Source organism: Anabas testudineus, chromosome 7 (assembly GCF_900324465.2).
Source record: "Anabas testudineus chromosome 7, fAnaTes1.2, whole genome shotgun sequence".
In the NCBI taxonomy this organism is placed as follows: domain Eukaryota; kingdom Metazoa; phylum Chordata; class Actinopteri; order Anabantiformes; family Anabantidae; genus Anabas; species Anabas testudineus.
The window spans coordinates 24,490,560-24,634,738 of record NC_046616.1 but is presented as its reverse complement, the minus strand read 5'-3'; the positions used below and the strand labels follow the sequence as shown (position 1 = coordinate 24,634,738).

The 144,179-nt window shown below is 39.2% G+C and overlaps 6 protein-coding genes across 7 annotated transcripts in view; 2 read left to right on the top strand and 4 right to left on the bottom strand.

Annotated features, from left to right (window-relative positions):
- Positions 1-12,902, top strand: part of si:ch211-229n2.7 (lecithin retinol acyltransferase family protein) — a 14,180-nt gene extending 1,278 nt beyond the window's left edge. The window contains exons 3-4 of the mRNA XM_026368620.1: positions 7,435-7,733; positions 12,355-12,902. Of these exons, the coding sequence (XP_026224405.1) occupies positions 7,435-7,733; positions 12,355-12,453 (398 nt within the window). The 3' untranslated portion in view covers positions 12,454-12,902. The remainder of the gene's footprint in view (positions 1-7,434; positions 7,734-12,354) is intronic.
- Positions 12,903-23,411: 10,509 nt separating this feature from the next.
- dedd (death effector domain containing) lies at positions 23,412-35,428 on the top strand. The gene is made up of 5 exons (XM_026367964.1): positions 23,412-23,684; positions 24,929-25,560; positions 30,152-30,256; positions 30,339-30,476; positions 33,782-35,428. Exons 2-5 carry the CDS (start codon positions 24,996-24,998, stop codon positions 34,186-34,188), a joined length of 1,215 nt encoding a protein of 404 aa, XP_026223749.1. The 5' UTR covers positions 23,412-23,684; positions 24,929-24,995; the 3' UTR covers positions 34,189-35,428.
- Positions 35,429-56,021: 20,593 nt separating this feature from the next.
- On the bottom strand, positions 56,022-83,479 carry LOC113167232 (protein FAM107B-like). The gene is made up of 5 exons (XM_026367655.1): positions 83,428-83,479; positions 77,915-78,017; positions 70,514-70,646; positions 65,306-65,452; positions 56,022-56,147 (listed from the first exon to the last, which is right to left on the bottom strand). The coding sequence occupies exons 1-5, from the start codon at positions 83,477-83,479 to the stop codon at positions 56,022-56,024; spliced, it is 561 nt and encodes a 186-aa protein (XP_026223440.1).
- A 7,607-nt stretch (positions 83,480-91,086) lies between these two features.
- Positions 91,087-92,911, bottom strand: LOC113167231 (galactose-specific lectin nattectin-like). The gene is made up of 6 exons (XM_026367654.1): positions 92,846-92,911; positions 92,462-92,483; positions 92,260-92,351; positions 91,839-91,973; positions 91,273-91,381; positions 91,087-91,157 (listed from the first exon to the last, which is right to left on the bottom strand). The coding sequence occupies exons 1-6, from the start codon at positions 92,909-92,911 to the stop codon at positions 91,087-91,089; spliced, it is 495 nt and encodes a 164-aa protein (XP_026223439.1).
- Positions 92,912-96,011: 3,100 nt separating this feature from the next.
- On the bottom strand, positions 96,012-128,856 carry acss2 (acyl-CoA synthetase short chain family member 2). 2 transcript variants are annotated; one of them, XM_026366900.1, is made up of 19 exons: positions 128,123-128,856; positions 124,156-124,351; positions 113,633-113,724; positions 113,155-113,258; positions 112,980-113,052; positions 111,785-111,860; positions 110,899-111,010; positions 107,566-107,610; positions 105,165-105,302; positions 103,978-104,148; positions 101,524-101,657; positions 101,155-101,287; positions 100,599-100,655; positions 100,225-100,305; positions 99,971-100,079; positions 99,655-99,723; positions 98,748-98,924; positions 98,440-98,514; positions 96,012-98,132 (listed from the first exon to the last, which is right to left on the bottom strand). In XM_026366900.1, the coding sequence occupies exons 1-19, from the start codon at positions 128,247-128,249 to the stop codon at positions 98,005-98,007; spliced, it is 2,097 nt and encodes a 698-aa protein (XP_026222685.1). In that variant the 5' UTR covers positions 128,250-128,856; the 3' UTR covers positions 96,012-98,004. The 2 variants fall into 2 exon arrangements, with proteins under 2 accessions (XP_026222685.1, XP_026222686.1); XM_026366901.1 differs by lacking the exon at positions 107,566-107,610 and having other exon boundaries at positions 128,123-128,249.
- A 5,152-nt stretch (positions 128,857-134,008) lies between these two features.
- mapre1b (microtubule-associated protein, RP/EB family, member 1b) lies at positions 134,009-143,368 on the bottom strand. The gene is made up of 7 exons (XM_026368455.1): positions 143,202-143,368; positions 141,471-141,594; positions 141,036-141,181; positions 137,073-137,274; positions 136,860-136,969; positions 136,560-136,712; positions 134,009-135,895 (listed from the first exon to the last, which is right to left on the bottom strand). Exons 2-7 carry the CDS (start codon positions 141,589-141,591, stop codon positions 135,851-135,853), a joined length of 777 nt encoding a protein of 258 aa, XP_026224240.1. The 5' UTR covers positions 141,592-141,594; positions 143,202-143,368; the 3' UTR covers positions 134,009-135,850.
- Positions 143,369-144,179: the final 811 nt, after the last annotated feature.

The window sequence follows — 144,179 nt, the reverse complement described above, 5'->3', positions numbered from 1 at the left end:
CAACATAAAGGCAAAGGCTATAAGACCACCTCTAAGCAACTTGATGTTCCTGTGATTCTGATTACAGGACACACTTTAGTTTAATGTGGCCAAATAATTTTCTAGTGGTACAATAGTTTTTCTAAACGCCAGTTTAATTTGTTTGTTTTTTTAATGCTTATTTATTTTTATTTATACATTTCTGAAGCAAATTAAGGAGCACTAATGAGATTAATAAGGCAGTAGTTTAGAGAGGGAGGGAGAGGCGAAGAGATAATAATTGTTTGTGAGACATTACAGTTGGTTCTCGACTTGAGGTGAATTCCATGCCGGATCATCCTGTCTGTCTTTAACAAATGACAGTTTCACGAGAGAAGCAAATGTAAAAGGATAACTCTCTGTACAATTTTTCCAACTTTACTTTTGTCAGTAGTTATTTGAGTGAACAATGTGGGGTTTTCTTACCTAAATGGAAGGGTACACTGTAAATTCTCATTCATGAATTTTGTGGAAATGGCAAGTATTTTTGATTATGTTAACCTAAATATCTCAGTTTTGTATTTTCAAGCTAATTCAACCTAAAATTTTGAGTTTTTATTGACAGACTTTATGAACATTAGTTGTTCTGACTTGATGTCTTAAATCATAATTTAACTTAAATGTTAAATAAATTTGAGTTTACTCAATTTGTTAAATTAAGTTGATATACAGATAGATAGATATAGATAGACAACCCAGCATGCATTTGTTAAGTTAATTATTAAAAATCAACAATTATCAAAAATATTTATTATTAAATATTGTTCTTTTTAGTTCTTTAAAGAAAATAACCATGATGGAAACTTGCTATGTGTCTTTAATTTATGGAGCTCTAGGGCCAGTTCTCGATCAGATAAAAAACCCTAGAGCCACCTGTTGTTGTCATTTGTTCGCTGATATCCCAGGAAGAACTCAAGCTATTTGTACGTTTTTGAGTTGTGTGTCCTACCTTATGTTTGTATTGCAGTGCGACCTTGTGGATTTCACATTTGATTTCTATCTGCAGTGAGTGTAACTCTGAAAAATGACCCTGCAGCAGCATTTTTAGTTTTTTGCTCACCTATGGTTTACAATTAGGATAGACCTTAATCACCTTTTTAGGAATTATGGTTTCCTCACAGTAAGAGATACAGGAGCTGACCAAATCTGTTAGTTCGGCAATATCCCTGGATGATTCAATGAATTAATCCCACACAGTGATAATTGTGAGAAATATTTCCATATGCCTATATTCAAAATACTGCAGTAAGTTCATTGTTTGATTACTTACACTTAACGTGTGTGGATGATACAAATTTCATTAATATTAGTAAGTAGTTGTGATATGTACCATATATGTACTTTTATTTTGATAGTCGGATGGGGAGAGTGACGCCACACAGTTATTTGACGTCTCTCTTTCTCTTTCTGTATTTTAATTTGTTACATTTTCTCCTTTGGGGATTTTGGATCTTGACAATGTCCTGTACAAGTTTTGAGTTTAAGTAAATATCATAACTTCATCAAGTGGTTCTGTTGATATTTGGATACTGAGAGACATGATCAGAGTGTCAAGCTATGACTTTATTCTTTGGAAACCTACAGTCACCTTCCACCCCTGTAGACACCTGTGGTAGGAAGGGAGGTGATGCACGCAGTTATGATCTGTGGTGCTCAGCAGTGGAAGAGGGAAGGATTTATCAGCTCCTTTTATTAGCCATTACAGCAGCCTAGCATGTTGCTCTGTCTTGTGGGGCAGGTGACTTATTGATAAATGTTTTTGAGTGTAATGTCTAAGGAGCAGTGGTTAAAATCTACCATAATAAAGTTTGGGGCTATGGCCTCTGAACCTGAGGCAGTGTTTACATTTGCCTTAGGGTGGACATAAACCGCAGTTACAAATATCTGGGGGAATTCATGAGGCAGGTAAAATTGCCATATGGACACAAACTTCTCAGGGCCACAGATGAGACACAATACGCAAGGTAGCATGCATACATCAGCACACGACTCACAGAAAAAAACTGAAATAATCTAACACATGCAACTCCAGACTGCATTCATGGTTAATTGGTGAAACCAACATAAAAAAAGAGAGCTGTGTATTAGCAAAAAACAAGCAATTGTGTATCTGGGATAAGATGAAAAAACAAATATAGACCACAACCAGTACAATCATTTAGAATTTCCTGAAGAAAAAAGAACCCACTGGTAATGTACTAAGTAACAGATGTAGAAATGGTGGACAACAGAAAAAATATAAGAGCTGTAAATACAAATGTTATTGACATCAGCAACAACCTCCAAGGCAGGAGTGAAGGTATCACAATCTGTTCTGATTGCGAAATATGTTCGCAAAAGACTTCATGAAAAAAAACCATAGATGACACCAAAAGATGCAAACTACTACTACTAATACTACTAGCAAGAAGAATAGAAAGGCTAGGCTGGAATTTGCCAAAAAGTACAGAAATTAGCCTCAAGTTTTATTGACTCATAAGAAGAAGATTAAGCTTTACAAAAGTGATGGAAAGGCTAATGTTTGGAGAAAAAAAGGATCTGCTCATGATCCCAAATATACAAACTCATCTGTGAAACACAGTGGAGGTAATGCCATAGCTTGGTAAATGGTAAATGGTCTGCACTTATATAGCGCTTTTCTACCTAGCTGGTACTCAAAGTGCTTTACACTGCATCTCATTCACACACACACACACACACACACCAATGGCAGAGCTGCTATGCAGCTGACCTGACTCACCGGGGGCAACTTGGGGTTCAGTATCTTGCCCAAGGACACTTTGGCATGTGACATGGCATCCGGGAATCAAACCACCAGTTCTGCGATTGGCAGACCACTGCTCTACTTATTAAGCCACAGCCACCCCCAAATGCAAGCCTTAGATGATGTAGATCAGGGGTGTCCAATCCCGGTCCTCAAGGGCCACTGTCCAGCTTGTTTTGCAACCAGCCTTGCACTTAAAGCTTCTGATTGGCTGAACACACCTGATCCAGGTAATCAGCAGTGGGTAAGGCAGAGATAGTTGGAAAACCAGCAGGATAGTGGCCCTCGAAGGACCAGGATTGGACACACCTGATGTAGATGGTCGAGGCGCATGCCCGTCCACCCTGAGCCTGGTTCTGCTGGAGATTTCATCCATTAAAGGGAGTTTTTCTTCACTGTCACCTTGTGCTTGCTCAAGTGGAATTGCTAGGTTTTCTATACAATTATGTATACAGTTAGATTTTGAAAGTACCTAAACCTTACACTGTAAAGTGCCTTTAGATGACTTTTATTGTGATTTGATGCTCGATGAATTCAAGTGAATTGAATTAAATGTAACACATGATGGCAGCAGCAAAATTAACTCAGAAGTCAAGATAGGCAAGATAATGGCCCAAAACACACTGCCAAAACAACAAAGTGGTTCATCATGGGAAAAACGTGGAAGGTTCTAGACTGGCCATGTCAATCTCCAGAATTGAACCTTATAGAGCATGCATTTTACATGCTAAAGAGAAGCCAAAGGGAGTAACCACCCACAATAAACAAAAACTGAAAGAGGCTGCAGTGAAAGCCTGGAAAAGTGTCACAAGAGAAGAATGCAAAGGTTTAGTGATGTCAGTGGGTTAGTGGGTTCTGTCTCTATTCTGTGCATCAGCGAGTATATGGGGTATTGTTTGTAGTATTTTGAGGAAAATAGTGAATTTAATAAATTTTTTTATAAAGCTGTAACATAACAAAATGTGGAAAAAAGTTGCTCGGTGATTACTTTCTGGGTGCAGTTTTAAGTTTCAATTTATTTGTTCCAACTTGTTTAATAGAGTAATATTTTTAGGAAATACTCTTTAAATTTCCATTGCTATGTCATATTTATCTGAGTTGGACATATATAAATTGAATAGAATCGGTCCAATCAGAAGTTCTACAGAATCCTGTAGAACTCCATATCTAACAACTCACAGCTGTGACATTTTAATTGCAGTTAGTTTCTTTAGGTGAATGTCACGCTGGAACATACTGTGCGTTTCCCTAAGATAAGAATTTAGGTCCTGACAAGGACGAAGGCATGCTCACAAGAATCCCTTCAAGATATGCAGTCTCATGAGAAGGAGAAATGTAAAAGGAAAATTCTCTGAAATATTTTTCTGACAAGCCTAAGATCTAAGAAGACAAGTATAGAGAGAAGTCAGTTGTTTGACTCCAAGAGAAGATTCAATTCAATTCAATTTTATTTGTAGAGCGCTTTTTACAATTGACATTGTCACAAAGCAGCTTTACACAACCAAAGAACAGTACATGAACAGTGAATGTGTATGAATCATAATAATCAGATTGTCCCTGATGAGCAAGCCGAGGGCGACGGTGGCAAGGAAAAACTCCCTGAGAAGGCAACAGGAAGAAACCTTGACAGGAACCAGACTCAACAGGGAACCCATCCTCATATGGGTGATTACATGCTATGTAGGCAGCAGGCAGTCCAGTATAACAGTTAATGTCTTTAAGTTAATGTGGAGTCCAGTTAGTTAATTGCAGGCAGACTTGTTCCATTCCTTGACTATCGAGCGTTGAGTCAAGACCTCCGAGAATCCCATTGGGCAAACTGTGGATCCAGGCAAAGAGATCTCCAGCCAGAAGTTGGGCATCAGGATGAATCAGACAGGTCCAGAGGGCAGAGGGTGGAATGACATATAGCTCGACATAGAGACTGGAAGAGGGAAATAGAGAGGTAGAGAAAGAGAGAGATGGTAGTTAGTTGTATTCACAGTCAGATAAAGTTTGAGGTGAATGTATATGTAGAATAGTGCAGCAGGGACTCTGGCAGAACTAATTATGACAGTCTAACTAAAAGGGTGGGCCAGAAGGAAACACAGATATGAGGGCTCCCTGGGATGTAGAGCAACCGAACACTTCACCATCAACAAATCTGAGTGATCAGTGAGAGTTGGGAAGACAGCATCTAAACATACCAGTTCACCATAATGCTCTACGTCCATGAGTCCTGCGGTCTCGACTCAACGCTCGATAGTCCAGGAATGGAACAAGTCTGCCTGCAATTAACTAACTGGACTCCATATTAACTTAAAGACATTAACTATTATACTGGACTGCCTGCTGCCTGCATAGCATGTAATCACCCATATGAGGATGGGTTCCCTGTTGAGCCTGGTTCCTGTCAAGGTTTCTTCCTGTTGCCTTCTCAGGGAGTTTTTTCTTGCCACCGTCGCCCTCGGCTTGCTCATCAGGGACAATCTCATTTCATGATTCATGATTGGTAAAACATCTTTGAGCAGTCTAGTCAGGATGAAGTTTAAGAGACTGCTGATGGTTTAGATAAATTAATTATTGAAATTAACTCATCATGATCAATAGGAAGGGACAGTCTAGGTAAAAGTAAGGTCTTACAAATGAATCTAGAGCAGTTTATTAGGTTTCACTACCTTGACCAGACAGAGAGGGCACAGCAACACTACGGTTAAAATAAGTTTATTTTAAAAGAATTAGGTGGGGGAAAATGGAGAACAGAAAACAAACAGGACTGAAACAGAACAGAAAACAATCTCCTTGCCAGATTGTGCAACTTCTTTTAGGAAGTCACTCTGCAGTCTGAAGGAAGGTTATGAAGGTAGCCGGGTGCAAAGGTGGAACTGATCAGGTGATTAAGGGCAGAGGGCTGGAGTGTGATTAGTCCATATATGGGCATAACAGGAAGTGGCTGGGGAACAGCGTGACAGGAATGTGGCCAGGTGAGTATGAGAGAGAGAGAACAGGGACAGAAAAAATAAAATAAACCGAATGAGGTAGGGATCATGACACTGTTGTACATGCAAATCCATTCATGCAGGTTGCAAGGGAGATCTGATTTCTTTGATGAATTTTATCTCTGATAGTTATAATGTTATTAGTATAAATAATTTATTAATGGGAAAGGTTCCAGAGAAAACTATTGATTCCAACATTGTTTATGAAAAGTTGCACACCTATTCCACATTAATTTTACTGACTTACAATTGGCAGTTTTAAATAGGATTCAACTTGCTCCACTCTGGCCCTTGAATGAACTTGACTATGTCTGCTGGAGTCTTTAACTTCCCATTTCTCACTAGAGAGCTGTCAGTTAGAAGAGTTGTTTTCTCTGCAAGTGTGTCCCTGAGTAGGGAAAATCAGTTAGAAATTAACTTGGTTGTGGTGAACCTTGAGCAACTGTCTAGGGTTATTTTTTCCTACAACCTGTCACCCAGCCGGCCCGATTTCCCGGTTGCTAGGCCTCAAAAGAGTTTAGCAAAATCGTATATTTTCGAAATTAGCAGTTTTATAAATTAATTTAGTTGCTGTATAGTAAAACTGGGTATGAGTAAGTAAATGAGTAAGGGCTGATTAAGTTGTATTAACACAGCACAACTGCTTAACAAGTCAGTGTTGACAACAGGGCAGTATGACTACCATAAGAGGAGCAGCTAAATCTCCAGCACATTAACAATGGCTAAAGTTTTTTGCCCCCCCACAAGCAGCGAAAAAAACCTCAGACACATCAACAGCAACATGACATAAACTTTCCATGCATTTTGAAACAGAACACTAAACTTATATATATATATATATATATATATATATATATATATATGTATAGGAACAAGCTCTGTAGTGGCTGGGGTCTACCACATCACCCAAGACCCTAGGGAGGCCAAGACCTAGTGAGTGTTAGGGACAAAGAAAAAAGGACCAAGAAGATCAGAAGATCCATGATTCAAGATGGCCCCAACAGATGACATGTTACAACACACATTAGTGAGTGGCTCGATAAAGCTGTATTAAAAGACAGGACAGAGGCTCTAATCATGGCGGAACAGGAACAAGCTCTAGGTACAAGCTCTGTAGTGGCTGGGGTCTACCACATCAGCCAAGACCCTAGGTGCTAGGCTGTGCGAACTAACATCTGAGGCAATCCAACACATAACAGCAGGGTGCAAGATGCTAGCAGGCAGGGTGTAAATGTAATGCCATAAACAACTGGTTGGCATAGTGTACAGGAACATCTGTGCCAAGTATGAGCTAGACATAACAAGGTCAAAACGGGATTCACATCCAAAGGTGCTTGAGAACTATGAAGCTAAGATCCTGGGGGATTTCCAGATACAGACTGACAAACTAGTAGTGGCTAACCAAATAGACATAGTAGTGATGGACAAACAGAGGAAGGTACCTAAGGGCTGAAACATATACATATACATATATCGATATAGATATAGATATAGATATATATGTGTGTGTGTGTGTGTGTGTGTGTGTGTGTGTGTGACAACAGAAGAAGATAATAGACCACTGGTGTATTCTGGGGCTCTGATACCAATGCATATCTCTTCATGGAGACTCCAAATTCATATTGCTTCTGTTTGTGATAATTGTTCAACATCATTAAACTAATCTCTCCATAGATGAAGGGCAACTGATGAGCACCATACGCAATACCCTGCAAGTAATGTTCCCTGTATGTGGAGACCTTCTTCTTGGTGAAACCATGATCCGCAGAGTGCCTCTTGCTGAAGTGAATGTGCCAAAAGGAGTTCATGCATCGATCAGTAACAACTGCCATTCTTTTGAACCATCAGCACCAGAGGATATGAGGCTACGCTGCAGTGCTCTTCTTGGTCAGGTCTTCCAATACCATCTTCTCAGTTTCAACTGTGAGCACTTTGCCACATATGTACGCTATGGAAAAGCCATTTGCAACCAGGTATTAATTTGACACTGTAAGATAATGTTTCAATTTTTAAGTCTGTCTAAAATCCTTGGCTGAAAACTATGGTCCATGTATGAAGTATAATTCATCTTTTTCAAGAGTTGAACTTGTTTACTCACACCCTATTTCCAGGAAAGTTGTGACTACTTCTAAAATGCAATAAAAAGTAAACTCTACTTGAACATTTACTTACGTGGCAAAAGAACAAAGGTTTTTAGTGTTTTCACTGATCAACTTAATTTTATTTTGTAAATATTAGTTAAGAGTTTGATGATGCAAGTGTTATTGCATTATAAAGTGACCAGACTGAACAGAGGAAGTAACAATAATATGTTTTTATTTCAAACAACATAAAAATAAAATAAAAAATGAATGAACAAAAGTCAAAAAATCAATTGTAACAGAGGAAAGAAAACTACAAACTTATTAGAACACGGAATTGTCCAGATTGAGCAATGGAACAAGAAGTATGTCTGAACATGAGCAAAGGGAGATAGGCATGAACAAAATGTGACACGGACCAATCCTTACACAGGAGTTTCAAACAGGATTCAATGCCGCCTACTCTGGCCCAGGGAATACACTTGACTGTGGCCACTGGGGTCTTCATGTTTCTGACTATTAAGCTACCAATAATCAGATTAGGTTCCTCAGCGGGTGTGTTTCTGAGTGGGAAAAAGTGCATAGAAATGTGAACCTGGTCATGGTGAATCTTGGGCAAGTGTCTGGGGTCTGGGGCTTTCTACAAACCGTCACCCATCCAGCCAGACTTTCCGGCTGCTCAGGAACCGCCTGAGGACAGCTAACAGGAGCTAGGCTAGGTGGCTCCAGGAATACCTTGTAATGCCATTTGGTCTCACCAACACAACTGCAGTATTCCAGAATATTTGCCAAATCTGAGACCAAACAGATCTGCACTTATATAGCGCTTTTCTACCTAGCTGGTACTCAAAGCACTTTAGACTGCGTCTCATTTACCCATTCACACACACAAGCACACACTGATGGCAGAGCTGCTCTGCAGCTGACCTTACTCAACGGGGGCAACTTGGGGTTCAGTATCTTGCCCAAGGACACTTTGGCATGTGATGTGGCAGCCAGGAATCGAACCACCAATCCTGTGATTGGCAGTTAACTGCTCTACCTAATGAGCCACCCCACTGCGTGCTTACAAGGCTCCTGCAGAACCACTTCTTTATAAAAGCGAAGAAGTGTGAGTTCCACTCTCGGACTGTCTATTTTCTCAGTTTCATTCTTTCTTCTGGAGAGATCAAGATGGATCCAGCCAAGGTGCAGGAGCAAAGCTCTGCAACATTTCTTAGGCTTTGCTAATTTCTACAGGTGGTTCATCCGGGGTTATAGTTCCATCTCCAGTCCGATGCATCAGCTCACCTCCACCAAGACATAGTTTGTTTGCCTCTGACATTGAAGTGGATGCAGTGCTCTCCCAGCGGGCTGAGAGCGACCACAAGATCTACCCATGCACCTTCTTGTCTCGTTCGCCTGTCCCCTGCAATAAAAAACTATAACATCAGGAACAGACCACAGACCACAAGAACCTTGAGTATCTGAAAATCGTTAAGCAGCTGACCTCCCACCAAGCCCAGTGGGCTCTGTTTTTTAACCGTTTTAACTTCTCATTATCTTACAGACCTGAATCCAGCAACTTTAAAGCCAACATGCAATGTTTCTGGACACTGGACACTGACTACATCCAGCCTGCCTCTACCTGCCTTGCAGTCTCCAAGCCCATGCTTCATCTCCAGAACCAGCTTCTTGGTCACGGAATTTGGAATGGGTCGCGTACGCTCACAAATCTCTGCCATCTCCTGTACAAGGGTTGACTCCATTTCAGATCATCTATAGTTATCAACCTCCACTATTTAAAGTGCAAGAACAGGACTCAATCATACCATCCCCCCAAGCCTGCTCCCGCTATTGACACCTAGCCTGGAGGAGAGCCAGAGCCATACGCCACAGAACGGTAACTGTGTTCTAATGAAAGAAAGGCTAATAAGAATCGCTTTCTGGCCCATTTATCAACCAGGTCAACACGTATGGCTTTCTTCTTTGGAGATTCCCCTCAGGGTCCAATGCAAGAAGTTGTTAATTGGTCCTTTTCCCATCACCAAGGTCATTAAACCCTGTGTCTCCATCTCTTGAGACTACTCAGCATCCATCCAAACGTCCACGTCTCCAGAGTCAAAACCAGAAGTCGTGAGTGCAATCACTTCTCCCCTCTGAGGCCTCCACCGCCTCATTGACAGTGTACCTGCCTACACAGTGTAGCGGTTGCTGAAATACCGTCTCAGAGGTTGTAGGTTCCAGTATGTAGCTAACTAGGAGGGATACGGTCCAGAGGAACCTGGTCCTCTGGATACGGTCCAGAGGACCTGCCCAATGTCCCAAGGACATTGGGCAGGTCAACTGGATTCTGGAGATAACAGCTTCAGGCAGAGGATGCCTAGAGAAAAGTACAGAGAGCGGGAGACAGAGAGGAGGAAACACAACTACAGGAGAGAGAAGACACAGAGATAATGACATGCAATGGTGGCATTTGCATTGATTTAGGAAAAAGGAGCAAGAAGAGAAACTCAGTGTATCAGTAGAGGTCCCCCAACGTACTAATCTATATCAGCATAACTAAAAGATAGTTCAGAGTCACCTGATCCATCTCTAACTATCTCTCTCTCTCTCTCTCTCTCTCTCTCTCCCTATATATATATATATATATATATATATATATATATATACCTCCTGTATTAATGCAAATGCGATGGATTTTTCTGTGTGTGAAACGAAACCAAACCAAGGAGAAATTGCTACAAGTTTAAAAACTCACCAACTGATTCGGAACAAAGCAAACAAATTAAGGTGTGAAAGCACCCTAAAACTATTGGCTCACTTTCTGATTCCACTACCTCATCTCTGTGAGTGTGTTCAGTTCACTTGAATAAACAAAATGAATCATACTTCACACACGCCATAATTTATTCTTTACATTTTTTGAAAACTATGATATTGGTTACTAAGAGCTATTAGGTTTGCGATAACACAAATAACAATGTCTGTAGCTGCTTTAAACATACAGTGCCTATAAAAAGTATTCACTTTGGCAATTTTGACAAATAGATTTCAGAAAAATACCTTATTAATGTCAGCGTGAAAACAGGTTTCTACAAAGGAATGTCAATTAAATAAAACTATGTAAGGTAAAATCAGTCTTTGCATTAATATTTACCCCCTTTAAAATGACTGATCCAACAGAGGTCCAGATATGAGTGCAGTAAATGCGTCTCAAGTGATTGCAGTATAAAAAAACTTGTGTCTGGAAGGTCCAGTCACTGGTTATTCGTTATTCCTGGCTACCATTACACCATGAAAACAAAAGAACACTCCCAGCAGCTCAGAGAACAGGTCATTAAAATGTAAAAGTCAAGGGATGGATACAAAAAAATCTCCAAGGCATCTGAACATCCCCCGGAGTTCAGTGAAATCCATCATCAAGAAATGATAAGAACATGGAACATGTCTAAATCTGCCTAGAACAGACCATCCACACAAACCAAGTGACCGTGCAAGAAGTAGACTAGTGAGAGCTTCAGCAACTGAGATAGGAGAGGCTGTACATACAACAACTGTTTGCCCAGCTTCTTCACCAGTCAAAGCTTTATGGAAGAGTGGAAAGGTGAAAGCCTCTGTTAAGGAAAAATCATGGCAAATCACAAATTGAGTTTGCCAATAGGCATGTGAAAGTCTCCATGGTCCAGTGGAAGAGGGTTCTTTGGTCTAATGAGATCAAAATGGTGCTTTTTGTCCATCAGACAAGAGACTATGTTTGGCACACACCAAACACTGCACATCACCACAAACACACACCATCCCTACTGTGAAATATGGTGGTGGAAGCATCATGATGCAGGGATGCTTCTTAGCAGCCGGCCCTGGAAGGCTTGTTAAGGTAGAGGGTAAGATGAATGTGGCAAAATATAGAACAATCCTGGACGACAATCTTATTCAGTCGGCAAGATAGCTACGGCTCAGGAGAAGATTTGTTTTCCAGCAAGACAATGACCCGAAGCATACAGCGAAACCTACACAGAAATGGTTTGCCAACAACAAGGTGAATGATGTCTGGATTGCTGGGGTGTGATTGCAGCCAAAGGTGCATCTACTAAATACTGACCCGGAGGGGGTGAATATTAATGCAAACACTGATTTCACCTTTTATCTTTTTATTGAATTGGCATTACTTTGTAGAAACTTGTTTTCATTTTGACATTAATAAGGAATTCTTTTGAATTTGTTTTCTCAAAGTCAGCAACTTTTATTGACCATGATTGATTTATAATGTCAATAGAAGGACGAAACATCCTAGAGAGAGAATACTTTTTATGGGCACTGTATAAGAATCATCTAGTGGACAGGGGTCAGCATGGGGAATTAGCAAGCTGTGTGATGCACTGTGTTCTTACAACTGTTGATTAGTCTGCAATTTTTCCCAATGCTGATCCCTGAACACCACAACATTAAACCATGTGGCTGACTTATGGGTTTTTAGGACCTTATTATCATTAACACCTAATTTAAGATTGTTATGTTATTCATTTTAAAGATCCCTGGGAGACGCAAGAATGTAGAGTGTATGGAGACTACTGCAATCTTCAAAGATTTTGTCACCTTCAAAGAAACTACTCAGGAACATTTGGGATGAGTCTCTTGGTAAAGTGGTAAAATGGGATGGGTAAATTTTGTCATAGTTTTATTACTATTTTCTGTATTTTATCAATAATAAAAATGCTGTAACAATTATTTTCACATTGGTTAGTCATCTAGCTTTTAATAGAATCGTAAAGAAATCTTTCCACCATTATTGTACCCAACAACCCTCTCTCACTGCTGTGCACCAGCAAAACATACCTTGTGTCTAATAGGTGTAATTATCTGAGTCACCATCATTCACCATCATACAAAAAAAATGTTTACACATTGTGAATGGAGAGCTAACATGGAACACAAGGACATTTACTGAATTTCACAAAATGTACAATGCATTATTATTGCTGTGTATACCTTTATATAGGTAAATTCATCTGTATTTTTGTTTATATAGTTTGACAATAAAGAAAATGTTGATCAATAAAATAATACCTAACTAAATAATTACTTTAAATGCAGTCAAATTTTATTTCCATTCCAATATCTAACAAGAAGATTATTTAATGACATGATTATGTGGCATGGATTTGTTTCCATTAAAATGCAATAACCAGCGGGGCAACAGAAATAAAAAATTACATTTTCCCAGAATTTGCCCTAAACTTCAACTTGAGTTTTTACACTATTTTTTTTAAATAAATTTACTGGTTCCATTGAGAATGAAAGCAAAAAACCAGATATGTATCTGTAAAGACTGTCAGTCATCTAGATCATGGTTATCACAAAAATGCTGGAGTTGCTTTAAGCTCTTGAAGACGTTTCACCTTCTATCCAGAAAGCTTCATCAGTTTGTAATAGCTGACTAGAGTGGCAGACTAAAAACACCTGCTGAGTAATCAAGTCAAATGAGTCTGAAACTGGTTTCAAAGTTGTTCACATTGTGTCACAGTGACACACAGCCATTTGGAACAACGATGCGTTTACATGCACTCACACATTATTTTGTATACCAATTATGTATACCAATAATCAGGTTTCTAAGGGGCTTTTTTTACATGAGCACATGTTTGGGACAAAGGCTGCTGACACTCATCACACTACTCCTGTCAGCTGAGAAGTGCTGCTGGATTAAGGGGAGATAATTGAGCTTAATCAAATTTCACATACTGGCACATCTACTGCAGTAAAGTAAGTAAGTAATTCAATGCAGTGGCAAGAAAAAGTATATGAACCTTTTTGAATTTCATGGTTTTCTACATTATTTTTTTATAAAATGTAATCTGATCTTCTTCTAAATCAAGAGTACAATACAATAACATAAAAATCTGATCGTTCATGTCTTTATTGAGAACAACCACAAAAACCTCAAAGTGCTAGTGAAAAAAGTATATGAACTCAAATCTTTAGCTGTCACTGAGTGTTATTTCTTTACCTCATTGATGAGTGTTTCTTGTGCTCTTGGGGTCATTTTGACAGGCCTCCCACTTCTTGGTAGAATAGCCACAGTCCTAAATTGTTCAAAAAAAAAAGTCCATTTGTTTGCCTAACTGTGGACTGGTGGATTTCAAGTCTTTGAAATGACTTTGTAACACTTTCCAGCTTTATGTTTTTATGATTGTTCTCAATAAAGACATAAAATATCTAGATTTCTTTGGTGTTATTATTTTAAGCAAAATGTATTTGTTTGATAGTAAAATTGTTCAATGCACCAGTCAGGTCCACAGATACAATTTAATAAATGCAGTACGGTAATTTTCTCTGGTAAAATCTCTGACAAAGATACTCAAAGTATCTAACACATACAGTTCAAACAGGGGATAATTCCCCAGATGACCTATGTCTAAAAGAGTTATATGTATCCCTGTAAGGGCTGTAGGTATAACTCATGGAGATAACAGGAACAACATCTATACCAAGAACAAAGAGACAGGTGTACCTTCATATGCAACAAGATATAAAAACATATGTTCCATTAGTATAAAAAGACTCGTGGAAGACTGCCTCCCTGAGCAACCTCAGCATTGAACAACACATGATGTGTTCGTTTTGACTTTCTCCCTTGCAAGAAAAAGTAATAAATACTTTTACTTTTGTTTGTCCTGTGAATTCTGTTCAGTGTTTTTTGTGAAAAACTCAGATAAATCTAATCTCCATCTATTTCATCTGTGATTCTAAATAGTAATGGGATATCTTCAGCCATATCATCATCCATAAGGTAGTTGTAGTGGACTTTTAACTATTCCCCCAGATGCTGCAAGCTGCTCTTGTTTGTTTTCCAGTGGAGACGCAGTTCATCTTAAACAAGCTTAGTGTCAAAATGTTTGCTTGAAATGTAGTTCTGCTGGGGTCTATTTTGTACCACTACACATGCAAGTGCACAATATTAAAGAAAAAGACTGTGATGATTAGGAGGACATTCATACTGTGACAGCACTGCAAATGAAGGAGATAAATATTGTAGAGCAGGAACAGAAACACAAAACGTTCTGCTGACATGCTGCTTGGACATATCCATGTCAAATTTACTGTGGTGCCAGCTGCAATATTATCCTCATTAGTCTTATAGACCCACATACCAAACGTCATACATAATACTACAACAAAACAAAACTGAGGTTAATAGGAAAATGTAAACTGAAACTAAGAAACCCAAAAAGCAGGAACTTATATTGTCTTGTGTTTGAGGTGGTGGAGCAGGATGGTGTAGTGCCACTGTTGGGCAAACAGATTAGTGAGGCTATTAAACTCATAGTTGCTTTATGAGAACATTCAGGCTATTGACAGCATTGTCACCTCAGAAATTACCACAGACTGGACAATGGAACATTGGGATGTATATGGACTTCTTCACTGGTACTGGTTGTCTGGAAGGGGAGTCCAAGATTGAGATAGATGACACAGTATAGCCTGTAGAGCTGAATGACCTGCAAAGACATGCGATAATTGCACCCGATGAAAGGAGCACAGATTGAATCACCAGGTACGTGATCCACTGTTGGATTTTGGCATGTAAAACTGGATGGTATTTAATCAAATTGTTAACCTAGATGACATACCATTGCCCTCAAGTACTACTGTGAGGAATCTCTGAGTTATCTTTCAACAGGACATGTCCTTTACCCCACACCAAAAATGCCTTTCAATCTGTGGAATATTGCCAAAATTCAGAACATCCTGCCTTGAAGTGATGATGAAAAACTAGTCCATGCATTTGTTACCTCTAGACTGTACTACTGTAATTACTTACATACACTTACATTACATTACATTGAATATAATTTAAAATCCTACTCCTCACATACAGATCACTTAATATTTAAGCTCCATCATATCCTAAAGACCTCATTACATCATGTTTTCCCAGAGAACAGCTCCTCTCTAGCATTTAAATGGATAGAGGATAGGATAGGAAAGGAGAGATGGGAAGGGGAGCTCAGTGTATCATTAGTGGTCCCCCAGCAGACTAACCTATAGCAGCATAACTAAGTGATGGTTCAGAGTCACCTGATCTATCTATAACTATAAGCTTTATTTAAAAAAAAAGGAAAATTTTAAGCCTAGTCTTAAATCTATAGAGGGTGTCTATCTCCTAAATCTGGACTGGGAGCTAGTTCCACAGGAGAGGAGCTTGATAGCTAAAGGTTCTGCTTGGAAAATATGGAACTAGGAGGTATTTCAGATAGATGGAGCTTGATTATTAGCTGCTTTATATGTGAGGAGTGTTTTAAACTCTATTCTGGATGTTACCATGAGCCAATAGAGAGAAGCTAACGTAGGGGAAATATGATCTCTCTAATTTAAGTTAGAACTCTAGCTACAGCATTTTGGATTAACTGAACGCTATTTAAGCAGTTATTGGGCCATCCTATTAATAGTGAATTACAATAGTCCAGTCTGAAAGTAATAAATGCATGTACTAGATAAGATTTAAACCAGTCTAGTGCTGTTCCTTTAACACCAATGTTCCAGTCTGTGTTATAGAATGTTGTGATCTAGAGTGTCAAATGGAGCACTGAGATCTAAGAAGACGAGTATAGAGAGAGTTATATTGACATCTTAAATTTTATGCTTTTTGTTTTTTGTGATTTAAACTGAATTGAGGAATCCAGCTACATGACAATATTCCTTACACCATGTGGGAGATATCGATGGCTCAGGATAATAATTAGTCCAGCTCCAAGACAGGCTTTGAAGAGCTTGCCTTAAATTTACATTATAGCAGATGATATTGATGATATGACTTATTACAGCCCAGTGTGACCCACAGAAGGCAGTGGCCAAGACTATGATGTAAAATTTTGGTTATTCCTCACCTGCTGCAGAGAAAAGCGAAACAAATTGAATGTGGATAAATTTAATCTTAGGGAAAAGGAAGAACATAGGACATTTACAAAAGGGCTAAAATAGACCTTGAAAAAGCAGTCCAGAGGTTACCGTGGATGGTGAAGTACCTTTCAAATTTCTGACTCCACTTATGAGACAGCTGTGAAATCCATCAGAAGCTTGAATAAGTGTGTGGGATTGGACGACACAACATGAGGAAGAAAGTGTGCACAGTAACTGGGGGCAATGCAATTGCAATTGCAATAAATTCATTTAGGTGTCAGTCATCTGCATGTATTTGATTTGTCACAGCATGTAATCACCCATATGAGGATGGGTTCCCTGTTGAGTCTGGTTCCTATCAAGGTTTCTTCCTGTTGCCTTCTCAGGGAGTTTTTCCTTGCCACCGTCGCCCTCGGCTTGATCATCAGGGACAATCTGATTATTATGATTCATACACATTCACTGTTCATGTACTGTTCTTTGGTTGTGTAAAGCTGCTTTGTGACAATGTCAATTGCAAAAAGCGCTCTACAAATAAAATTGAATTGAATTGAATTGAATTGAATTGAATTTGTGTAAAATATGATAATTAAACTAACCACAAATAAACAATTACATTTGTAAATTAGCTATTATATTTCTTCTCCTCATCTGATGCTCATCTGTGGTTGTGTTTCATCTTAAATTGAATTATCAGAATCAGAATTAAGACATTTCCAACAGCATAGCAGAACTACTTTTTAATATATATTTTTTAATAATTCTAATAATAATCCATCCTGCACTGCTGGGAGAGAAATTAAAAAACAGGTTAACACTCCCCTGGATCATGGAGTACCTCACTAACCATCCACAGTACGTCCACCTGGAGAACTGTGGTCTGTAGCACAGGTGCTCCACAGGGGACAGTAATGTCTCCATTCCTCTTCACCATGAACACCTCAGACTTCAGGTACAACTCAGAGTCATGTCATCTTCAGAAGTTCTCTGATGACTCTGCAGTTGTAGGATGTATTAGGGGGGAAATGTCAGAGATTCCTATCATCCCTCGCTTTATACAGGGGGAGGAGGAGGAGGTGGAGATCGTGTCCGAGTACAAATACCTGGGAGTGTACTTGGACAACAAACTGGACTGGACTAAGAACTTATCAGCACTGTACAAAAAGGCTCAGAACCGGATGTACGTCCTGAGGAGACTCAGGTTCTTCACTGTCTGCAGTACCATGCTGCGAATGTTTTATGAGTCCGTGGTGGCCAGAGTCATCTTTTATGCTATGGTCTGCTGGGGCGGCAACATGAAGGTGGCAGACACTAACAGACTAAATAAACTCATTAGGAGGGCTGGCTCTGTTCTCGGGCTAGAGCTGGACCCTCTACATGTTGTAGCCAAGAGGAAGATGCTGTCCAAACTCCTCTCAATCCTGGACAATCCCTCCCACCCACTGCACAGTGTGTCAGCTGGACAGAGGAGCATGTTTAGCCAAAGACTTATTAACATTAAATGCTCACAGAGCACCACAGGAGGTCCTTTCTACCGGCGGCCATCAATCTATACAATTCCTCCTCCCTCTGTAAGGGGTGGGGGAGGTAATAGTTGTGTTGTATACTTGCTTTCAATCCACATTAGGCTATAAATATTGACCAATTTTCATTCATCTATTTTACATATTCTGTATATATATTGAGTTTTTCTGTATTGATGTTATTAGTTATGTGTATTTATTTTGGCTGGATCTTTCCTTGTTGTGGTTCCCTTTCTTTCTGTCTGTGTTGAGAACAACTGTAATGAGGCTAAACAATTTCCCTCTGGGATTAATAATGTTTTTTGAATCTTGAATCTTGAATGAAACTCACAGAAATTCACAGTACTACACAGATATAATATGCTGTCTTTTCATCACTAATTTCTCTTATATATGCATCTTGGCAGTGGGTGAAATGTTTGCCAAGAATTTCTGCTTTGAAATATTATTTTTTGTCATGATAAGCATGAATTTTATTTTGAAGGTTTTCTTCACTTTTGCCTTGGTCCAAAGCCCACTTCTGAACTCTTGACCCTCGGCAGTCTAATTGGTTGCACCTTTGTCTGGCCCTATATTAGACCCTTTGCCACTCTCACTCTGAGAGTCTAATAATCTAAACAAATTGTCCAGATTTCAGGAGGTGAACAGCATAAGAACGACTCACACAGATTGTTTATTCTGAACTGACTCTAGGTGCGAAAAACATATTATAACCACAGCTTCAAAATCCCATTTAGGATCATCACAAAGACAAATCCAAGCATTTATACCGACAATTAGGTCTCCCTAAGACTATGAGAACCCTATCAAAGAAAAACCAAGTAAAATGTTAATACACATATCCCTTTCCTCACACTCACAAAGAGGAGGAGGAAAAAAAATTGAGATTGAGACTTCTCTGCAAACCAGGAGGTATAAAATCAGCCCAGAGCATACATATAACAGCAAATACATATACATTTTATAAACACATGAGCATATATGTAGCATATATGTACAGATATGACAAAATAACCTACCTTTTTCTTTCTCTGCCACCCTCACACTCCATCTTCTCCTGAGAAGTTTATTTCAATAATTTTCCTATTATTACTCAAACAGTAAATATCACTTAATGTCTATGCTCAGTTTCAGATTTGGGTTTTGCCTGTTCAGACTGCATTAATAGTTATATTATGTTGGTTGCTCCTAGCCAATAATGAGAATTGTCTATGGTTGACAAGCAATTGTGAACCTGAGAGAAAATGGAAAATCAATCACAGCCAATATACCAACATTGTCCATAGCTAGTACAACAATTAGGAATGTCCTGAAGAAATAAACCACTGGTATACTAAGTAAGAGATGTAGAATAGGTAGACTAAGGAAGACAACAGCAGTTGACAACTGAAATGTTGTGAGAGCTGTTAAAAAAGGCCCTAAAAACCCTAAAACAACTGTTAGTTGAGCAAGCTTTGGGCAACAGTGGAGAGGCCAGACCAGTTGGAGTGAGTAGACAGTAGAGAGATAAAAGGATAAAGCAACAGATAGGGAACGATCAGAGAAAATGCCAGCAGCTTCCTAGTGCATCCAGCCAGAAGGCACAAGAGCAGAGGAAGAAAACAAAACCACGCAGCTCTGAAAACTGTGTACAAGCCTCCACCCTCAATCAGAGAGTGAGTCATCAGTTCCTATGCTAAAATTCCTATGGTAGGCATATTGCATCATCTCCTGTTGCCGACGTTGACTAGCTATTCACTTGTGCTGTGTTTGCGCAACTTACTTGAACGCTTTAACAAATTTAAAACTAAATACATAGTTCTAGTGCACAGCGATTGAATTAAAAGTCATAACGCATGCCTGTGTTACTCAAGGACCTGTTCATAAAACTTCTTGTCTTCTGAGGTCTGCTAGCTCATCGTTTAACTAGCTCATCCGTAAGCCATGGCTTCTTCTTCTTTTCCCTCTGCTTCTCCTGCTCTCACCTGGTCTTATGTTTCTTCTTGGCCTCCTTGGGATTTCTAATAAATTTTAATTATTTGTAGCATTGGAGGTGGGGCTGACCGAATTAGAGACTTAGCTCAGCACTGTGGAAAACAAGCCAGCTCACATAGGAATAATGACGCCTGATTACGCCAATCAGAAGTCACTAAAATTTACGTGGAATCGGTGTGTATGTTTGCAAAACTGATGTTGGACAGTTTTCTCTGGACCCCTTTCCGATTTGACCAGTGACAACAAATTTTAGCCACATGTTGTCTAAGTGGTGTCCCGCAAACAACATGGAAAAGTTGGAAAAGTTTTTGCATAGCAGCTCTGCCATCGCTGTGTGTGAATGGGTGAATGAGACGCAGTGTAAAGCGCTTTGAGTACCAGCTAGGTAGAAAAGCGCTATATAAGTGCAGACCATTTACCATCCCTCTTTAAATGGTGCATCTGTCTAGAAATATGGCAGATTTTATTAGACAACCTAAATCCTGACATCTCGGAGTGGAGCCCAGGACGCAGAGATGCAGTCCTGGGCTTCTCTGCACACTTCTCTGCAGTTTCCTTCTCTGCAGTTTCCTTACAGCAACAATCTTCCAACTTTAACCAGCCAGTACAGATCCAAAACCAGATAATCAGACTTACAAGGTCCATTGGTCCAGGTCAGGCAGCCAGGCAGGGTCAAAAACCAAGAATCAACCAATTTTAAATTTATAAGCAATTATCTGACCACCTGCACAGGAATAACTTGTATGACGATTTCCAGTCAGGATTTAGAGTACATACTAGTACAGAAACAGCACTGGTAAAGGTCACTAGCAATCTTCTATTAGCATCAGACAACGGACTACTCTCTATACTTGTTTTGTTAGCTCTTGCTGCTGATCCATGCATTTGTTACTTCCAGACTGGATTATTCAAGCTCCATCTTATCTTAAAGTAGATAGTTCCATATTTTAACAACAGAACTATCCTTTCTCAGACTGCAGGTTTACTTGTGGTTCCTAGAATTTACAAATGTAGAATGGGAGGCAGAGCCTTTAGTTATCAAGCTCCTCTCTTGTGGAACCAGCTCCCAGTTCAGGTTCAGGAGGCAGACACCCTCTCCACATTTAAGACTAGACTTAAAACTGACCTTTTTTTATAAAGTTACCATTAGAGATGGCTCAGGTGACTCTGAATCATCTCTTAGATATGGTAACTGGTCTGCAGATAGATAGATAAATAGATAGATAGATAGATAGATAGATAGATAGATAGATAGATAGATAGATAGATAGATAGATAGATAGATAGATAGATAGATAGATACTTTATTGATTCCTTTATTGAAGGGGAAATTTTGGTGTTGCAGCAGCCATAACACAGAAAAACCTTTGAACATTGAGTAACATAATCTATACAACAATACACAAAACACAGTACAAGAATAACACACAGTATAGACAGTAATAACAACAAACACACTGTAGAACTTAAATGGAAAGTACTTAACTGCATCTGATTCGCCCATTCACATACACATCGATTAACACCAGGGGCAACTTGGGGTTCAGTGCCCAAGACACCTTGGCATGTGACATGGCAGCTGGGAATTCAACCACTGATCCTATTATTCGCAGATAACTGCTCTAACTATTAATCCACAGCTACCCCTGCTGTAGGTTAGTATACTGGGGGACCTCTACTGATAGACTGAGCTCCTCTCCTCTATCCATAAAAATCCTACCATTGCATTTCATTAACTGTGTGTCTTTTCTCTACCGTAGTTGTGCTTCCTCCTCTCTTTCTCTCTCACTCTCTGTCCTTTTGTTTTTTGTGGCCTACTGTCCTTTTCTCTCTCCTCTTTCAGTCACTCTAATCAGTTAAGGCAGATGGCCGCCCAACCTGAGCCTGGTTCTGCTGGAGGTTTCTTCTTTTAAAGAGAGTTTTTCCCCTCCAGTGTTGCCTAATGCTCGCTCGAATGGGATTGTTGGGTTTTCTATATATTTTTTAAACAATTATACTCTGTGAGGTCTTAAACCTTACACTGCAGAATGCCTTAAGATGACTTCTCTTGTGACTGGCGCTATACAACTAAAATATAATTTAATTTAATTTAATTGAAGAGAGAGGCCGAGAGCCTATGTGCTCATGTGTATAGGAGAGAAAAAACTGAGCATTAGTTGAAGCAGTTATTGTCTGAATTAATGCTATGATCTCATTGGCAGGACCATATGGGCTACACTGGAATACTGGGCTTAATACATTACATCATTGAGATTAAATCCCACCCAAAAATGCTTGTAACACGTACAAATTCCTGAGACTAATTGAATGTTAGGGCATATAAATGCATTTTAACTTTTGATTTACAAAATACATAACGTACCACTATCTACATAGTGGTAGAACATTACAATAATCAAGTCTGGATGACACAAAGGCATGAATTAAGTTCTCAGCATCTCCCATGGACATAGAAGGCCAAATTTTAGCTATGTTACGTAGGTGAAAGAAGGCAATCTTAGTGATATCTTTAATGTGGTGTACAAAAGAGAGGCAAGGTTTTGGGCTGTTGGGCTCTGAGAAATTACACAGCCGTCAAGAGTAAAGATTAAGGTTAACCGATCAAACCTACTCTGATGTTAAGGTGGGCCAGTGACCAGTAGTGCTGTGGTTATTTGAGATTTACCTGTTAAATGTACTTTACAAATAATATGTATTATTATTATTATTATTATTATTATTATTATTATTATTATAGTAATATGCCAAGAGCTTAAATATATAGTTATTTGCAGAAGTTTGAGGCCCTGTTACAGGAGAATGGGAGGGAGCCTGTTGCTGTGAGTACTGACTGGGCCACTTGCTGCTTTGTTATAGAATAAACGGTGAAATGTGGATACTTTCATAAGATTTCTTCAGGAAATCTTCAACCATCCTAAATGCGCTACATACATCACACAAAATTTAATTGTTCATTATCTAATCACAAAATGTAAATGTTAACAAGCAACATATTCGTAAACAGTTTTTATATGCTCTAAAAATTGAAAGGTAAAGTTAATAACACTGATTATCTCATTACATTGGCACCTGTCGGGGAGTAGGATATATTAGGAAGTAAATTAACATGCACTTCTTGACGCTGAAGCGAGGAGGGGTTGACACCGGAACTGAACTGTACCCTAAACCGGAAGTTCTTTCATTTTAGTAGAAGAACGTAAACTGTATGCTTGTTTATCCTGTCGTGTCTGTCCGTTGGCTAAAACCATTAAAGGAACACGGCACGTCAATGTTGGCAACGTATATGTTTAGCGTTCATAATATGGTCGACCAAAACAGTTGATTATAGGTTAACTGTGTTTTCTGTCCCTTGAGAAGCTTTGTTCTGCTGCTAATGTTAGATACTGGAAAGCTAACATAGCGTTAGCGGCCTACCGAACTTTGACTGTGTCGGGCTCGTCAGGAATATCCTTAAAAACAGGAGGTAAATGTAACATACTACACCATCTGAGAGGGAATGAGATGATTGTATTTTGAATCTTAGCTTTGTATAGTCTAGTTCGGGGAAGGTAATGCGGACAATACCTGAACTAAAGCTAGAACATAGCTAAAGCTAACGTTAGTAAAAACAAAGTAACTAAAGTGCAAATCACAAGGATAGATACATTAACGTTTTTATCATGACTTAATAGTTGCAAATTGCACAACAGAACTAGATGCCAGCCGTCCATCATTTTGTTTAAGTGAGCGACCCAAAGATCTTTAATCTCATTTTAATTTCCAGTTAACTATCGTTTGCTTCCTAACTTCCGTTATGTACCCATCGAGTTAGCGTGTTTTTTAGTCAGCGAAACAGCTAAATATGCTAAAATATGTTTTTGTTTACAGTAGAAACTGTCATCTGTTAGTTATGTTAGTAATGTTAACTAGAATTTTGGTACAATGACTCGACTCTTCATTTACATAAACATCACTTTCAGTTGGTTAGCTAAACTAGCCTTAGCTGCTTAGTGTTACTGTAATTGTAGTCCAAACGACTTCATTATAATACTAGTGATTATTTGAATTTTAATTAGTTATGTTACAGCACTCATTCACTGCCCCCCATAAATTAGACTTTAATGTTCACTCTTCATTCTAGCAGAGACTTTGGATTGTAATGAATCATAAGCATCATGTTCAAGAAAAAACACAAACAAAAACAAATGCAGTTAAGAGTAAAGATATGATTATTCCAGAAAAGGACAGATACACCATTGCAGTCTGTAGCTTTTAGCTTCACTTCAAAACCATCTTTAGGAGGATGCAGCTCAGGTAAACGTATACCTACCACAGACCTGGTTTACTGAAGTTTAACATCATTGAGCTCTGGATAGGCTAATAGTAGATTTCAAAATATTCAAATAGTTTTATAGATGATTGAGTTAAAAATGTGTGTATAATTTTAAATTTACATAAAATGTATTATTATTATTAGGTATTACGTATTATTTAGTACTGAGGCTTTTTTGTAATTTTAGCTTCAAATGCCCATCCCTAGTTCCAACATTAGCAGAGGTGACTTATACTTAGTATATAAAGCTTTGTTCACTTGTGCATGTCTTTAGACTTGTCTCATGTACTGTAGATGGTGACTGATTAATAATGATGGTCACTGAGAGTAAACTTGGTCTAGAATGATTTTATATTTATAGTTTGATCCTCCACTCTCCATACATTGCTCTTCAGTTGGAGCTGAGGAGGACAGCAAGAAGCACAGGGATTGGACCATCCCTTATTACCATCAGGCCCTGAGATGACATCACAACAACCAATGTTCCCGAATGCTGTTGTTCCTCCCCAGCTTGCCCAAAACTCCTCTGCTCAGCAGGCTCGGCCTCACATTCAGGCTAATCAGCTGGACTCCAGTCAAAGCAATGCAACTCCTGGTCCTCTGGAACACAGAGCTTTGACAAGCAGGCAGGGCTGCTCCAATGTATCAGCAACCTGTGGGGAGGTGCACAATAGAAATGTTTCTGCCTCCTGCACAAACTCCAGCTTGTCTAGAAGAGATGGGTGCTTTGAACCATGGCCTGAGGAAGCAGTGGACAACTCCCATGGACTATACTCACTCCACCACATGTTTGACATAGTTGGAGCCCAGCTAACACATCGGGATGTTAGAGTACTGTCTTTCTTGTTTGTTGATGTGATTGATGAGTATGAGCGTGGTGGTATTAGGAATGGAAGAGATTTCCTGCTGGCCCTGGAGCGCCAAGGTCGCTGTGATGAGACCAACTTCCGACACGTTCTCCAGCTTCTAAGGATCATTACCCGCCATGACCTGCTACCTTACGTCACACTTAAGAAACGGCAGGCAGGTGAGTACAGGAGTGATATCACCAGGCTATAAATTCATATTTAATAGTGGTAGATTCAAAAGTGATATTACAAATTTAATGGGTACGTAATGCAGTATAAATGAAAAGACAGATATTGTGGACAGAAAGACATATTGTTAAAGAGATGCAGGATCAAATAAGTAATTCCACATGTTAATAATGTTAACATAAAGCATAAGGTTGTCTGTTTATGTGAGTTTTTCAGTCAGTGCATTTACATGCACTCAAGTAACTGGGTTACAATTGGTTTTCCAGTGTAAGAGTTCTTGTTTTTTTTATATGAAACCTGGACCTGAACCCTGTCCAGCTTCTCATGTCCTTGTTTATCAGTTTCTCTTCCTGCTGATAAGGACATTTTCTTACTTTATACAGATGTGAAGAAAATTGTTGGTGCTCTTCTGTTAAAGACAGGAAAAACCCACAAAGATCACCCAAATAACTTGAAAATTATAATAAACAAAAAAAAAGCATTTTAATTTTGAAATCTGTAATGCTGAATTTATTACCCAAGAATTGCTTTTTGATTTGTTTTAAAAAGTTGAAAGTATGCCGAAGAAGCTTAAGCAGTTCAATCTCAAACTGGAGATATTTAAAAAAACATCTACAGTGAGGGAAAAAATTATTTGAACCCCAGCTGATTTTGTAAGTTTGCCCACTAACAAAGAAATGATCAGTCTATAATTTCAATGGTAGGTGTATTTGAACAGTGAGACACAACAATGACAAAAAAAATCCAGAAAAATGCGTTTCAAAAAGAGTTATAAATTAATTTGCATTTCCACGAAGGAAAGAAGTATTTGATCCCTTCGAAAAACGTGCTTTAGTACTTGGTGGCAAAACCTTTGTTGGCAATCACAGAGGTCAGCCGTTTCTTGTAGTTGGCCACAAGGTTTGCACACATCTCAGGGGGGATTTTGGCCCACTCCTCTTTGCAGATCCTCTCCAATGTTTGGCAACTCGAACCTTCAGCTCCCTCCACAGATTTTCTATGGGATTAAGGTCTGGAGACTGACTAGGCCACTCCATGACCTTAATATGCTTCTTCTTGAGCCAGTGATTTGTTGCCTTAGCCGTGTGTTTTGGATCATTGTCGTGCTGGAGTACCCAACCACGACCCTTTTCAATGCCCTGACTGAGGGAAGGAGGTTCTCACCCAACATTTGACGGTACATGGCCCCATCCATCCTCCCTTTGATGCGGTGCAATTGTCCTGTCCCCTTGGCAGAAAAACACCCCCAAAGCATAATGTTTCCACCTCCATATTTGACAGTGGGGATGGTGTTTTTGGAGTCATAGGCAGCCTTCCTCCTCCTCCAAACACAGCGAGTTGAGTTGATGCCAAAGAGCTCGATTTTGGTCTTATCTGACCACAACACTTTCACCCAGTCTTCCTCTGAATCAGTCAGATGTTCAGTGGCAAACTTCAAACGGGCCTGTAGATGGGCTTTCTTGAGCAGGGGGACCTTGCGGGCACAGCAGGATTTCAGTCCTTCACGGCGTAGTGTGTTACCAACTGTTTTTTTGGTGACTATGGTCCCAGCTGCCTTGAGATCATTGACAAGTTCCTCCCGAGTGGTTCTTGGCTGATTCCTCACCGTTCTCATTATCATTGAAATTCCACGAGGTGAGATCTTGCATGGAGCTCCAGACCAAGGGATATTGGCAGTTAATTTATGTTTCTTCCATTTGCGAATAATTGCACCAACTGTTGTCACCTTCTCACCCAGCTGCTTGGCGATGGTCTTGTAGCCCATTCCAGCCTTGTGTAGGTCCACAATCTTGTCCCTGACATCCTTGGAAAGCTCTTTGGTCTTGGCCATGGTGACGAGTTTGGAATCTGGATTGATTGATTGCTTCTGTGGACAGGTCTCTTTTATACAGGTAACGAGCTGAGAGGGCTGCCAATGTCAGCTCGTTACCTGTATAAGATCCACCTGGGAGCTCGAGATCTTGCTGACGGATAGGGGATCAAATACTTCTTTCCTTCATGGAAATGCAAATTAATTTATAACTCTTTTTGAAACGCATTTTTCTGGATTTTTTTTGTCATTGTTGTGTCTCACTGTTCAAATAAACCTACCATTGAAATTATAGCCTGATCATTTCTTTGTTAGTGGGCAAACTTACAAAATCAGCTGGGGTTCAAATAATTTTTTCCCTCACTGTATTTATTTTTTGTTGTCAGAACAATTATTAGTATTTAAGTTATCAATTTGACCACCATTTCTAAATTTGTGCTTTTATATTAATATAACTAATTATAATATACATGCGATAAGTAGAATTCTAAGTATTTAATTTTTGCAGTTTGAATTATTATTTCATAATTCCATGATTTTATTTTGAAATAATTTTGCATAAGTATTGGATAATTATCATTCAGGCAAGTAGTCATAACCTATTATATTTATACAGTCACAATATTTCTCACAGTATGTGCATGATACATACATGTATACATGCAAGGTTTTGCATGCGTGCACATGTGGGTGTGTGTGTCACTGATGCTTGTTTATAAACAGCCTTGATCATGTGACCTGACTAAACTGTTGCCATGAAGACTGTTGGGGAGGGGCAGGAAATTCAAGCTGTTAGGATTATGCTATTCCCCAGGTGATTTAGAGCCATCACAAACAAGGTTTTTCCAGAAAAACAATAAATAGGTATTGCCAAAAAAGTGAATTACCTGAGAGCCAAGACTTAAATGAGCCATCAGTGTGAATCTTATGTGTGTGGACTGAAAAAAAAAACAGCAAGTTGGAAAAGACTTTCCTTCTCCTTCTCACCCTAAAAGTCAGACGAAATTTAAAATAGCTGCCTATTGTGAACTCTCCACTTATTAATGCTGACACTGAAAAACCTTTAGGGATTTTCACTTAAAGCTGAAGAACGCTGAAAAAGTTAATACCTAAATGATTTCGGTAGCTGAATGTATGCTGACGTAGTTAAAGCTCAAAGAGGACAAGGTAGAAGAAGATTTAAATAGTCTCTGCCATTGAGATTCATTATAAAAATATGATGATAAAAGATGAATATCATAAAATGTATCATTATTAGAAGAAATTTGAATGATAGCACACTTATCCTTAAACAGCTGAACATTTTGATAGCTGAATGGTTTCTGTAGCTAAAAATAGGCAGAAGTAGTTAACCGCAGAAAATCTAATGAAAGAATAATATATAAAGATTAGGAAAACAATAAAAGCTAAAAACCAGAAGTTTTTAAAAAAAACAAACTTTTGAAACTGGGCTGTACAAAAATTATGGTCCCCTAACTTAATGTTTTGTTTCACATCCTTTTGAGTCAATCACTGCAATCAAGTGATTTCTGTTACTCCAGATGAGACTTCTGCACCTGTCAATAGGTATTTTGGCCCAATCTTCATGAGCTAAATGCTTCAACTGAGCAATTTTCATTACCCTAGGGAGCCTACTCCAGACTGCATGTTTCAGGAGAGGAGCTCAGTGTATCAGTAGAGGTGCCCCAGCAGACTAACCTATATCAGCATAACTAAGAGATGGTTCAGAGTTATCTGAGCCATCTCTAACTGTAAGCTTTATAAAAAAGGTACATTTTCAGTCTAGTCTTAAATGTAGAAATCTGGCTCCCGAACCTGAACTGGGAGCTGGTTCCACAGGAGAGGAGCTTGATAGCTATGGATAGGATATGTTATGTCAGGTTCAAGGCTGGTCAAGGACATTCACAGATTTGTCCCGTAGCCACTTCATTGTTGTCTTGGCTGTGTGTTTAGGGTCATTGTCCAGTTGAAAGATGAACCGTCACCCCAGTCTGAGGTCAAGAGTGCTCTGGAACAGGTTTTCCTGAAGGATGTCTCTGTACATTGCTGCATACAGTACATCTTTCACTCTTCCACTCTACCACAATGGCCTGATTGGTGGAGTGCTGCAGAAATGGTTGTTTTTCTGGAAAATTCTTCTCTTGTCACAGAGAAATGCTGGAGTTCTTTTAGAGTGACTATCAGGTTCTTGGTCACCTCCCTGACTAAGGCCTTTCTCTCTTGATCGCTCAGTTTAGCCGGGTGACAAAGTCTAGGAAGACATGGGTAGTTCCAAGCTTCTTCCATTTACAGATAATGGAGGCCACTGTGATCATTGGAACCTTTAATGCTGCAGGAATGTAGGCAAAGTTTGTGAATACTTTTTCTTGTCAATTTGGAGTATTGTTTGTAGAATTTTGAGGGAAATTTTATTTATCCATTTTAGAATAAAGCTGTAACATTACAAAATGAGAAAAAAAGTGCTATAAATACTTTCTGGGCGCACTGCGGAATCACCTGGTTCAGTTTTTTTTTTTTTTTTTAGTCTTTTTTCAATGCTTCATTCAAATACAATGCAGATTACTTATTTATTTGAGAGTTATGGGTTTGAGAGTTCAATAGCTGGGTTTCCTTACTGATCATGTCTGGTCATGTGTTTGTGTATCTTTTTCTAAAATTAATTCTTTCAATTTTACTGATACAACAACTAGTTCTGCAGTGCATTTCTTAAAAGAAAAGAAAAACGTGTCATGATTAGCAAAGTAACATCAGAAATGGACTGTTGTTTTTAGTGTGCCCGGACCCTGTTGACAAATACCTGGAAGAGACATCTGTGCGCTACATTTCACCAAGAGGAACAGTGCAGAGCATGGACACTGTGCCTTACAGAAAGACGGGTGGGTGACAGTGTATGTGCTCAATTTTCTTTTCTTTTCTCTTTGATGTAAAATAATTATTCATAAATTAACTGTTTTTTAGGTCCTCAGCCAGTCATTTGCTGTTCTTCATCAGGACCTCATGTTGGTCCCGCACGAACAAAGCCAGCTCCTCTTGTACCAAGTCGCAAACGAAAGAGAAGTCATTCTTCAGCTGACTGCAGAGAGAAGCAAACATGTGGTAACTAGAAAAATGCAATGTGAATGATGTCATGCTGAATTTAATGATAATGAAATACTTTAAATTTATTCCCTAAGAATTGCTAAAAGTTGCTAATTACAGTTAAAGGAAAAGCACAGTTGGAATTGTTTTTCAATAAGCTAAAATTATAGAAAAGAAGCTAAAGCCATTGAGAGAGGGTGCTGGATATTGTGAAACAGGACAAGAATGTCTACATTGTTAGCATAAATAATGTAAAACCTGAAATTTGAGAGAACAAAACAGGAAAGTGAGAGAGAGGTTTTATTTTCAGTTGTCAGAACAATTCCTAGTATTCGAATTATCTATTTGACTTTTAATTTTAATTTGTTTTAACGAAAAAAGTAAAAGACTGTAATGAGCCACTGGTGTGAATTTTATGTTTGAGGACTAACAATTGTGGTCAGACCAGCAAGTTAGAATATACCCTCCTTCTCTTTCATACCCTAAAAATCAGCTGAAATTTTAAATTGCTCTGGCTATTGGAAAATGACACATAAATATCTTGAAAAATTTTCCCCTAAAGGTGCACATTATTCAAAAGAAGACAAGTTTCCTACCACTTAGTGAAAAAATATGTATAAAGAGTAAAAGTTGTGGCCGGAAGCTTATCAGTCCTTAAAAAGCCAAAGATTTTAATACCTGAATCGTTTCTGTAGCTGAAAGTATGCTGAAGTTCCGTATTTTCCGCACTATAAGGCGCACCGAATTATAAGGCGCACCTTCAATGAATGGCCTATTTAAAAACTTTTTTCATATATAAGGCGCACCGCATTATAAGGCGCATAGAATAGACGCTACACTAGAGGCTTGGGTTACGTTATGCAACATTAGATAGAGCTGCGCTAAAGGGAATGTAAACAATACAGTCAGACAGGTCGGTCAAACTTTATTAATATATTACAAACCAGCATTCTGACAACTCCGTTCACTCCCAAAATGAATAAATAGCTGTTTTATTATTTTCCCCGAGGTAAAGTCAGTGACGTAGAATTTTCGTGACACAGTTTATCTTTGTCCATGTTGATGATGTGCTCTGGCCGTGTCATGCCTTTCAGTTCAAGTAATAAATGCTAAAAAGTATTATAGTAGTAGAATTTGTCAGAGTGAGAGGTGTGTATTTTAGTTGATCTTTGTTAAGATAATTAGTTGCAGCCTGAGCGCTCTTTCCACTCTCTGTTCAATAGTACAGCTTTGAGGTATTTTCTCCTATTTGTTATTTTAGTTTCTCTCTGTTTCTTTCAGTTACATAAAGAAAAGATAGGATAAAATGTAGTTGAGAGCAATGTACTCCTCAGTTCACAACTCCAGTTAAGACAAGAAACCGCATCATTGATTCATTAATGTTAAATTCTCTCGCTGCTGGTCTATTCCGATGTTCTACTGCGTGACTGATCGACTTGAGTTTAAACTCTGCTTCGTAACCGTGTCTCTTAATAGGAGCTATTTTGGGGTTTTTGCACAAACACACAAATGGAAATGAAACAGTGTTATGCCGAGTTTTGTATGCCTGCCGACATCTGTATCCCCCACTGTAATCAGGGAGGAGGATGCAGATTTCGGCAACTCCGAGTTGCCAAATATTGCACCCCCTTCCCTTATTAACTGTAACACACGTTACCTTTGCGTTATTAAAAATGCTAAAGCAGATTAGTAGTGTTGTGTGTACAAGATGTGCAAACTTCGGTATGATTTGAGCCTCTCACACTTTTGCGTGTGTGAATTTTCACTGTCAGCTTAAAATAATCTAAAAGATGGACAAATGACAGCGTTTTGTTATAATGTGTGTTTAAGGGAGCCTTAAAGTAATGCATTGTAAGATACATTGAAAAAGTAGAGAGTAGTTCTTAAACCCTTTTATTACATTTAAAGTATATGGAGCCCACACTATGACACTGCGACTTTCAAGAGGGTATATTAATGTAAAAAGACAATGCTTATTGCTTTAAAGAATTATCAGATTTTTGGTGTCAAATGATAAAGATAACAATAAATTGCAGACAGTCTGTTAATTGATGCGGCAAAAAGTGTAGAGATACCTTCATGTAGTGGTTGTGTTTTTAATAGTTTCAATTAAATTTTAAAATACTTAATAGTAAAGTCTGGTGGCAACATTTAAACGCATTGACTTGCTACTTTTTCATTTAGTGGTGTTGGTGCACATTTTGTAGAGCTGCATTTAATCATCAACATCAGCATTAAGGCAAAAATTTGCAGTAATAGGTAGTGCAATATCTGATTTAACATACTGTAATACAATTGATACCATTGACTGGCCCCCATGCTTGCCTCATGTAAATCAAATAGAACACCTCTAGGACACCTATGTTTCAGTCCATTCAACGCCACCAGGTTGCACCTCAGGCTGTTCAGGAGCTCAGCGATGTCACAGGAAACCATCTGTTGTCTCATTAGGAACATGCCCTGATGTTGTTAGGCATTCATACAAGGCATGCATACAAGCACAAACTACTGAGCATTTCAGTTGCTGCAATGAAATATCAGCAAAATGCACTAACCTGCTGCATCATTTGATTGTCTGACTTAAAATTTTGGGGGTCTTTGAATTTAACACTGTAGGTTGTTAATTTTCATTTTCATCAAACAATGTGGCATCCTTTAGTTCCTAAAAAGTCAATATCAGTATGAAGTCCTTCTTCAAAGTGTTCCTTTAATTTTTTGAGCCTTGTCCATCACTTTAAAAACCTTACTGATGGATGAACTGTGATGTGCTTTTGCTGGTTTTGCACAATTAAGACCTGATTTGGACTTAAACACAGTTGACGTGCAACATGAACATTAAGGATTATGGTCACACATTGGGTGATGAAAAGCTAGAGGAATCATTACGGTGTGCAGCTCTAGAGTAGTAAGAAGTTAGTGAATAACATTAGACTTGTAGCAAGCCTGAGGTATACTATAGTTAAACATAATAATACACAACTGTTTGAGCTGTGTCGCCAAAAAAAGCTGTTGAAATTTTGTCGAACAGCCCCTCTCATCAACATTTTAGTGTTGGAATTGTGGGTTTTTTTTTTTTGTTCTGTTTTGTTGTTTTTTTCCTGTACAAGCACATCCACTTCAGTCAGTCCTATGTGTCCTGTCCTGCACTTGGTATGATTTGATATTCTCTTAAATATTATTATACAGTAAGACACTGTTGTGTTGTGTAGCACACACACATTTATTTTGATACTCTTTGTGTTAGTACATAGATAATTCTCTAAGCTGCTGTTTCCTAATTAGTTCTACTCTCACTTGAACCTTTTTTTGTTCTCTTCTTATAGATATTCGCCTTCGGGTTCGTGCTGAATACTGCCAGCATGACTCTGCACTTCAGGGTAATGTTTTCTCCAACAAACAAGATGCAGTGGAGCGACAGTTTGAGCGTTTCAACCAGGCCAACACTATCCTCAAATCTCGGGACTTGGGCTCCATCATCTGTGACATCAAGTTCTCTGAGCTCACCTACTTGGATGCTTTCTGGAGAGACTACATCAATGGATCTTTGCTAGAAGCTCTTAAAGGGGTCTTTATCACAGATTCCCTGAAACAGGCAGTGGGGCACGAAGCTATTAAACTGTTGGTCAATGTTGATGAAGAGGACTACCAGGCTGGCCGACGCAAACTGCTCCGTAATTTGGTCATAAGTGGCGGAAGCCCACTCGGAGGTAGTAAAGACTCTGTTTCCTAGACACTCATGGGGTGGTGGCATTCGGGGCTAACACTGTGCCTCTCCCACGGGCAATAGAATGAGATGTGATTGTGTTGTTTGAGGTGCCAACAGGAACAGAAGAACTTCCAGCCACTCCATTGTGTCCTTAAGAACTCAGCTCATACTACATGGCGCCCTTAAGCGTAGCACACAAGGTAATTAGTTTGTTAACTGAGTTTGTTAACTGAGTTTGCAAAAAACAAGTAGGCAACGTGTACAGGTCTGAGTTATTTTCAATGTTAAACTTTTTATTTTATTCAAGCAGGAGAGGGCTGATGTCTTGCGTGCTTTAACTTTAACTAATTTCTTGTTTCTTGGCTCATTGAAATATGTTTAACTCTAATGATACTCTTCACTCTTGTTTAAAAGTGGAGTTAATTTCAGTACACAAAATATGCTAAATGCTGACAAGTTACTCCCAGTGGGAGTTGTACCTTATTGTCAAACTGGTCCACCTTTTTCAGGTTTTACAGGTATATCACATATTTAGTGGATTAACCCAATGAGAGGATATTATGAATTGTAAACCATAGTTGACTATGGTTAACACCTATATTTCCCAAGACTTCAGAGTTTCCTTGTCTGACAAAAAGTAAAAAGTCTTTTTTGGCTCATTTAGTCACAGTTGTCATAATTATGTCCTGCCTTTCTTTTAACAGATTCCCACATAGCTTGTTACAAGCAGCTGTGATTCTGAAACTATATGTAGTTCTCAATTGTGTCCAATGAAACACTCCCAGTCACTGGTGTGTTAGATTTCTTTGGAGTTTTAAAATCCCCCCCGAAAGTTTTCTCCTGCTGTACCATTGGACCTCTGCTCACAAACCCTGCACACTCATGTTTACTCATAATATAACACAGAAATCATTATCAAATATTTGAAATAATGTTCAAACTGGCTCTAAAATTGACAGGCAGTGTACCATCTCAGATAGTCCTATACAGTCGCTTTCCATTCACACCCCTTTGATTTTTGCACATTTTGCTGCATTGTAATTCAGATTTTTAATGGTGTATGGGCTTCTTACATCTGGATTTGTGAAGTTTATCTCATTGCATGGAAAGAACTGCCATCTCTGGGTCCTGAAACCACTCCAGCGTTGTCTTGGTTGTTTGTTTCAGGTCACTGATGTGTTGAAACTGTCACCCCAGTTTCAGGTTTTCTTTGAGGAATTGTCTGTATTTGACTGTCCTTGCTTTAATAAATTTGGAAAATATAGCTTTGCTGTGCCATTATGGGTGAATGTGTGATGGGCTAAAGTTTGTTTATGTATATATAAATGTACAATGCTGTAAAATCTTCAAATAGGAATGGGGTTTGAATACTTATTGAAGCAACTGTAGAAGGATTCCAGATTAAATATGAACAATTCATGGGGCTTGGATTTGAAAAGTTAGTTGTTTATTTCTGTGTAAATATATAATTTCTTCTTGTGTATTAGGATGTAGATGAGTCCACATGCTCAGGGCAATATTTGCCAGGATTCAAAACATCGAGTAGGAAAACCAATTAGTATTGTAGGTTTACAACTTGCTTAAAAAAGAATTGAAGTTCCAATCTACAGTGAATCCAGTGTAAACTGGAGTTTTACAGTTCTTTCAAGTGTGACTTTAACAAATAATTTTCAGTCGACAAACCTTTATGATTGGAAATGTCCATACTGGACAATCCTAAAAAATCTGGATTATATAAAGTGAAGCATTCTTTATATTTTTGGTTCATATAGTATTCAAGCATGGCAGCTGCAGTATGGATATGGTTAGTGAAAAATTATATGGATTCGCACTGATTGTACCATAGTTTATGACTCAATGCAAACTCTGTGTCAAGGGTATATCAGAGATCAAGTATTTACGTGTTAATAATGATAGTGATGAGATTATGTTGAATTTGAAAGGCCAGTCTATAGTGCTAATATTTGAATGTTTCTAATTTTTACTGTTACTGTGTGCACCTAGTCTTGGTGCACTTAATATCTTCAGGCAGTTTTTCACTCTCCATTTTGATGTTTCTATCTATAGAATATGTCATTCTTTTTGCCAAATTTGGTTCAGGTTTGCAGCATTTATCTATTTTAGTTAAACAGTAGGTTTAATTTAAGCATTTCCTTTTTCCTTCCTTCCTCAGTGTATGTATTTACTAAACATATTCTTTCTGGTTTAAAAAGAAAAAAAATACTATCTTATCTGTGCTGTCACTATCCATGGGTGCATATCAGAAAATGCAAGTCATGATTGAAGGGCCACTATTACTGTGAATTACATAGAGTATGCCTACATTTTATACTTTTATCCCAGTAGAATTTCATGTAAAGGTTAAAAGTTAGTATCTATTATATCAGTTGGTGTATGTTATGTTAATGTTAGTTGTTAAATGCAGCTGTCTTTCCAGTAAAATTGCATGTAACTTGTATGATCTCCAGAAATGTAAAAGAAACTCAATACATTTGTACATAACTTAATTAGATGTCAGGTTTTCATACTTCAATTTTTTATTTGTTTCCAAAAACAGGAAAGTAGGACTGTTAATGAATGATTGGATGGGTTTTACTGAAGTTCTAATCCAACAAAATTTTTGTATCTCATGCCAGACAAGACTTTTTTATTTTAGAGGTCCTAGGTGCATCTCAGTTCTCTTTTGCACTTCAAAATTCCCTTTACTCGCCTGTTGCTTCTCAGCTTGTCACACTCAGTGTAAGTCAGACAAACGAGGAAAAAGAAACCTAGCCAACTAGGAAAGTTGCATGAGACTTGAATGTAATGTTTGTTGGTGATACACTAAATGAAAGTTTTGGTGGTTAGTCCTGTTCACTTCTTCGTCACTAAAATTAAATAGTACTGTGTTTCTATATACCATCCATACGCTGAAAATTTATAATCAATGGAGCTTTGACAAATCCTTGCTACAGCGGGTCCCCCGTCACTAAGTATAATACAACTTTGTACAAAATAGATTAAACACATTTACAAAATGATGCTACTCCGGTGTTATTGCTGACCTACAGTGCATTCAAAGAGTATTTAAATCCTCTTAACCTTTTTTTATTTTGTAATTTTGGAGCCTGTTTCCATTCATTTTTTTCTCATTAACCTACACTCTGTACCCCATAATAACAAAGTGAAAACTGAATTTAAAAAAGGTTTTCTCTTTCTTAAAAAAAATTTTAAGAAAAAGGAAAAACTGAAATGTCACAAGTAATCAGACTCTTTGCAATAGCACATGAAATTTAGCTCAGGTGCCTGTTATTTCTCTTGATCAGAGATAATCATGAAGGATAACCATCACTGCAGCACTTCACTGATCTGGGCTTCATATAGTTTTCTTCAGGCAGTATCGCGATTCAAGATTTTATCAAAATTGTTAAATTTACAATTCTTTTTTCATGCTCGTTTTTTTGGACAAAGTTTACAATTAGAGCTGGCTCAGGTGACTCGGAACTATCCATTAGTCACGCTGCTGTTGACTTAATCTGCTGGGTGACCTCCATTAATCAACTGAACGCTTTTCCTCTCCCCACTTATATGCCATCATTGCATGTCATTAAATTTGTGTCTTCTTGTTACAGTTGTGCTTCTTCTCGGTCTCCCTCTCATCATAATTTTCTGCAGGTATCCCTAGCCTCTGAGATGTATGTTTCCAGTGCAAGTATTCATGTAGATGTTGACAATAACTGCCACAACACTGCATTTAATTCTATATTAGACTTTATTGGTTTCACTCAAAGCTTAAATAAACCTACTCACAGTTTTAATCACACCTTTGATCTTGTTCTTATATAGTGTTGAAATTGAACACTTTCTAATTACGTTTGATTTTAATATCATGAACCTTAGTCAGGGCAAAAAAATACAATCCAAATGTTCATCTGAAAATGCTGTTATGACATTTAAGAAAATGATTCCCTCATCTTTTACCTCAGTCCCATGTACCAACACAGAGGAAGGCAGTTATCCTAACTTTACTCCAGTACAAGTCGATTATCTTGTTGATAATATTACAGCCTTATTGCATAAAATACTCAATAGTTGCCCCTCTAAAAAAGTGAACGCATTATGTCCACGTATGCCATACAAAAATTTGCTGTGTGTTGTTCTTTTCTCTCTCCTCTCTCCACTCACTCCGTCTAGTTGAGGCAGATGGCCACCCACTGTGAGGCTGATTCTGGCAATTAATATAGTATGTGATATTTATTTGCACACATAGCATGGACAGAGTGCCAAAGCCAGCAATTCAATATCAGGGCTACAGACATGCTTTAGTTAAGCCTGTCTGCAACAGTCCCCTGCTAAAGGGACCGTTTTCCACTGTCACTTAGTGCTTGCTCAAGTGGAATTGTTGTATAATGTTTAATTTATAGTTATTATATTCTGTAAGGCTGTAAACCTTACATTGTAAAGTGCCTTGAGATGAGCAAGCTATTGTCAGCAGTCAATCAGTAATGAGTAATGTGAGGAATTAAAAAGTAAGCAAGCTAAATATGCGAGAAAAATCAATTATGAACAGATTAACAATACCAAAGCCAAAATCAGCCATGGAAATTAGTTTAACACTAACATCAGTAAAAAAAACAATTAAATACATTTATTTTGTCTCATTGAACCTGACTGCAGCAGGAAAAATATGAATGAGTCAACGTCAGTGCCATATGCTAGCATGGAGCAAAGCACTCGTCTCTATTACTCCCATACAAGTTGATTATCTTGTTGATAGTAGTGCAGTGCCATTGTGTTCAATACTAAATATTGTTGACCATGTAAAAAAGAAGGCAATGAATCAGAGGAAGCTAGCACCACGGTGCAATTCACAAATCCATAACTTTAAGCAGACTTCATGATAGATGGAAGGGAGGTGGTGTTCCACTAAGTTACATGAATATGACTTAGTCTAACACAGGCTTTTATGGTTACTGCAGTCAAACCTATAATTAAAAAAAACTACTCTTTACCCAGGCTTTGTAACCAATTATTGACTTGTTTTCAATCTGCCCTTTGTCTTTAAAATTGTTGAAAAAGTAGTTGCAAAGCCATTATGTGACCACCTGCACAGGAATAATCTTTATGAAGATTACCAGTCAGGATTTAGAGTACATCCTAGTACAGAAACAGCACTGCTGAAAGTCACCAATGATCTCTTAGCTTCAGACAATGAATCTATAGTGTCAAATGAAGCATTAAGATCTAATGGGACATACACTGAACATGTCACTGGGATTAAAGTAATAGGATTATGTTAAATTAAATCTTATCAGATTGATTCCATTTTGTTAATGTTAATTATGAGTCTTCCTTGCAAACAAAGGTTGTTTATCAAGTTTCACGTGGTTCTGTGCCTTTCCAGAGACTTTTCACTTTATACATGTCTATGACTTAGGCAATATTATTAGGAAACTTTAACTCTAAGTTTTATTCACTTTCATCATTTCAAACACACCTGTCAGTCACATGTTCCATGTTGCTTACATACAAAGCAAATCAAGCTCTATTGTATCCTAAACATTATAGCAATATATTATCCCATCAAAACATTTTGCTTTCAGAGTGTTGGTTTATTTGAGGTTCATAGAGCTGCCAAATGTAGAATAGGAGCCTTCAGATATCAACTCCCCGTCCTTTGGAAACAGCTACCAGTTGTAGCTGTTTCAGGCTCAGGAGGTAAAGCATCCATGATGGGATTGGTGGTTTTAGTCACGGCTCCTTTATATGTTACATGTTGAAGTGTCCTTGAGAAAGATACTGAACCCCAAGTTGCCCCCAAGTTGCCCCCAGCTGCATAGCAGCTTTGCCATCGGTGTGTGAGAGTGTGTGTGCTTGTGTTTTATTGTTTCCTGCCTTGCAGGCCATGTTCCAACTACTAGAAGAAGTGATACACTGAGCTTCTCTCTTCTCAGCTCCCTTTTCACTTATATGCCACCATTGCATGTCATTAATTTGTGTCTTCTTATTGCCATAGTTGTGCTTCTTCATCTGATTCTCCCTCTCTGTATATTTCCCTGTGTTTCCTGTGTGCAGTTATTGACCTAACCAACCTGCCCAGTGTTTTTGCTTCTTGCTGTTGTTTTTTGTTGCCTCTGTTCCTTTCTCTTTCCATATTCCACTCACTCCGACCAATCAACCTTAGTTATACTTGGGGTTTCTTTCATTTAAGCAATATTTTAACTCAACTATTGATGCTAAAGTGACATGTGGGGTTTTCTACATAATTCTATATATAATTATATTCTGTAAGGTCCTAAACCTTACACTGTCAAGAGCCATGAGGCTACTTTTATTATGATTTGGCACTATAAATAAACTGAATTAAACTTTGATTGCATTTCCTTGATATGTTAATGCCAAGAAGTGCAAATAGCAGGTGAGAATTTCAATTTAACATTACTGTGAAACTAATGCTTTTTAAATCAAATTATGTTGATTTTACTACAAGGTTTGTTTTTAAGATGCTATCTACCTCTGATACAATGAACAGTGTTGTAGACACAGATGTGTAGAGAGCAGTGAGACTGATATCCACTGCTATTGCATTATATTATTAAATATTTAATTTAATAATTTTCTCTTTTTGCATCAGATTGAGACTTAAATGTACTGAACTTAAATGAACATTTGGTGTATTGTGAGTTATTGCAAAACACTACTTTCCAGCCATTGTGGAAAGATGAAGAAAACCCATTCCTACTTACCATGAGCACAAAAAACAGGACAATGTAAGTTAGTTCAAAATTTTATATACCATTAAGCCCTAACCCCTACACTTTCAACAATGATCAATTAAAGAGAACTGCTTACTGGATTACCAGTTGGGATCCAATTCAGACCTATGAAGTGTTCCATGCTCAGTCCATTGTTTCTGGATTACTGCTATAACAAGTTATCCCATTTCATGGGCATGCCAACAGTCCAACTAACTAACTGTGTTATATTGCATGTGCAACTGTGTGTATATGTTTGAGGTGAAAGTTTGCTTTCATCTTTAAATGAATGCAATTACATATAATGTGTCCTAGAACTGAAAAGAGAGGAGCTGGAAGCACTGGTTAGGACCCAGATAGAATTTCATAGCAGTATAGCCTGAAGTGTTTTACTGAGACCTGGTTGGATGAAAGACTACTATTCAATTCAGTTTTATTTATATGGCGCAACAGAGGTCTTCTCAAGCAAGCAAGCATTAGGCAACAGTGGAGAGGAAAAACTCCAGTTAGAGGAAGAAACCTCCAGCAAAACCAGGCTCAGGGTGAAAAAAAGAACAGCCGGCAATAAATAATTACAGACCAGACGCCCTCACCTCACACGTCCTAAAAGTTCTGGAAAGACTGGTACTGACCCATTTGAGGCCCCAGGTTGAAATATCTTTAGACCCATTACATTTCACCTATCACCCCCATGTTGCAGTAAATTATACCATCATATACCTGCTCCAGAGAGCTCTCTCACACCTGAACAGAGTAGGCAGCACTGTGAGGATCATGTTTCCAAATATAGAATGGGAGGCAGAGCCTTTAGCTACCAAGCCCCTCTCCTATGGAACCAGCTCCCAGTTCAGGTTCAGGAGGCAGACACCCTCTCTACATTTAAGACTAGACTTAAAACTTTCCTTTTTTATAAAGCTTATAGTTAGAGATGGATGAGGTGACTCTGAACCATCTCTTAGTTATGCTGATGTAGCTTAGTCTGCTGGGGGACCTCTACTGATAAACTGAGCTCCTCTCCTCTCTCCTTTCTCCTATATCAATGCAAATGCCACCATTGCATGTCATTAACTATGTGTCTTCTCTCTCCTGTAGTTGTGTTTCCTCCTCTCTGTCTCCCTCTCTCTGTACTTTTCTGCAGGTATCCTCGGCCTGGAGCTGTACATCTCCAGAATCCAGTTCACCCGCCCAGTGTTCTTGCTGCTTGTTGTTGTCTTTCTTGCCTGATGTTCTTTTCTCTCTTCTCTTTCCACTCACCCCAACCGGTCAAGGCAGATGGCCGCCCACTATGAGCCTGGTTCTGCTGGAGGTTTCTTCCTCTAAAGGGAGTTTTTCCTCTCCACTGTTGCCCAAAGCTTTCTCAAATGGGATTGTTGGGTTTTCTCTATAATTCTTTGTATAAATATTTTCTGTAAGGTCTTAAACCTTACACTGTAAAGTGCCTTGAGATAATGATCAGTGATCAGCAGCACATTTCCTCTTCACCCTGTAAACCTCTGACTTTCAGTACAACACTGAGTCACATTATCTGCAGAAATTCGTAGATGACTACAGTCGTGGGGTGTATCAGTGCTGGTAAACAGGCCTGGTATACTGTTTTGTAAAGTGGTGTCAAATCACCTGACATTAAATGTGAGAAAGACCAAAGAGATGGTTGTAGACTTTAGGACAGTTTAAACACTGTCTCAATTTTTGGAGAGGAAGTAGAGAGTGGAGGGGTACAAATACCTGGGAGTTTACCTGGACGACAGACTGGACTGGAAATGCAACACAGAGGCGGTTTACAGGAAGAGACAGAGTGCCACTACTTCTTGATGAAGCTTAAGTGCTTTGATGTGTGCAACGATGTTGCAAATCTTTTACCAGTGGGGCAGCAGCATCAGAGCTAGTAACACCAATAAAATAAACAACTGATCAGGAAGGCTGACATTATACAGAGACATTAGACATTATAATTAAAAAAAAAATGCTAACCAGTTATTTGTGTGTCACATATTACAAAGGGTATGTTGATTATGGAGCAACCAGATGAGCAGTTACATTATATATATCAATTATAGTAATTTATGCACAGTCTATGTCAGTGTTAATTTTGACATCAATTTATCATAAATCATTTATTTTCTCTTAATTTTAGTCAAAATGTAGTGAACAAAACTAACTAACATGTTTTTGTTAGTTTTTAGTCAGCATTTTAGTCATAGGTTACATTTAATGATACTGTAACAAACGTTGTGAGTTGCAGAGCGTGAAGAAATTACACTACACTGATTTGAAAACTAAACTAAATGCGAATAAAAACAAAATTGTTTACTGTTGGAAAAATGTTACTGAGAATTATCCGTATGCAGTCTCTTGAGAAGCAGAAATGTAAAACATGAAGTGACTCTTATGAGAATGTCCTGGTCCTTGTAAGACAGTGTATCTGATTTCTTATTTTAGAGAAAAAATGGGATGTTCCAATATAGTATTTTACCTAGGAAATAACCACAATCATGATGTCACAACTGTTATATGTAACTTCTATACTTACAAACACTACTACTTTGAGTGTCTCTGTTGTTTGTTTTGCTGATGATGCTTACTTGCACAAGAGAAAATAAACTTCTGTCTTAATTCAATTAAATTTTATTTGTAGAGCGCTTTTTACAATTGACATTGTCACAAAGCAGCTTTACACAACCAAAGAACAGTACATGAACAGTGAATGTGTAAGAATCATAATAATCAGATTGTCCCTGATGAGCAAGCCGAGGGCGACAGTGGCAAGGAAAAACTCCCTGAGAAAGCAACAGGAAGAAACCTTGAGAGGAACCAGACTCAACAGGGAACCCATCCTCATATGGGTGATTACATGCTGTGTAGGCATCAGGCAGTCCAGTATAACAGTTAATGTCTTTTAAGTTAATATGGAGTCCAGTTAGTTAATTGCAGGCAGACTTGTTCCATTCCTTGACTATCGAGCGTTGAGTCGAGACCTCCAAGAAACAGCTTCCGACGTCCGCCGAGGCCAAGACCGACTTCATAGTAGCTTGTGACCAATCCAGTCTCCAAACGCATCCCAAAGGGCAAACGGTGGATCCAGGCGACGAGATCTCCAGCCAGAAGTTGGGCATCAGGACGAGTCAGACAGGTCCAGAGGGCAAAGGGTGGAATGACGTGTAGCTCGACAGAGAGACAGGAAGAGGGAAAAGAGAGAGGGAGAGGGAAAGAGAGAGAAGAGGAGAGATTGCAGTTAGTTGTATTCACAGTCAGATAAAGTTTTTGCGGTGAATGTATATTTAGTGTAGTGCAGCAGGGACTCCGGCAGGACTAATTATGACAGCCTAACTAAAAGGGTGGGTTCAGAAGGAAACACAGAGATGAGGGCTCACTGGGATGTAGAGCAACCGAACACTTCACCATCAACAAACCTGAGTGATCAGTGAGAGTTGGGAAGACAGCATCTAAACATACCAGTTCACCATAATGCTCTACGTCCATGAGTCCTTCCCAAATCTATTTACTCAAATGCTTGACTAAATAAATAGGTTTTCAGCCTAGACTTAAACACTGAGACTGTGTCTGAGTCCCGAACGCTATTTGGAAGGCTATTCCATAACTTTGGGGCTTTGTAAGAAAAAGCTCTGCCCCCAGCTGTAGTTTTTAGGATACGAGGCACTGACAGGTAGCCAGCATCCTCTGATCGACACTAGCAATTCCCTTAGATACTGTGGCGCAAGACCATTTAATGCTTTAAATGTCAAAAGTAGTATTTTAAAATCAATGTGAAATTTCACGGGGAGCCAATGACATGTAGATAAGATAGGCGTGATGTGCTCGTATCTTCTGGTTCTAGTGAGGACTCTCGCTGCTGCATTCTGAACTAACTTCTTCTTCTCTTTCGGCTTTTCCCATCAGGGGTCGCCACAGCGAATCATCCTTCTCCACCTAACTCTATCATGGGCATCTTCTACCCTAACACTAGCCAACCTCATGTCCTCTGTTAAGACATCCATATATCTCCTCTTTGGTCGTCCTCTTGCCCTCCTGCCTGGCAGCTCCATCTCCAACATCCTTCTACCAATATACTCACTATCCCTCCTCTGAACATGTCCAAACCATCTCAGTCTGGCCTCTCTGACTTTGTCGCTAACACAGGCAACGTGAGCCGTCCCTCTGATGTACTCGTTCCTTATTCTGTCTAACCTGGTCACTCCTAAGGAGAACCTCAACATCTTCATCTCTGCTACCTCCACCTCAGCCTCTTGTCTCTTTCTCACTGCTACCGTCTCTAACCCATAGAGCAGAGCTGGTCTCACCACTGTCTTGTACACCTTTCCTTTGAGTCTTGCTGACACTCTTCTGTCACACAACACTCCTGACACTTTCCTCCACCCGCTCCAACCTGCCTGCACTCGCCTCTTCACCTCTTTTCCACACTCTCCATCACACTGAACTGTTGACCCCAAGTACTGAAACTCCTGTACCTTCTTCACCTCAGCCCCCTGTAACCTAACGCTTCTACCTGGATCCCTCTCGTTCAGACACATGTATTCTGTCTTACTACGACTGACCTTCATGCCTCTTCTTTCCAGAGCAAACCTCCACCTCTCTAGCTGTTCCTCTACCTGCTCTATACTCTCACTGCAAATCACAATGTCATCCACAAACATCATTGTCCAGGGAGATTCCTGTCTGACCTCATCTGTCAGCCTGTCCATCAGCATAGCAAACAAGAAGGGACTCAAAGCTGATCCTTGGTGTAGTCCCACCTCCACCTTGAACTCCTCTGTCTGACCTACAGCACATCTCACCACCGTCATACTTCTCTCATAGATGTCCTGAACTAGTCTGACGTACTTCTCTGCCACTCCCGACGACCTCATACAGTACCACAGCTCCTCCCTCGGCACCCTGTCATACGCCTTCTCTAAATCTACAAAGACACAATGCAGCTCCTTCTGACCATCTCTGTACTTTTCCATCAACATTCTCAAAGCAAAAATGGCATCAGTGGTGCTCTTACGGGGCATGAAACCATACTGCTGCTCACAAATCTCCACCTTCTTCCTAAGCCTGGCTTCCACTACTCTTTCCCACAGCTTCATTGTGTGGCTCATCAACTTTATTCCTCTATAGTTGCTGCAGTTCTGCGTGTCACCCTTGTTCTTAAAGATCAGAACCAGAACGCTTCTCCTCCATTCCTCAGGCATCTTCTCACTCTCTAGAATCCTATTGAACAAACTGGTTAGAAACTCCACTGCTGCCTCTCCTAAGCACTTCCACACCTCCACAGGTATGTCATCAGGACCAACACCCTTTCCACTCTTCATCCTTTTCAGAGCCTTCCTAACCTCATCCTTTCCAATCTCTTCTATTTCCTGCTCCACAACATCCACATCTTCCTCTCTTCTTTCCCTGTCATTTTCCTCATTCATCAGATCCTCAAAATACTCCTTCCATCTTTTCTGCACACTCTCCTGGGTTGTTAGCACCTTTCCATCTCTGTCCTTAATCACCCTTACCTGTTGCACATCCTTCCCATCTCTATCTCTCTGTCTGGCTAGCCTGTACAAGTCCTTCTCTCCTTCCTTTGTGTCTAACCTGTCATACAGCTCATCGTAAGCTTTCTGTTTGGCCTTTGCCACCTCCCTCTTCACTCTACGCTGCGCTTCCTTGTACTCCAGTCTACTTTCCTCAGTCCTTTCTACATCCCACTTCCTTCTAGCTAACTTCTTCCTCTGGACGCATTCCTGTACTTCCTCATTCCACCACCAAGTGTCTTTACCTTCTTTCCTCTTTCCAGATGACACACCTAGCACCTTCCTACCTGTTTACCTGATAACTTCTGCTGTGGTTTCCCAGTCATCTGGAAGCTCATCCTGACCACCCAGAACCTGTCTCAACTTCTGCCTGAATTCCTCACAAGTTTCTTCATTCTTTAGCTTCCACCACTTGGTCTTCTTCTCTGACTTCCCTCTTTTCTTCTTCCTGACCTCCAGAGTCATCTTGCACACCACCATGCGGTGCTGTCTGGCTACACTCTCTCCTACCACCACTTTGCAGTCACTAACCTCTCTCAAATGACCTCGTCTACATAGGATGTAGTCCACCTGCGTACTCCTACCTCCACTTCTGTATGTCACTCTATGTTCCTCTCGCTTCTGGAAGTAAGTGTTGACTACAGCCATTTCCATCCTCTTAGCAAAGTCCACCACCATCTGTCCTTCCAGATTCCTTTCCTTCACACCAAACCTGCCCATCACCTCCTCATCACCTCTGTTGCCCTCACCAACATGCCCATTGAAGTCTGCTCCAACAACAACTCTCTCTCCTCTGGGGATACTCTCTATGACCTCATCAAACTCACTCCAGAATCTCTCCTTCTCTTCTAACTCACAGCCAACCTGTGGCGCATACCCACTGACTACATTCATCATCACCCCTTCGATTTCTAGCTTTATGCTCATCACCCTGTCTGAGACTCTTTTCACCTCTAGAACATTGTTCACAAACTCCCCCTTCAAGATCACTCCTACCCCGTTTCTCTTCCTATCAACACCATGGTAGAACAGTTTGTATCCTCCTCCGATACTACGTGCCTTGCTTCCCTTCCACCTTGTCTCCTGCACACACAGAACATCTACCTTTCTTCTCTCCATCATGTCTGCCAGCTCTCTGCCTTTCCCTGTCATCGTACCAACGTTAAGAGTCCCTATTCTCAAATCTATGTTCCTGCCTTTTCCCTTCTCTCTCTGACCACGAACCCTTCTGCCTCCCCTCTTTCTTCGACCAACAGTAGTCAAATTTCCACCGGCACCCTGTAGGTTAACAGCATCGGTGGCGGTCGTTGTTAACCCGGGCCTCGACCGATCCGGTATGAAAGTCTTGTGAATGATTCGCATGGTTATTTTGGCAATTTTTACGCCGGATGCCCTTCCTGACGCAACCCTCTCTATTTATCCGGGCTTGGGACCGGCACAGAAGTCACTGGCTTGCAACCCCTATGGCTAGATTGCATTCTGAACTAACTGAAGCTTGTTTATGCACCTGGTTGAACAGCCAGACAGTAAGGCATTACAGTAGTCCAACCTAGAGGTGATGAAAGCATGGACTAATTTTTCTGCATCATTTAGTGACAAAATATTCCTTATCTTGGCAATATTTCTGAGGTGAAAGAAAGCTGTCCTGGTGATATTATCTCTTATTGAATCTTCTTGGTGGTCCTGAGAGGTTTATTTAAGAATTTACCTATCAGTTATCTTTGTGTCACTTTGCACTTCTGAAGCTTACTGTGCAAGTGTTTTGCACATCTTACTGGGGCAGTTTCATCGGACAAGTAATTCTGGAGAAAGTATAAACAGCTACTGTCACAAGTAGGTACGTGGACCCAAAAGCACAAGCTGAGGCAGACTGGAGAGTGTCTTTTATTCAGCAGGTGGCAGATATATAAACAAAGAGATGAACGGAGTAAACTAAGGACGCTGCACTAACCTGCAGGAGTGTAAGAAAACAAAAATATAATAACTGAATTGAACAGGTTAATAACTAAAACCGGGTGCTCTAGCAGGCAGGTAGGTAGACAGACATACATACAGTCCAGAGTTAACTGTTCAGAGAATCTTTTTAGTTGAGCTGGTTTCGGGCAGACAGGTGTGGTATTTCCAGAGAAGGTGACGAACTGACAGGGGAGCAGAGTTGCGGAGTGGGTTATATAGCAATGGGGCAGAGACAATGACACAGGTGGACCAAATGAGTGTTAACAAGGTGCCCAGAGGTTGAGCAGCGGAAACATGCAGGGTATCTGAAATGAGAAAGGGACCATAAATGAGTACAGACAGGAATGGCAGAGAACAGAATATACAGAAACGGTGACAGCTATACCCAGACAAAGCAAGACCAAACAAGACGTCATAGTTTGATCTGGTGGTTTAATTTTACTGTTGGCTCAGATTGACAGGCTTAGCTCAGAACAACAACACATAGTCTAACACAACTGCTGAATATGCCACCAGGTCTCCTAATTACGCTTCTATGGGCTACAGCTAAACTGTAATTACAAATATGACCAGATCAGGGGCTGGGTTAAGAGAGAAGAATCATCACTTCACACACAGCATCTGGATTAAAAATAAATCCAAGATACAGCCTGTCTCTAACCCTAACCCTAACCAAAGTATTTTTCTTGCCTAAACCCAAACTGGCAACCTGGAATTTGGACTCAATTTTGGGGCTCCAGTTTGTCAGTCATACACAGATCCATTGCAAAATTATAACCACCAGCTAGTATTGATATTTTGGCAGTTTGGTGGATGTGTTTAACTTGATGAGGTGTGTTCAGTCAATAAGCAGGTCATCATCTTTGGGTAGGGCAGCAATAAGTAGAAAACAAGCAGGGCTGGGGTCCTTGAGGACAAGGTTTCTGTGTTGTTGGGGATAATAACCACCAGTAGGGGTCCTTAGGAAAGACCTCCTCACGCTTACCCTGCCTACCCTTGTATGGACTTGTGAGTCGCTTTGGATAAAAGCGTCTGCTAAATGTAAATATTAGAAGCTCTAATTATCATTAAAATAAATTAAGAACTCTGCCAGAGGATCTCAGGCTACGTGCAGGCTAATAAGGCTTTAATAGCTGGGATATAGCTTGGGGAAAGGCCATGCAGGGCTTTAAAAGTTATTAATAAAATCTTAAAATCTATCCTAAAACATACTGGCTTGCAGTGCAAGGAAGCTAAGACAGGATTGATAGGTTTATATTTTCTTTTTTTAGTTAAGAGTCTTGCAGTTGAGTTCTGAATAATCTGGAGCCGATATATAGATTTATGTCTGAGGCAGGAACTGTTGCAATGGTCAAGGCGTGAGGAAATAAATGCATGTAGGACCACTTCTGTATCATGAAATGATAAAATTAAACATAATTTGGAGATATTTCTGAGGTAATGTGTATAGTTAAAGGTGAAGTTAGACACTCCAGTCTTTTAACCGCTAGCTTTCTAAGCGGTGTCCTGCAAACAATGTGGGCTACATAGACATTTGGAAAACTTTTTAGAGAAAACCTGGGCCACTTTAGATGGTACAGTTTATGAGACAATCTAAACCCTGACATCTCAGAGTGGAGCCCAGGTTGCAGGGATGCAGTCTTACACAGCTCTCTGCAGCTTCCTTACAGCCGTCAACCCCGCCAAAATTATCAAAACCCCATAGAGACAGTGTCTGCTCCCCGAGTACCTAAATTATTTATATGAAAAACCATCCCAAGATGGGTAATTCATAAGAACTTAATAAAATAAAGATGACTTTCACAGAACAAAATAAAAAGAAAACAATAAAATGTGGACTGTTAAATATCAGATCTCTCTCGTCTAAATCACTGTTAGAAAATAATTTGATATGTGACTATTAAATAGACTTATTATGTCTTAAAGTACTAGTCATAGGACCACATCCAGCTAGATTTTAGATCACATTGTAACTCTTGATGGCCTTTCTGTTACATCTAATGCAACAGTAAAAGACCTTGGTGTGATTCTAGATTCCAGTCTTTCATTTGAAGCTCATGTAGATAATATCACCAGGACAGCTTTCTTTCACCTCAGGAATATTGCCAAGATAATGGTTGCAATATTTTGTTACTAAATGATGCAGAAAAATTAGTTCATGCTTTCTTCACCTCTAGGTTGGACTACTGTAATGCCTTACTGTCTGGCTGTTTAACTAGGTGCATAAACAAGCTTCAGTTAGTTCAGAATGCAGCAGCGAGAATCCTCACTAGAACCAGAAGATAAAGCACATCACCCCTATCTTATCTACACGTCATTGGCTCCCTGTGAAATTTCGCATTGATTTTGAAATACTTTTGACATTTAACGCATTAAATGGTCTTGCGCCGCAGTATCTGAGTGAACTGCTAGTGTCTTATGATCCCCTACGTCTACTTCGATCACAGGATGCAGGGGGCTTGTAAGTACCTCGTATTATGAAAACTACAGCTGGGGCAGAGCTTTTTCTTACAAAGCCCCAAAGTTATGGAATAGCCTTCCAAATAGTGTTCGGGACTCAGACACAGTCTCAGTGTTTAAGTCTAGGCTAAAAACCTATTTATTTAGCCAAGCATTTTTGTAAATAGATTTGTCTTAGGTAAACACTCACGGACGTAGAGCATTATGGTGAACTGGTGTGTTTAGATGCTGTCTTCCCCACTCTCATTGATCACTCAGGTTTGTTGATGGTGAAGTGTTTTGTTGTTCTACATCCCAGGGAGTCCTCATGTCGGTGTTTCCTTCTGGCTCTCCTTTTTAGTTAAGCTGTCATAGTTAGTCCTGCCAGAGTCCCTGCTCCACTCCACAATAAATATACATTCACCTCCTATGTTATCTGACTGTGATCATACCTAACTGTTGTCTCTCCTCTTCTGCTCTCCCCTCTCCTCTTCTCTGTCTTTCTCTCTCCTCTTCTCTCTCTTTCCCTCTTCCTGTCTCTCTGTTGAGCTACACGTCGTTCCACCCTTTGCCCTCTGGACCTGTCTGACTTGTCCTGGTGCCCCACTTCTGGTCGGAGATCTCGTCACTTGGATCCCCGTATGGCCCCTTTGGGATGCGTGTGGTGACAGGGGTTGGTTCCACTCTACCATGAAGACGGTCCTGGCAGCTGTTTCTCCGAGGTCTCGACTCAACGCTCGATAGTCCAGGACTGGCATTTCCGACAAGTCTACCAGAGCCTCCAATAACTAACTGGACTCACATTAACTTAAAGACATTAACTATTATACTGAACTGCCTGCTGCCTAACACATAGTATGTAATCACCCATATGAGGATGGGTTCCCTGTTGAGTCTGGTTCCTCTCAAGGTTTCTTCTTGTTGCCTTCTCAGGGAGTTTTTCCTTCCTTTTTACCGTCGCCCTCGGCTTGCTCATCAGGGACAATTCGATTATTATTATTATTCATACACATTCACTTTTTATGTAGACATCCATGGTTTCTTGCTTGTGTAAAGCTGCTTTGTGACAATGTCAATTGTAAAAAGCTCTATACAAATAAATTGAATTGAAATTGAATTACCGAAATTTGGCTGCAGCAAGATGAATATGTCTGTCTCACTGAATCTGTAAGGTCTTAAACCTTACACTGTAAAGTGCTTTGAGATGACTTCTGTTGTGAATTGGCATTGTACAAATAAAATTTAATTGAATTGAATAGGTGATAAAAGCATGTCTGAACAAGGTTTGTGACATGATGCAGACTTTTTGCCGTGGGCTTAGAGTTATCTAAAAGAGGATCCGTACAGGGCAAAATGTGTTTGGCTATATGTTGTGGACTGACAACAACTATTTCTTTTTTGTTAGAATTCTGCATCTCTGCAAGAAATTTTATACAGTTATATATAACTACCGGAACTCAGCCTTCCATGGTTGACACCTCAAAGTGACAGTATAGCTGAGTGTCATCAGCATAGCAATGGAAAGAAAAACATGTTTACAAGTAATAAGTCCTGAGAGAGAACATGTACAGAGAGAATAAGATTGGGCACAACACTGAACCTTGTGGGTCTCCTTTACAGGAGAAAAGGATGACTTGCATTTATTAACGTAAACACAAAACAATCTATTGGAGAAGTATGAAGAGAACCAGTGTTCAGTCCAACAAAATGTGGTGATCTACTGTATCAAAAAGCAGCACTAAGATCCAGGAGGACAAGAACAGAACACATACCAGCATCAGAAACCAACAGAATATTATTAGTCACTTTTAATAGGGCGGTCTCCACCAGACTGGAAATACTCAAAATGTTATAGTTATCTGCAGCTAAGTTGGTGACACATACTTTTCTAAAATCTTGAAGGGTAATTTGGAGATAATAATCTGGGATCTATTCAGCGGACAGAGAAGTATTGAATATATTCAGAAGACAGGCAGCAAGCAAATCAAAAATGGACATTAAGAACTTTGGAATGACATCAACTTAGCTTGAAGAAGGTTTCATACCAGAGACAGTTTGTAGTAACTCAGGTAAGGACATGGGAGGAAACCGGCTTATAATGTTTTCTGGAAGGGTGAGAAACTTTGATGAGTGGGTTGTTGGGGATAATAGAAGCCCTGACTGATCAATTATATCATTAAAATAGGTTAAGAACTTCTCACACTATGCATCACTTTCAGCTGGAATGCTGGGAGTTGTTGGGTTTACTAAATGATCAACAGTCTGAAATAGAAACTAGATGAATAGTGATTAGGTCTGACAAGTATTTAGCTCTGGCATTCTTTACCAACGTATTGTGGTGGAGTAGGGAGTCTTTCATAGCTTTATAATGCACTTGAACTCCAGTTTCTGCTTTCCCACACTCAGCTTTACAGCTACGAATGCTGACATCTATCCAAGGCTGTTTGTTGGTGGCATTACGGGACACATTTGCAATCTTTAAGGGAGCAGTTGCTTTTAGAGCAGAGGCACAAATATTATTAAAAAGGCTGACAATATCATCAACATGTGATGTGCAGGATATACCTTGCTTTAATATAGAAAAGAAACTAGTGAACTTGTTGCTTACTGGCTGTTAAATAGACAGCATTTAAAGGTGATATATTGAGGTACAGGTTTGGATGGAGAAAAGTATCAAATATAACACATTTGTGATCTGAGATAAAATCATTTAATGGATTGAATGGAGTTTAGAGTCAATCCTAGAGTGAATATCAAATCGGGGCGTGGCCCTGGTTATAAGTGGGGCCTTTAACGTGTTGAACCAGGTTAAAAGATTCATCATCATTTGCTGGAGTATTTGTATCATTATCTGTATGAAAGTTAACACTGTCAGCAACATAGTCAAGAAAAAAATAAAACAGTACAGCATACAGATACAGAGCAGTGGATAAGAAACAACAGAGCTTCAAAGCTGTTAACCTGTTTAAGTGTAAGAAGTGAGCATTTGAATTGATTTATAAAGACCACAGCAACACCATTACTCTAACCACTTAATCTAGGGGAGTTAAGATGAGATCCAGTTATTAGCTGTTAATAACTGATATATTATTAACACTGATTGGACCTTCAAGGGAGCTGGTGAAAAGCCTACTGATGAGGAGTTATACCTGCTCCCCCCAAGATAACAACTGGTGACAGGTGTATTATCCAGAGGTGTTGCAGAATGGACAAGACAATAAGATGAGAGAGAACTTGAGTGGAGGGAAGGATGTCCAGTTGTTAAGTGGAGGGACTATTGGTTTTGGGTGCTAACCATTATTCCTAAAGAGTGATTGTCGATCCCAGAAGAGATTAAAGTTGTCAATAAATCCGAGATGCTGAGACTTTAAGGCAAACTGGAGCCAGGTATGAAGAATGAGGATTCTGCTGATACGCCCTGTTCCTCTGCCTAAGGTGGGGGTGGAGCCAGACATAAAGACCACAGGACTTTAGAAAGCTAAAAAGGGCATTAAAGTCCTTATTAGTCAGTTCAGAGTTGCAAGTCGTGTCACACGATCCAACGTGAACAATCGCCCAGACAATAAAAGGAGGAACCAGGTGGTGTTCGAGGGTGGGCAGTCTGCACAGTCAGCGGTTAGAGATTGAGATCCGATGGAGCAGGGACGAAGGCTGCATCAGCTGGGTGATGTGTCAGAGGTCAGGGCAGTGTAGCAGTTGGAGGGGTTTAACACTAGGACTACTGACTTTTCTGGTCATACCTAGGAGCCCGGCAGTGAGTGTCAAATGACAACCTGGCCCCCTGTGGACAGCTGCTTTTATTATGTAAAGACGGTCGTTACGGCACATGTCGGGGTGGGGGCAGATGGGGGGAGGGTTGTCGCTGACTTAGCACAAGAGGAAGGGAGGTTGGCAGAAGCTCTGCATTACCAAGACATCTTATGGAGACATCCACACACATGTTGTTGTTTTTTTTTCCAAAGCGGGATGACAAGTCGTCTTTGGTGTTTTATCCGTTCATCACATAACACATACATAGAACTAACGAACACATCCACACAGTGGGACACGGAGCGGGACCGGACACCGGAACACGCCGTCGAAGCAGTTCTCCAAAGAGGGATGACAAGTTGTCTTTGTCTCTAAACTGGGTGCAGTTCTCAAGTTAAAAAATATTATATTACATTAAAAAAGCGACTCACAAGTAGGGTACAAGGGTAGGTCTTGCCTAAGGACCCCTACTGGTGGTAGACCACGGCTGGGATTTGAACCCTAGTCTCCACTAACAAAGTGTTCTGCAGGTAGCTACTGTTATGGTGTTACATTGCAAAAATACGATAATCTAGATCAAACAACACAGTAAAAAAGGAGAAATTAGGAGGTGTTCTTGTTAGAAATATTTCAACGGGGGGGGAATGGGGTACGACAAGTTGTCTTTGCCGCTAAACTGGGTTCTTTATTCGTTGGTCTGTTTCTATGGGTCTTTTGGTGGTCACATCTACAGACAGGGAAATCAGGTGGGTCACTGACCCATGGGTTGAATGGCCCACCTGATGGCCCAAATCAGGCCAGTCACCATTCAGAAGTGGGAAATGTGCAACAGTTCTCCGGTGCATGAAAGAATGTCCTCACTGTAACATTGGCATCATAACACTGCACTGGAGAACTGCACCCAGTTTAGAGACAAAGACAACTTGTCGTCCCGCTTTGGAGAACTGCTTTGACGGTGTGTTACGGTGTCCGGTCCCGCTCCGTGTCTCCGTGTCAGAAGGAAGAAGAAGATGTGTGTGGATGTCTCCATAAGATGTCTTGGTGAGGCAGAGCTTCAGCCGGCCTCCCTTCCTCTTGTGGTGTGTCACCGACAACCCTCCCCCCATCTGCCCCCACCCCGACTTGTGCCGGTAACGACCGTCTTTACATAATAAAAGCCGCTCTCCACAGGGGGCCAGGTTGTCATTTGACCCCACTGCCAGGCTCCTAGGTATATTGTCATTTGACCCGTCTGTCGTAGTTCTAGTGTTAACCGTAGAAATAAAGGCTCCTGGCCCTGGCTCCTCTTCCTCCCAAGGGTCACAACTTCGGCCCAGGATGGCTGATAGATAGGTGTCGAGCAGAGGGAAGATCACGGACAGCTGGAGGAATCCCACTGACCCACGTCCTGGAGGGGTGTGGTGAGTGAGGCAGTCTGCTTGGACTGGTCCGAGGCCACATCAATGACACTGGTCAACTAGGAGTCCTGTTTATTGGACAGGCTGTAGGTGTGTTCCTTCAGCTCAGCAATCTTCTTGTAGGTTCTCTGAAGCAGCAGGTTTTCCTCACCGGGCGAAGTTGGTGCAGCAGCAGCCATGTTGTGCTAAGACAAGAGGAATGTGTGGTAGCTGTTAAGTTAGTTGTTAAACCCCCACGGAAAAGTGCAAAACGACTAATGAGAAACACCATTTTTAAAAGTAAATAATGTATAGATGGAGAAATGAGAAAGTGAGAGATATAAACAACTTAACTATTCTTGAAATTGATGTGTGAAAGCAGAAAATCTGTGCATGTGTAATTGCCCAGATTTCTTGATGACTTTGACACAGCCCATGCTGGATTAACCTAGTCAGGTATAGTGAAATTCTCAGATTATTTCATATGTTGTTTTTCACTAGTTTTTCGCAGATAGTGAAAAAATCTCACTTGCTCAAAGATGACAGAATCACTTGTAGAAGTCTTTTAAAAGTTTTACTTGCAAGGAGTCAACTCAATACACAATGTCTCCCCCCTGACTGCTTCCTGCGGGTTATAAGTCAGGTAAACTACTAGCTAATAAAGTAAGAGGCTTCAAAGCAAAAGAACACAATTGACAATGCGAATGGATGGACAATGGCAGCACTACTCTGGATCATTCTAAAATAAATGACACTTTTAGCAATTTATATACTCAACTATACGTCTCTGAATCCCCAGAGGACACCCCTTCAGTTACAAACGTTTTATTGCATCTAAATTTCACAACATTCCCTCCCGATATAAAAGCAAGATTTGAAAGCAAGATTCCTAATTGCTCTCACCCTATCTAATCCAGGTTATGTCTGAACACCTTAAACAAGGTGAATTGCCAGCATCATTTTATGAGGCCTGCATTACTCTTTTAGCAAAGCAAAATAAAGATCCAACAGAGTTCTTCTTATATAGGCCAGTCTCTCTACTGAATGTTGTTCAAAAATCTTAGCCAAAGCCCTTAGATTGGAAAACACCCTACCCTAAACTATATAGGAGAATCAACCCTCACTACACGATTCAGCTTTCAAGACTGGCACAGAAAGGGCACTAGACATTTTAAAGACATTTTTGTAGATAATACGTTAGCATCATTTGAGTAATTGTCTGAAAAGCTGAACCTATTACACAACCACTTCTTTTGATACCTGCGAGTCAGACACATCATCAGCCCTCTGGTACCAAACCTTCCTGACGCTCCTGATACAAGATGTCAATCCTTGCTGTGATAAATGCAAAAGAGACGAAGCCTTGAAAAATACTAAGGTATTCCAGACCTTATCCCAAATACTTAATTATAGTCTTGAACCAAAGGTCGCCCAAGGTTTACAACAAGATTTTCCCCACTCAGACACACCTGCTGAGAAACCTACTCTTTTAACTGGTAGTTCTATAATAAGAAACGTGAAGTTAGTTGAGTGTATTCTCAGGGTGGGCTACATCAAATCCCATTTAAAACTCCTGCGTAAGGATAAATGTAAATACAGTAAGATAATGTTTCAATTCTGAAAAGTGATAGAACTGTGAGACTAAGTGGTGATGGAACTGTGAGTATTGCAAGATAATGGCAGAGATACAACATAGTGCCTTGTAGTCAGTGAGAAAACAAACAATAACAAAAAACTATTTTCCTGACATTCTCTCGCTTGGATCCACTGATTTTCACATATGCTGGAGCACCAAACTTTGGAATTGGAAAATTTAATTGACAACTACTTCCACTGCCACAACATGGAAAACAGCAACTCTCAGCAAGACACCTCCAACCCAAACAAAAGTAAACAAACAGCTTCAACTACCGACACAAACGATCTGCAAACCATCAAGAAATTTATGAAAACACAACTTAAACTACTAATTGACACTGTTTTACATTGTTGCAAAAGTGAAACATTACAAATATGCAACACTGGTTGTTGACAAAATATACATCAATGGCTCTACAGCTCTACAAACACTCAAAGATCACATGGTGGCTCTTCTGCCTTGGACTCTTGGACTCTCAACTTTTGACCACCTTATATAACTGCAAACCCCTCCCTTCACCATCATCCAGCTCATACAACTTCACACAGGCAAGCGCACTACAAAGCACGAGCCACACAGGCAACACACAATCTGTGTATATTTTTTTTTATTTGTGATTTAATTTAAAACAAAAAATGAAAAAAAAAACACTTGTTTTGTAATTTTTGTTTCCAAAACCAAAATAAAAAAATGTATTACGGTTTCTTTTCATATTTTCAATTTTGTACTCAAATTAAAAATGGAAGAAAAAAAACAAAACAGATAATGGCTGGCTAGTGTTGTGATAAGATCGCCGCTATCCATGCCGGAGACTAGGGTTAGAATCCCGGCTGTGACCTACCTCCAGTAGGGGTCCTTAGAGAAGACCTCTTCATGCTTATCCTACCTTGTACCTTGTAACCCACTTGTTACACACAAGTTGCTATAGATAAAAAGACTTCTGCATCTTTCAACAAATATTTTGGTCCACTCCTCACAAGCAAACGAAACCAGTTGTCCCAGGTTTGAAGGGTGCCTTCTCCAGATGGCTTTAATTTAACGTGTCCATATGGTCAAATTATTTAACATCTTTTCAAGGGATATTATCATTACTTATCCAGGCCACATTCATTAGTTTGTTTTTTAAAAGACGTCTGTTGAACCACAACTCCACTGATAAAAGCAAATTGTAAAAAAAAAACAAAAGAAAATAGAAAATGCATATGGACAAACCACAAAGTTCTGGGACAGGGGATGGCAACCTGCGGCCCCGGAGCTGCATGCAGCTCTTTCATCCTTATACTACGGCTCCTCGTGGCTTGGGTATTTAATTGAATACACAATCACAAATAGAGTGATACTGAGAACCTTCCAAGTCCGGACAAACTCGTGTTTGAAACATGGAATTCATCCCCGACACCTACATAAACATGAAGAAACATGAAGGCCTGTCGAGCTTCGGCTCCACATACGTATGTGAGCAGCTATTCCATCATGAACTACGTTAAAAACTGCGTAAAGATGAAAGTCACTCCGTACAGCCCCAATTTGCAGACGCTGTGCGCAGAGGTTCAGGAGCAGGTAAAATAGATATTTTGCAAATATTTATTTTTTATTGTTTAGTGACGTAGTGCTTTTTTTTTCCAATTTACTTTTAAATTCATGTCAAGGATACCCGCTCCGACAGCCCAAAGGTGTTATAAGGATGACGGCTCACGGCAACTTCTATTTGTAACGTGGATTAACGTTCAAGTTTAGCTTTTTAATTCATTTAAAAGAGACCTTCAACTCTGCGTGTTATTTATATATATATATATATATATATATATATATATATATATATATATATATATATATATATTCATTTTAGATGTCAAAAAGTATTTGCGGCTCCCAATGGGTTTTTTTTCCCTGAATACCGGGTCCAAATGGCTCTTTGAGTGTTAAAGGTTGCTGACCCCTGTTCTGGGAGAATGTTGTTTGGACAGATGAGACAAAACTGGAACTTTTTGGCAAGTCACATCAGCTCTATGTTGACAGATGAAGCATACAAGAAAACTACATTGTACCTACTGTGAAACACGGAGGAGGCCCGGTTATGTTCTGCGACTGCTTTGCTCCATCTGGCACAGGAGAGTTATTGCCAGAAGAAGGATAACAGAGGATAATTTGCAAGAAGCTCGGTAAGATGATGTTACCGTTGGACACAGTTTTAGGTAGTCCATGGTATTCACCTGGTGCAGCTCTACAGACTGTAGGAGTGGCCTATATCAGCCTATATCTTGTCCACAGGAACTGGTAATTTTTTAATCTGAAAAATAGCAGAAGACAGAAGTTATACTGAAGTTGACATCTTAGGCTGTCATACATTACAGAATGGATCAATTTAAATTATTCATATTGTCAAATTACAAATAATTTGACATATTTGAATCTTGAATTTTATCACATTTACAATCTTAAAGATAATGGTGAAGAGGTTTTGGCTAGTTAACTGTAGTGTTTATGTTTGTCTAGAAAAATAGTAACATTTGACATTTGAATTGTGAAATATCACAACTGTTACACTTGTAATGACACACTGAAAAATTGGGTGGATCACTGTCCCAACAAAGAATTAGCCTAAAATGACAGCTTGTACCTGTCCAGTGTTTTTGCTGCTTCTTATTGTCATTCTTTTGTTGCATGCTGTTCTTTTCTCTCCCTTCTTTCCACTCTCTCTAACCAGTCAAGACAAATGGCTTGCTATCTTAAGCCTGGTTCTGCTGTTTTGTTTTGGTTTTTTCCTGTTAAAGGAAGTTTTTCCTTTACACTTGCCTTGTTCTTGTTCAAGTGGAATTGTTGGGTTTTGTATATAATTCTAAATATAGTTTGTAAGGTGTTAAACCTTACACTGTGACCTTTGTTGAGATTTGATGCTATATAAATAAACAGAATTTAATTGTACCACACAGATGTTATACATAATGTTACATGTTGTTTTTAGCATGATTCTCATTGGAATTTATTATCCTCCTAAAACACCAGTTCTGATTGTGGAAGTAACTAACAAGGCTTATGTACAGTCAGATAATAATAATCCATCCATCCATTCTCATCCGCTTATCCGGGGCCGGGTCGCGGGGGGAGCAGCTTAAGCAGAGATGCCCAGACTTCCCTCTCCCTAGACACCTCCTCCAGCTCTTCCGGGGAGACACCGAGGCGTTCCCAGGCCAGCCGAGAGACATAGTCCCTCCAACGTGTCCTGGGTCTTCCCCGGGGCCTCTTCCCGGTGGGACAGGACCGGAAAACCTCCCCTACGAGGCGTCCCGGGGGCATCCGAAACAGATGCCCAAGCCACCTCAACTGGCCCCTCTCGATGCAGAGGAGCAGCGGCTCTACTCCGAGCTCCTCCCGGGTGACTGAGCTCCTCACCCTATCTCTAAGGGTGCGCCCAGCCACTCTGCGGAGGAAACTCATTTCGGCCGCTTGTATCCGCGACCTTGTCCTTTCGGTCATGACCCAAAGCTCATGACCATAGGTGAGGGTAGGAACGTAGACTGACCGGTAAATCGAGAGCTTTGCCTTTCGGCTCAGCTCCTTTTTCACCACGACGGACCGGTACACCGACCGCATTACTGCTGCCGATGCACCAATCCGTCTGTCAATCTCACGCTCCCTATTTCCCTCACTCGTGAACAAGACCCCAAGATACTTAAACTCCTCCACTTGAGGGAGGATCTCCCCCCCAACCTGGAGGGTGCAAACCACCTTTTTCCGGTTGAGAACCGTGGCCTCGGACTTGGAGGTGCTGATTCTCATCCCAGCCCCTTCACACTCGGCTGCAAACCGCCCCAGTGCCTGCTGGAGGTCCCGGTCTGATGAGGCCAACAGGACAACATCATCTGCAAAAAGCAGAGATGACATCCTGTGATTCCCTAACCGGATTCCCTCCGACCCCTGGCTGCGCCTAGAAATCCTGTCCATAAAGGTAATGAACAGGATCGGTGACAAAGGGCAGCCCTGTCGGAGTCCAACATGCACCGGGAACAAGTCTGACTTACTACCGGCAATGCGAACCAAGCTCCTACTCCGGTCATACAAGGACCGAATGGCCCTTAACAAAGGGTCCCGAATCCCGTATTCCCAGAGTACCCCCCACAGGATGCCACGAGGGACACGGTCAAACGCCTTCTCCAAGTCCACAAAACACATGTAGACTGGATGGGCGAACTCCCATGAACCCTCGAGCACCCTAGCAAGAGTATGGAGCTGGTCCAGTGTTCCACGGCCAGGACGAAAACCGCATTGTTCCTCCTGGATCCGAGGTTCGACAAGCGGCCTAACTCTCCTCTCCAGCACTCTGGAATAGACTTTCCCAGGGAGGCTGAGGAGTGTGATCCCCCTATAGTTGGAACACACCCTCCGGTCCCCCTTTTTAAAAAGAGGAACCACCACCCCGGTCTGCCAGTCCAGAGGTACTGTCCCCAATCTCCACGCGATGCTGCAAAGGCGTGTCAACCAAGACAGCCCTACAACATCCAGAGACTTAAGGTACTCAAGGCGAATTTCATCCACCCCTGGTGCCTTGCCACCGAGGAGCTTACTGACTACCTCGGTGACTTCGACCAGGGAAATGGACAAATGAACCTCCGAGTCCCCAGCCTCTGCTTCCTCAACAGAAGGCGTGACGACGGGGTTGAGGAGATCCTCAAAGTATTCCTTCCACCGTCCTACAACGTCCCCAGTCGAAGTCAGCAACTCCCCACCTCCACTGTAAACAGTGTTGGCAGGAAACTGCTTTCCCCTTCTGAGGCGCCGGACGGTTTGCCAGAATTTCCTTGAGGCAGACCGATAGTCCTCCTCCATGGCCTCGCCGAACTTTTCCCAGGTCCGAGTTTTTGCCTCTGCGACCGCGCGGGCTGCGGCACGTTTGGCCTGCCGGTACCCATCAGCTGCATCAGGAGTCCCACAGGCCAACCAGGCCTGATAAGACTCCTTCTTCAGCTTGACGGCTTCCCTTACTTCCGGTGTCCACCACCGGGTTCGGGGATTGCCGCCACGACAGGCACTAGAGACCCTACGGCCACAGCTCCGAACAGCCGCATTGACAATGGAGGTGGAAAACATGGTCCACTCGGACTCAATGTCTCCAGGCTCCCTCGGGACCTGATTGTAGCTCTCCCGGAGGTGGGAGTTGAAGACCTCTCTGACAGAGGGTTCCACCAGACGTTCCCAACAGACCCTCACAATACGTTACCACCAGGTGGTGATCAGTTGACAGCTCAGCCCCTCTCTTCACCCGAGTGTCCAAGACACTCGGGTTCAGATCAGGGAGGCCGTTCCTCCCAATCACGCCCCTCCAGGTATCACTGTCATTGCCCACGTGGGCGTTGAAATCCCCCAGTAGGACGACAGAGTCCCCAGTCGGAGCACCTTGATAATAATAATGAAAACATGTAAAGCTACTTGCTCCCTGTTCTTTTGTACTGTGTCTGTGCTTTTTGCATCACATTTGGTACTGTATTGTGTTGCCACCTTGTGCAGTGCATTCATGCAGTGATACTGGTAAAAACATTTTATTGCAGCTGTTCATTTCTTCTAAGCTGTACATTAAATGTCACTCATTTTTCTTTTACATGTTTTAAGGATTAGACAATGAAAAAGGAAACTGAGGAGACGGGACCAGATCCCACAACTTTCAAAACCTTGGGTCTTAGTAAAGTCAAGTATTACACAAGAACAGAACAACAAAAGTGCTATACAGGTACTAAAGCATGAATCATCATTTTACTAATGCACAAAAGTTGGACATGATGTTTCACTCCTCAATACAAATCTGAGTAACTTTATGCTATTTTAAAATACATGTCATTACATTTAGTCATGTCAGTGTTAATTTCCACCAATTGTGTAGAAATTACACTGCTGTAAGTTACATGAGTGCATACCCACTAAAATAAAGAATAGTCAACTATAAATGTGTAACATTTACTAGCAAACAGCAGTAGGTAAAGGTGTCTGATTTGATTAATGTTAATGAGCAAAAGCCTCAGCTAACTCTAATGACTAGCAGTTAGCAGATTAGCTCAACAGCAGAACTCGGTAAATAAATTTTGGCAAATTTGAACATTCAGAAACATTCAGACAAAACATTCGGCATAAAATCATGCACACAACACGGACAACAAACACACACACACACTGCTATGAAACTCACCAAGCTTAGCTAATTGATTTGGTGTGTCTCCTCACTTTATTTTGAAAGTCCTGTGGGCTGGTCCTGTTTCCTCTGTTTTCTTTTTCATTGTTTAATCCTCAAAGCATGTAAAAGGAAAAATAAGTGTCATCCAACTTCTAATGTTATTAGAAATTATTAGGAGCTGCAAAAAGCATATTTACCAGTGTTGCCTCTGTACATCTAAGCATCGCATCCCCAGGAGTTCCATAGTGTCCTCTCTTTTGTTGTTGCACTTTCTCTGCTTGACATTGTCAATTGTCTAAATTAGTGCAACACACATTTCCGGCTTTCGCAATATTTGCTTTAAGCTAAAAAAGATTTGTGAATTGCACTGATTTACTGCCCTTTTTTCAGAGGGGCAACATTAATTAAGAATACGATGCTGCAAGGGTGCAGTATTATCAACACAATACACAACTTGTAAAACTAAGATAAGCTGCCTTCCTCTGTGTTGGTACATGGCACTGAAAAGATCAAAGGTGTGATTGTTGTGAAACAGTGAGTGGGTTTATTCCAATTTCAGTATATAGACTTCAATTCAGTATATTGTTAGAGAGCATATCTTAACTAAAACATATTTGGAAACCTGGTGCATTGGTAAATGAAATAAATAGTGGAAGCTAGAGTATGCAACTTTTTTCAAAATTTAACTAAATTCCAAAAAATATGAGGACCACCTAACATTTAGGGGGCAATAATCTTCATTGATGTAACATATGATGGCAGCAGCAGAATTAACTCAGACATCTATAGAAAAAATTTTGTCTGCTAATTTAAAAAAATATGCAACCAAACTAATTGGTAGATCCTTCATCATGCAGCAAGATAATGACCCAAAACACACTCCCTAAACATTAAAGAAGTTTTTCAGGGGCAATAAGTGAAAGGTTTTAGACTGGCCAAGTCAGTCTCCAGACTTAAACCCTATAGAGCATACATTTTACCAGCTAAAATGAAGACGGGAACAACCCCTAAAACACACTGAAAGACGCTGCAGTGAAAATCTGGAAAAACTTCACAAAAGAAGAATGCAAATATTTGCTTGCAATAACTGCATCAAGCCTGTGACCCACTTTCCTTTGTATTTGTCTGTACCAATACCTTTGCTCAAACAAAAAATGGGTAGGTTGAAACAAAAGGTGGCATCTTCTAAGTTGTGTATCTTATCTAGAAGTAAACACCTGGAAATGAAAGCTGAAATGTTGATCTTTTGTTTCATATTAATCTTTTGATGTTTTTAGTCTACAGCAAAAATAAAGGAACTGGCTTCACTGTTCTAATATTTTTGGAGGGAAGTGTATATCACCTCGCTATTCATTATACCATTTACAGCACATCTGCGGTGATGTACTTTAAATTTATTATAACAATGACATTTCTTTACATATCCTCCATAATACATAGTTTCCCTTGCTATTGTCACACTGATTGCCTTTCACCATACACCATATTCTTATTCTTACACAAGTGGAAGTGGGGGTGGGGTGGAAGCAGTAGATAAACTTGAATTATTCAGTTTATTATACATTTTGGGAGCAGTCTTCTATAGCACTTCCAGTGTTGCCAGCCATGTTCTGGATCACCGTGTGGATCTTTCTTAGGTTCTGTCGGACTCTGACAAACTCCATCAACTGGGCTTCTTCTGGTACCTTCTCCTCTTGCTCCTTCTCCCTCTGAAAAGAAAAAGAAAAGCATTGAGATAACATCATCTCGTAAAGATAGGAAGAAGTATTATTTTACGTATTTATTTATTTATGATTTTGTTACACTAGTTTTGCTGTCCATTCTTAGACACTGTACCATGATTATAGTAAATAATCATTCTATATCTATTTTTATCTATTCTTGTATGCTTGCTTTTTGTGTTTATTCATTATTGACCTTTTTTTATTGCATGTGGTTTTGTGCAGTAATGCTTGATATAACAAAATCACAATTTTATATAAAAGATTTGACTTTTTAATTGAATAAAGTCTGTACAAATTCTCTTCAAATTAAAGTTATTTTACATTCATCAATAATCATTTCAATAAGCATTTCTCAGTTTTACAGACAAATTATAATTATATATTATAAACAAATTGAAATAAAATTACAATATCTGTAATTTAACACTTAACTTGGTATAGAAAGGTAAATGTCCACACTAACAACAAATTTCTTTGGAATTTTAAGGTAAGTCATGTTTTTATATATTTGCCACTTTTCCATTCAAACTCTGTATTTCTGTATATAAATGTAAAATCTTTTTTCACTACGTCAAAAATAATGTTTTTTTTTTGTTTTTTTTAAGTCTACAAGGTGCTATTTCTGTCCAGTTTCTTTGTCTTCTATTTAGTTTAGCTCTACATAGAAATGTTACCTTTGCTTCTTCTTCTCTTCTTTTTTGCTTGTTACTAAGTGCACAATCCAACATTGTTTCTTAGTATGTGTCATATGCATACTCTATAATATCAGTCCCCTGTTCATCTTCCACCTCAAATAACACTCAGGAAATTATTTCTGACATGTCTAAGGTAAAATAGAAACAATTTCAAGTCTAAAAAAGTCTGTATTTAACCTGGTTACATTTCTCACTTACTATGACACATTATCTAACAAGGTCATACGAGACAGTAGGACAAATCCCTTTCAAGATGTAGTTGAACATCCTGGCCAGGACTGATTGCCTAAATTTGTTCTGCCTATAAACCCATTAATCATAATCAAACTGACTATGGACATTTACAGCTAAGAGGAATAGAGCAGTAAGTGTGGATTGCTATTTTTATCATCAACATCACAATAAACTTTAATTATTACACATAATACTATTTATGAAAATTTAAACATAATACGTTATTCAATTCTGCTTTACATTTTGCCATATAATATCCCCTTAATGGGGTAAAACATCCAAAATCATCAATGTTACAATATCTGAGCATACTATGCTATATATAGAAATAAAAGTACTTTAATATTTCAAGAATGCACTGATTAAAGACTGATTTAGAGTTGATGACAAAACATCCATAGATCTAAATCACACAACATAGATTTTTCTTTCACAATATTTAATAGCCTAATTTTACTGAAGTGACATTTTTTTCTTAGGTTTCAGAGTTTCGTGAACTTGTGCTCCCTTCCCTGGATGTAGGAGACAAGCCTGACTGGTTCTTAATCAGCTCAGAGATTACCTGGACTTTGTACTAGAGGGCTCACAGGATAATGTCTGCGTAATGTCCAAGTAAGCCTAGGAGGTAGTCTGGATTATTCACAGCGAGTGAGGGGGCATTCCCTTCAAGCTGATCCACTCAGCACAACACCAGAAAGTTTAGTTAAAAAACAACATTTTCTTGTTAAATGGCACATTCTTTCAGAAAACTAGAGTTATATACATAAAGTATGATTTCTGATCATATGACTTGCTCTACCGATGTGCTGTAAACAAAAAACAATAGATTTTTTCTGCTGTGTACTTTTTGTGTCACGTCATGTCTCTGTCTTTGCCTTATGGATGACAAGGTGGCACTGTCTTCAATGCGCCTTTGGCTGTCTACACAGAACCTAACAAAGGCTCTCTAAAGGCAAGTGTTCCTTTTACACATGTACAAACCTACGGATGTATTGCTTTAAAGCATCAGTAATGCAGTGGATGCATTATGTCATCATTGCCGGTGAGTCAGTCATGTACTTTTTAGAACCCTGCACCAGACTCTAAGAATCCAACCTGCAGTTCTCCATTCTTCCACCGAATATCACAAAATCGCTTCCTCATCCCCACTCTACAGTGAGAGTCAGAGATACGGTACAGTGTAGTCGGCTTGTGACTTGTCACTTTTATACAGCAACTGTACAAGATAATTAATTATAATCTGCTACACTGGATCTCACATACTTGGTCAAACATCTAATAAATCTAATTAAGCAGAAATAAATGACTTTCCTCAGTAAATAGATCAGACCTTACCTAGGTCATGTCAACATCTGTGATTTAGCGCAAAGCTCAACATGAGCATTTTTCAGTATAATTTACTGATGAATGTAACATTACTTTCTGACTCTGTGTTAGAGACTATTAATAATCATAAATAAATAATGATGTTACAGCAGAAATGTGCACAGAAACTGTGGAGATGTTCTTATGGGTGCTTTTACTGAGTGAAGGCTAGAGGAGTTTAACCAACTCACATGAAATAACTACAACAACTGGAAGCTACAAACTATGGGAAAGGAGAACACATCATTGATGAGTTTCATTCATATAATACGCAGCAAACTCTGTTTTAACTGTAGTAAAAGTAGCTTTTTATGGACTTTTAAGTTTTCACGATTTTGGTGAATGCGTGTTCTTCCTAAACAAACAGATAAAAGTTTGTTCTCTGTTGATGAAGCAAAATTTGTGCTGAAATGTGCAAGAGGTTAAAGTTGAGATGTTGTCCTATGCGAAGAGAAAGTCTGTCTAATCCAGGGGTGTCCAATCCCGGTGCTCGAGGGCCATTATCCTGTTAGTTTTCCTACTGCTTCCTATCTCTGCCCTACCCACTGCTGATTAACTGTATCAGGTGTGTTCAGCCAATCAGAAGCTGGGAGTCCAGGGCTAGTTGCAAAACAAGCAGGACAGTAGCCCTCGAGGACCAGGATAGTTCAGTCCTATGTGGACAAAATCACGAAGATCCTGTGATTTATCTCTTTAAGAGCTACTAAATGAACTGTTAGCTATTACTGATATATTAGTACTATAAACTTGAAAGCGAGCGAGACCTTATAGAGATTTCATGAGGTTTCATTGCTGACATGATGCATCAGCTTCATGCCCCGAACCTGCACATTTACCTCTTAAAAGACTATTAGTTTTATGTTTTTTAATTCTAATTTCAGGCAGTGTTTTCCTATAAAATGACTTGGATCACCGTCTGACCCCACAGAACTCGGCAACTGAATATTTAGAGTTAACATTCCGTTATACCTTAGCTCCAGTTAAAAGAAAAATCATTAAAGATAAGAAACTTGTTCCCTGGTATAATGATCACATGCACACTTTTAAACAGACCGCTCGAAAATTAGAATGTAAATGGCGCCAAACTAAACTGTTAGTTTTTCAAATAGCATGGAAGGAGAGCAGCTGAACTATAAAAAAGAAATCTTCACAACATCATTGTGCAGTAGTCAGAACTTCATGAACTTTTTCAATAACAAAATTGTAAATATTTGGCAGAAAATTCAGGCTTTAAAACCAGACAATTTATTTGATGCAGATGACAAACTGACCATATCAGATCAGAACATAGGATACTTTACTCCCTTTGAAAAGAATGAACTAATTTCACTAATCTCTTCTGAAAATTAACTTCTTCATTAGACCCTATACCGACACATTTTCTAAAACAGATGCTAGAAATAATAGAACCCCGTTTGAAAATAATCAATTCCTTATTCAGCAGTGGGTATGTTCCAAAATCTTTTTTAACATGCTTATTTAGTCAAGCATTTTTGTAAATAGATTTGTCTTAGGGAAGGACTCATGGACGTAGAGAATTATGGTGAACTGGTGTGTTTAGATGCTGTCTTCCCCACTCTCATTGATCACTCAGGTTTGTTGATGGTGAAGTGATTGGTTGCTCTACATCCCAGGGAGCCCTCATGTCGGTGTTTCCTTCTGGCTCAACTTTTTAGTTAGGACATAGTTAGTCCTGCCGGAGTCCCTGCTTGCACTCTACATTAAATATACATTCACCTCATACATTATCTGACTGTGATCACACCTGTTATCTCTCCTCTTCTGCTCTCCCCTCTCCTCTTCTCTCTCTTCCTCTCTCTCTCTCTTTCCCTCTTCCTGTCTCTCTGTTGAGCTACACATGTCGTTCCACCCTCTGACCTCTGGACCTGTCTGACTTGTCCTGGTGCCCCGCTCTTGGTTGGAGATCTGGTCGCTTGGATGCCTCGTGTGGTCTCAGTGGGATACGTCTGGTGACTGGGGTTGGCTCCACGCTACCATGACGACGGTCCTGGCCTCAGCTGTTGTTGACAGCTGTTTCTCTGAGGTCTTGACTCAATGGCAGTCGCTCAATAGTCCAGGACTGGAATTCCCTACAAGTCTACCAGAGCCTCCAATACCTAACCGGACTCCATAGTAACTCAAAGACATGAACTGTTATACTGAACTGCCTGCTGCCTAACACATAGTATGTGATCACCCATGTGAGGATGGGTTCTCTGTTGAGTCTGGTTCCTGGTACACATTCACTGTTCATGTAAACTTCCATAGTTTCTTTGCTTGTGTAAACCTGCTTTGCGACAATGACAATTGTTAAAAGCACTATATAAATAAAATTGAATTGAATTGAATTGGGAGAAGTATCACTTATGGTCACCTTTTTATGTTTGTCAACTTTTATCAATAGTAGATTAAGTATTTCAAATTCTAATCAGGTTACATATGGAGTCATTGCTATACATTCAACAAGTTAGTGTCCACCATGAAAAATAATTATATTTAATAATGCATATATTCATGAGCCACTCTACATGTGATCAGCAGTGCTGTACATATACATTTTTACTTTAGTGTTTCAACTTGACATGTGTCTGTGAAATAAGGTACAATACCACCTTCATATCTAAAGTTAATTGTGGAATTATGTCTACGTTAATAGTTAATTATAAAGATTTCCTGCTTCCTGACACTAGAGAGGAATCTGCTAAAAAGAAAATGCTAAAATTCTCTTATACCTTTAAGTGTGATCAATTACCTCAAGTTGTTTCTGCTGACGTCTGAGCAACACGTCCTCCAGGGGAGTCCTGCCCTGTCCCTCCTCTTCCTGCACTTTCTTCCTCTTTTCCAGCACCTGCTGAAGTTCTGATCTGCTGTTCAGTGCCTGACCCCTTTGTCCACAGAGAATAAGACAGAGCTGGAGTTATATAGTTGTATATTTGTTTACTTTTATCCAGACTCCCCAGTTAATTCAATAACAGTATTTAGTTAGCAATTTGAATCTTGAATGGACTGTGACAGATGAGAATTGACATGGAACAGTCTGGAAAGAGTAACAACAGCAGCTTTAGGACTCCAGCAAACCACTGTGAGAGCCATTATGCACAAAGCATTTCTTGGATTGAAGATTATATTTGTTCAAATTATAATTAAAACATAAGCTGTGTCCACAGGGTTATTTTTCTAATGAATATAAAGATCTGTTAATGTATTAAAACCTGCACTGTATTTCTACTGTCATTGATATAGACGTGAAGTAGTCAAGTGTAGATAAGATAAAGCTTTATTGTCATTGTACAGTCACACTTGGTACAACAGTAGAACGAAATTGCGAACTGTCCCACATATAAATATATATATATATATATATATATATATATATATATATATATATATATATATATATATATATATATATATAAATATATATATATATATATATATCTTTGTAGAACCTTCTTGTGTGCCATGATGCAGCTTGAAAACCACACAGAAATTCTTTTGGTTTTGAGGTGTTTAGGACCAAATTGTTGTCTACACACCACCCCACCAGCCTCTGGATCTCATCCCTGCATGCTGTCTCATCACTGCCAGAGATAAGCCGCACCACAGTTGTGTCATCGGCAAACTTAATGACGACATTGTCTGGGTGTTTGCTGACACAGTCATATGTGTACAGGGTGTACAGCAGAAGACTCAGCACACAGCCTTGTGGGGAACTGGTGTTTAAACTCAGGGCTGTGGAGAGATGAGGACCCACTCTGACTCTCTGTACTCTGTCAGAGAGAAAGTCTCTGATCCAACAGCAGGTGGTGGGAGGAAGTTCAATGTCCAACAATTTTGCTGACAGTCTGTCTGGTAGTATTGTATTAAAGGCAGAGCTAAAGTCGACAAAGAGCAGCCTAGCATAACACCCTTGTGTTTCCAGGTGGGAAATGGTGGTGTGGAGCGCTGTGACGATGACATCCTCTGTCGATCTGTTAGCTCTGTATGCAAACTGTCTTGGGTCGAGTGTGGGGGAGGTAGGACATGATGTGACGTCGGACCAGTTTCTCAAAACACTTCATTATGACAGGTGTCAGAGCTACTGGTCGGTAGCCGTTGAGGTTGCTGATGGAGGTCTTTTTAGGCAGTGGGACAATTCTGGCTGACTTCAGGCATGGTGGGATGTAGGACTGAGACAGTGAGGAGTTGAAAATGTTGGCGAAGACCCCAGCCAGCTGGTTTGCGCCCTCCCTGAGGACCTTCCCAGTCACACCATCCGGTCCTGCAGCCTTCCTGGGGTTCACTGCCTTCAGCATACACCTCACTTCATGCTCCTGCACTGAGCTGACTGAAGCTGCTGCAGTCTGATGTATGGGCTTCAGCTGTCCCAGGTCTATCCACCTCGAAGCACACAAAGAAGTGGTTTAACTCCTCTGCGAGCACAACATCACCCACAGCCTTCATGGTGTTGCAGGACTTGTGGTTGGTTAGGTGCTGGACCCCCTGCCACACCTGTCGTGTGTTGAGGTGTATTACCGGGGCCAGAGCGGGTGACGTCGAATCCTATTTGAAACTCCGGTCTAAGGATAAACGTAAATACAATGAAATAGTATTTTGCACAGGAGTTAATAATGTCCGATTACGCCATTCAGAAGTCACTAAATTTAATGTGGAATCGGTGTATAACTTTGCAAAAACAATGTTTGACTCCATGGTTTTCTCTGGGCCCCTTCCCAATCTGACCAGTAACGACATGTTTAGCAGCATGTTGTCATTTAACAGCTGGCTGTCTAAGTGGTCTAACGTGGGCTACATAGACAATTGGAAAACTTTTTGGAGAAAACCTGGGCTGATTAAAAGAGACGACATCCATCCCACTTAAGATGGTTCATCTCGACTCTACAGAAATATGGGTTTATTAGATGACCTAAACCCTGACATGTCAGAGTGGAGCCCATTTGAACATTTGGTTTTACAGTACTGAACTTTAGTTCACCTAAAAAAAAATCCACTACAGTAGATGTTTATCTAAAAATGCTGTTGAAAATTTTCTCTCTTTATAAGCAGGTCCGTTTATCTCCTACCCCCCGCCAGACAGTCTCACTACGACCTTAAATAAACACTATCCAGCCTTTACCTTTGTACTGCCAACCTGTTACAAACTGCCTGACCTGGACCCTGCCTTTGCCCGACCCTCCGGTACCATGAGTTTATTCCCACCTGATCAGTTCTCTCCCTCTTCCTCTCCCTGCTCACAGTATCAGACTTGAACCCCCCCCCCGTCCTGGAACCTCTTAGCCAATTATAGACTAATATCCAATCTGCCCTTTATCTCTAAAATCTTTAAAAAGTCAATATGTGACCACCTGCGCAGGAATAACCTGTATGAAGATGTCCAGTCAGAATTCAGAGTACATCATAGAAACAGCACTGGTACACGTCACTAACAAACTTTTATTAGCATCAGACAACTTCAAGGATGTTTTGTTAGATTGTAGTGCTGCATTCAACACTATAGATCCAGAAACCAGTAAGCTTCTAGGTGTGATTCCAAATGGACCAGCCATTCCCATTGCTCGGTCATCCTGAATTCAGTGTACTTCAGCAACTTCCCCGTTACAAGAGCCACAAGGAGGATGCTGTAACCTGAGCTACATGGCTAAATTGTTTTGGGGACCTCCAGGACCAGTTTATTAATCCTGAAAAGGGTCATAATGTGACTGATTTAAGAAAATTCTTTAAATGGTCTGCACTTATATAGAACTTTTTTACCTAATTGGTACTGCGCTTTACACTGCATCTCATTCACACACAGACCGCTGGCAGATCTGCTATGCAGCTGATCTGACTTACCAGGGGTAATTTGGGTTTCCCCTAAAGTGTATCTTGCCCAAGGACACTTTGGCATGTGACAGAAGGAACCAGGAATCGAACCACCGATCCTATGATAACTGCTCTACCTATTGATCCACAGCCACCCTGTGCAGCTTAGCTCTTAAAATGTGAAAAGAAACAGCACTGGTAAAGGCCACTAACAAACAACCTCTAGTTACATTTTGTTAGATCTTAGTGCTACATTCAACACTATAAATCACAACATTTTATTACACAGGCTGGAACATGTCATTGGGTTTAAAGAAACAGCAACAAAGACATGATGTCAAATCAAAGTAATACTGTGAGGAATGCCAGAGTTATCTTTGACCAAGATATCTTCTTCTTCCACAAAATCTACATTTGCCAAAGTTGACAGTTTTTCCATGTATATTGACAGTTTCCCTGTTTTGGTGTCATCCTCGATAGCTCATTATCATTCCAATCGCACATCAACAACATCATCAGGTCTGCTTACTTTCATCTACAGAACATTAATCGTCTCCGTTCTTCCCTCACCTCCCATACTACTTCCATCCTTGTTCATAGCCTTGTCACCTCTTGTATCGGCTACTGCAACTCTCTTCTCTTCGGCCTCCCCAAAATATCACTTCATAAGCTCCAACTGGTCCAGAACTCAGCTGCTCGCATCACCACCAAAACCTCCACATCCGAACACATTTCCCCTGTTCTACAACAACTCCACTGGCTTCCTGTCAAATATAGAATTTACTTTAAAATCCTTCTGTATGCCTTTAAGGCTATTCACAACCTAGCCCCCCCATATCTGTCCGATCTCCTCCACATTGCCACCTCTTCTCGTTCACTCAGGTCTTCCTCCGCCATTCACCTCAATGTCCCCACTGCCCGTCTTAGCACCATGGGTAGCAGAGCTTTTAGCCGTTCTGCCCCTACTCTTTGGAATTCACTACCACAGGACATCCGTAACACTGACTCTCTTTCTATCTTTAAATCCAAACTCAAAACCTACCTGTTCAAGATTGCCTATTCACTTTAATCTACTTTTGTACTTGTATAGTTTTGATTTATTGTGTTGATTTACTTGTATAGTCTGTTTTTGATTTATTGTGTTGATTTATTGTTGATTGTACAGTGTCCTTGAGTGTTCTGAAAGGCGCTTTAAATAAAATGTATCATTATTATTATTATTCTTAAAATCATATAAAAAAAAAGAAATATCTAGAATATCTGCTTTCTTCCACCAGAGCCTTTTGTTATGAAGCTCCTCTTACGCAGAATCAGCTCCTAGTTGAGGTTTAACAGGCAGATACCCTCTCACATTCAAGACTAGACTTAAAACTTGACTCTGGACCATCTCTTAGTTATGCTGATATAGATTAGTCTACTGGGGACCTCTACTGATTCCTCTCCAACTTTGTGTTTTCTCTCACTCGTAGTTATGCTTCCTCCTCTCTATATAATTATGTACACAGTTATATTTTGTAAGGTCTTAAACCTAATCACTGGAAAGTGTGAGATGGAATCTGTTGTCATTTGGCGCCATACAAATGAAATTGAATTGATGACATGCTGCCCTTTCATCCATCCCCAGAAAAATCAAGCCTAATTTACACATCCACAAAGTTGGCCATACTTACAGACCCACTTTAGTGGATAGGAGGGGTTGCCAGAGGTGTGACTATTATATCTTTTCACACTCACCCCTTCCATTGTGTCACCTAACAAGCCTCTTCAGGCCAGGTGTGAAGTGAAACCAACCTGGAGGATATATCACCGACTGAGCTGATTAGCAGCAGGTAAAACTCAGAAGTAGGGGAGGAAGAAAACACATTCTCCATTTGCCTCTTTCTCTGGCATCTGTATATGACAACACAGACCAAGAGAAGACTCAGAATAACTGTTCCTTCGTTTCTCCAATGGAGCCTTTATTGACCACTGACTTGTTGAAAAAATGTGTCCTTGGAAAATGTGGTCTACTCCAAAAAAAATAAATACATTTTTTTGTTACTATTATTATCCAAATGTGTCTCGGTATATTGACCTTTTTGTCCTAACCTCACTTTTTGAATACTCTTTGCTTCCTCTTTGTCTAATTGTTATGAATAACTTCTGTAATACATTTTGACACTATTAAGAAGAGGTGTTAAATGAATTGGCCCAGGAGACTGACTGACTGAAATGCAGCAAATGCTGATATTGAGAGTGAGGTTACCAACCGCGACTACTTAACACTAAGCAAGTAAGCAAGATGAACTCAAAGAAATGGAGGAACAGCTGCTGACTCTCCAAAGGACTGAGGGTACCATGAATGACACTAGAGGTTGTTGCTCTGATTTCCAATGATTGGACCAATGCAAAACAGTGTTACAAAGAATACTGCAGTAAGACATATACAATAGATTGTGACTGTTCTAACCAAGAATAGTTTCTGCAGGATTCCAGCTTACACAGCCAGAGAGACAGCAGAGGAAGACGGGTAGGAAAACAACAAAACACACAGACATACAGTGCCTATAAAAAGTATTCACCCTCTTATATATATGTTTCATCCATTTATTGACATTACAAATCAATCCTCGTCAATAAAAGTTGGCGACTTCGACAAAAAAATGTCAGAAAAATACCTCATTAATGTCAAAGTGAAAACTGGTTTCTACAAAGTAATGTCAATTAAATAAAAATAAGTATGGTAGATATTTGGTGCTAGAAGTCCCACAATTAGTGAAATGGGGATCACCTGAGTGCAGTGAATGCATCTCAAGTGATTGCACTATAAAGAGACTTGTATCTGGAAGGTCCAGTCACTGGTTAATCACTATTCCTGGCTACCATTACACCATAAAGACAAAAGAACACTCCCAGGTCACTGAAAAGTATAAGTGGTTTGAGAGAGGGGTGAGGGAAGCCTTGCATGTGCAGATCAACAACCTCTCACTCAACAGAGGTGGAGGACTTAGACACAACCTGTCTTCTATTTATCATGCTGCCCTTTCATCCATCCCCAGAAAGATCAGGCCAACACCAGCGCCAGGTTAGACAAGCTTAACAACCCATTTTATTTATTAAGAGGGGTAGGCAGACATGTGACTACTACATCCTTCAAATCCTCCCCATCCTTTGTTTCACCTGACGAGCATATTCAGGCCAAGGATTGGAGTGAAACCAAACCTGGAGCATACATTTGTGGTATCTAACCAACTATCTTCAGACTGAAGAAGCTTGAATGAGTAGGGAAACACACTGTAAATCATTTCAAGTTTGTAAACAAGTCCCCCTTGGTCCCTATTCAAATAAATTTAGAGAGGAATACATTTAGAGCAGAATCGTTAGGTTTTAAGTATTAGGTACCACATTCAAAAATAACCAATCCATGTCTCTTAATTAATTAATTATTCCATGAATTAACAGAATATTTAATTTAGCCTCGTAATAGACTGATGACCCTTGTCATGGGGTACCTCACCTCTCACTCATATGCTTTTTCCTGCTGGAACCAGTGCCAGCTTTTATTAAGATGATCGGTGGTTAAACTTCAAGAGAGGTGTGTGCTTTTCTAAATCATGTCCAATCAATTTAATTTACCACTGATGGACTCCAATAAAGGTGTAGAAACAATTTAGCAACGATCAAGAAAATGGTAAGCACCTGAGCTAAATTTCCTTTGTTGTTTCACAGGGTCTGATTATTTACTGTATGCTAACATTTTTTTATATACATTTCCAAACATTTCTGAAATTCTGTTTTCACTTAGTCGTTACGGTGTGTAGGTGTAGATAACTGAGAAAAAAAAGAATTTTGACAATTCAGGCTGCAACATAAAAAATAGACAAAAGATAAGGGTTCTGAATATTTTTTTAAAGCACTGTATATCATTAATGGGAATAATTACAATGTCCATTCAATGAGTCAAAAAGTTATTGTTGGTTTTAGTTTCTGTATGGGATATTTTGACAGTATTGTAGCAGCAGTATAGCATTGGTGTAAACTAAATTGCATTATTGTTTCCAAATGTAGAATGGGAGGCAGAACCTTTAGCTTTCAAGCTCCTCTCTTGTGGAACCAGCTCCCAGTTCAGGTTCAGGAGGCAGACACCCTCTTTACATTTAAGACTATTTTCCTTTTTATCTTGTCCTGACATAATAGTGTACATGGCTACAGTAACCCAGACAATCATTCGGTTCAGCTTGACGCGATTGTCATTATCATTGGCTTTTCATGTTGTCTGTCTTTATTGTTTTATCACCCATCCCTATCAGAGCTTGCCTACTTATATTGTAGAGATGATCCTACCATTTGGTTGGTCCTATATAATACCTACCTCTTGTGGGCCAGCAGCAGTTCTTTGTGAAGCTTGTTGTGGCTCCTGAATGTCTTGAGGGGGTTGGACTGACTTGAACAGACTTCAGCTTTGGTTCCATTATCTGACAAAGAAATTGTATAAACACGTGAGACACATCAAACAGGTATTAAAGCATCAATTTTACATAATAATTTTGTCCTGAGACAAAAATAAATTTTCATTCACTTATTGTGTAAAATCACCATAGCTTCATGTTTTCATGTGGAATTTGTTGTATAAATAAAAAAACATAGTTCTATCAATGATTCCTACCTAGTCCAGAACCAGCAAGTGTATGCTGGAATACACATACCTCATTCAAGCCAGAAAATTGTTAAATTCTTGTTTTAGCCTGCTGAGCAACAAACTCTACAAACCTGTGTTGTCAAGATCAGAGACTGATAGTGAAGGCCCAGTTTCTCTTCTTGTAAGTGTAAGGCTTTCCAGACACACACCTGATTGCCATGACATTGACTGAAACACCAGACCTTTTCCCTTTCAAATGAATTGATTTTCCCTAGAGATGAAAAAGTTACTGCTTTCATGGTAGACCATGGTAAAATGTCCAGCAGTTACTATTACCATAACATATTTTAATTATCAATAAAACAGTGGTTGATTACCATGCTGTGAAAAACTCCCCTGCTCCTCCTTTCGACTGTTCTCGTTCAGAGGTTAACACAGTGAATCATCTGCATCCCTTTAACCCTATCCTCTGCATCCTCTTCTCTCACACCAACTAACTTCATGTCCTCTCTCACTACATCCATAAATCTCCTCTAGACATCCTGCCTGGCAGCTCCAACCTCAGCATCCATTTACTGATATGTTTACAATCTTTCCGCTGAACATGTCCAAACACCTCAATCTGGCCTCTCTTTATCTCCAATGATGTACTAATTTCTGATCCTATTTGTCACTTGCTCATATGATGATACTCTTTATCATCATAAAGCCTAACTCTAACCCTTTCTTCTTATCCTTCATTCCTTGAGCATGCTCTCCAACCAGATCTGCTTCTCCCCCCTTAGTGTCCAACCTAGCATACAAGTCCTCATATGCCCTTTGTTTGGCCCTCACCACCTCTACCGTCACCTTGTGCTGCATTTGCCTCTAAATGCACTTATATAGCACTTTTCTAACTAACTGGTACTTAAAACGCTTTACACTGCATCTCACTCACTTGAGTTTCAACTCTACCCGATGCTATGCCGTGGCTCTGACTCACCGAGGGCAACTTGGGGATCAGTGGGGACACTTTGGCATGTAACATGGCAGCCGAGATTGAACCACCGATCCTGTGATTGGCAGACAACTGTTCTAACTATTATGCCACAGCTACCCCCACTGTACTCCTGTCTACTCTCTTCAGTCCTCTCGTTGTCCCATTTCCTCTTAGCTCACCTCATTCTTTGTATACACATCTGGACTTCCTTATTCCTCCACCAAGTCTCATTGTCTAGTTTTCGCTTTCCTGATGACACTAAGTACCCTCCTACCTGTCTCCCTGGTCACATTAGCTGTAGTTGTCCAGTCATCTGAAAGCATCTCCTGACCACCCAGAGCTTGTTTCATCTTCTCCCTGAAAACTACACACCATTCTTTTTTTTTTTCAACTTCATTCTCTGCTCTGTCTTAGTCCTCTTCATCTTTCTCACCACTACAGTCATTTCATACACAACCATCCTGTGTTTTTCTTTTTAAATTAGGAGCATCCTGTCCCAAAGTGATGCTGAAAAACTAGTCCATGCATTTGTTACTTCCAGACTGGACTATTGTAATTCATTATTAATAGTTTGTCCCAATAACTCATTAAAAGCCTCCAGTTAATCCAAAATCCAGAAGTAGAACATAAACCAGAGTTCTGACTGGAATTAGCAAGAGAGATCATATTTCTCCAACGTTAGCTTCTCTCCACTGGCTCCCTGTAAAATCCAGAATTTAATTTAAAATTCTTCTCCTCACTTATAAATCCCTTAATAATCAGGCTCCATCTTATCTTAAAGAACTCATAGTTCCATATTTTCCAAGCAGAACTCTCCGTTCTCAGACTGCAGGTTTACTTGTGGTTCCTAGAGTTTCCAAATGTAGAATGTGAGGCAGAGCCTTTAGCTATCAAGTCAGTTCAGGTTCAGGAGGCAGACACCCTCTCCACATTTAAGACTAGACTTAAAACTTTCCTTTTTTTATAAAGCTTATAGTTAGAGGTGGATCAGGTGACTCTTAACCATCTCTTAGTTATGCTGACATAGGTTAGTCTGCTGGGAGAACTCTACTGATAAACTGAGCTCCTCTCCTCTCTCCTTTCTCCTCTATCCATTCAATTGCCACCATTTTATGTCATCAACTTTGTGTCTTCTCGCTCCTGTAGTTGTGTTTCCTCCTCTCTGTCTCCCTCTCTCTGTACTTTTCTGCAGGTATCCTCGGCCTGGAGCTGTTATCTCCAGAATCCAGTTGATCTGCCCAATGTTCTTGCTGCTTGTTGTTGTTTTTTGCCTGCTGTTCTTTTCTCTCTTCTCTCCACTCACCCTAACCGGTCGAGGCAGATGGCCGCCCACTATGAGCCTGGTTCTGCTGGAGGTTTCTTCCTCTAAAGGGAGTTTTTCCTCTCCACTGTTATCTAAATCTTGCTCAAATGGGATTGTTGGGTTTTCTATATCATTTTTTGTATAATTATTCTCTGTAAGGTCTTAAACCTTAAACACTGTAAAGTGTCTTTAGATAACTTCTGTTGTAAATTGGCGCTATACAAATAAAACCGAATTGAATTGAATGTTTAATTTTTTATATCATGTGTAATTTGGTTCTTTTTATTTACTTTTATGATGTTAGACTTAGATATTATGAAAAACAATTTCACAAATTGACAATTTCTAACATAGTTACAGTGGAGCAATTGGTTCTTCTAAAATAGGACACTGACACAAATGAGAACATAATCCATACAGGAAGAAATTCCAAACTCTAAACACCAGCAAATTTTGGTAACCTAGTAAATTACGCCTCGCTAATTACTACATAATTACCCAGTAAGTATTTACAATTTGAATGAAAAAAGTGCAATTAGTGTAAAACTAATTTCAATTTTGTAATTTGCCCAACATTTAGGTTAAATTACGTTTAATATGAAAAAAGTTTGGAATTTCAATGTAATTACCTGGAAATGTGTGCAGTATTGCAAAAATATTTCAATCAATTTATAAAATATTCAGAATGAGAAAAGTTTAAAAAAATGACCCAATAATTAGCAACAGAATAACAGAAATTACCTGAAATAATGAGTAACCAAAGTGCGCTTATGGAATAAGAAATCCTGCAGAGATTTGTTGATTTGTTGATTACAAAAGTATGTAATACTGTGATATCAAAAAACTAAAAGGCCTATGAGATTTTACACAGTATATTAGTATACTGTATATTAGTATATACATATTTCACTTTTAGGATGTTAGTTTTTTGGGAATGAAGCCAGTGCTGAGACAGGAGCTGGAGCAGGAGCCACTGAGAGCGAGACTGGACCAGGAGAGCCCCCAGTGGACGGCCAGGAGGTGGCTGAGCAGGAGATGCCAAAGCCCTAAGGCGTTTCTCCTGCACAACAAGGCGCATCCCTGTACAGGGAGTGCACTGAGGGGAACTGTAATCCACGTAATAATGGGGGGCCTGGAATATCATGCTGGCTGGGACCATGCTGTCCAGATTGTATTGTAAGGATTGAGAAGATCTGATTAAAATGCCAGACACAACTTAAAACTAAACAGGGTTTAATGGAAAAACTAAGAGGAATACAAAGAAGCAACTTGTACACTCCCAGGTATTTGGTACTCTGATACCTCCACCGCCTCCCCCTGTATAGAGAGAGTGGTGACAGGACTCTAAGATCTTCTGAAGACCATGATCAGCTCCATTGGCTTACAGATATTAAATTAAAAATGGTTTAATCCACACCAGTCCACAAAGCTGTCCATCATTCCCTGGTGCTCTGTGACATCTCTAATCTCAATACATCCTACAACTGAGTCATCAGCAAACTTCTAAGGATGGCAGGACTCTGAGTTGTACCTGAGGTCTGAGGTATACAGGGTGAGGAGAAAGGGAGACAGAACTGTGCCCTGTGGAGCATCTGTGCTACAGACCACAGTGTAACACACACACACACAGTTCTGCAGGCTGATTTTTTCCACCCAATAGGAACTGGCCCTGCAGACTGACCCTGCAGACAATGTGGCCTGTTGTAGCCTGTTCAGCTCTCTCCTCACCTGATCTGCTGAGATAGACATCATGTGGATGGTGGCTGAGTGGTGTGGGGGAGTTGCTGAGGAGCCTGTAGTGAGGTGCAGGGAGTTCTGAGGCTCAGCCTGGAATTTATTGAAAAAAATCTATAATATTTTGGCCCGCTCCCAGACAGCAGTCTCTAGACCCTCTTCACTGCCTCCCTGTCACCTGATATCTTGAGTGTCACAGGGCTTGGTTTTGGGAAAGCAGCAAACGATTTTCAAACTTTTATTTAAAGAAATGGAGAATTGAATTGCCACTTTTGTAAATAAATTGTCAAATGCATTGTCAAATTGCATGACAAAATCACATATTGAATTGCCATTCGACAAATTAATTGTCAATTGAAATATATCAAACTTCTATACAGACAGGCTACACAATCTTCCATCAGTACCCTCTTTCTGACCCTTCTGATTTTGTGATTGGTCAATTCCAGTCTGAGCATATGCAGCAGAAATCAATGAGCCGATGTTTTTAGAGCACCCTGCAGCAGCTCAGTGCAAGGAGAACACTTTGAGCTGGAACACAGGACATCTATGCAAGTATTTCATAGATCAATCTAAGAGCACACAGAAGCAGAGCAAATCTTGAGCAGGGAAGAGTTTCAAGACAAAGCATAGCAAATTCTGAACATGAAATCATTACGTTTTGAAATTATAAGATTATACTTAGATATCTTGGATTAAGATAGGGGTATACCTTCACTCCGGAGAGGTAGAAGATGAGTGAGCATTTGGAAAAGAGAGATTGAAATCAGATAGGAGGTGAAATAGAGATACCTTAGTATGGACACAGATATCTCCAGTAGAGATGAATAATTTATCCTGTCAGTGAGCTGGTCTAGGTAGATACTCATAGAGTAATAATACTGTAAAAATATTCCAAACCAAAATTACCATCTAGCTTACTGTAGTACAAGGGTAGAGGCAGGGCAAATTATATTGTGAATAAAAACAAATAAAAAAGGTGTCAGTCTTAAGAAGGAAACAGATTTCACTAGTAATTGTATAAATTGGCAATTACCAGTCAAAGTTGTTCTCTTGGGTGCAAAACAAAAATAACAATAAACATGCACAGATTTTTAAATCTTTATGAGTCTGAAGTCTAAATTTAAGGAGGCCAGTATATGGTGAAAGAATATGACAATTAAGAGCACAAGTTGAATGTAGGTCTATATGTAGTAGAATCTAAAAGATATATATATACTTCAGTCTTACCTGTGTTGTACTGCTCCTTCATTATAAGCTGTTGTCTGAAAACATTAGCCATTGTGTTGGGCTGACACACAGTGATACGGCTGAAAGTAATGTTACTTGAGAGCCTTGAATGTGGCAAGCTCCCCTGCTTCACAATCCACAGGGTGACACTGTTTGACTGAGTAGGTCAAAGCTGTTTTTTAATTTTCCTATTTCAAATACAGCATACATACATCTAATAAATATAATGTGCCTAAAATAACAAAAATCATTTTTTGTGTCTTTATTTAGAAAAACCATAAAAACCTTATAGTACAAGTGGGAAAAGTACACACGTGGACAAAATTGTTGGTACCCCTCTGTTGGGTCACGTCCTTGAAGTCTTCAGTGTTTTAATACTCCTAATGCAGTTTAAACATGTTTCCTTGTCATTTATATTGGAAACTGGATACATTTTAAGGCGACCACATTTTCATTGGTGGACATTGGCTCTATTTTGAATGACTGAGACTATATTGACATTGATGTTCTTTCAATAAAAACTGTTGATTTTTGCTGGTTGCTTTTGAATGGCCATAATAATTTTATGTATAATAATGCAAACATAGTTCTATTGGCGGACATTGCTTGTAAGGCAAATGACTGGGACTATATTGATTTTGACCTTCTTCTGTCGAGTCTGGCTCTGGTAGTTCCTTTGAATGGCAAAAACAAGGTTTTTTCTTTACTTTCTGATGCAGTTTTGAAAGTCTTTTCTTGTTATTTAGAGAGGAAATTAAATATATTTTATGAATCTAGAATCTAGAATTTATACTTGGTGGACAATGAGACACTGAGATTATATACATTTTGATCATGTTGTGGAAAATAATTGATTCTGGTCTGGTCTGGTCGGCTTGTGTGTTTTAACTCTCCCAATGCAGTTTTAAATGTGTTTTCCTGTCATTTAGAGAGGAAATTTAATATAATTTAATGTTAACATTACAAAAAAATAAAAACACTAGCAAAATTTAAAACATGTCAACAAACATGTTGACATGTCAACAATGCAAAAAACATACTGTGTAAATGCCCCCTGCTGTGCTGATCAACACAGCTCCACTGTATAATGATTGTATGTGGGTAAGGGGTGATAAATCATGTGTGCCTCTGGCACCTCCTTACATTTGGATGCCAAATCACCAGGTTTAGTCGTGTGAATCTTCTTTTGTTTTCAGTTATTCCTTCTGTGCTTTTCGTTGGGCACCAAATCTCCTGATCTCAATTTATGTATGACTCTGGTGGCTGGAACTGGCAGTGCAGCTTTAACCTATGAATTAATTGCTGAAAGGGAGGCAACAAGATGTGCACAATATCGCAAGACTGAGTCATCAAACATTGTCTTTGCTGGATTAAGTCCTGTTTCAAAACCAGGACCACTGTCACATGATGGCATTTGACACCACAGTGGAAGCAGCTCATTTGCTACTACAGAATGGTCTTGATAAGCTGCGGGAAGCATCAATGTGCATACGAAATTCATTGCTAACTCAATTACTTAAACTAAACTCAGTTAACTCAATTAAACAGCATATGTTAAAACATCTCACATAAATCCGCAGCATAAGTTGAACACTAACATGTGCACAAGTAAGTGTGTTGATGTTTGTACACATTCCTCCCTAATTATAATGAACTTGACCATGTGACAGGATGGCAAAATACCTGGAAAAAGGGTTAGGTTTAGGCAAACACATCTTGTCAACTATACATGTAGATGTACTCTACTGTATATGATCAATGCTAGAAGTCTATGTATCTCAGTTTGTCACCTCTACAAGGTCTCGTTGGTTACCAACTTGTTTGGCATGGTCAGCAACACATGTGGCTGTTCTCCTCTAAACAATGACTACTGTGTAGAAGGGAGACAAAAAGAAACAAACAATCTGCCTCATCCAATAAATTCAATTCAATTCAATTCAATTCAATTCAATTCAATTTTATTTGTATAGCGCCAATTTACAACAGAAGTTATCTCAAGGCACTTTACAGTGTAAGGTTTAAGACCTTACAGAAAATATTTATACAAAAAATTATAGAGAAAACCCAACAATCCCATTTGAGCAAGCTTTAGGCAACAGTGGAGAGGAAAAACTCCCTTTAGAGGAAGAAACCTCCAGCAGAACCAGGCTCATAGTGGGCGGCCATCTGCCTCGACCGGTTGGGGTGAGTGGAAAGAGAAGAGAGAAAAGAACAGCAGGCAATAAAGACAACAACAAGCATCAAGAACATTGGGCAGATGAACTGGATTCTGGAGATGTACAGCTCCAGGCCGAGGATACCTGCAGAAAAGTACAGAGAGAGGGAGACAGAGAGGAGGAAACACAACTAAAAGAGAGAGAAGACACAAAGTTAATGACATGCAATGGTGGCATTTGCATTGATACAGGAGAAAGGAGAGAGGAGAGGAGCTCAGTTTATCAGTAGAGGTCCCCCAGCAGAATAACCTATATCAGCGTAACTAAGAGATGGTTCAGAGTCACCTGATCCATCTCTAACTATAAGCTTTATAAAAAAGGAAAGTTTTAAGTCTAGTCTTAAATGTAGAGACGGTGTCTGCCTCCCGAACCTGAACTGGGAGCTGGTTCCACAGGAGAGGGGCTTGGTAGCTAAAGGCTCTGCCTCCCATTCTACATTTGGAAACTCTAGGAACCACAAGTAAACCTGCAGTCTGAGAACGGAGAGTTCTGCTTGGAAGATAAGGAACTATGAGGTCTTTAAGATAAGATGGAGCCTGATTATTAAGGGATTTATAAGTTAGGAGAAGAATTTTAAATTCAATTCTGGATTTTACAGGGAGCCAATTGAGAGAAGCTAACGTTGGAGAAATATGATCTCTCTTGCTAATTCCAGTCAGAACTCTGGCTGCAGCATTTTGGATTAACTGGAGGCTCTTTAATGAGTTATTGGGACATCCTATTAATAATGAATTACAATAGTCCAGTCTGGAAGTAACAAATGCATGGACTAGTTTTTCAGCATCACTTTGGGACAGGATGCTCCTAATTTTAGCAATGTTTCTTAGGTGAAAAAAGGCAGTTCTAGAGATTTCTTTTATGTATGAAGTGAAGGAGATATCCTGATCAAAGATAACTCCGAGGTTTCTTACAGTATTACTTGAGGCCAGAACTAAGTCATCAATGGTGAGAATGTGTTTAGACATAGTGTCTCTGAGATTTTTAGGCCCAAACAGTATAACCTCTGTCTTGTCCGGATTTAGGAGAAGGAAATTGGAGGTCATCCAGGCCTTTATGTCTTTTAAGCATTCCTGAAGTTTGACTAATTGATTAGTTTCTCCTGGTTTCATAGATAAATATAGCTGGGTATCATCTGCATAACAATGGAAATTTAGAGAGTGTTTCCTAATAATATTGCCTAAAGGGGACATATATAACGTGAAAAGAATCGGTCCAAGCACAGATCCCTGTGGAACTCCATAGCTGACTTTGCTGTGCATGGAAGACTCATCATTAACGTGTACAAACTGAAATCTATCCGATAGATACGATTTAAACCACTCTAGTGCTGTTCCTTTGATTCCAATGACATGTTCCAGTCTGTGTAATAAAATGTTGTGATCTATAGTGTCGAATGCAGCACTAAGATCTAACAAGACGAGTATAGAGAGTAGACCATTGTCTGATGCTAATAGAAGATCATTAGTGACCTTTACCAGTGCTGTTTCTGTACTATGATGTACTTTAAATCCTGACTGGAAATCTTCATACAAGTTATTGCTACGTAGGTGGTCGTACAATTGCTTAGAAACTATCTTTTCAAGGATTTTAGAGATAAAGGGCAGATTGGATATTGGTCTATAATTCGCTAAGACCCCTGAGTCCAGAGTAGGCTTTTTGAGTAGGGGCTTGACTACAGCAACCTTAAAAGCCTGTGGTACGTAGCCTATTTGTAAAGACAGATTGATCTGATCTAATATGGACGTGCTGATCAAAGGTAAGACATCCTTGAGGAGTCTAGTTGGGATGGGATCTAAGACACATGTTGATGGTTTAGAGGAATTAATTACTGAAATTAATTCAGAATGATCTACAGGGAGGAAGCAGTCTAAGTAAGAGCGTGGATCTAGAGTTGTTGTACAATCCATGCTATATGCAGGGATGATCTGATCAATTTTTTCTCTAATAGTTATGATTTTATTTGTAAAGAAATTCATGAAGTCATTGCTGCTGAGAGTTGAGGGAATACTAGGGTCAACCGAGCTATGACTCTTTGTCAGCCTGGCTACAGTGCTGAAAAGAAACCTAGGGTTGTTCTTATTTGCCTCTATTAATGAGGAGTAATATGAAGTTCTAGCTTTACGCAGGGCTTTTTTATATATTATTAAACTATCTTTCCAGGCTAGGCAATATTCATCTAAATTGGTGGAACGCCACCTCCTTTCCAGCTTACGTGATTTCTGCTTTAAGCTACGGATTTGTGAATTGTACCATGGAACTAACTTCCTCTGACTCACTAGTTTCTTTTTCAGAGGAGCAACAGTATCAAGTATTGTTCCAAGTGAAGCACCAGTACTATTAACAAGATAGTCCAATTGTGCTGGAGTAACATTGAAATAACTGCCTTCCTCTGTGTTGGTACATGGCTCTGAAATAAAAGATGGAATCAGTTCCTTAAATTTGTCAACAGCATTTTCACATAAACATCTACTGTAGTGAATCTTATCTGTAGGTTTAGTAAAGTCTGGTACTGTAAATTCAAATGTAATTAAGAAATGGTCAGATAAAAGAGGGTTTTGGGGAAAAACTATTAACTGATCAACTTCCACACCGTATGTCAGAATAAGATCAAGGGTGTGATTAAAACAGTGAGTGGGTTTATTTACATTTTGGGTAAAACCAATGGAGTCTAATAGTGAATTAAATGCAGTGTTGAGGCAGTTATCATCAACATCTACATGGATATTAAAGTCACCCACTATAATGACTTTATCTGCACTAAGAACTAAATCAGATAGAAACTCTGAGAATTCAGTTAAAAACTCAGAGTAAGGGACAGGAGGACGGTACACAATAACAAACAGGACTGGTTTTTGATTTTTCCAGTTAGGATCAGAGAGGCTAAGAGTGAGGCTCTCAAATGAATTAAAACTATGTTTAGGTCTGGGGTTGATTAACAAACTTGAGTGGAAGATTGCTGCTACTCCTCCACCCCGACCTGTGCTTCTAGGAACATGATAATTAACATGACTTGAGGGGGTCGACTCATTCAGAGAGACATATTCATCCTGCTGCAGCCAGGTTTCAGTAAGACAGAATAAGTCTATTTGATGGTCAGTTATCAAATCATTTACTAACAGGGATTTAGACGAGAGAGATCTGATATTTAAAAGTCCACATTTGATTGTTTTCTTGTTATTTTGTTCTAAGAGAGGAGTCGTCTTTATTTTTATTAGGTTTTTATGAATTACTCCTCTTGTGTTAGTTTTAGATATAAATAATTTAGGTACTCGGGGAGCAGACACTGTCTCTATAGGGTTATAGTAGTTTTTGGGGGGTGACGGCTGTGAGGAAGCTGCAGAGAGGTGTGTAAGACTGCGTCTCTGTGTCCTGGGCTCTACTCTGACATGTCAGGGTTTAGGTCGTCTAATAAACTCTGCCATATTCCTAGAGAGTTGAGACGCACCATCTAAAGTGGGATGGATGCCGTCTCTTCTAATCAGCCCAGGTTTTCTCCAAAACGTTTTCCAATTGTCTATGTAGCCCACGTTGTTAGCGGGACACCACTTAGACAGCCAGCGGTTGAATGACGTCATGCGGCTAAACATGTCGTCACAGGTCAGATTGGGAAGGGGCCCAGAGAAAACTACGGAGTCCGACATCGTTTTGGCAAAGTTACACACCGATTCAACGTTAATTTTAGTGACTTCCGATTGGCGTAATCGGGCGTCATTAACTCCTGTGTGAATTATTATCTTACTATATTTACGTTTATCCTTACACAGGAGTTTCAATACGTAGAACAAAAGATTTAAGTTTCATCCTTTTTACATGCTATTATCCCTTATAATCTACATCATCTGCGCCATTTGACCCTATAAAATATATAATGTGCAATGCAGTGTGTCATAACTCAAGTCATGTCTGCCTGCTGTGAGTGTGTGTATGCATAAATTGTACAAGCTGAGCTGGAGCTTAATTATTAAGTTCTTTATATGTGAGGAGTAGTGTTTTAAACTCTGTTCTGGATTTCTGGATTCAATGGAGGGAGGCAAATGTAGGGGAAATATGATCTCTCTTTCTATTCCAGTCTGAACTCTGCAGAATTTTGGATTTATTTCTTCTTTTTAAGGAGTTATTGGGACATCCTATTAATAATGAATTACATTAGCCCAGTCTGGAAGTAACAAATGCATTAACTAGATTTTTGCATCACAGAAAGACTGCTTCAAATTTTACCAATATTCCTCAGGTGGAAGAAGGCAGTATTTTTATATATGATGTACAGGAGATATCCTGGCCAAAGATACATCTACAACCAATAAACCAATGTTATGTCATCTAGGGTAAGAATATGATTAAATATCATAACTCTAGGGTTTTTAGGACAAAACTAATTACCTCTGTCCTGTCTTAATTTAGGGGTAGAAAGTATTATGTACTATGTACTATGTATTTTAAGCATGCTTGAAGTGTGATTCATTGATTACTTTCTTTTGGTTTCATAGATATTTATAGCTAGGTATCATCTGCATAGCAATGGAAATATCTATATGGAGTGGTTCCTGCTAATATTGCATATATAGAGAGTGAAAAGAATCGGTTAAAGCACAGAAGACTGCTGGAAGACTCATCATTAACATGCACAAACTGGAATCTATCTGATAGATTAGATTCAAACCAGTCTGGTGCTTTTTTTTAACTGTGATGATTGGAAGGACAACCAGGAAGTGAACTGGAGGGAACACACACACACAGCTGTAGCCAAAAAGACGCCAAGACAATGACAAGTTATCACAAATCTTATCTAAAAGAACATCACAAAGAAAAAATTATAAAGAAGGAAAGTTGACAAAAGGAAAAAGGTGTCAAACTGAATTTTTTTTTACGAAGAATAAAAGTTTACCACAAGAAAAAGTTGACAAAAATATAAACCAGTGAAAAACAAGATGTAGACAATTAATGACGAAGATACAAAAATGTTCAATCAAGTTACAGGAATTTTGACATTTTATATGCTTTTAATTAGAAAATTTAACGTACTGTACGTTGTCATATACCTTCATCTCGCTAATTGATGCTAATACTTTGAATAATCATGCCACTTTAAGACACTTTTTTTTAGAAATAAGGGCTTTTACTGTGAATACTCTTTTATTTTGAAGTTGCAAGGTCATTAATGGGAGCTTATATTAATATAAATGTTCCAGTTTCCAGCCTAGTTGCCAAAGTTTCTGTTGATCACCTAATCAGTAAACAGTGAACAGTTTTAGCTCTTGATTTCATAGATGAGGCAAATTGCTGAGCAAAGATTATATCTCTTTATTGCATTAGGTGAAATCAAATTACATATTTGTCAATTTGTCAATCTTTCAGCAGTGATGTCATTGAAACACAGCATTGTGATGGAAGTGACATCATCAGTGGAGGTATGGACTTCACATGTGTCAGCACATGGTGGTGATTACTGTGTGTCTTTGGCACAAACAAATGATCTCTTCAACTCACACTTTGCATCATTGATATAATCTTGTCCTGTCAACAGAGGTTGATGTTGTGGTCTTATAATGTGCTCACACATTATTTACTGGAGAAAATGAAATATTTATTTTTGTATTTATTTTTAATATACTAGGTAATTCATTTCTACCTGAGAAATTCATCTCCATACAGTCCTCATCTCCCAAGTTGTTAGGCTCCCCCTTGCCCCAGCGATTGAAGACAAAGTTTGAACCATCATTCCACAGCCACACACCCTCCTGAAAAAAGACGAGGGTGTTAGGGTTAAGGAAATGGGTTCACGTTTCTCTACCCCTTACCCTGGAGACACACTCACATGATCACTGATCCTAACTAGCAAAAAGAGCAAAACTAACAGAACAAAACACACTATCATTTTAGTTTATGTAGTTTTACTATTTCCTACCAGTCTTGAGACTTAATCTGCTGAATGTTGGATCACTGCAAGGTTATGTTTCACAGACGTTTGTGATTGCCTCTGATACATACTGTATGTTAGTTTTTTGTTTGTGTGGCTGTGTTTTTTTGTGTGTGCCTTCCTTCTGTACTTTGTTCTTCTGCTGTATTAAGGCATGGCTTACAACAGAGATTTTGATCTCAATGATGTGATGGATGTAAGCTTACAGACTGATTCACTTCTACTCCACCTGCAGGCAACAATTTATTGCAACAGATGCAGCTTATTAAAACACTCACCTTCACTGCATCGGAGCCTCCAACCCAAGTGTTCTTATACACATTTGTATCTCTGAAAACCATCTCTCTGAGGAAGTTTTGAACGTCTGCACTTTGAAGTGATGCCAGATTTCCACCAATAGAGGTGCAGAATCTCTGATGAGGAAAACAAGAGAAATAATGCAAAGTAAAAATAAATGAAGTTTAGGATACAATGGAAATAAACCAGAACAAGCTGAATAGGGTCATCAGACATTAATAAAAAAAAACTGAAGACAAAAAGATAAAAAAAACAGGATAAACTGTTCAAATTCTCATTCAAATTCATAGCAATAGCAATTCCCACTTAATAGGAGTTTTGATGGGCCTGAGACTGACAACAAATTCCAAAGCTCCAACACAGTAATTGCAGTAGTACTTGAACTTAGTCTCAATACATTACTTCTGCATCAGCCCAGTCCTTTTCAACGCCATAGAATTGGTAGCAGCGTCCATCAAACTCAGTCCAACCAGAAGGACAAGTCTCACAGCGACCTAAAGGTCATTATATTATAATTATATATAGTCATTTATAAAGTATAACTTAATACTTTGTAAAGCTAAAACTAAAACTACAGTAAATCATAACAATCAGAGGCACAGACCTGGTTCTTTTGGGCAGGTTGCCTGTGGGTGTAAAAAGCACAACATTAGAATTTAGTAAAGACTGTTTTGTTGTTGTTGTTGTTGTTGTTGTTGTTGTTGTTGTTTGTAAGTTTAAGTAAGCAAGACATGGTAGAGTCTGACTCAACTCTGCCTTCACATATCATATCAAACGGGAACCATGGCTAGCAGTATAAACACCTAAATATGAATCAAATTCATTGATCTAATTCTAATCTAATAAAATCTAACCAGATTTATTTTTTGAAACTTTGAGCGTTATCAGTAATAAACCCCCAAACCTGTATGTTTCTTTGCCTGCCAGAAAACCCTGAGAATGTTGTTTTTAAACAAAAAAACTGATCATTCTTACAAACATTACTTACATCTGCTTCAAACCACAGTCCAATGGTCAAACAGACGACTACAATGAAATGAAGACTTGATGCCATCTGTGAAAATATCAATTAGAGATGTTACTTCACTGTTCAAATGTATCTATCTGTACATCTAGAAATATGAATTACATTAAACTCTACAGTAATAGAGATAATCCCATTAAGACACAACAACATAATGTTTTTTGGGTTTTTTCTGATATTCTGTTAGTCAAGACTGGGTTATTGCAGTCTTGTTTCTGCACTTCTTACTGTCAAATAAATATATTAAATATAATCAAGAATAAATGAAGAATGTATTCTGTAAATGCTGAAAGTGAAGAATTCAGACCTTGTTGTGATGATCAGATGAGGTTGCACTTGCATCAGCATGTAGCAGAATGTCTTGGAAAAGGGAACACGGTCTTTATGTACCTTAGGTTTCTTAGGTTGAGTGTCATCTTTCCCAGAGGGAAAGGGAAACAATACTTGAAAAAATGTTTGAATTTTATGCATCAGCTCCAGCGAGAACCTGGAAATAAAAACAAGGGTGTTAACTGTCAGAAAGCTTATATAGTTAATGTATAGTGTAGCTACAGTGCACTGAAAATACTAACATCATGGTGTTAAACATATTTGGAGATGTTGACATCTTTGTCGTGACTATGTTCAGCAGTAAGACACATGGCCTGAAGTAAAAGTAATGTTGTTACTGACTCTGCTGTGGAGGGGTTTAGCGGGACCCTAACTAATAGTAATTTAAGCAGTGTAATTCTCCTATACTTTAGATTTTCTTTCCACCGTTGATTTAATTCCTTTGTGAAAACATTTGCATTCCAAACAACTCAGGAAAGCATCTTGCTAAGCTAATGACATCTGAACCAGAGAAAATTATACTGCTTACAACAACTAGCATTAAATCAACTTTACCTCACCAACCTGGGTTAATTTGAAACATAGATGGCAAGATAAACACAATATGTATATAGCAACCATTGCAAACGCACTTATTACTACTTCCAGTTTCCTATGCTGGAGAATTCAAGATTCAACCTATGAGAAACTTTATATAACATTATTAAAAATATTTACATTTAATTAAATTTAAAATGTAACATATTTAAAATTGTTTTTTTTAACATTGTAGGAACAGTTAAATATTTACTCAAAGTGGTGCAAATATTCAACATAACTAACTGAAAACAACCCAAGTAATTAGCAGCAGAAAAAAAAAACTTGATGACATGTAGCCAAGTCAAAACCACTCTTAAAGAAATATGTGTCAAAGTCTACAGCCCTGAATTTAAATACAGGGCTTTGCAATAAGTTATGTTCATGAACATTACCAATAGTTCTCTTCAATAACAGAAAGGACAGATTAGACTTTGGCTGAAAACATCTAAAAGAGCCAGACCAGTTGTGGAATAAGACTATTCTGATATTTTTGACTGATGAAACCAAGAAAATGTTGTGCCAGCATTATAGGAAGAAAAGTATTGAGAAAGAAAAGGAACAGTTCCTGTATCAAAGCATACCACGTCATTTGTCAAATATGGTGGAGGCAACCCAGTGGAGCCCAGTGGAGGTCTGGCCAAGTAGTCTGAATTTGTAGGAACTATGCACATATCATTACTTACACCTTTCATTCCAGCAACACAGTGAAGTAAGTCGTCTGCTGCAGCTACTTCTCAGGTCCATCTGGATGTTGTGTAGGGGATGGTCAGTCTATTCTAGGATGGTCTCTATTTTTTTCTGTGTGCGTCTCTACAACAGCCTGCTGTGAGCCCAAACTCATTCCAGTCACTAAACAGGCTTTTTGCTCTAGGGTGAAGTGACGTAGTGAAAATTTCCAGGAGCTACAAGACTTTGCTGCCAACTGCTCAGGCAAATCTATCTATATTGCACCTACTCTGATAATCATTGTAACAATTGTCCTTTGTACCATATTTCCCATTTTTTTTGTGCTGTCCAAGTGTGGAGTTTGAAAAAGATAGTGTACATGTACACCACTTTCTCTGAACAATCCCATAATGCACTGCTGTCTGTTTTACAGATAAGAAAAATATTGCCAGAAACAGTGATTACTGATATGATAATGATTAGCAAGTGTCTGAAATCTCATTTTACTGCTTACTATTGAGTGGACATTATAGAGGGAGTAGTGCATGAGTGAATGGTGAGTGATTTCAGATATAAGCTAAGTGTACAACTGATAAATAATACCTAGCATTATATACTATGCATTGCCCCGAAAAAACACTACCTCCACCATATTTGACAGATGACGTTTTTTCTTTCTTTCTCCATACTGTTCTCTTCTCATAATTGTAGCACGAGTTAATTTTAATTTTATCAGTCCAGAGAATCTTATTCCAGAACTGGTCAGGTTTTTTTTTTAAGGTTTTTTCTTGCCAAGTCTGGCCTTTGTGCTCTACAGCGAAAAAACAGAGTTTTACTCTTTGTTGTGAAACCTCTGTATTTATATTCATAAAGCATCTCTTGACTGTAGATTTTAACAATGACATGCCTAACTCATCTGTTCTTGACTTGGTTAGGTGTTGTCAATGGTTCTTCTTCACTAGGATTCTGTGGTCTTTCAGGCCATGATGTAACACAAGAATGGGCCACATCATTATTTATGAAGTTTGTGTGAAAATAGCTGTAACTCCTGAGTTATATTCCCTTGAATTAAAGCTCAAAGTTTTGACTTTGCTCACATTTTGAGCATTTGATTCCAAATTCAATGTGGTGCTTTACAGAGGTCATATGTCAAAATATATTTTTTTGAAAATGCTCAAATGTTAAACTTTTTGAAACCCTGTACTCCTAATGGTTTAAGAAATGCACTCATTTGCTGTGGTATTTAGTGGTCCAAAGTAGACTATAGTTATATAGTAGCTGTGGCAATTTTTTTGACACATTAAGTTTGAGTCACCTTACTCCTCCGTCACTTGTATCATAGCCTTACTAATAGTAACAGCTTCATTTTATATTGTACCAGTTTTTGGAGTTATTTTTTGTTTTGCTTTGTATCCTAGTGTAATGTAGCATTATGTGCTTCTCTATATTTCTGTATGTAGTGTTCTTGTTGCCTGTAATTTGCTGATGGAAAACATCAGCATATATCATGTCAACAATAAGATGAGATGATAATGATTTTCACTGGAGAATGAAAGGCAGTAGTCACGTTCTTTTACTGTCATTAGTTTGATACAGGGAAATGAAAACAACATGGCAAGTTTCCCTCCTTCACCCAAATCAGACAAAAAATGAATGAATCAAACAAACAGCTCCACTAAAATTAGTTACAATTACTAGCTTTATACATCTATAATGAGGTTGGCACATTGAGACACAAAGCAAATTAAAAATGATAAAAATAATGAAATCAAAACATCCCTTTAGTTCAGTTCATTGCTCTTATCTGCAGACTCTGAACATAAGATGACACAAAAGAAGGACAAGTCTGGTGGTATTGTAGGTTTCTTCAATTCAATAAATCCAATGCAAACAACGTATCCATCTACTAACAAGTGTTTTTCATCAGCGGTCAAACATATAGAAAATGTGTCACATGAGACCCATTGGATTATATTTTCATTCAGTACCAAGAAGGGTAGAACAAATTAATTCATTAGACATACTTGCATAATATTTTTTGCAGGGAAAAAAATAAATCATCTTAAGTAAAAAGTACCACTACCAACATTAAGTTAAAGATCAGGATTCCCATCATAATGTAATGACAACTGTAATATGATTAGATCACTGGATGATTGTTACAAACGTATTAATTATACAAATGTAGTGATGTAAAAAGTACTACATTTCAGAAGTAAAGGAAGGTACAAAGAAGTACAGAGAAGTATAAAACAGAAATATTTGGGTAACTGATAATGTAATACAGTACGATACCATAGTAAATGCCTACTGCCAGCCTGTAAAGCCACTAATTGTTTCAGCTGTAGACTTTAGACAACCATTAGCCCAGGATGTCTAGTAAACTGAGCTCGTAACAAATTCCCTACTTCATCCAGTTTGTTGAGTCTTTTTGAAAAACCAACTTGTGAGGTGTTAATAATGGTCGACATCTTTAGTAGGATAAGGAATTAGAAAGTACTGATGGATGGATGGATCAACGTTGTTAGTATTGGTTTGTTCGTGAAATATGCTTACACAGAACCCAAAGGCCAAGACCAGACATCACTTACAGTCTGTAAAAAGCACACACATGTGACCTCTGAGGCATAGATGAAAAACCATGCTGTGGATTCACAGATGTTCCAGTAAAATGTTGTTGGTTTTAGATTCTGTATGAGATATGGTGGCCGTAACAGAAACAGAAAATCACCACCTTGAGGCTGAACACACTTCCACAGTTTTCACCAGCCTGATCACTTTACTCTGACTAAAAGAAGAAAAGAAAGCAATAAACACATGCAGACACACAAACAGAAATACACAACAAATCCTGAATCAAAAATAAACAAACAAAAAAAGATATATCTCTACAAAAATACAATAGAAATTTAAACTAGTAGAAATGTTGAGTGCTCTCAGATTTATCTAATCATCGATGTACACAACTGTACTATGGCATCGAGGGTGGATGGGAATGGAAGCAATGTCTTATATTAACTACAGCTAGCACTTGTTCAGCCTCATTCCCAAAACTCCAGAAACTCACCTAAATAAAATATTGCATATATTATGTGTATTATCGGCTGTAACTCTGTTACCCAGCTTTATGTTTTCCACATAGCTACACTGCAGGATGGCTGCTGACTTCTGTTGTGATTTGGCGCTGTACAAATAAAAAAACTGAATTTCATACACACCACTGCCTTGTGTCCCCCTCTGGAAAACATTTGAGCCAGACTGATGTACTGTATTCCTAGACATCATTTGAGTCTGTTAAAAGCAGTTAGTCTTAAAGAAGCGTGAAATTTGTACTAGTAACCTGCTGCTTGTTTTCCTTACAAATAAAAAAGAGTGGCTCTGCTGGTAGCCACCCAATCATCAATTAAAGGGTTTTTTTTTTTTTTTTTTTCACTGGACGAGTTCATGGGTTAGTTATCCTCCTCTTTTTCAGCTTCTTCCCTGGTTATGTCTCTGGCCACTGATGTGGGGCTGCAGTTGAAGTCTCCCAGTGAGGAACTTGAAGTCCATCACACAGCAGTGGTGCATCTGTTCTGGAAGAGCTGCTCCACGACAGAGGCGTCGGCCAGGGTAGAGATGTCACCCAGGTCTCGTTCATTGCAGGCAATTTTGCGGAGCACCCGTCGCATGATCTTACCTGCAGAGAGTGGACGGAGTGAAGGTGAACGATGCATTGAAACTTGTTCAAGGTTTAGGACCTATTTTCATCTATAGACTAAAGAATAACCAAAACACTCTCCGGTGTACCTCTGGTCTGAAGTGTGAACTTAGTAGATAGATGGTAAATTAAAATGGTAAACGGTCAGAGCTTTTCTACATAACTGGTTAGTGACATGGCAGCTGGGAATCGAACCACCAATCCTAAGTCAACAGACCTTTTAATTGTAAAATGTATGACAATAAGATTAAACTACATTAATTAAATTTTTTTTTTTCCACTTTACCAGATCTGGTCTTGGGGAGTCCTGGAGCGTTCTGGATGTAGTCTGGAGTTGCGATGGCCCCAATTTTCTCCCTCACTGCAAACACCAAACAAATCACATCAGACTCTGATTCAACACAGTGCCAAAAATAAATGAATCATCAATCAAAAACGGTTTGATCACAAATAAACCAAAACTACATTTTAAGACACCCATCTTAGACAGAACTACACAGACTTCAGCAGACACAGTTTGGTAAATCTTCAACGCACTTTTCTTTGCGTAATTAATTTCTGTCATTTACATCTGTAAGTAGGACCTTTACCAACCTTGCTTTTTTAGTTGTGCCTCCAGCGTGTGGTTGTACATAACCCCTTCTGAGAGGGTAACAAAGCAGTAGAGACTTTCTCCTTTGACAGGATGAGGTCTGCCCACCACAGCAGCCTCGGCGACTGACTCGTGCTCCACGAGAGCTGACTCCACCTCTGCTGTACTCAACAAATGACCTAAAGCAAAAAAATAAAAAAATCAGACAACTGTTTCAGATGCATTATTAATGCTTATGGTTCACCGAATACGTTTTGTCTCTTTAGTTATTCTGCTTGTAGCAAACAACTGCCCAAGTTGAAAGATGCATCTTTTCTTGGCTTTATTTTAATGTCTGGAAGTGACAGTTTGTATCTCTCATCTCTCATTAAGGCAGTAATCGTGTCCAGCCTAAATTCTGACCTCTTGATTTTGTTATTAATTTTAAACAGGAAGCGTTTTTTTTTTTTTGTTTGTTTGTTTGAAGACAAGGAGTATAAGCTTTTTTTCAAAAGCTTCTAGTCATATTTTAACATACAACTTATTTTTTGTGCAAGTGCAATATCTATGTTTAGATGTTTCTTAATCTCAGAAGTACAGCGCTTTTCTACCTAGCTGGTACTTTTACACCACATCTCACTCACCCATTCACACACTCACACAGCGATGGCAGATGACCTGACTCATCGGGGGCAATTTGGGGTTCAGTATCTTGCCCAAGGACACTTGGCATGTGACATGGCAGCTGGGAATCGAACCACCAATCCTGTGATTGGCAGACAACTGCTCTACCTCTTGAGCCACAGCCACCTGTCCTACTGTCCCCAGCACCCCGGCTGCTAGTACCTGAACAAATGCATCCAGGCTAGAGGCTTCAGTTCTCCATGCCTATTGTTATCAAATAACAATTAATATACGCAGAAGTCTTGCCTGAGACATTCAGCATGTCGTCTATCCTCCCTGTTATCCAATAGTAGCCGTCCTTGTCTCTACGGCAACCTGTAAGAGGAAAAAGTTGTTAGACTAAAAACAACATCAAAACAGAACACAAAGACAAATGGCAAAAAAAAAGGCACTGGGACTGAGCTGGTCAGTGGGTTTTCAGAGCTTTAGATGAGCAATGAACACTGGTTGTTCTTGGCTTTTTCTTTGAAATTCTCTTAATTCTCACACAAATTGAATCAGTTTGCAGTCAATTTTTACAGTTTGCTTCGAAAATGTTCTCCATCCTGTTCTCATCTCTCACCATCTCCTGTGACGTAATAACCAGGAAACTTCTTGAAGTAGGTGGTTTCAAACCTCTGATAGTTTCCGTACACTGTCCTCATCACACCAGGCCACGGCTGTTTGAAAACCTGTTGACAGAACACCAGGACGGGAGCAGACAACACACAATGAAGCAAAAGCTAAAAAACTATTCTATGAAGATATACACAGATGTGTTTGAGTACTGTAATACTGGTTCAGATCACTCTAAGTTGAGGCAGTGATAAACCTGACCAGGTATCCTTCACTTGGTCCCTCCAGTTCTTCTCCTGACTCATTCAAGATTGCTGGGACAACTCCAAAGAACGGGAAAGTCTGGAGGACACAAAAGAACAGATGCTCAATTTTACAATATTTATTTTAGAGCAGACATCAGATTTTCAATAGATGAAATGAGTCCTACGTTAAGATGCGTAGGATGGAATTCAGTGTTTAATCTGTTTCATTTTATTCTGGAGACTCCTTTTTTTAAGTACGACACTAACCATTAAATCACTTTATTGTAAAATAGACAGACAACAACTAAATATAAGCAAATTTATGCCTGCAACACACTCAAATAAGTTGGAACAGTTATGTTAACCATGGTAAATAAATAATTTACTCACAGCAGATCCAGGCTTCATAGGTGTAGCTGCGGGTAGAGGAGTTAACACATGTCCACCCTGAAAAAGCAAAATAGCTTTGTTTTACAAGATGTGAGTAAAGGGTCTTCCTCCAGGAGGAAGCCGAGCTCAGCATCTGTAAGCAGTGACTGAGCAGTGAGTGAGGTGGTTTAAAAAAAATGGCAAGGGGTGGCAGTAGCTCAGGTGGTAGAGCAGTCGTCTACAAAACCAGGGTTAGTGGTTTGATTACCAGTTCCTCTTGGATACTTGTCAAGGTGTCCTTGGACCCTGAAACCCTGTAGTAGCACTGATATGTACTGTCTGGCAGCTATGCAACCAATTTCCCCAAGGGAATCAATAAAGTATGTCATTGTCATTATTATAAGATACATCTTCCTTTTTTACAAACAAATAAGAAGATTAAGGTTATGGTTTTCTTTTAAAGGGTTACACTGTACAGAAGGCTTTTCTTCTGTGTCAATAAGGAATTTAAATAGATAGCTCCCATCAGTAAAAAAAAAAAAGAAGCGTAAGACGAAGTGTAAGAACTGTAACGTACAGTTTCTGTCTGCCAGAAGGTGTCAACAATGGGACATCTTTTCTCTCCCACCACATTGTAGTACCACAGCCAGGCCTCAGGGTTGATGGGCTCTCCTACTGTGCCCAGAACTTTCAGAGACTCTCGCTTATACCTGCAGAGAGAGAAGTGACAAAGTTAAGTTACCATACAAACCATCACGTGCCTCTTTGGTTAAGGAAAACCAATTTCTACTCAGTTCTCTGTGTTTAATGACTAGTTTTTTAGTTTTGAAAATGTACATAAACACATAAAACCTGCAGCTGCAATGCTAAACAGTATCACTGAAAGTGAACTTGTGATGGTGTAAAGCAGCTGAAACAAAAATAGGATTAAAAATGACCAACTCACTTCTGAACCGGCTCGCTGCCATACTTCATCAGCAGTCTGATGGCGGTTGGAGCTGTGTAGAACTTGGTCACATGATATTTGTCCACAATTTCCCACATACGGCTCACATCTGGATAGGTAGGCAGGCCTTCAAACTAACCCACACACAAGCAAAAAAAACGAAGGGGTTTCGTGTCATTTAAAACTCACTGTCTTCAGTCTGTTTACAAATGACATATTTCGACAAATAAAAGCTAAATTGAGATGACTGAAAGGATATCAGCCTGTTATCACAAATCAAACTGTGCTACAATTCACGTAGCGGTTATTGTTTTAGTCAATACAATTAAGGATTCCTGTAGCTTAGCAATGTATAAGAATGTGGATGTTGTTACAAGATAAAACTAATATAAGATATTTTGAAAAAAACAAAAACAAAAAAACATTGTTCCAGATTATTAGGCAAAATGCAGTTTGAAATCTCAAAATTTAAATCGGTCTCCCTTTTCAGGATGCTCCACAGCTTCTCAATAGGGTTGGTCAGGAGATGGTGGCGACACCTTAATTGTTTCTCTTTTTATGTCCACAACAGCCAAGGAGTAGGATGGTAAGTTGTCCTGCCCAAAAATAATTTTATTTCAGAAGCCACAATCCTCCTTTTATACCATGCAGAGGAATGAAAAGATAGGGACTCCTCATATGTTGCAGACTGCATTCTGAAAACATCAGGGACCCTAAACAATAATCCCTTCCCTTCCCTATAACCTACCCCTTTTCATCACTCTGCCTCTTGCAGTCTTGTTAAATGACAATGGGCATTTGCCTAAAATCCTGAACTCCATCTATCTGGATCATACGGTATATCACAACATACATTCAAACTCTTTCTTTTTCTGATGAAAGTCTTTCCACCAAAGTATGTCCGATCCCACTTTAATCGTCTCTCTTTGCAACCTTTTATCAGGGTTTTAAGCACTGCCAAGCACAACAACTTTTTTTTTTCTTTCTGCTATTAAGCTTGATCATTTGGTCTCCATGTACAGTGTCTATAAAGAGTATTCTCCCCCTTGGATGTTTCATCCTTTTATTGACATTATAAATTAATCATGGTCAATAAAAGTTGGAGACTTTGACAAAAAAACAAAAAACAAAAAACAAAAAAAAAAACATTGTTAATGTCAAAGTGAAAACAATTAAGTAAAAATATATAAGGTGAAATCAGCGATTGCATTAATATTCACCCCCTTTAAAATGACTGACCTAATCCAACAGAGGTCCAGATATTTGGTGCTAGTAGTTCAATTAGTGAAAAGAGGATCACCTGAGTGCAGTGAATGTATCCCAATTGATTGCAGTATAAAGAAACTTGTGTCTGGAACGTCCAGTCAGTGGTTAATCAGTATTCCTGGCTACCATTACACCATGAAGACAAAGAACACTCCCAGCAACTCAGACAACAGGTCATTCAAAAGCATAAGTCAAGGGATGGATACAAAAAAATTCTCCAAGGCACTGAACATCTCCCGGAGTTCAGTGAAATCCATCATCAAGAAATTATAGCAATATGGCACATCTAAAGCTGCCTAGAACAGGCCGTCCACACAAACTGTGTGATAGCAACTCAGATAGGAGAGACTGTACATTCAACAACTGTTGCCTGGGTTCTACACCAGTCAAAGCTTTATGGGAGAGTGGCAAAGAGAAATCCACTAGACTCATGTTAAATCACGAATTGAGTTCGCCAATAGGCATGTGAAAGATTCCATGGTCCAGTGGAAGAGGGTTCTATGGTTTGATAAGACCAAAATGGTGCTTTTTGGCCTTCAGACAAGACAATATGTTTGGCACACACTAAACACTGCACATCACCACAAACACACCATCCCCACTTTGAAACACGGTGGTGGCAGCATCATGCTGTGGGGATGCTTCTTGGCAGCCAGCCCTGGAAGGCTTGTTAAGGTAGAGGGTAAGATACTGGAGTATCCCATCCCTGAGTAAGACCAGACCTTAATCCAATAGAGAATTTGTGAATGGACTTGTGGATCCCCACGTAACCTAACAGAGCTTTAGCAGTTCTTCAAAGGAGAATGGAACTAAATTCCAGTGTCCAGATGTGCAAGCCTGACCCCATGCTGTGATTGCAGCCAAAGGTGCCTCTACTACCATGACCTGAAGGGGGTGAATATTAACGCAAACACTGATTTCACCTTACATATTTCTATTTAAGTGGCATTACTTTGTATAAACCTGTTTTAACTTTGACATTAATAAGTGAAATCTGTGACAGCAAGTTTTGGAACATATTTTGATGGATTCATTTCAATGTATGTATTGGATTGTTATTTGCAGACCATTATGGCTAAATAATTTACCCCTAAAATCAGTTACAATGGACTGACCACCAGCCAAGCTGGCTGATCTTTGTACAAACAGGAAGTAGAGTAATCCCAGAGTCCCTAAGAATGAACTCACCAGGACACTTGTGGCACCATTAGCCAGTGGGCCATAGGTGATGTAGGAGTGACCAGTGATCCACCCAATGTCCGCAGTGCACCAGTAGATGTCCTCAGGCTGGTAGTCAAACACCAGTTTGAAGGTGGTAGCTGTGTAGAGCATGTAGCCGCTGACTGTGTGAAGAACTCCCTGAAGAGAGAAGAGGCTTGATACATAAACATTGGTTTCATAATTGCAAAATAAGTAACTTAATAAGGTACAGACAAAGACCATCTTTTCAAGTTGCTGTTCTTGCAAACAGGTGGAAGTTTAAAACATCATTATTGGTCAGTTTCTGCTCTTCTTATTACAGAAAGATCAACTGGTACCTTCAACAAATCATCAAGTGAGACAAATACAGTACATTATCATAACAGTGGCAGTAGCAACATTTAATGACTGTTATCTTCAAAATTCAGTTACTGTTCTTTTCCATTTTTTCAAGTGCACTTTGCTGATGTAGGCAAGTCTGTAAAAACATGACACAGCTTCAGAATTTTCAAAAACAAGTGATGTGCTCCAAGCAAGCTCTTTCCTGACATACAGTATGTGATAACACTAAACAATGTAGCTAATAATAGCAACTTTAGTACTAGATGTGCTATAATATGCTTTAACAGGATTCTTAAAAATTATAAAAGAGAAGAAGAGAAACTATTAGATTAAAGGATGGATGTATCAAAAATGTGTTCTTTGAGTTTCTCAGGTAACTTGAAGTGAATCTTGAGTGAAGATATATTGGGTTGGCATGTTGCATGTTGTGTGACATGCCAATATAATTTCTAACTGTTATGGTATACTAATCTGGTGAGGGAGATTTGAATTTGAAATTTGAATTTGAGATAGGCAGCCAGTTACAGAAGCTTATCTCTTTGTGTGGTGTTTAATTTGTGTGCCTTTTATTGGTTGTCTTTCACTAACAGTGGTTTTTGAAGTGATGGGTAGATGTCAACTTATCAGAGATCAAAAAGACCTGTGTGTTTGTTTCTGTGACTGTGCCAGGAGGTTTAATTTACAGTGGATTCAGCAATGTTTACACAAGGCAGCAGCTATTATCTGTGTCAGGTGCAGACCTAATCCCCGGAGACCACAAATGTATTCATTCAAACTGTTTACTTTAGAGTGCCAATGTTTAATTTTTTAGAAAACACGTGTGTTTACTCCACCTTTGGTTTACCAGTTGAGCCGCTGGTGTAGAGGATGAAGAGAGGATCTTCAGATTCACACCACTCTGGTTCACACTCGTCTGAAGCGCCAAGCAACAGGGTGTGCCAACAAAGGTCCACGTCGGGGTTCCACGGGACCTGGTGTGATATTTACAAAAAACACACACGGGAAACAAACAAACACATATAGACAGAAACAATAAGCGCAACATATCCAAGTTAAAAACTAATAAAGCCCCAGTCAATCAGGCAGTAAACATTTTTAAAACACAATCTCTACACTCTAAAACACAAAGGTGAGAGAAAGTTAGTCTGACAACATGTCTCACAAACTTGCTAGAAGATGTGAAGAAGTGCAAACAAAAGAATCTGAGTTACAGTGAATAAAGCAATCAAATGTTACAAACATGAGTTCTGTTGTAACATCTTCCCTCGATCAGAGCTGGGTCATTTACTATTTGACACAAACAAAAACTGTGAAGTAAACCGTTTTAATAGTGGTGAAACTTGGTGATTGCTGTTACAAACGTATTAAAAGCCTGGAAATCTTTGCACCAACAGGGAAACGCAAATATTCCTTTATAAATAAAGTGGTTCAATTTACTTGAGAGTGACAAAGAGATGGTAGCTGTGATTTTTGTTTTAAATCAATCTCACTTAACATAATGTGCCAAAAACAATCAGTGTCAGAAAAGTAAGTAAGCTCATTTCAAACAGTAAACCTGACCCAAATCTGACGTCCACTCAACATTATTAACACAGAAACACATCTTATGATGCTGCTTCGCTGCTGTTAAAGAAATGTTAATACAAAACAATGAACATCATGTTAAAGAAAACACTTCTCAGGAAGTTGAAGAAATAGTACAATAATGAGCTGCTACAGGTGAGAGAGAAGAAGGATTACTAAATATGTGTCACACCAACACCAAAGTGTAGTCTCAGCCAGAAACCAACAGATAAGAAGTAATGCTGTCAACATACAGAACAGATCAAGGTCATGTGGCCACTGAAAGGATGAAGCATCCCTGCTCACTGAGTCACTGAGTTCAACCAGATGCCTGGTTCTACTAGAGGTTTCTTCCTCTAAAGGGAGTTTTTCCTCTCCACTGTTGCCTAAAGCTTGCTCAAATGGGATTGTTGGGTTTTCTCTATAATTTTTTGTATAAATATTTTCTGTAAGGTCTTAAACCTTACACTGTAAAGTGCCTTGAGATGACATCTGTTGTGATTTGGCGCTATACAAATAAAATTCAACTGAATCACTGAGAAACAATCAACGCTCAGTTTGTGTCTACATCTGAGCATTGTGAGCAGGATGTAAAAAAAAAAAAAAAAAAAAAAAAAAAAAAAAAATATTAAATCCTATGTGCATCTCTTTGAATCTGCTAATAGATGTGGCACGGGCACATATGGCTGTGCAGTACAGGATCAGTGAGAGCTGGATGATGTTTTGGAAAAGTCCCACACTTTGTTTAATAGCTGAACTCCTCCAGCAAATAGACACATGCCTTTTCAAATGTTAATGAAGTGTAGCTTTTATTGCATATCCCAAAAATAATTAATTAAATCTATATTTAATTGCAGCTCATAGAAAAGGTCGAGAACCCTTTCTACACACTTACTTAGGTAAGTGTGTAGAAAGTAATTTGAGCAGCTTATCAGGAGCAAGGTTGCTTACTAATATTAGCAAGACAAACAATGTCCTTCAGAAAATTTTAGACAGTAAACAAAATGTGCCTAGCACTGCCAAGAGTGTGCAGATAACCCATAACACAGTGAGTGTGTTCACAACAAAGAAAAATCTGTGTTAATCCAACACCATGCTTACAGAGAATTTATCTTTTATTCCAATGAATTTGGACAGTTCAGAAAGCATCCAAGAACATGAGCAACACTTTTGCATCTTCCACGGTGCAATACTGTCTTTGTACACTCACACTATGGTGCTTTTTTTGTTTTTAAAATCTCCTATTTCTATTTTCTACACGTAGTCTTAATTTCGAGTCAGCCACAAGATGTGGCACAAAATTTCACAAATCTAAGGTGAATCTAAAGTGAAAACATTCAATTTTACTGGTGTCTATACTGATTTATTCCAGCTGCAGATACTTGTGAAATAATGCATTTGTTAAAATGTTTAAAGAAATTCATAATAATGGCTTTTTCTAACAGCCATTTTTCATGTTCACAAAAACATTCAGTCTGAACTGTCCAAAATGACAGGAAAAACAAGCTGCTGTTTCTGGGTAAAAAAATAATAAATCAGCATTCACAGTTTTGTTTGTTTTTTTATTTATCATTTTTACCTTTTAGCAGTAATATGCAAATTCTGCTTGTGAGTGAATTTTACCTAAAAAAGCAAAACCAAAAGATGTTAGATAGTAGGGTATAAAAATACCTGTGGAACTGGATGTGTTTTCTTTACTCTCCCTGTCTGATTCTCCTGCAGGGTGGGAGGGAAGAAAGGAGGAGGAGTGGGAGGACGGAGAAATGAGTGAGCGAATAATGGTTAATTCATTGACCCAATGTTAAAAACGCAGTTAAAAAAATAAAACAGGATCCACCATGTCCTTTCAGATTTCAGATTTTGAGACATTAAAAAGGGTTTTAGGAGCTTTTCAGCAAAATCTTTTTGTTACTACAGGGTCAGTTTCACATAAAGGTTCACAGTTCTTGTGAATTTCTCAGAGAACAGTGGAAGAAAAGAATGCAGCTTCAGAACATTCTTGACTCAGGGGTTTTAGCCAATTATAAGCCAATATCCAATCTGGCTTTTATCTCTAAAATGCTTGAAAAAGTAGTTTCAAAGCAGATATGTGACCACCTGCGTAGGAAAAACCTGTGTGAAGATTTCCAATCAGGATTTAGAGTACATCATAGTAGAGAAACAGCACTGGTAACAATCACTAACGATCTTACGATCTATTAGCATCAGACAATGGTCTACTCTCTATACTCATCTTGTTGGATCTTAGTGCAACATTTTATTACACAGACTGGAACATGTCATTGGGGTTAAATGGATAGCACTAGGCTGGTTTAAATCGTATCTATCAGATAGATTCCAGTTTGCGCATGTTAATTCCATGCACACTAAAGCTACAGAGTTCCACAAGGTTTTGTGCTTGGACCAATTCTTTCACTCTATATATGTAGACAATATTATTAAGGAACATTCTATAAATTTCTATTGCTATGCAGATGATACCCAGCCATATTTATCTATGAAAACAGAAGAAACGAATCAATTAATCAAACTTCAAGCATGCTCAAAAGACAATTTCCTTCACCTAAATTCAGACAAGACAGAGGTTATTTTGCTTGGTCCTAAAAACCTCAGAGATATGATGTCTAATCATATTGTTACCCTAGATGCTAGGGTATCTTTTCACTCGCCTCAAGTAATACTGTGAGTTGTTTCTGCATTATCTTTGACCAGGATATCTCCTTTACATCATACATAAAAATATCTAGAACTGCCTTTTTTCACCTGAGAAACATTGTTAAAATTAGGAGCATCCTGTCCCAAAGTGATGCTGAAAAACTAGTCCATGCATTTGTAACTTCTAGACTGGACTATTGTAATTCATTATTAATAGGATGGCCCAATAGCCTAAACCAAAATGCTGCAGCCAGAGTTTTGACTGGACTTAGCGAGAGAGATCATATTTCTCCTACCTTAGCTTCTCTTCATTGGCTCCCTGTAAAATCCAGAATTGAATTTAAAATTCTTCTCCTCACTTATAAATCACTTAATAATCAGGCTCCATCTTATCTTAAAGAACTCATAGTTCCATATGTTCACACATTTTCAGACTGCACTTCTACTTGTGGTTCCTAGAGTTTCCAGATGTGGAATAGGAGGCATAGCTGCTATGGATTAGTCTGATGGGGGACCTCTACCAATACACTGAGCCCCCTCCTCTTAAATATCTAATCAAATGCCACCATTGAATGTCATTAACTTTGTGTTTTCTCTCTCCAGTAGTTGTGCTTCCTCTCCCTCTCTCTGCAATTTTCTGCAAGTATCCTTGGCTTTGGGTATGTATATTTCCAGAGTGCAGTTGCTGGTCCTACAAACCTGCCTAGTGTTTTTTCTGCTCGTTGTTATTTTTGTTGCCTGCTGTTCTCTCTCCACTCCATAGTCTTGACCATAACCTGTCAAGACAGATGGCCGCCCCCTGAGCCTGGTTCTGCTGTAGGTTTCTTCTTTAAAAGGTAGTCGTCTAGGGCTTTCTGAAGTGGAGTTGTTGGGTTTTCTATATAATTATGTATACATAATATTTTACATATGTTGTGATTTGATGCTACATAAGTAAAATTGACATGAAATTCTCGTCTAGAACATCAGAGAAATATTCTATATCTAAGAATGGTTTATTAGGCAAATCTATCTAAAACCAGTGTCATCTTCTGTAATAATAATAATAATAATAATGTATACTTTATTGATCCCCTTGGGGAAATTCATTTTGGACAGCTGCCAGACTGAGTCGGCGCTACTACGGGGTTTTGGTGTCTTGTCCAAGGACACCTTAGCTAGTAACCAGGACGAACCAGGAATTGAACCACTCACCCTGGGGTCCGTAGGTAACTGCTCTACCCCCTGAGCTACTGCTGCCCCTAAATACAATCGTGCAATAAGTCCTCCTTCAAAAAGTGATAACATTCATGTTTTATTCAGACTGGGTAAGTGAGAAGGGGTGGCTGTGGTTCAATAGGTAGAAGAGTTGTCTGCATAGGATTGGTGGTTCGATTCCCAGCTGCCATGTAACGTGCCAAAGTGTCCTTGGGCAAGATACTGAACCCCAAGTTGCCCCCAGTGAGTCAGGTCAGCTGCATAGCAGCTCTGCCATCGGTGTGTGTGTGTGAATGGGTGAATGAGATGCAGTGTGAAGTGCTTTGAGTGCCAGTTAGATAGAAAAGCGCTTTATAGGGGCAGACCATTTAGAAGTTGATTCAGGCATATGATCCTTTTGGGGGTTGTGGTCTGTGCTGTACTTCAGCTGGACTGCATTACACTACATTACACTTCTATTATTTTGCTAACCCTATGCGCTAAATAACAAGCAAATGCATACAAAATAGTTATGTGTGTATGAGTGGAATAAACACCTTAAATAAAAGCTGAACATTATCACCATCGTGGATGAGGATTTACTCCAGGGCTGCTGGTTTAGACTGACTTCGTTTTAGCTTGTACAAAACTGGCACTGAGCATATTTGCTTTATTGCCATTAAAACCCATGAATTCAATTTCTGAAATACTTACTCTGTCTTTGCCACTTAACCCCAAGTCCAGTGGTTTCTATTGATGTTGTAAACATTTAAAAACAATAGATAGTTACTTTGTTTTGTAATAGTTGTTAGACAGTGAAGCTCTGTGGCACGTGAGATTACAATTTATCAGCTCTTTTATTAATATCTCTCTCTTTGGATGGCCTTTGTTGACAAATGACTAGAATCAGCCTTTGGTTTGAAACTATTTGTGGAGAATCTGTCTGCATGCGAGTAAAACTGACCCCACTGTGTTCCATCTAATAAACATGGGAGATACAAAACAATGTTTGTTTGGGGAGAATGTCAACTTAAAATAAGGTCTTATAAACATAATGGACACAGTATGATTGAACTGCCATGTGATGATTTAAGCACAACAGATCAAGCTAGTGTTCTAACCACAGGTGGCAGTGACACCAAGGCTAGTTTAGGTTTCTATTTCGTTGTTTACCTGCAGATCAGGACAGGATCGTTTGGCAGGAGGAGACTGAGAGCCCAGAGCAGTTTCTTCTGTTTCTTTGGACAAGTGCTTCAGCATTATGCACTTTTCCACAGGGAAACCCCTGCACCAAGACAAAAAGATCCTATTCATCAGCATGTCAAACCCGGTAAGCATATTAGTGTATTTTTGTCAATGCTTTGTGTGAATCTAAGCATTTTCCTATCTTTCTTACATTATCCAAGTACATTTTCTAGTAGTTAAAAATGCGGTCCCAATGAGGAACAAAAGAGACCAATCATCAGCTCTGTAACATACACTGTTTTATCTGGTTACTGTAAATGTGATTTACATGAAGCACATTAGTAATCACATTTCTCTTCTACCCTGGAAGTATTCTTATATGAAAATGTGAGTGTGTGAGACCAGAGTACATCACTGCGAAAGACAAGCAGATAAGCAGGAAGAATGGAGCTCATTTTCACACCACGAACTGGATTTAACAAGTAAACTGAGTTATTTAAACTTACAAAGGTCACCTTGTGTTACTTTCACTTTTAGTTGGACTTAGAGGGATTGTTTCTCGTAATTATATACTTCATCCAAAAGCACCATTCCACTCCCTTTGTCTGCCATATTTTTTCCCCCCCACACACACACTCTCTTGTAAAAAACCAATTGAAAAACCCTGTTACACAAATACATGGCAGTGACACTGATCTGGAGCAATTAGGTTTCTCTTTTCGCCTCCCCTGATTTTGGAAACCATGATATGCATCTGTTTAGCATATTTGTGACGTTATCTATAAACTCCAGGGTTACTGGTTCAATTCCTGGTTCCTCCTGGCTTATGTCAAAGTGTCCTTGGACAACAGTGTGTGTGTGCGTGTGTGTTTACTTCTCTCTGCATTTCCGCAGTGCTTCATCAGCTAAGAGCTTGAGGTTGATCAGCTTATCTCCTCGGTAGAAACCATCTGAATGAATGAGAGATAAAAAAAAAACAGATGGACAGAGTAACTCAGTTGCAGAGGCACCAGGGGAAAAAATCAACATAAGGAAGGTGAATACAGCAGTCAGACCTGTTGTGGTAAATTAAAATCAGCACAGGTCAACAGCACAATGACAAATCAGTCCTTATAAAATACTTGTATGCCACGACTGTGCTGAAAGTGTTACCAGTCTATTTTATCCCCACACCTGTTCATAATGACTAGGAAGCAATACTTCTAATCATTTTTGCATGGCATCAAATTCTGGACTTTGTCCCCCATGTCTTACAATGTAGTTGTGCTACAAAGATAACTTCACACCCATGTGAGATTATTATGTTGTTGAAACTAAGCCTTATCTCTGTTCCTGTGAGGGTGTTGGGGAGATAGTATCAGACCGGGAGACAGAAGACTACCAGAACTTGCAGGGCGGTGAGAGTCTGTGACCAGCTTATTTCTGTGGGCGAATTCATCATTTTGAGTTTGTTTTTTTTTTTAAACTGAATTTGAAATTCATTCTCAGTGCATTGTCAAGACACACTTGGTAACACAAGAGAGATTGTGGGACACCACACCACGGGCTTGGCTTAGCCTCGTCTTCAGGCTAACTAGTGCCGTGGACTAACATTCAAACTGACTGTAAATGCCACTGCAAGCAGTGATGCTGCATTTACTGGTTAAAATGACAAACGTGGTTTCACATTGATTTTTGATTTTCCGAATAGACAAACTGAAAACAAGTGGAGTGTGACAGAGCATGACATGCAACACTCCACGTGAGAGAACGGGGTTCAAATCCCAGCTACCTCCAGTAGGGGTCCTTAGGAAAGACCTCCCGTAAGCTTATCCTGCGTGCCTTTCTAAGTCGCTTTGGATAAAAGCATCTGCTAAATGTAAATGTAAATAAACATTGTTAAATGATTGCATAGGTATAATTTCAGGGTGCTTAAAGCAGCAGCAAGTCTCACTAATACTGTGAGTTTTATGCAACCTGAGTGACACACCTAGCAGAAAGTTAAAGTTTAAAATTCAGTACATCCACAATGCTTTCACCACATAACTGCAACCCACAAGGCAGATGTGTTTTCTTAATCCAAAACGAACCTGCTGTGATGAGCAGTGAACACTGGGAGTCCAGGATCCTCTCACACAAAGACTCAGCAGAGAAACCTGCAAACTAGAAACAGCAATACATATAGTATTAACATCTTTTAAAATTAAAGGTATCAGTATGGAAATGTCCAAAGGAACCATTCTTTCCCATGCATTACTGACTCACAACTATGGAGTGAATGGCTCCGATGCGAGCACAGGCCAACATGGCTATCACCAGTTCAACCACCATGGGCATGTAAATGGACACACAATCGCCTTTCTTCACGCCTAGTAGAACAGAAGACAAAAAGAGCTGTGCATAGACAGGTTTCATCTAGTCTGTCATACTGCACAAGATATAAAACAACACTAGAAGAGGCATGGGCAGATGTGTGTGGTTGAAACTAACAAAACCTGCATATTACACACGAGTCAGTGTTCCTCACCTCACACAAATTTAGCTAAGGAGACATTGATTTGGTATGTTCTCTGTATTTTGGTTTATCCAGGGAGGGGTTCAGCACATTGGATATATATTTTTTTTTCCTCATGGGTTTCCAGATTCCCCATCTTGACGCAACCGCCCTCAATATGCCAGGTTTGGAACTGATGCTCAGAGTCAATTGATTGTTTTAGATCTGAATTTAATGGTTTTAACATACCCTGAGACTTGAGGACGTTAGCAAACTGGCAGACTCTCTGCAGCAGCTCTCTGTAGGTCACCATCATCTCATCACCAGGCTCATTGCCCTCCCTAAATTGAACATCAAAACATACAGAAAAATGTATGAATATGAAACATATATAGCTGAGGTCATAAAGCTATTTGTCCAGTTATTTGTGCAATAGCCTCATCGATACTCGATTGTTTTGGGCAGATAATCAGCCAAACTAAAATTTTACAGTGTGTGATTACAACAAAATCTGCTTTTACAGCTGAAAATTCAACTTTTAAGTACTCTTTGTTAGTCAATATAATACATACACCACTTCTGAATAAACACTGGTCACAAATGCATTTACAAAGATTTTTTAGTCCCTGCTGTTTTATCACAATCCTCAATTTCCATTTTTTCCAGCTGGGAGTCGCTCCTCTATTTCCACTGTGCAACGCAATGTAAGAGAACAGTGACCAGAATATTAAATATATTAAATCAGATCAATCTTGTTTTTCTAAGTCTTGCCACATTTTTTAAACAAATATTTGGAAGCAGTATCTGGTATGGCATTAGGACACAGCTAAACCAAAAGGAAAGTGTACCTGAGAGGAAGGTGAAGCATTCGGGTAGGAGATGAATGAGACATGGAGGAAATCAGATGGAAAGGATGGAAAGAAAGTATATTAAAAATAGCCTATTTTTTGGCATTTGTGGGTTAAGGAAAAATGTCCGAGAGGAAGGCGTCAGTTTTTAAATGCACAATGATAGTCTACAGCGATAAAACAAAGACATCCAGCTATACAAGCAAATGGAAAGACACTACAGCCTGCCAACAAATACATGACAAATACTGAGTTTGATGATAGTCACTCTATGGGGTGGCTGTGGCTCAATAGGTAGAGCAGTTGACTGCCAATCACAGGATTGGTGGTTTGATTCCTGGCTGCCATGTCACATGCAGTGTCCTTGGGCAAGATACTGAACCCCTAGTTGCCCCCAGTGTGCGAGTGTGTGTGTGCTTGTGTGTGTGTGAATGGGTGAATGAGAAGCAGTGTAAAGCGCTTTGAGTACCAACTAGGTAGAAAAGCGCTATGTAAGTGCAGACCATTTACCATTTCTACTTCATACTACTGAAGTACTTAAAACCTCACCATCACTGCAACACAAAGCATTTAGCACCAAACCCAGATGTTTGCAGTTGATGCCATTATTGTAAATACCTTAACACCAAAATGTATGTATGTGATTCATTTAGATTAATGAATCAAGACTAATTTTGAATAATAATCACAGAGTAATTAATTAGATTAAATGTTTTAATTGCTTAACAGCCTTGTTAATACATAAAGTGAAAGTCAGTCATTAAGTTAAAAAAAACTTTATGGAAAGATTTATAAACAAGACAAATTAATAATTATTCCTAATTACACCCAAATCAATACCAGTGACCAGTACATTATTGTTAATTAACATGTTAACATTTGCAGCAAATTAACTGTAGTTGTCATAGTTTTGAGGAAGTCTAAGACTGTATCGGGATTTTACCATCATTCTACTTAATCCTATAGCCGTGTTTCGTAAATGATTGATATTCTTTAAAGCTGGATGAACAGCAGAGAAACACTTTATCTGTTGCAAGACATTCACATGTGATCTCTGCTGATGAAGACAGAAAGTACAAAAGATTTTCTCAACCATTTGCAAAGGTAATGATACCATATCACCAAAGGCTATGGTCATCCTTAAAACCCTTGAAGGTCACTGAAATGACTTGAATCTGACAAAAGTAATAAATAAAAATTTACTAAGAATTAACTCCTGAAAATCAGACATAGCTTTTGAGTTATGGTTCAACAAAAGTTTTTTTTTAAAAAGTGCCTTGAGATACCTTCTGTTGTAAATTGGTGCTATACAAATAAAACTGAACTGAACTGAATTGAATAACAAGGTTAAAACAAATACTGTAGTCCAAGAGACCATGGTGCGAGATTAACATGCTATATATAAATATAAAATATGTAAACAGAAGACAATACTGAATAAATTACACTAAAAATAGCAATGGTTATGTACAGAAAAAGTGAGTTTACATAGAAAGTAGTAGAAAAAGAACAAAAAATTGCAGCTTCAGAGGGGAGAGTGACTGTCCATAGGTTTGGATGGGTCACCTGGGGGGAATTGGGGCATTTTGGCGTGCTGGTCCTGATGGACCAGAGCCTCTTGCCAGAGGGAGGGACTGGAAAAGCACTTGTCTTGGTGAGAGGGGACGGCAACAATCCTGGCTGCACATATCCGGCCCTGGAGTGCTGGGAGGCTGCCGATCATATTTTCAGTGGATTGTATATGCGTTGCAGCTTGGCCTTGTCCCTGGCTGCAGCAAACCAGACGGTAATGGAGGAAGTAAGAAATTATTTAATGATGACAGTGTAGAAGTTTACCAGCATCCTCACAGTGAGGTGGAACGTCTTAATAATAATAATAAATTTATTTATAGAGCACTTTTCTAAACATATGTTACAAAGTGCTTCACGAGACAGACAAGAAACACATGTAGCCCAACAAGATCAACTTGAGCAAGCACTAGGCAAACAGTGGAGAGGAAAAACTCCCCCTAGGGGAAGAAACCTCCAGCAGAACCAGGCTCAAGTTAAACGGCCATCTGCCTCGACCGGTTGGGGAGCAGGAAACAGTTATACAAACAAAACAATAATACAAACAACTACCACATCGGTCCTTGGGGATACCAGTTCCAACGTAAAGACATTGTAATCTAATGGAGAGTCTTCCCAAGGACAGATTTGTTTTAGCTTACAGAAGATCGCAAAAGGCTCGCCGGTAGAGGTATGTTTTAAGGAGAGTTTTAAAAGATGTTACTGAGTCAGCTGATCTTATATCCTCGGTTAAGCTGTTCCAGAATTTAGGGGCTCTAACTGAAAAGGCTCTTTAACCTCTAGTAGTCATTCTGACATCAGGGACATACAGAAGATTTCTGCCAGAGGATCTCAGGCTACTTACAGGTTTATAAAGCTTTAAAAGCTGGGATAAATAGCTGGGGGAAAGGCCATGCAGAGCTTTAAAAGTTATTAATAAAATCTTAAAATCAATCCTAAAACATACTGGCAGCCAGTGTAAGGAAGCTAATACAGGAGTGATGTGATCGTATTTTCTTTTTCTAGTTAAGAGTCTTGCATCTGAATTCTGAACAATCTGGAGACGATAAATAGATTTCTGGCTGAGACAGGTGAACAGACTGTTGCAATAGTCAAGGCGTGAGGAAATAAATGCGTGTAAGATTACTTCAGTGTCATGAAAAGAAAGAATTGAACGTATTTTGGAGATATTTCTAAGATGATAAAAACATGCCTGGACAAGCTTTGTTCATGATGGACATGATGCTCGAAGTTAAGTTTACTATCAAACCAAACACCAAGACTTTTTGCAGTGGGCTTAGAAATAGCTAAGAGAGAATCTGTGCAGGGCAGAATGTGTCTGGCTACACGCTGTGGACTGATGACAACTATTTCTGTTTTGTCAGAATTCAGCTGGAGGAAATTTTGAGCCATCCAGTTTTTTATCTCATTTATACACTGATGTAAGGAACTCAGTCCCCCATGGTCAGAGATCCCGTACAGCTGAGTGTCATCAGCATAGCAATGAAAAGAAACACAGTGTTTACGAATAATATGTCCCAAAGGGAGCATATACAAAGAGAACAAGATTAGCCCCAGCACTGAACCTTGTGGGACTTTACAGGAGAAAAAGACGACTTGTAGTTATTAACTGTAACACAAAACGATCTGTTGGACAGGTATGAGGAGAACCAGTCCAGTGCAGTGCCTTCTATTCCAGCCCAGTGCTTTAGCCGGTCTAACAAAATTTGGTGGTCTACTGTATCAAAAGCAGCACTAAGATCAAGGAGGACAAGAATAGAGCACAGACCAGCATCAGAAGCCAACAGAATGTCATTAGTTACCTTCAGTAGGGCGGTCTCTGTGCTGTGGTGTTTGCGAAAACCAGATTGCAATTCGTCAAAGATGTTATAGTTGTCTGCAGCTAGAAATAAGTGTTTAGACACGTACTTTTCTAAAATCTTTGATATGAAGGGTAGTTTGGAGATTGGTCTGTAGTTTTCGGGGGATGAGGGATCTAGACCAGGTTTTTTCAAAAGAGGTTGCACAGATGCAATTTTAAAATAATCTGGCACAATCCCAGTGGACAGAGAAGTATTGAAAATATTCAGGAGAGAGGGAGCAAGCGAATCAATGATCGAGATTAAGAACTTAGTTGGGATGACATCAACTGGGCTGGAAGATGGTTTCATTTTAGAGACAGTTTGTAGTAGCTCAAATAAGGTCATGGGAGGAAACTGGCTTAAAGTGCATTCTCTAAAAGGGTGTGAAACTATGACTGGTGAGGAGTTGGGGATGACAGAAGCTCTGATTGATTCTATTTTATCATTAAAATAGGTTAAGAACTTCTCAGTTGGCACAAGAAGTATAGCCTCTGCAAAGTCTTGGCTCCTGGCTGATGGTGGTTTCCAGGAAGCAGAACGACTAAACAGAGTTCACCAGAGTGTCACGGAGGATGATTGGTAGGGGCGGTACCATCATGATGAAGTTCCTGAAGAGGCTCAAAAAAGCAGCATATGGTCTCCAAACTAATTGCTCCACAGATGCCATCTCCTCTGCACTGCATCTGAGCCTTCAATACTTAGATGAGAAACACCCATGTGAGAATGCTGTTTGTGTACTTCAGTATTTGATACAATCATCCACCATCACATCACATCGTAACCAAACTGGAACCCCTAGGCTTTAACACCATCCTTTGTAACTGGCTGTTGGACTTCCTCATCAACCGGACCTAGTCTCTGCAGGTGGGGAAGGATACCTACTCATTCATTACCTTCAGCACTTGTTCCTCTCAGAGCTGCTGAGCCTGCTGGTTTTCACCCTATAACCCATGACTGTATTGCCATGTCCACTGACAACCAGATCATCAAATGCACTTACGATACAACAGTAGGGGGCCTAATCCACAACACTGACAGCTCAGCCTATAGACATGAGGTAGAGCAGCTGGTGGACTGGTGTGGGAGGAACAGCTTCTTCCTGAATGTCAACAAAACAAAGGAGATCATTGTGGACTTCAGGAAGAGCCAGCCCAGCCATTCCCCGCTGCTAACAACTAACACAGCAGTGGAGGTGGTGGGGAGAACCAAGTTCCTGGGGGTCTACATCACAAATAGATTAACCTGCACTGAGAACAATGCATCTCTGGTGAAATGAGCACAGCAGCGGTTGCACTTCCTACATAGTATGAGAACGTCACACCTCCACTATTCCATACTTAACATAGATGGAAGCATCATAGAGAGCACTTTACTAAACTCCATCTCTGTGTGGTGCGGCATTTGCATAGCTGTGGAATGGATGCGTCTCCAGGGAGTGGTAAGGACAGTCGAGAACATCATTGGGACTTCTCTTCCTTCGATCCAGGAGACTGGGCACAAACGCTGCCTGACTTATTCCCATAGCATCATCAGAGACCGTTCACACCCTGATCAAAGACTGTTCTCTCTGCTGGCCTCCAGTCTTAAGAGCAGAACAGCGAGGTTCTGCAACAGTCTGCAGCATGTTCTGGGCAATATATCTGTCTCTGTGCAATACCAATATGAAGGTGCATTATTAAAGCTCAGTGCAGTAATCACTATTTCTTTCTCGTATAATTTTATTTTTTCTTAAATATTTTTATGGCATTGTAGTTGTAGTTGGGTCAATGAAAAATATGCCTTACTTACAAAGACGTGTAATAAAAGAATATTCACTGAAGTCCGTCCTATGGCATATATGTTCTATTCACAAGAATATTATAAGTAGGTAATGTACGAAATGTTACAAAAATGTGTAATCTCTCCAGATTGGGTACTGAATAATTGTGTCAGGAAAGCAGCATACAGCTGCATCGGGCCCCAGGTCATTTACAGTGTGACGCCTACAGCTTGTAAAATTATGGTGACAGCTCCTTAGATAGAAATGTGGCACCCTATAAGTTGTGAATAATTGTGACAGATCATTTTGAAGTGGATCAAAGAAAAATCTTACTCTGTCTAGGAGGGGGATTCCGCAGGCCAAAAGTGTATTTTAACGGTGCCCACAGGCAGCCATTTAGACATTATCCGGATGGGTCTCGGTTGTACTGCCCTTTTTATCTTGTGAGCATCGAAATTTCCCTCACATTCACACTTGGCATAAATGAATAGTTTACACAAAGTTTTGAATCTGACTTACATAAATATAAAGATACTGATAAAGGTCCATTCTGTAAAAATTTTGATGCTGGATTGGATAAAATCAAACCTTTACCTTATTCATAAAACCCTAAAATGTATTTATCACATACATTAACATAAGAAATCTGGTTACTGGACATACGTGTATACAGGCAATCGGATTCCTTCTTTAAATTTTGACTCGTCTTGATAGCATGGGTTACAGTTTAACTGTATACTGCAGTAAAAGTTCAGTTTCTGTTTACTGAATATCTGTTGTTTGAAGCAGTTATATATATCAATTTGGAGTCAGAGAAAGTGTGGTGAACACAATATTACCCAATGTTTTATAGTTGTAACATTATATAGTAATCAGTTGTAGTCCAGTTGTAGTCCTTTATCTGGACCTTTTTCAGAGATACTACTCAGATAAAAGTGAAACTATCTGTACACATATCACAGTGATTGGCATACTTTCTTCCTTCCCACTACCAGTCTTCTCCCTGACTAACCCAGCTTTAAAAGCCCCCTGCAGGCTGACTGAAGTCCTTCCTGTGGCTTTACCATTCATATGAGGACACATCAGTAACTAGAGGCAAGCGACACAAAGAGAGAGTGTGACCAAAAAAGCCAGAAAGGCTTAAGAGAAAAACAAACTTTGGAACTTTTAAGAGAGAAAAGGATGATCAATGACAAACTGGAATAAGTGAAGAAAACTGAAAAAAGAAAACAAGAAAAGCGAATGACATAATAGTAATAATAATAATAATAGTAGTAATAATAATAATAATAATAACAATAATAATAGTAATAATAATAATAATAATAATATGAACAGGGTTGTGTCCATGAAAAAGAACAAGAATAAAATAACTTGCTATGCAGTGAACTTATGTTACTTAATTCGCCCTGAAGAAACAATGAAAAGAAATTCAGGCTGCCACTATCTGTCCTCTTTGTAACTGGGTAAGTTGCTTAATGCTGCATGGTGCTTGTGTCATGAACACAAGTTCAGACAAAATCGTGAACTGCAAGAAGAAACAATAATTTGATATGCCAGAGAGACAACTGCATGTGCAAGTATAACCGACTCATTTGTAGAGACCAGTTGTGGTCAAAATGTTGGTGATAGCAGAACATTTTGGTGGCTTACTATATGGTCATCTCTAGCAATTTTGCAGCATGATATACATATCAAAAAATACCCCTCTTTCTGACATTTGTCGGACCAATTTAATCTGCTATTCGATCAAAGTTGACTAGTGACTGTTGATGGGAGTGTAACTTTAACAAGCTGACAAAACTGAATTTGTATCCTATGTTTGGTGTTTCCCCCTTTTTGTGCATGTGACTTTTGTGTTTTACTGGCTGTAAATTATGCAATTCTATCTTCCTTTCCTCTATCTTCTCCAATGTCTTTTTCTAAAACAAAATATTCATCTTAAAATATATTTTTAAATCATTTCTACAAAATAAAACTAAATATTAACCTGTATGTTTCAACTCATTGTCAGGGTTTGTGCACAAATCATATTCAGTGTTTTTAGAAGTGCATCAAGTAAATGCAATGTCCTTTCCACAGTGGAAAAATGTACGGCGTTGAGCAAAACAATATAAATTTACCATGACATTATTATGGATATTTTTCAATACTTGCATGCATCAGTAACACATTTGCTAAATCATACAGAAAATGATCAAACTATAATAATATAATCAAAGATTATCTTTAACCTTCATTTATTCAGGGTAGTCTCACTGTGAGGCCACCTCTCTTACAACAACGCACTGATGACATTCACACAGTTACACAACATTCAACTGAAAGTTGCTCAGTACAACCACAAGCTGACCTGTTGATCACCAAGCACCTACTGGAATTAAAACATTTGCTCAAGGGCACTACAGTGGTGTTGATAAGGGAGAGGCAGTTAACTATTGTATGTTCCACTGTTGTGCATTACCTGGAAAAAAGCCCTTCACACTTCTAAATTGTTTTACAATTAGCTTTAAATCCTTAAGTTGGGTAATGGAAATGTGAAAAGCAATAAAGCATGCCCAGGGCTTTGGAACCAGGCTGGTCTAAGACTGAACACAGTCAGGTTCAAATAATTTCAACAGCCATTCTCCACCAGGCCCACTAATGTCCCTGCTTGGCACCACAAAAGTACATAAAAAATACTTATTTCCCTTTTTCTAACTTATTGAACTGTATGTACACTCAGAATAAATCAGAATACCTAAAATGATTATATGTCACATTTATCTATAGAACAGTTCTTGGTGATTTCTAGTAACTATTTCCCTATTTAACTCTAGTAAACCAAAGTAGAAACTTTAAAGAAATAAAGGCTGTTTGCACAGTACTTAACACTTAAACAAACATACCTTATCTCAGAGACTAGCTGTAATCAGTAATGCTAATTAGGATCTTTGTATGCATTTTGTCTTATTGTCATTGAATGTGTAGTAAATACCAGCTTAAGCAATCACAACTTTAAAAAATGTTTCTCTCAGTTGTGATATGTCACATTCAATCACAGCACTAAAAACTGACAGTACTATTGAGATGCACCATACATTATCAGTAGGAAACAGATCTGGACTGCAGGTAGGCCAGTAAAGCACAAGCATTCTGTGCCTATGAAGCCTTGGTGTTCTAGAACGTGCAGAGTAAGGTCTGCTGCTAATTTATCCAATGACTTCCCAGGAAGAGACTCTTAACAACAGCATGTGTCTCTCTAAAAATCCCAACATAGACCTCTGCATAGATGACACATTTAGACTGTATGCACCCCACCATACTGGTGACCATATTGGACATCTTTTCCTATTTACACTGCATTTTAAAATGCCGACTTAAAGGCACTCCAGGGTTCCTTCTACACAGGTACTGTCAGCTCAGTATTAGCGGAGTGAATGTGGCATATAACTTCATATATAAATCACCTTCAATTGATGACCTTTTGCTAGTTTTACAAATTTTAGACATGATTTGGTCACACATTCAGTTTTCTACAGCAACGCGTGGGTGATGGGACGCTGCAGGAGAAACGCTACTCGGAACGAGACTCACACCATTCAGCAGAGGTGTAGCTCTGGAGTAGGAGGGAAGGAATTATTGGCTAAAGTTAAAGGTGGAGTAAAACTGGAGTCTGGTTAATTATAATAACACGACTGGTTGGACTGTCATCAAAAAACTAACGAAAAATTCCCCAAATAGGAATTCAGCATTGTAGCGTGGCAGTTTTTAATGCAGTGTTGCCTTTAAGGTCACACAACCATTCAACAGTTGTTTCAGACCTTAGCCATTCGGAACTTTGTCACAATATAATGAACTGTAGATGGTGAAAGACCATCAAAATGGTAAATACTCTGCACTTATATAGCGCTTTTCTACCTTACTGGTACTCAAAGTGCTTTACACTGCATCTCTTTCACCCATTCACACACACAAGCACACACCAACTGCTCTAGCTATTGAGCCACACCCACCCCACCATCTACGTGTTTGAAGAAAAAACATAAATCTTGTGATATAACAAATTGTTTCATGAGTCTACTTCCTTGGTAATCAATGAAAATATACAGATTAATCACACAAAGTGCCCTAAAACATACAAAATCTAACCTTAGTCACTATCACTTATGTTACGTGCCTAACACATAGTATGTGATCACCCATATGAGGATGGGTTTCCTGTTGAGTCTGGTTCCTCTAAAGGTTTCTTCCTGTTGCCTTCTCAGGGAGTTTTTCCTTGCCACCGTCACCCTCGACTTGCTCATCAGGGACAATCTGATTATTATGATTCATACACATTCACTGTTCATGTAAACTTCCATAGTTTCTTTGCTGGGGTAAAGCTGCTTTGCGACAATGACAATTGTTAAAAGCGCTATACAAATAAAATTGAATTAAATTAAATTGAATTACGTGAATTCTTTCTCCCCTTCAACTTATCCTGAGGTCAGTTTACCACAACATATCATGGTCCGCAGCCGTTATTTGGCATAGTTTTTCATGCCAGATGTATGATGCAATGAAAAGACTGAAGTGAAGGATGCAACTCAGAGAATACACCATAGGTGCAAAAGAAAGAAAGTGTGACGGGAAACAAGAAAGATGAAGGAAGAGGAGAGAAGCTGCTTACAGCTCCATTGATACCATCTGTTGGTAATAAATATTGTTTATACAGAGGCAATGCCCCCTCATGAAGAGCCTACATACAAACACACACAAAAGCCTCATACTAACCAATAGAAAGCCACTTTATCGCCAAGTTTCTTCTCATGCACGTTGCGGTCAAGGAGGTTGTAGCAAATGTTGGTGGAGGCTCCTCCCATACACTTGACGAAGATTTCTCCTTTGGTCACATCAAAGTTGTAGTCAAGGAACTGACCCGTGTGTTTGGTCTTCCAGAAGAAATCTTTGGCAATATCTCCCCAGAACTCTGCAGAATACAAAATGGTTAAAGAGGGACACATCTTGTGGTGAAATAATTTATGTTAAGTCAAACTCCTGGTATGTGAAAACCTACCCTCAGCCATTACAGTGGGTTTATTCAGACCCAATCTTCCCAATCTTTTAAAGTGGATAAAACTGCATTTCCCCATTAATTTAAACCCAAATAGTTATCATTATGATAAACTGAAGACATTTTTGTAAAAATCTAAAATTAAAATGTCTCATTTGCAAAAGTACTCAGACCCATAATTAACCAATTTCTAGAAGCCACTTTGGCAAAACTTTCAGCATTAAGTCTTCTTAGTAAGTCTCTACAAGCTTTAAATGATGGCTTTATTACACTACTGCAATGGTATTAGCAGATGAGCAGTGCCTCATGTTCACTAGACATTGTGCTTAGAGTTCTGCACAAAGAATTTATTTTTCACGCCACAGAATCTTTGTCCTCCAGCTCTCAGAGTGATTTAAATACTGTTTAACAAACTCCAAACAGGCTATTGCTTCCATCTAATCTACTCTATTATGCATGCTACTCTATGCTACTATGCTACTCTAGTATTAATGACATAATTCTACTTCTTCCATGTTCTATCCCTGCAGAGGATGTCTTAACATCTGTCTAAACATAAGAAGCTAATTATTACTGAGAATTATTTTTGCAGTTAACTGATTGTCATTGTGAAATCATCATAGCTGCTCCGCCTCTTGAAATTTGGACATGTTGCCAACAAAGAATTTCAGTCATTTTTTTGTGATAACTCTGTTCATCTATTTTCTGAAGTCTAAACACTAATTCCCTTTACCTTGAACTTTGTGAACATTCTAAAACAAGGGTCATAGCAACCCTTTAGCACATAGTGCCTTTTGGCATAGTGTCAAATTCGGTTTCACTGTTGATATGCATTTCCCCATGCTGTAGCTACCTTAGTATGAAACTAACCTTATCCTAACCCTAACCACTAAAGAGGCCACTATGGGAAACACTGTTATAAAGGAGGGAAACAATATCTGATGGGGGAACAGACTTTGACCCAAGACCACAGTTGCAGAGAGAATAAAGAGAGCATAGCTATAATACATACATACTAATACAAAAGGAAAATAGAAACGAAAAAAAAAAAAAAACAGAAGCAAAAATTGCATACAATAGCAATAAACAACATTGCAATTTGATTAATTCTGTCTTAATTCCCAGCTCCGTAAACCTAGGATCAACCTCAAAAAGACACCATAAATAATGAACTACTTTAAGAACAACAACAAAATGTATTCATTTTGTCTACAAAACATCACAAATTTCTGAAAATTATTCCTAAATATTTTACACTTTGTTTGAAATAATTATTAACATATTATTATTCAAACTTTTATATATATTTATAACGTATAGTAATTATATTAAAACAAATACAAAATTAACAGCTGTTGGATCCACTCAAGGAACTTTACTATTTTATGTTTTACATAATTTGGGAAATTAATATTTGATTACAAATTATTTATTCTAATAACTAATAACTCATTATTTGCCCAAAGAGTTTTCGCACTCCAAATTAATCACTGTTACGTTCCCCCATCCGCTAATGTCGCTGGTGCGTGTGACGTCATTCAGACGGTCACCTCCAGTCTGCAGACCAGACACCCTGACACTTTCTCTATGATCTCTGGAGACTTTATTCTTGGAAAGTCAGATCACAACCGGCTACATCTCCTGCCACAATACAAACCTTTGGTTCAGAGGCAGCCTGCCACCATTAAAACCGTAAAGAGGTGAACAGAGGGGGCACACTTTGCCCTGCAGGGTTGCTTCGAAGAGATTGGAAGACTCTCTGTGAGCTGCACGGTGAGGACATTGATGGACTGACAGACTGTATCACTGACTATATGAATTTCTATGTGGCCACCCATGTACCCACAAAAACCATTTGCTGCTTTCCAAACAACAGGCCCTGGGTCACTCAAGACACCAAAGATATCTTTGATGACAAAAAGAAAGCTTTCATTAGACAGGGAGGCTGCAAGAGGGTCCAGAGATTAAAATTTAAAACAAACGCGACAGGCACTGAACTCAGTGAGGAAAACAAAGAGCTTTATAATTCGGAGTGGCTGTGGCTCAATAGGTAGAGCAGTTGACTGCCAATCGCAGGATTGGTGGTTCGATTCCCGGCTGCCATGTCACATGCCAAAGTGTCCTTGGGCAAGATACTGAACCCCTAGTTGCCCCCGGTGAGTCAGGTCAGCTGCATAGCAGCTCTGCCATCGGTGTGTGAATGTGTGTGTGTGTGAATGGGTGAATGAGACGCAGTGTAAAGCGCTTTGAGTACCAGCTAGGTAGAAAAGCGCTATATAAGTGCAGAACATTTACCATTTATAATTCTGTAATGTTTCTTACATTACTGTCTGTAAGGATCAGGGAGGGGAAGGAGGCTTACAGGAGGGAACTGGAACAAACCCTTCAGCACAACAACACCAGAAAGTGTGGAGGGGCATGAGGACCAGCCAGGCAACTGAGGGGACAGTGGACCAAGTCAACGAATTAAATAATTTTTTCGATCGAATCCAGGCCCCTGGATCAAGGACTACCCCACTAACCGCCCACAGTACGCCCGCCTGTGGAACTGTGTGTCTGACACTGTGGTCTGTAGCACAGGTGCTCTACTGGAGACAGTTCTGTCTCCATTTCTCTTCACCCTGTATCCCTCAGACTTCAGGTACAACTCAGAGTCCTGTCATCTTCAGAAGTTCTCTGATGACTCTGCAGTTGTTGGATGTATTGTAATGTTACCAGTACAGGGAGTGGTGGACAGTTTTGTGGACTGATGTAGACTCTCAACTCAGACAGTCTTCAACTGTACATCAATAAAACAAAAAAGCTGGTGATGGACTTCAGGAAATCTGGTAGTCCTGTCTTCCCTCTCTTTATACAGGGGGAGGAGGTGGAGGTCGTATCTGAGTAAAAATATCTGGGAGTGTACTTGGACAACAAACTGGACTGGACTAAGAACTCATCAGCATTGTACAGAAAGGCTCAGAGCTGGGTGTACTTCCTGAGGAGACTCAGGTCCTTCAACGTCTGCAGCACCATGCTGCGGATGTTTTATGAGTCTGTGACGGCCAGTGTCACCTTCTATGCTGTGGTCTGCTGGGGCAGCAACATGAAGGTGGCAGACACTAACAAGATGAACAAACTGATCAGGAGGGCTGGCTCTGTTCTGGGGGTGGAGCTGGACTCTACATGTTGTAGCTGAGAGGAGGATGCTGTCCAGTTCTCTGTACTAATGTTATTGTGTTATTTGTGTTGTGTGGATCTTTCCCAGTTGTGCTTCCCTTTTTTTCTGTCTGAGAACAACTGTAATGAGGCAAAACAATTTCCCTCTAGGATTAATAAAGTTTTTTTAATCTTGAAATAGTCAAAGACAATTATTAAAATAACTACAAATAAGCAGCCGGTCTTCAGATGCTGAAAGTGTTTCAGTGTGAAACATTCTGCATTTCTGCATGAAATACGACTTGAATAAGACAAAATTATTATAATAAATTAAAAGTTAATTAAATTTCTGTCCATCACCTAATAAATTATATCGCTAGGTTCAATAAATTATTTTATTACAACTTACAGAATTCTTAGTTTTGTATATAAAAAGCAATAATTTGCACAGTACTTTAGTAAATGCACGTATTAAATATTTTTCAACAATGTAACGGTCCTCCTTCGTGAATTCTCTTTACCTTTGTAGTGATTTTAATTATGACTTACCTTCTGGATTCTCTACAGATTTCAAATAAAGATCTTTATATTTCTCGAAGCTGGAGATGTGAGCTTCCCTCTTTAAGTCCCCAGACCCGTGGAAGACGTCTTCCTTTGGCGCTTTGTCGGGAATCATCGCTGAAACGTTTCTTTGACTCGTCTCTAACGTTACGTTAGCAGAGCACACCACACACTACGGTCAGATCTCGATAACAACACTGTGTGAGAAGGCTGCAAAGACCCGCTTATAGCAGCACAATGAAGCAATGCTACAAGATAGCTTGATGCTAGCTGGCAGCAAAGTTCATTCAAACTTCCTTGTTTAGCAGGTTGGATTATGTTGTTTTTCGTGAAAACCTAGCGCGCAAAAGCCCTGCTTGGAGCCAATATGTGCAGCAGTAAATGCTAAGTAAAGTCCAGGTCAATTTCTTTTCAGCTCCGAGTGAATCTATTCGCTCCTGATGATGAAGTCCTGCACTCACAGACACGGGTGAGTGGATATGCTGCTAAGCTAACAGGCTAACCTAGCCCACTCGGAAATAGAAAGAGAAAATGATCGAGGTGCACTAGAGCACTAAGACTAGGCCGTTCTCCTTTAGATCTACAGACCTAATTTATTTTCCTGCTCAAACTAAAAGTTTCCTTTCAGCCAGCAGAATGTCTTTCATGCTGTCCGAGCGGATAAAGGTGAAGTGTTTCTGTCACTACAGTGACGCTTCGCTGCTGCTTCTTCTTCTTCTGTCTTTCTTTGGACAAACACTACTAAGCTGAGCTCTGTTTGGTTCTCACCTGCAGCCAATTAGAACTCGCGGTGGCTTCAAGGACTGCTCCAAAGCTCCGAATTCACAGCACTTCACAGCGGCCCTTGCTACTGCTTGTTGCATAGAAATCTTTGTGTTAAATATTTGAGGCCACGAAATAAGTGTGGTTATCTTTAAGGTATTTACATTTTGCACCTCAAATAACGAAGGAGTATTAAAGATCTAAGGTTTTGAGCAGTAACACGCCTCAAAATAATCTGATATATTCATATTCAATGAATAATAACTTTCCTTTAAAATATAAACACGATTATTATCATTATTTTTATTAGTAGTAGTAATAGTATTACGATCAGATAAACTTTATTAATCCCTGAAATTCAGGTAGTCTCAGGTAGAATAGATAGAGTAGTAGATAACAGTAGATAGAAAGATACTGAAAGTACCAATTAGTCATCTGCTGTTGGGTAGGGTGTTGTAGAGCCTTATGGCTGTGGGGATGAAGGATCTCCTGTATCTTTCAGTCCTTCAACTCAGTGAGGTGAGTCATCCACTGCAGCTACTTCTCTGGTCCACCGGGACGTTGTGTAGTGGTTTGTCGGTGTATTGTAGAATGGTCTCTATATTTTTCTGTATGTTTCTCCACCACAGTCCAACCTCATTCCAGTCACTGAACAAGCTTTTTGCACCATTTTGTCCAGTCACCTTGAATCATTCTGCTTTATGTTACATCTCTAGCAAACTTGCTAATGTATATGGAAGTTGAATCGTGGAAACAGGACTTTCTTCTTCCTAGGTTGAAACATTTCACTACTTATCCAAGTAGCTTCTTCAGTCTGAGGATATAACAGGTCTGAAATAAGATCTGCCAAGTGGTGTTAAGGCAGTAGAGCTATAGGGCTCCTTCATGCTTGCATATAGCAGATCAAGTGTTTTACCTTCTCTGATAAGACAGGTGACAAACATCCAGTGAGTTGTGAGGCACACGAGTAAAATCTCCTGATAATATAATTGCAATGATATGACTACATTTCCTGGGAATATAATACGGTCCGAGCTTCAGGAAAACACAGCTATTGTACTTACCATCTCTGGATATTTACTTTACATTAAGTTTGAATGTTTTAGTTACATACAAAATAGAAGTGTACGAGGTTACTGTACATCTCTGTTCTCTGCAGATGGGTCCTGCATTCAAATTCCTTTTTGAAAAAGATAACGTTTAAACCTCTTCCAGCTATATGGAGTCATGAATGCATTTATATATTATTAATTTAATCATAATATAATTAAGTGAATCAATTAACTTAATCTTTACTCCTGATTTGTACAAGAGGTCTATACAATATGTTCACATTGCTTCAGTTTTACAGAGTAAAATAAACATCAGTCCAGCAGAGACCTAGGTGGTACTCCTATCAGTGATGTTTGTTGAGAGGGGAAAGATCAGAAGCTACCATTACCCTTAAAGCCATCACCTCCCTGTGTTCAGATATTTTCTGCAAAAGACATGTACATACACACACTGCATACACACACTGCAGTAAGACTTCAGCCAAACTGGGAATGAGCCATTTTTCTTCTTTGGTTCAGAGGCCATTATGTCAAGAGGGGCAACACTGCAAAGCAAAAAAACAAAAATAAAAACAGTTCTTCACTAAGGCTCAATAACATACAACTGTCAGACCTTTCTTGAAACCAGGAAAGTCACTCTGGTCATCCAGCATGGAGAACACTCTTTAGTACGAGGGTGGGAGGAGATGGTCTGGTGTTTATACTGTGTGTCCCACAGTGTGCGTTCGCCCTCCTCAGTGTGCTACAATTTGTCTTTGCATTAACCCACCAAACAAACTGAATAACATCTTATTACCAGGACATCCTCTGACACTAAAATATACTCTACTGCTCAAAACTTTGGGATCACTTGCAAATTGCTTTGTTTTCCAAAGAAAAAAAAAGAAAATTTCATGCAACAATTTTACCCATTTCACAACCAATTAAAATTAATCAGATTAAAGAATTATGTAATTTTTTTCATAAATGCCCATTATTACCAAGTCAGTCCTCTGCATCAATTTTTTTCATAGATGCCCATTATTACCAAGTCAGTCCTCTGCATCAATTTCATGGTTTGGCTGCTAATTCAAGTTAATCATTTTAAAAGGCTAATTGATTATGAGGAAACCCTTTTGCATTTCTGTTGTACAGCTGAGAAACGCTGTAATAATGAACTGAAAACAAACAAACAAGCGAGCATGGCATTCTGTAGGTTAGTTTAGTATCTAAAAAATGTATAGAACACCAGCAGTTGTTTGTTTAGAGGTTCAAAATAGCCAGAAAGAAAAAACTTTCATTATAGACCTGTCAATCTATTGTTGTCCTTAGAAAGGAAGGCTACTCAATGCGGGAAATAGTGGGGAAAATTTCTTATCATGCCATTAAATACTCCCTTTACTGAGCAGCCCAGATGCACAACTGTCAAACACCAGTGTCAGCACCAACAGTGAAGAGGAGACTTCAGGAAGCTGGACTTTGGACACCTACCTATTTAGTCAAGCATTTGAGTAAATAGATCTGGGAAGGACTCATGGACGTAGCATTATGGTGAACTGGTATGTTTAGATGCTGTCTTCCCAACTCTCACTGATCACTCAGGTTTGTTGATGGTGAAGTGTTTGGTTGCTCTACATCCCAGGGAGCCCTCATCTCTGTGTTTCCTTCTGAACCCACCCTTTTAGTTAGGCTGTCATAATTAGTCCTGCCGGAGTCCCTGCTGCACTACACTAAATATACATTCACCTCAAACTTTATCTGACTGTGAATACAACTAACTGCAATCTCTCCTCTTCTCTCTCTTTCCCTCTCCCTCTCTCTTTTCCCTCTTCCTGTCTCTCTGTCGAGCTACACGTCATTCCACCCTTTGCCATCTGGACCTGTCTGACTCGTCCTGATGCCCAACTTCTGGCTGGAGATCTCGTCGCCTGGATCCACCGTTTGCCCTTTGGGATGCGTTTGGAGACTTGATTGGTCACAAGCTACTATGATTTTGGTCCTGGCCTCGGCGGACGTTGGAAGCTGTTTCTTGGAGGTCTCGACTCAACGCTCGATAGTCAAGGAATGGAATAAGTCTGCCTGCAATAACTAACTGGACTCCATATTAACTTAAAAGACATTAACTGTTATACTGGACTGCCTGCTGCCTACACAGCATGTAATCACCCATATGAGGATGGGTTCCCTGTTGAGTCTGGTTCCTCTCAAGGTTTCTTCCTGTTGCCTTCTCAGGGAGTTTTTCCTTGCCAGGGACAATCACATTATTATGACTCATACACATACACTGTTCATGTACTGTTCTTTGGTTGTGTAAAGCTGCTTTGTGACAATGTCAATTGTAAAAAGCGCTCTACAAATAAAATTGAATTGAATTGAATTGAATTGAATTGAACTTCATGGCACAATTGCCAAGAAAATGCCATATCTCAGACTGGCCAATAAAAACAAAAGACTGAGATAGGAGCATAGACATTTGACGCTGGAAGAAGGTGTTGTCCACAGATGAGTCCAAATTTGAGGTATTTGGATCAAACAGAAAAACATTTGCTAATTGCAGAACAAATAACAAGATGATAGAACAGTGCTCAATACCTTCAGTTAAGCATGCTGGAGGCAGCGAGATGGTCTGAGTGCGATTTGGTGGTGGTAAAATAGGAGATTTGTATAGAGTTAAAGGGACCATGGGAAAGGAAAGCTATCCAAATTAACAATGATTCTGACAATGTCAGCATGTCTTGTTTTTTTGCTATATTTCCTATTCAGACTATTTTTGTGTGTATTTCCTTAAAAACCAACATTTCTAAATGATCCCACCTTCACCTGCTCCTCACAATGAGGAAATCTGAGGAGAACCAGGTAAATGGGCTTTAGTGTACGTCCATCAGACGTTCAGCCATTTGCTTTGCTCTGTTTGCGTTTCAGTAGACAAATTTGAAAAGAACATCTGAAACAATCAGCCAATTAACTGATCAATAAAGTGGTAAACAGGCATAATCAATTTTTTGAATCCTGCTAGTTCTAGTTTGTATAATTTGAGGATTTCCCTTTGATTTTTAGTGTGCTATCATTATAAACCAAATACTTTTGTGTTTAACGTTCAGATCAGAGAACTCAAACACAAAATAATCAAGAAAATGAACATATTCACTTTTAATTGCCGGCATATTACAATAAGGCCTAAACATAATCCTGAGTATATTGAGAAAATCTGTGGAGCATCTTGTGCAGCCATGTTTGTTATGTCCCTATTGCACTTTAGCACATAGGGTTTGAAACTGAAGTTTTGTCTAAGCGTTAATATGAGCCGTTACATCCTGGAAGAGCACAAGAATCATAGACGTGTGCTTACACACAAAACCCCATCTGACGCAAAAATGTACTGACCACAGTAATTTAAGTCAGATTTTAGGCTTCACTTCGTTTGTATTGAGTGTGATCAAAAAATTGACCACGCTGACTAGCTGATTCATCTTTGTAATCACTTTCCTGCTGCAGTCTCCAAAATTGTGGAGACTGAGGAAAAAAACAGAGTTTTTAATAAATACGGATGTGAAGACCCAAAGGTAAAAACACACGCAACACTGCACTACAAAGTTGACGGTAAATAAGATACAAGATACCTAAATCTAATAACTCTTTGGAGTGTCCCAGCAAATATTCAGAAAAACTGAGAAGTGGAAACAGTATTGTATTTTAGATGTGAACTTACTGAAGACAACTTCCACAAGACACATTTGAAGAAAACAAAAATCACGCCAGGCACCCTCTGATTTTGTGCAAGATTCAGTCTCATTCACGGCAGTGTTTGTTAAAGGCTCCGTCAGCTCCAATGCTTGCTGAAAGAAAATGCTCAACTCAGCACTACAAAGCCTTTCATGTTCTTTCATTTAGTCTGCAGCTCTTCTTATGATGTGTTTATGTTCATATGACCATGGAGACAAACTTTCACCTTTCAGCTCAAACAAAAATTTACCAAACATCCTGGAATTCAATTTAACCACAATGAAACATTGTAAATATGCATGTTGTTTGCTTTGGAAGCATTTGATGGAAGGCAGTATCTCGTTCACCCTGACACGTCTGAGCTTTTACCCTCCAATGTAGTTTATTATCAGCACACACATTAAAAATATGCCTGTAACAGTACAAACATTTGCCCAAAACAGCAGAGTCATGTGAAATAAAAGTAAGAAAAAAAGGTTTGCTGATGGAAAAAAAAAAAAAGTATTTTTATGAATAAGGCCATAAATGATGTGTGTTCCAATACGTTGCACTTAACAAGTATGAATCAACACTTGTGTATTGTTTCAAGCTCAAATATGTCAAAAATGACATTTTACAAAGTACAGTGGAAAACTGGTCTCATTTGATCCATAGCTTACAGTATTAACACTGCTCCATCAAGATGAAAAAATGCAACAAAACTAAACAGGGGGGTGGGGCCGTCTTGTATTTCCATACAGGAACACACCTTCAGTGTAGGCTATAACTTACTTATCCTACATTAAACAGCTTCAGGAAAAGCACAATCCAACATTAGTGATCAGGGCAAGAAAAGTTGCATTTCATCAGTTTTGAAACGAGATAAGCACAAGAGCCACTTCCACAGCTCAGCCACAGTCAGGGCTCACAGTGTTTGTCGTGTTACTGCTGGATCTTATTTTATTGCGCAAAGGCTGATTAAGGGCAACTGGTGTAAAATAGTGCATTTGCTTTAAAACAGACGTTTCAGAAGACAAAAAGTACAAACAATCACAGGTGTGATCATCCAGTCTGACTTTTTTTGCACTTTCTGAACCTTGAGCAAAAGCCTGCCATCTGTGAAAGCTTTCAACACTTTTCACCGGAATTTAAAATTGTACATTTAGGAAGCCTGAAATGTGAACGCCAAGGTTGTGTGGGAGCATGTGGGCTTGAGAAACAAGTTTCTGCACAAGTAAAATCTCTCCAAAAGAGCCATCATTTAGTGAGCATATGAAAACCTCAGCCTCAGTAGAAAACAAATGTGTAAAGGTCAGAGCATGAGTGACCAAAAAAAAAAAACATACAAGAGGGAAAACAAGATGAACTAATGGAGTGGGATGTGACAATAGAATAAAACTATAGAATACATTAACAAAATAGTTCGCCAAGGACTCGACAGGACAGCTCAACAGGATCAAATCATAATGGGTTTCCTTGGCAGCCACAATAAGCCATAGGTGGAAAGGGCCAAGAGATGGCCAGACATTCGCCTTGCCCCAGACTAAAACCTGAGCCTTTCAATGTCATTGTTTGCTCTATGAAATTACTGTTACCACCTAATAATAGACCAAATACACCTTCAGATTTCGTTCAAAATGACGCAAAACTAAGTCTCTGGTTCTGAATGTTCCTCATGTGTGTACATGTGTCTTTCTTTAAATAAATACACAGCTGTATCAACAGGCACAAAATGGCTTCAAAGCCATCAAAGTCAGGTGAGTTTGGGACAAAGTGATCGGTGAACTGATAGTCAGGTTTTCACAGGAGGTTCATCAATAGATTTGTTAACACTTATAACCACACACCCACATACATACCACAGAGAACATCACCATGCTTTTACAGTCCATTACAAAAACCAGATATGTACAGCACGATCTGGTTAAGTGATTCTCACAGACTGACAGATGTGCAGGAAGAAGAGGCAGTGACCGAGGCTTGGTGATTACTGGTAGAAGATGTTTCAGGAAAAAAGGAGCCAAGCTATATGCCAGCTGAAGACTAGAGGGAGTCTGGCAGGTTGGTTGGGTTTGGGGGTCACACAAGTCAAGATCTAGTTTGGTATATGGTTTTAAAAAACAAACAAAAAAATCCAAACTGTCTTGGCTCGAAGAGGGATCTGGAGATGGGTTTGGGGACCAGGGCGTCTAAGGAAAGTTGCTGCTTGCACTCTTGAATATTAAAACTCCTCCTGCTCCTCGGCATCTGGTATCACAAACCCCTCCTGTAAACACAGACAGGAAAAAATTTATGAACAGCTCGAGAGACCATTTAGGAAGAACGTGGAGTCTAACTTGTCACTTGCCATTATCATGTTTGGTAGTGTGGTTTAAAGCCTGGAGACCTGACACGCTGGCTAATAAACTTGCACACAGTAGTTGTGGAAAAGGAGAGCCAAAGGGCTGTTAGCAAAGCAAGAAAAGAGGACTGGCAGTAGTGTATAGAATAGATAGCCTGTACGCTAACTGAACTTAAAACATGGTGGTTTACAAAAAAAAAAGTTTCCTGAAACAGCTGCTCACTGTATTTTCTTTTTTATCGTGCAGGAGAAAAAAGGGATTTTTTGGAATCTATTTTCAGCAGAGAATGAGTCCCCAATTCTGTGCTCTACTGAATATTTGTGGCAGCAGGATAGTGTGTGCACGATTGAGTGAAAATAAACTGAAGTGTGTGTTCATGATGATTAAAGATCTGGTCACCACCATGTGACTCACTAATGTGTTGTTAATAGCTTTTGGACAAGAATGGAGATCTATGAAGCAGAGGACAATAATTTGTCATGAGGATCAATTTATTGACTCTGTTTTATCTCAACACAACTGTTTGTCCTTTTAATTAATTTTAGCATCAGTAAACTTCAAAACAAAAATGTAGTTTCATCAACTCACATCTGTGGCATAGAGAATGTCTATGATCCTCTGCAGTGTGGGGTCACCTTCTCCTTCCTTCTCTTGGCAAATCAGCTCAATGTTCCGCAGCTTGCCAAAATAAAAGTCTCTTTCCTTCTCCATGTCCTGAATGGTAGATTTCAAGACTTCCAGCTGTAGAAAAAGTGCCAAAACAACATTAAATTTTGTTTATACTATTAGACAGATGACTCAGATGACAGATGATAGTTGCTTGCTATGAAAGTAACAAGTTATTTCATATGTCTATGCATCACAGCGAAAACAGGGTGGTGTGCTGACCTCATTGAGGAGCTCTGCCCTCTCTTCATCTGCTCCTGCTGATCCTGGCTTTCTTGCGCTGACTGGGGCCAACTTGGGTGCTACTTTGGCAACAGGTGGCCTCTGAGGAGCTAAACAGACGAAACAGAAGGTTAGTTAGTTAGTTAGTTAAACTTTTACCCCAGAGGAACGTAATTCTGCATCAGTTTCATGCTGTTTGATCAGAGCTCTGACCTTGACTGACTGCCTTTTTAGGGGGTTTGTTGAGAGCTGATGTGGCAGGGTTAGGTGTGGGCATGGCATCCTGGCCCTGCCTTGCCTCCACTGGATCATACTCCTTCCCATCATAGTTGGCATCAAAGAACTTCTTAAACCATTGGACAAACTCAAAGTTGTCCTGAAACTTTCCCTTCACCAGTTTGTCTACTGGAATGATCTAAAAGCAGAGAGAGAGAGCTAGGGTTGTGTCTGTGTTCAATATTCACTGGCCTCTATACAGAAATAAATAATTAAATACAGAATTATTATGAATAAATCACATCATGTTTCAATGAAAATAATCTCTAGAATGAGTATAAAGCAGTAATATAGGTCGCAACCAAAGCCACAGTGAGGAAACAGCAGCAGTACAGTAGTGAGTTTATAAAGCTAAGAAGAAACGCAATTATTCTATATTGGAGGAAGCTGGCATCAGACAATAGATGCTCACAAATGAATGCGAGCAAAGTCTACTATGCAGACACATCAGGGATTATAACCCTCAACAGCATTGAATACGCAACACCAGCCAAGAGCCAAATGTGGGTAAAGTTTGGTGAGTAAATCTCAAAGGACTATTCACTTTTTATTTGTATAGCGCTAAATGCCAACAGAAGTTATCTCAAGGCACTTTACAGTGTAAGGTTTAAGACCTCACAGAGTATAATTGTATAAAGAGCAGAACCAGGCTCATGGTGGGTGGCTATCTGCCTCGACCGGTTTGGGTGAGTGGAAAGAGGAGAGAGAAAAGAACAGCAGGCAACAAAAAAAACAACAAGCAGCAAAAATATTGGGCAGTTTAATTGGATTCTAGAGATGTACAGCTCCGGGCTGAGGATACCTGCAGAAAAGTACAGAGAGAGGGAGACAGAGAGGAGGAGACACAACTACAGGAGAGAGAAGACACAAGCTAATGACATGCAATGGTGGCCTTGGAATGGATAGAAAAGAAAGGAGCTCAGTGTATCAGTATAGGTCCCCCCCGCAGACTAACCTATAACAGCATAACTAAGAGATGGTTCAGAGTCATCTGATCCATCTCTAACTTTAAGTTTTATAGAAAAGGAAAGTTTTAAGTCTAGTGTTAAATGTAGAGAAGGTGTCATTCTTTGGCTCCTGAGCCTGAACTGGGAGCTGGTTCCATAAGAGAGGGGTTTGATAGCTAAAGGCTCTGCCTCCCATTCCACATTTGGAAACTCTGGAAACCACAAGTAAACCTGCAGTCTGACAACGGAGTATTCTGCTGGGAAAATATGGAAGGTAAGTGAAATTATCACTTGTTTTAGATTAAGTAAAACAGTGCTGTCTCTGCTTCTGTCTACCAGAAGCACACTGTCAAAGCAAGGATGCATGGATCCAAATGAGTGTAGAGGTCAGTTTTGGAAAAACTAACACTATAATTTTGACATAAAGACTTCTTGAGTTTGATTCTGTTTTTTTTTTTTTATTATTTTAATATAATTTAAAAATTCTATCACTACTGACATGAACACATTAATCACTCTCAAATACACACCGAAACAACCACACCAAGACTCCCAAAAAGAGGTGGTCTCAATCCACATAATCCAGCAAACTCTAATCCTTGTGAGAAAGCGTACTGAAACAAAATGGGACCAAAAGCTACGAATCCCGGTGCTTTGGTGAGAGTATAGATTCTCATTCCTTTGTTTGGTCTGATTAATTGGGGATAAATGTGAGGAGGTGAAGTGCCTCACACACACTAGGTCTGATGACTATGCAGGTAATGTAATGTAATAATCAGTAGGATGACCAACCTGCGTTAACATTCATCTCCCTCCTGTCGCACAAATGCGATTGTCGCATTGCGATACTTCACAACACAGGACCTACTACCTGTATTAATTAATTTGTTCCTGTGGCAGACTAAGTGGCAGAATAAGTGGAGAGAATGTTCTTGCCGTAACGCAATTTAGTACACCGATTATTCTCAGTGTTAAAAGAAACTGAACCAAAAGGAAGACACTTTCAAATTCATCCACTGATTCGGACCAAAGCAAACGCACTAAGGTTTGAAAACACTACTTGATGGCAGGAAGGAAATAAAGAAAGTCAGTCCGTGAATAATTTATAGAAGCTCTGTCAATAGCTTTACAAGCTGCTGCAAGATCAGTCAGAAAACAAACAATGATTCAGCTAGTTCTGCCCTGCCCTACCCTTGATTATGTTTTAGCCATTATGTTTATGAAAAAAAACAAATACATTTTATTTTCTATGAAAAGGTCAAAGTGAAAAGGCACTGGAGCTCACAGATGTAGTCATAGTCTAGAACAGAGAGAATACATCCCTGTGTAAGTGTATACAGTATGTAGCAGTTTGTTTCATTTGCTGAAACCAAATAAAGCAGCTCAGCTGATTGGAGGAGTTTCTGTGTGCACATCAAGCAAAAATTCAAACATTTTATCCTAACAATCAGCCCAGCTGATCACAGATGAAAACATTTTGTTTCCAGCCTCTGTGACAACATTGTTTATATTTCAAAAATCCTCAAGACTTACAGAGCACAGCTTTAATTTGAAATTTATGGTGTCACTATTCTATGTGCAGCAAAGTTAATCCACCATTATAAGCCTAACTGCTTATTCTTCACTCAGTGACAGAAATGTTAGAAGTATAGTTAGCAGCTTTAAACCACCACAGGAAGGAGTTGTTCAAGAAAGAGACATGCTTCATGTTAATTTACTTTTCAATGTTACTGATCAGAGCTGTAAAAAACTAATAGTAGTCCAGACACTTCCTGCAGCTGCTCCTCCATAAAAGCCTTTCACCTGCCAACCACTAAGGGTTTTAATGTAAAGCATAGAGATCATAATTTCTATTTTAGACAGAGACTGTAGGATTTTGCCATTACGTAGAAACAGTACAACTATTTGGAATGTCCTATAGAAGAAAGAAACTACTGGTGTACAGATGATGAATGGGTAGACTAAGGAAAACAACAGCACTTGACAACAGAAATATTGTGAGAGCTCTAAAGTAATACCCTAAAACAACTGCTGGTGATATCAGCCAGCTCCAAAGGGCAGGAATAAAGGTATCACAATCTACGTGTTTGCAGAAGACTTCAGGAAAAAGTTTGTACTTCAACAGAAGATGCAAACTACTCATTAGTAAGAAATATAGAAAGGCCAGGGCCAGGCTGGAATTTGCCAAAGCCTATAGGTGTATTGGATCCAGATGTAAACACCTGGAAATGAAAACTAAAAAGTGAATATTTTGTCTCATATTTATCTTTTGATGCCAAACGCCAATGTCCATCTATAGATAAAATAAAGGAATTGGCCTTCCTTTTCTAATCCTTTTGAAGGGGAGTGTACGTGCAGCAAAAGAGTAATCTGATTTCTCCTCTGCCTTGGGCTACTTTTTAGAAGCATGGTCAGCAGACTGCAGCTATATGGAGAGAGGAAAAACTGCTTCCTGACCACTTTTTCCCCTTTTTTTTCATTTATTTATTTATGATACATGTGTCAGGACAGATGAGTTACAGCGAGTTACAGTAAACGTGCTGAATGAACTTTGTCACCATCTCTCCTGGCAGCATAAAAAAGGATCAATGTCCTGAAATGTAGCCATTTCAGGAGACTAGCTTACTGACTGACAACCACAAGTATTTCACAGAGATATGAATGTCATACATTTACTGATCTGCAATTTCACTCAGGTACGTAACAAGGACCAATCAACATCTATTCCAAATGTCATCATCATCTTATCATCTACCTAACATAAAATGCTGGTAAGCATAAATATTCCAGTTTATTATGTTTCAAATGTTCCTTTTCGTATGTAAAAAAAATGTAAAAACATTTTAATTACAGACTATAGACACACGAAAGCATGTATAAAAAAGATCTGAAAATTGTTCTCTTTAGCTGCCTTCTTTCACATGTAATTTGACAGGTGGGTTTTATCACTTACTTTGTCGACTCCCATCTTTTTGAAGGCAACCTGTAGAAGCTTGAAGTTGTGGATGTATTCATGCTCCAGTTTGGCACCAAATTTAACTTTTTTCAGAGGCACAGAGTTGGGAAACAGCATGTCCATGAACTGGCAGTAGACAGCACCTGTAGAAATAAAAATATACAAAAAAAAATCCCATTGGAAGTCCTCTAATGTCTTATAGATTAGATAAAGAAAAGCTCTTATGTCCTTCTCTCATTTTGTCAATGTATTCAGCGTCAGTTGATGCTGACCGCAACAAAACTGAAATCACACAGTCCTGCAAAAACTTTAACATGATCACACCCATGCATTTTTCAAGCATAAACACCCGTTATGAAAATTTCAGAGGGTCAATACAACTGTTCTTTGTTGAAACGTGTGTAACAAAAATGTTGCAAATGCATTTCTCACCTGAGCACAACATTTCTATTTTGGTGAGGTTCATTTGTAGAGATTCATTGATCCAGACCAGCATGTCGTGACGACTTAGGTTGTCGCTGGTCACAGAGGTTGAGTACACGTTCACAGCCATCGTCTGTCACACAGTAGAAGACAAGCATGAAATGGGGAAAAAACATTTACACATGCAGGTAACAGAACTAGTCACATCCTAAGTGTAGCCACACATGGATAGTTCACATGCTTACTGATATAAGCAGAGATATTTACTACTATAAGTGTTTTTTCTAGGTCACTAAAGTGACCACCACCAAAAATGAATCAAAGTGTGAATGAATCAATGGTAGTTCATTTGCATCCTTGACATGGTGTCACCACTACAGGAAAGCACAAACCCTCATTCAACCCTAATCTCCAAGTCGCTTCAGAAGCGTTATGCCCTTCACAGATCAAGGTCATAGCTGGTGTGGAGGCTTTACAGGAATAACTGTTATTATTATTATTATTATTTTAATTTGGAGGCACAATAAATCTGATGCTAGTACATGACTGAATGACTATATAAGAAAAACACAAATTACTAAATGATAAGGGCCTAAGGGTCAAACCAGGCTCTGATGCAGATTTTTTAAATAAAAATATAAATTAAGAACCTTTACCTCTATCTGAATATTTAGAGTTGATGACTTCACATAGTGCTCAATATTAATCTCCTGGTTAATTTTGATGATAATCTCCGGGTTAATTTTTAAACTGATCAATGAATAACTGAATTAATAAACAACAGAAACTAGTCCTATATAATACTTACATACAAGATAAAATAATTTAACGTCCTGTTTTGTCCCACTAATAGCAAATTGTGCAACTTACTAAGAGAAAAATCTAGACCAGACCTGGACTTGGTTAATACAGATCGAAGCTTAAAAATGCTTTAAACATCAGTTGTACATCAGGGACATTTTGTTGACCTCAAATCGTGCTGTGACAAATTCTGATAAACATATTTCTCAGATTTGCTAAATGTGATGGACTAACTAAAGGAGTAAATAAAAATAGGAAAAGAAGACGCAGAACATCTATAATAAAAACGCTTTGTTAGTTATAACTTTACTAATTTAATGTAATTCCCTAACAATTAAGTTAGCTAGCTAAATACAACAGGGCCCAATTAGAAACTCGAAAGGTAACGTTAATGGCAGTTAGCAACATGGTAAGCAGATTAGCTTCCAAAGGGCTTAGCTTTACTGTGCGACTATTTGTTTCTCATTCTAATTGGCTGTATAAACAGTTACGCGGCAACCGTTTAACAACTTATTAGAACAATTGCCATTTTATTTATACTGATGTGTAGCTAATATAGGTTACGCTTCTGTCATGGGCTAGACACGACCACCGGCTAATGTGAACCACAACCCCATAGACATAACGTTTTCCCCGCCCTGAACTCACCCAGTGCGGCGCGTCACTTTAACATAGCTTGCAGTTGTTAATGGCATTCGGTCCGGGAGACTTTCTGCATGCTATCTCAGAGTAACAAAATTGACTTAGACCGAAGTCTCTAATGAGTTCGTTGGTTATCTCGAAAATCAAACAGACAAATTCTGGTTTTGCTCCTGCTGCTAGCAAGAAGCTAACACGTTAGCTAAGAAAGCATAGCGTTAGCTGCCTCCTCAACCAGCCGCCCTTTCACATGCCGGCTAATAACTAAACGATACCGTGTGTACGCCTTATTAAACCTACCTTTAGTCAACTGACTTTCGCAGTTCTTGAACACAATGATTTCTCACGGCTGTAACTCACTGTCAAAAAAAGCCAAGCTGCACTTGTTTCGACAATATCGCTACTTCTGCTTTTTTTTTTCTTTTCTTCTTCTTGGCAGTTCACGTTTACTCTACCGGCAGCGGAAGGACCGTTTTGATGACGTCAGTAGGGTAACGCCTAAAAGGAACTACTGTAAGGAAATAAAAACGAAACAATGGCTCGATATGTAATCATTTCTATATATCTATATAATATATTTAGTCAGTCAAAACTGTGAAAAAAAATAATTATAAATTAATAATAATTAAATATGTACTAAAAATTAACTATGGAAAATTAGACATAGCTTTTGAGTTGTGGTTCAAGTTTTTTAAAAAACTAACTAATGTAACTGGCCTGGACAAAACTGATGGTACACCTAGAAAAGATGATCAATAATTTGACTATCGGAACATGTGTCCTGTATCTAGCATAACAGGTTGTTACAGGTTGTAATCAGTCAGTCTGTCTATTTAAAGGGTGAAAAGTGGTCACTGTGCTGTTCATACACACCACACTCATCATGAACCACAGAAAGCTAAGGAGAGAGTTGTGTCAGGAGATTAGAAATAAAACTGATAGACAAACATGTTAAAGGTAAAGGCTGTAAGACCATCTCCAAGCAGCTTGATGTTCCTGTGACTACAGTTGCACATATTATTCAGAAGTTTAAGGTCCATGGGATTGTAGGATGTGGCCATAAGAGGAAAATTGATGAAAAATTTAAGAATTCAAAAATGGAAATGGTAACTAAAGAACCCCAAATAACTTCCATAGAGATTAGAGGTGAAATCCACGGTCAAGATACATCAGAGTCAGATCACACCATCAGTAACTAATTAAACCAAAGTGGACCTAATAGAAGACAACTGAGGAGGACTCCACTGATAAAAGCAAAGCGTTGGAAAAAAATAAATA

Coding starts and splice junctions, on each gene's coding strand:
- acss2 (XM_026366900.1), bottom strand. CDS start 128,249: ATGATTCCCGACAAAGCGCCAAAGGAAGACGTCTTCCACGGGTCTGGG. Junction 104,149..105,164: donor GCTCAACTGGTAAACCAAAG/GTGGAGTAAACA, acceptor TTCTCTCTTCAG/GGAGTTCTTCACACAGTCAG. Junction 101,288..101,523: donor GGCAGCGAGCCGGTTCAGAA/GTGAGTTGGTCA, acceptor CTCTCTCTGCAG/GTATAAGCGAGAGTCTCTGA.
- mapre1b (XM_026368455.1), bottom strand. CDS start 141,591: ATGGCTGTGAACGTGTACTCAACCTCTGTGACCAGCGACAACCTAAGT. Junction 141,182..141,470: donor AATAGAAATGTTGTGCTCAG/GTGAGAAATGCA, acceptor TTATTTCTACAG/GTGCTGTCTACTGCCAGTTC. Junction 136,713..136,859: donor GGGCAGAGCTCCTCAATGAG/GTCAGCACACCA, acceptor CTTTTTCTACAG/CTGGAAGTCTTGAAATCTAC.
- LOC113167231 (XM_026367654.1), bottom strand. CDS start 92,911: ATGGCATCAAGTCTTCATTTCATTGTAGTCGTCTGTTTGACCATTGGA. Junction 91,974..92,259: donor AGGACTGGGCTGATGCAGAA/GTAATGTATTGA, acceptor TTTCCTCATCAG/AGATTCTGCACCTCTATTGG. Junction 91,382..91,838: donor GAGGCTCCGATGCAGTGAAG/GTGAGTGTTTTA, acceptor GTCTTTTTTCAG/GAGGGTGTGTGGCTGTGGAA.
- dedd (XM_026367964.1), top strand. CDS start 24,996: ATGACATCACAACAACCAATGTTCCCGAATGCTGTTGTTCCTCCCCAG. Junction 25,561..30,151: donor ACTTAAGAAACGGCAGGCAG/GTGAGTACAGGA, acceptor TGTTGTTTTTAG/TGTGCCCGGACCCTGTTGAC. Junction 30,477..33,781: donor CAGAGAGAAGCAAACATGTG/GTAACTAGAAAA, acceptor CTCTTCTTATAG/ATATTCGCCTTCGGGTTCGT.
- LOC113167232 (XM_026367655.1), bottom strand. CDS start 83,479: ATGGCTAATGTTTTCAGACAACAGCTTATAATGAAGGAGCAGTACAAC. Junction 70,647..77,914: donor CTGCTGCTGGCCCACAAGAG/GTAGGTATTATA, acceptor CTGTGGACAAAG/GGGTCAGGCACTGAACAGCA. Junction 56,148..65,305: donor TAGAAGACTGCTCCCAAAAT/GTATAATAAACT, acceptor CTCTTGTCTTAG/CACAACATGGCTGCTGCTGC.